The 144,179-nt window shown below is 39.9% G+C and overlaps 6 protein-coding genes across 12 annotated transcripts in view; all 6 read right to left on the bottom strand.

Annotated features, from left to right (window-relative positions):
* Positions 1-19,615, bottom strand: part of ccdc88ab (coiled-coil domain containing 88Ab) — a 56,951-nt gene extending 37,336 nt beyond the window's left edge. For all 6 annotated transcript variants that reach the window (XM_053479667.1, XM_053479668.1, XM_053479663.1 and 3 more), the window contains exons 1-3: positions 18,938-19,615; positions 18,736-18,836; positions 4,852-4,960 (exon numbers count right to left, since the gene is read on the bottom strand). In XM_053479667.1, the coding sequence (XP_053335642.1) occupies positions 4,852-4,960; positions 18,736-18,836; positions 18,938-19,009 (282 nt within the window). In that variant the 5' untranslated portion in view covers positions 19,010-19,615. The remainder of the gene's footprint in view (positions 1-4,851; positions 4,961-18,735; positions 18,837-18,937) is intronic.
* A 5,029-nt stretch (positions 19,616-24,644) lies between these two features.
* On the bottom strand, positions 24,645-36,088 carry LOC128508668 (serine/threonine-protein phosphatase 4 regulatory subunit 3-like). Its single transcript, XM_053480095.1, has 16 exons — positions 35,636-36,088; positions 33,793-33,848; positions 33,592-33,690; positions 32,663-33,286; positions 31,294-31,371; positions 31,099-31,215; positions 30,840-30,959; positions 29,731-29,862; positions 29,508-29,604; positions 28,545-28,586; positions 28,279-28,437; positions 28,025-28,194; positions 27,783-27,922; positions 27,360-27,508; positions 27,027-27,214; positions 24,645-25,989 (listed from the first exon to the last, which is right to left on the bottom strand). The coding sequence occupies exons 1-16, from the start codon at positions 35,775-35,777 to the stop codon at positions 25,885-25,887; spliced, it is 2,418 nt and encodes an 805-aa protein (XP_053336070.1). The 5' UTR covers positions 35,778-36,088; the 3' UTR covers positions 24,645-25,884.
* Positions 36,089-40,477: 4,389 nt separating this feature from the next.
* Positions 40,478-51,361, bottom strand: LOC128508159 (polyribonucleotide nucleotidyltransferase 1, mitochondrial). Its single transcript, XM_053479369.1, has 28 exons — positions 51,104-51,361; positions 50,406-50,466; positions 50,254-50,328; positions 50,066-50,171; positions 49,823-49,872; positions 49,674-49,737; positions 48,573-48,620; positions 48,375-48,488; positions 48,073-48,259; positions 46,986-47,037; positions 46,856-46,913; positions 46,396-46,492; positions 46,193-46,295; positions 46,024-46,094; positions 45,842-45,878; positions 45,201-45,267; positions 44,997-45,086; positions 44,782-44,835; positions 43,993-44,102; positions 43,739-43,810; positions 43,534-43,597; positions 43,367-43,450; positions 43,173-43,256; positions 42,197-42,303; positions 42,020-42,075; positions 41,785-41,863; positions 41,603-41,650; positions 40,478-41,111 (listed from the first exon to the last, which is right to left on the bottom strand). The coding sequence occupies exons 1-28, from the start codon at positions 51,208-51,210 to the stop codon at positions 40,959-40,961; spliced, it is 2,298 nt and encodes a 765-aa protein (XP_053335344.1). The 5' UTR covers positions 51,211-51,361; the 3' UTR covers positions 40,478-40,958.
* Positions 51,362-52,615: 1,254 nt separating this feature from the next.
* On the bottom strand, positions 52,616-61,414 carry cfap36 (cilia and flagella associated protein 36). The gene is made up of 10 exons (XM_053479425.1): positions 61,167-61,414; positions 59,252-59,316; positions 59,045-59,146; positions 56,731-56,845; positions 56,551-56,638; positions 56,280-56,442; positions 56,087-56,144; positions 55,826-55,986; positions 54,342-54,506; positions 52,616-53,009 (listed from the first exon to the last, which is right to left on the bottom strand). The coding sequence occupies exons 1-10, from the start codon at positions 61,267-61,269 to the stop codon at positions 52,926-52,928; spliced, it is 1,104 nt and encodes a 367-aa protein (XP_053335400.1). The 5' UTR covers positions 61,270-61,414; the 3' UTR covers positions 52,616-52,925.
* A 4,721-nt stretch (positions 61,415-66,135) lies between these two features.
* On the bottom strand, positions 66,136-112,542 carry LOC128508666 (inactive phospholipase D5). The gene is made up of 10 exons (XM_053480093.1): positions 112,385-112,542; positions 84,626-84,762; positions 77,860-78,010; positions 71,716-71,824; positions 71,394-71,521; positions 71,111-71,308; positions 69,656-69,792; positions 69,300-69,468; positions 68,163-68,253; positions 66,136-66,895 (listed from the first exon to the last, which is right to left on the bottom strand). Exons 1-10 carry the CDS (start codon positions 112,388-112,390, stop codon positions 66,660-66,662), a joined length of 1,362 nt encoding a protein of 453 aa, XP_053336068.1. The 5' UTR covers positions 112,391-112,542; the 3' UTR covers positions 66,136-66,659.
* A 28,169-nt stretch (positions 112,543-140,711) lies between these two features.
* LOC128508591 (striatin-like) overlaps positions 140,712-144,179 on the bottom strand; it is a 34,118-nt gene continuing 30,650 nt past the window's right edge. For both annotated transcript variants that reach the window (XM_053479979.1, XM_053479980.1), the window contains 5 exons: positions 144,020-144,179; positions 143,790-143,930; positions 143,545-143,646; positions 143,261-143,347; positions 140,712-140,945 (listed from right to left, as the gene is read on the bottom strand). The exon at positions 144,020-144,179 is cut by the window's right edge and continues 8 nt beyond it. In XM_053479979.1, coding sequence (XP_053335954.1) covers positions 140,776-140,945; positions 143,261-143,347; positions 143,545-143,646; positions 143,790-143,930; positions 144,020-144,179 — 660 coding nt within the window. In that variant the 3' untranslated portion in view covers positions 140,712-140,775. The remainder of the gene's footprint in view (positions 140,946-143,260; positions 143,348-143,544; positions 143,647-143,789; positions 143,931-144,019) is intronic.

Below are 144,179 nucleotides of genomic sequence, written 5' to 3'. Positions count from 1 at the left end.
TGTTACATCATTAAAAAGGTTCATTCTATTAGTTAATATTGGGTACTAAAACTAAACTATTGGGTACTATAAAATGACAACTTGGCTAATAAAATTAAAGCCTGAACAACAGAATAAACCATAAAAACTAATCTTGATCTAAAACCTCAATTCTAAACCCGTAGTAATGCTGCACATATGCTAAAAAGAGGGAAAAAACACAACAAACATCTTTCAAGATGAGGGGGGAAAAAATAACATCTCGTCTGTCTCTGCGCTCTGCAGACTGGACGTCTAACCAACAGACGTCTCTTTGTGTGCGCCGGCCGCTACGTAACTCCCTAAACAAACTGCTGTGTTTCCGAAAGGCCAGGACGGAGCAACGCTTACAGATGTGGGAGTCAGTTGTATTTCCATCTGAGCAGCCCAGAGTGTCTGGGTACGGAAAAAAAAAAAAAAAAGAAATAACCGCCTACATCTGCGTAATTGCTTCCAAAAAGAGTTCAAAAGGGAAGAAAAAACAGAAGCGTGGTGTATATATATTCCCAGCTCGTGCTCGGTAGCTTGAGGGCCGGGCCGAGAAAAGAGGTCTGTTCAGCTGGACAAAAACATGGCAAGTCCTGCGTGTCAAAGTTAATGAGACGAGAGTAATGACGTGCGAAACGGTCAGGTTTGAGATGTGAATCTGAGGATAGCGAGGGGAACTTTAGGGAACGGGAGAGCAGGAGCAGTCACGGGAAAGGTGAAAGCTAACAAGCAGTAACGCGAGGAATGTGGTTGAGGAAAATCATCAGGCAAGTCAAGCGTGAATCAGGAATTCCTCTGGTTTGAGAAATGACTTATTAACTCCACACGCGGAAACTTAAGCGAAAGCCGTGTTCTTGGCCGCCTGGTCAGAAGTTGGGAGAAAGACCACATCGGAGGCGCCACCTTCTTTATTAGTTACACTTCCCTTAATTCCTCTTACATTTCCCTTCGGGTCCAAGCACTGCTAACTGAAATGAGTGTTTGGAATGTGGGAAGACCTTCAGTTGAAAGAACACTCAGTCTGAACGCCTCAAATACTTGAGCTTAAGATCTTACCGCTGATACCACTTCTGTAAGTTAAATAGTAATTTCCAACCACCATTATTCTTCTCAGCTGCTTGACATTAGGAAAATAGTTATCGTACTAAACCCGGTGCAATAGTGAGAACCGTACTGGACCAGTCGAATAAGAGCAATGTTTCCGCACTCCAAAAGTTTGGACACACCTTCTCATTCAATGATTTTTGTTTTGTGATTTATTTTCTACATTTTCTCCTAAATCAATACTGGTGAGTTCAAAACTATGAAATAACACATCTGGAATAATGTACCGTAATTCAGCAAAAGCACCACCAACAACAGCCAGTTGTTATTTTAAGACATAAAGGTCAGCTGTTCTGGAACAGTTTTAGCAAGAACAGTATCGTGTCGAGTGCGTTTATCTGCAAAACCCATCAAGCTCCATGATGAACCTGTCGCCCATGAAGACCTTCCCAGGAAAGCGAGAGCAAAACGTACCTCTGCTGCAGAGGAGACGTTCATTTAGAGTCACCAGCCTCAGAAATCACCAATTAACAACCAGCACCTCAGATTAGAGCCGTTATGAAGCTTTACAGAGCAGAAGTAGCAGATAAACATCTCAATATCAACTGATCAAATTGTAGAGATTATTGTATATTTTGGATAAACGTATTCAGTATTGTTTAACAATGCAGAAAGAAATAAAAATTGGGAAAGGCCACTGAGTTAGAAGGGGTGTCCAAACTTTTGACTAATGGTGTATAATGTGGTATTAATAAAGAAAAGACATAAGACTTACAGTAACATGAAACATTAAACATTAAAATTAAACAATCTAGCTGTAAAAAAATCCCGCAAAGGACATATAAAAAAAAAAGTCATTTCTTGCATGCAACATACTGTAGCTTCTAAAATTTAAACACTACACCTAAAGATAAAAGTCAGCTATTAAAACTGAAAGTTCTGCAAGTGAAATAATAATCACTAAGAATTTAATCCTTACTGAAATCTTTAATTTAACTATTCTGTACATCTAATGCTAGAAAGGTTGTCTATAGCCAATGCTAGGTGATATAAAGACGTAAGGGAGATTCTTAGGAATAAAGAGTACCCATAAAATATTTGTATTATAACTACAATATTGGATAATAACGTTTTTAATAAAATTCTAGTAGCACTATTCTGCCTCAAATCGAAATTGAATGTGTTTAATCTTGTTTCTGATTCTTCTATCCATTCAAGTTCCATCAGAACCTTTCTGTCTTTCTGTCTGGCTGTCTGTCTCTCAGTACTATGCAGAAGTTAGACTTTCCCTGGTCGCTCACTTTCCCCTCAGCTGGTCCTCCGCCAGCTCCACCCACTGTAGCTCCATTCCTCCGAGTGTGTGATTGTTTTAGCAGTCGTGCGTCTAGACTGAGCCTGCGCTTTCCCCCGTCCATTAAAAACGCATCAGGAACCTGAGAGCTGCCCGACTCTCAGGTTTTTACACGGCCATTATGATGGAAATATGCTTCGGCTTATTCAGATTTATCGCTTCTCTGTGGCGCAGACCTTAAAGCTCCGCTGCGACAAAGGGCGGAGGGCGAGATTCAAGTCGAGTCGCAGGGGTTTCTGGCGGTTTATCACGTCCCACAGGCACATCGGAGGAGAGTATAATTGACAGGTTTGGATTTGTGCTGACTCGACTGTCTCTAATCCCCCGGGCGCGTGCAGCTCCTTCGGTATTAATCCCAACAGTATTCGTGCTTGGATTTATCGCGGCTTCTCAGAGCCAGAGGAAACCGGTTCGTGATGTCATGCTGGTCCTAGCGGTGAAGATGCTTTTGCATCCATTAGTCAGTTTGAATTAGAGGGAAAGTCATTGTAGACATCATGAAACAAACCATGAACCTGAGGGTCTGAGGAACGTGCAGTGCTGAAAACATCCACATTAACTCTTACACTCATTGGTTGGAAATAACGATATAAAAAACCCGCAAAGTTTAGAGTCAAATCCAGCGTTGAGGCTTTCTTCTTCTTCCACAGTTCTACGGCTCTGTCCTTTGGCGCGTTTAAATTAATAAACGCGAAAAACACAGTGCATTTGATTCACTCGACTCAGAAAATATGGCAATAAAACACAATTACATCATCATGATATCTTCTGACCAATCAGATTCAATGCTATGCTAATGGTGATTAGTATTAACTCTCCCTGACTCTTTGACTTCTGCGTTTAAGGACTTTGTTTTATCATTATAATAATAATAAAGATGAACCTATTTGCTTTGATCCTTCTGAGATGAAAAACGTTTAGACTTTCCAGGTGTAGATGTAGCGGAGCTGTCATTACGCCACTCCGCTCTGTGATCGGCGCTCCGGCAGAAGTATATGATCTGAGAAATTCCTCCCACATTTCACTCATTCCGGAGTCCATTTCGGGCGCGTCGCGTCACGTCTCATTTCTTCAGCCGGCGTATTGCCGAGCGCTCCCGGACCGTGCGTCGAGACGGAGGAGTTTGTGCTTTTAGTTTTCTGAGTAACGGATCATGTATTTTACAATTTAATCAGCTTAAGAAAGAGAAAACAAAATGCTGCTGAGTTTATCGCTGCTATAATGCACAATAAGCCATTAAGAGGATGTTCAACAACATGAAAGTGCGATTGTTTACCAAATAAAAATAATAGTAATAGCTGGCAGACAGTTTCAGTCTAAGACAAGGATTTGGGGTTGATTAGTTACCTATCACAACATGACACACAGCGTTTTACATCGCTCGATATGTAGCCTGAAACTAATATCATGTAGGGTTTTGCTGTGATGTAACTAGTAAAGACCAGCCTGACCACTCTCGAATATGTTTGATTCATTCCATTCAATTAATAATAATAAAATAAAATAAAAACACAAGGTCTAATAACCATTTAAGGAGATTAAGTAAACAAGCCAATTAGATATTTCCTCCACCCTCCTAATGTGACCTCATATAAGAAGAACCCCTCCCACGTCATGTTGCTCAGAACTAGCTGATCTCTGGATGGGCGTGGCTCAGGAGTGGCTCATTTACATAGACACTGAAACGGTGCACTCAGAGGAGGAGTGAAACAGAGAGAGTTTGAGGTGGAAAAACAAGCATTATGTGAGAAGTACGGTACTTCAGCTCCATCAACACACACACACACACACACTTCGGAGGAGCCCTGAGACTTGTGTCAACTTGTTACAGAAGCAATAAAATACTGGATCCTTTAAATATTTGCTTTTGGGGTGAACTCGTCATCCGCACGTGACGGCAGCATCGACATCCAGCAGATTCGGGTTTCACCACCAAGTTAATCACCTGACCATCAAAGTGTCCATCTGCATCTGATATTCAATTAAAGCGATGACTTAAACCACATCTGCATATGTGTGTGTGTGTGTGTGTGAGACCCTTCTGCCGTAACACATCTGCATCACGCCGAGAAGCATGTGGGAAACAGGCGGCGTCACACACCAGCCTGTGGAACACTTTTTTTTTTTTTTTAACCAAAATACGTTTTACTGCTTCTGATTTTCCAGTCACGTCGTTAAAGGAGTGTGTGTTCAGTAAGTGCAGGTTTTATTCCATCGTGGCCTGATGAACTCGGTGTAACACTAATATTTATATGCAAGATGAGACATTACAGCGTCTCAGTGAAATACAACATTTAAAAATAGATATTTTAACTAGATTCCTTATCATCATTTTTTTTTTTTTTTTATAAAACGCTACGACTTGATTTGCGTTCAAAGTGATTTGCTGATTGGCTGAAACCTCTGATAGGACCGCCCACTAGAGATATAATAAGGACAATAAAACTCACCTGGTAGTAGGTTTTGATGTGTCGTATGAGGATGGAGAGATTCTGCACACGTAACACCGCATCGTTGTTCACTTTCTTGTTCAGTCTCTGACTCGCCGCTTTAGGATTTCTGGGTAAAAAAACAAACAAAAAAAAAAACGCAATTTAAAAAAAAGAGGGATAGAAAATAGTCAGCGCTCACATGAAAGCTAAGAGGGGAAAAAAAAAAACAGAAAACGGAAAAGAAAATCCATGATCGAGTCTGTCTCCACATTAACACCAACAACAATAAGACAAAGTGGATTTTTAATTAGTTCATATTTTACCTGACAATATACAGAATAGTACTGTGCAAAAGGAGTGCTTTTTCATATTTTCCCTTAGAAAAGCCAGAGTTTCTTGTTACATAAACAACCTTTTATTGAAAAAAAACCCTGTATATTTAGGCACTTTGCAGGCTGTCGCAGTAAAACATTTGTTCCATTTTTTTTATTTTTATGAACTAAAACATGTCATTTATTATTATATAAAGAAATAAGGGGGGGTCAAGACTTTTGCACAGTACTGTACGATTATGAAAAATTTAAGACAACATACAAACGACGAATGAGTTTAGAAACCAGCATAAACGACTACTTATTTCCGTTGTGTAAGAAAAAAAACTATATATCGTCTAGACGTCTGTATATAATGAATAAAAATACAATTTAGGGAAATAAAAAACGGTTTTATGTTTAACTTTAATACAGAACGTCATTAGGTAATAAATTCGCCATTATATACTTTTTAGCACTTTATTATATCATAGTGTGCTGTAAGTAAGATACTAAAATACTGTTTGTTATTATTTTGCTACATACAGACTGTGATTAAATACTGTACACTGTAGAAATGTTCACATGTATCATCAGTTTATGTTTTCTCATATCACATGACGTCTGTATTGACTTTTCCGTCAGTGAAGCGTGAACTCCTCATCGGTAAGGCCGGTGTTTATGAGTAACAGCAGTGTGACGATGAGAGAGACGTCTCATGTGTCTCGTCTGTCCTCGACGTGTCACCGGGTCATAACCCGTCTAAACCGATGATACACAAACAGCTCTTCACGAAGACGGAACGTGATCGCGTGTTTAAGTGTGACGGATCGTTCCTGTGATCTGATCAGTAATAATAACTGTTACATGATACCAGGTGGATTTACTGTAGGAAGAATCTCATCTAGGAATGTTTTTTTGCCTCGCCAAGAAACGAGATAAAAATTGCCCACAGCATTTCCAGACAAGAGTGTTTAAATTGTGTTTTGTTTAAATGCCATTCTACCCCACTCTGTATGCAGGAAGTTAAACCCCCAGGACATTCCGGTATATTGGCGCGATCATCACACCTTTAAAGTGTTAAAGAGTTCTGTTTTTAGATCCGTGATGTAAAGTACCAGAGTATGGGGAAAAAATAACAGACTTCAGTTTTAAAACATGTCCAAAGGAGAAGCGGTTTTTGCAGAAAGCTCTTCAATCTGAAGGCTCAGATGTTGTCAAGCTCCTCCAAAAAAAAACTTAGCCTTTGGTGGCTAGTGCTAGACCGCTGAACTCTAGTGTCTTGTGAAAAACAAAAAACATCCAGCAGACGGAAATACTCTCAAGCTGACAGGATGGCGCAAGAGCAGAAAGACCTCATCAAGGACTACTCAAGTCAACGGTAAAGAGGAATCTGGGAATCTTGCTGTTAAGGCTTTGGGTTGTTGATCAAGCTGCGCATACCTTAAGCAAGAGCCTCAACTTTATCTGACTTGACCCTGCGCTCTGACCCCAGGATATGAGAAAAAGGAATTTCACTCAGCTGTAAGGTCACACAGAGGTCAAACTGCCTGGTTTGGTCAAGTCTGAGTCTGTTCTGCTGTAGCTTGAGATTCCTGTATGACTATTGAGATAGTTCCTGTTAAAGCTGTTGCTAATTTCTCATACACAATAAGCCATAACATTCTGACCACTGATGAGCAAACTGAACCATGTTGATCACCAGTTATACACCACTAAACTGGTGCCTGGAACCCAAGACAAGCCAGTCTGGTCCAATCCCAGAGAAAAGCCAATGCAGAACAAATCAATGAAAATAAAGTTGTTGTTGGTCATGATAGAAATGCACCAGAACACTCAGTGCATCATAGTCTGCAATGCTTGGGCCCCAACGAGTAAAGAGTCCGAAACCACTGACCTGACCTCCAAACTCATCAGATCCCAATCCGATCGAGCACCCATGGGACACGCCGGACAAACACAGAGCTCACAACTCACAGCATCCAAAAGACCACACCCTCAGAGACCCTGTGGAGCCCATGATTACCCCAGTGTCCTAGGTGGTTTTAATGTTCTTGTCATGACAATCCAGGTCAGGTTATCAGCTTTTTCTTACAGTTTTCCAATCTAGGTTGAGGAGTCAGCTTTTCTTTATTGACAATAAAGATCGGACACTCGAAACTAAACCATCACACGCAAAGAAATGGATCATTAATACAAGTGAATTAAAATAACATCAAAGAAAAAGTGGAACCATAGTGCAACAATAACGGTTTAACGTCGGCATAATAATTGCTGAGGAACGATATATATGTAATTTCATTTATTTCAATGTGTATGCTGATGTTTCTGTATTTTTGTTAAAAATTTACATTTTATCAGTTTCCAGTGCGGCAACAAAGTTACTTTTTGATCCTTCAGGCGCTGAACAGAAGGGAAGATCAATATCGTTCTACGCTTTTTGTTGGTGTGCGGCATTTTGCGATGATCCCTAAATCATTAGTTGCGCCGTAAAAAATAATGATGTTTCTGCTTTTAAACGTGTATAATTTAAGGCGGATGTAGCTTAAAGACAATGTAGAGAGGAAATATACATGGGTATCTTATTTGCGAGTTTACTTACGCAGCTATTGAATTCGGAGATGCGAATATCAAACTGACTTTACCGCGGACACAAACCGGGTCAGTAGCGCACTGTATGTAGTGAGCATAATAACGTCAATGAATACATATGTTACATGGGCCACAAAAAAGCAGGTGATTTAGCACTATCAGCCTACTGTATGTTGCGCTTGGATTCATGGTGGGGATGGTGGGGGCAGAGGAGAGACCCGTGTGTGTTTTGTGTCTTAAACTGCTGGCAGCAGACAGCATGAGACCGAACAAAGTAGGAAGACACTTAGAGACAACACACCCCAGTCACGTTAATAAGCCACTCGACTTCTTTGAAAGAAAGCTCTAGATAAGTGACGAAGTAAGCCTGTTATAACAATTGCACATGTATTTTATCTGTTTTGAACTTGGTGTTATTTGATCTTATTGGTTTAGAAATTGATATTTTAATAAATAGTAAACTTGGCCGATTTCGTTATCATTTTGTTCACAATGGGGCTTGAAAATTCACCCACCCTCTTAAGTGGGGAATGACAGAAAATGTTTGAGAACCACTGGTGTAGCACTGTTAGCACTGTCGCCTTGCACCTCCAGGGTCCAGGTTCGATTCCTGTCTCTGTGTGTATGGAGTTTGCATGTTCTCCCCGTGCTTGGTGGGTTTCGTCCGGGTTCTCCGGTTTCCTCCCACAGTCCAAAGATATGCAGGTTAGGCGTCCCCAAATTGCCTGTAGCGTGTGAATGAGTGTGAGTATGTGTGTGTGCCCTGCGGGATTGGCACCCTGTCCAGGGCGTACCCTGCCTCCTGCCCTAAGTCTCCTGGGATAGGCTCCAGGCCCCCTGCGACCCCAAATGCAAGATAAAGCGGTACAGAAGATGAGTGAGTAACTGAGTGAGTGAGTGAGTGTTTGTATGGATAAGGTCAACCATGCCACATGCATGAACCCTGACACACTTTCTTGCCTCATCCTTAACAATCCCGACACACACACATAATGGCTAACTCGACCGTTCATCTGTGTCACTCGCAGGATCATGTGACTACCAACCTTCCCTTCGGCGTACAAGCTTCTGATTCACTCTCAGATCAGACACAAAAGCCAGACTCCTACGAGCACTCGGGATCAGAGTAGTTTGATGCTCTCACATATACATACACACACCCACCGACCCACACACACACACACTGCCTCTCTGTTTTGCAAATTAGAGAACAGGGTCTCCTTCTTTTATTGACGGAGTGTGAATGCTGCGTCTGTCACGTGACCTGGGAGCACAGGAGGGCTTTCAGGCAGTCCTGATGAGCTTAACCCCTTAATTAAACACAGCGGTGGGGGAAGTAATCCCGGTTAAACACTGACTGAGGACACTAATTTACATCACAGCCTGATAACCACGAGAAAAAAAACAAAACGAGTGTCCTGAATAGACGGGCGGATTCCTCCAATTCCATCATCCTCGCTATGGAGGGAGGAGCTTCGAGGTCGCGCAAGAGTCAGAAGGCGATTAAAGGCCTGCCCGAGCCCCTGAGTAACACCGACGACAACAAAAACAAACCTCGTCACAGAGAGAAGCCGGTGAAACCGACACCCATAACTCACGCCAAACAAAAACGTACCTCCTAGAATAAAACGCGTACTATAGATCAAACTGTTGTAAGACTTTAAGACGATGTGGTTGCCATGACAACGAGACCCCCGCCACGCCAATGTACACTCTTAGGGAAATAATCCTTTGCGTCTGGGCGTCTGTCATTCATGTCTACTTTTCGCTTCAGTCTGATCCGCTTCAGACAGTAACAAAACAAAACAAACAAACAAACAAAAGCAAATCGCTGGAACTTTGATGTAAGTACAGGGTGATTTACGCGAGACTTAACAGCGAAGACTCCAGGAGGAAATCGATCAAGAGATTCGTCGATGCTGATTCAGCTTTTGATAAACAAACCTATGATTTCAGATTCCAGAGGGAAATTGCTTTGTCTTGGTTACGGTCGCTTTTTGTTGTTTTAAAAGAGTAAAAAATTAGACATGGGGAATTAGAATAAATTAGCACCGTAGGGAAGTGGAAAAAAAAAGAAACTACTTAAAACCAGCTTAAAAATTCAGAAGGCACAGCACACATGAGTCACGACTGAATTCACGTACATTGCACTTGGAAGGGAAAAAGGAAAACGCACGAATAATAATAATACATTTAACAATATTGCACTTGAAGGCCAAACAGTGTTGGTAAACGACCGTGGGAACAAGTATTGTATTAGTGTGATATTGTATCATTATGGACAGTTACGACCCACAAAGTGTAAATGTTACAAAAAAAGATTTCTATCATTTTATGTCTGTTGGAAGAAAAAATCTCCCGTGGCGTTCTCTAAACACCAAGTAATAATTTGCTCCTCTGGTTGGAGAGAACAATGAATAGTGTGTGAGAAGAATCGTTCAGGATTGAGTGTATTTTGGACAGAGTTAAACTCCATGCCTAGCACAGATCCGGGCTGTTTTAATAGTTTTGGGGACTTTATATGGAAACGTTTGATATTTAACATCATTTAAACGATCAGGCTGAAATAATATTCTGTATTGAGGCCCTGTGTGATGAGGGCAGAAGTTTTAACAGGATATAAAAACAACCCTATAAATTGAATGATATATATTATAATAATATAATATAACATAACCTGGTCGTTCAGTACATTCAGGTCGTCAGATGGCTTCATTTTTTTGCTGAGTCTAGACCTGAGCGACCCCAGATGATAAGACTGTCTCCAGAGACTTGTACAGTGGACACTATGCATGATCGCTTCATGCGCTTCCCTTCTTACCCTGGAATAGGGTCACTCTGGACGAGTCACATGACCTTTTTCCGTCGCTCCAAAGTACATTCTTTACACTCCCTAGGAAACTAAAGCTGTTTTTCTGATGAATCTCACTGGATATGTGGTTTTCTTAAGGCTTCACAGCTGTTTAGTCCCATCCCCTTGAGTTCTTTTTGCATAGTAAGTGTGGAAATGCTCCTTCTTACACAAGTAAACATAACCATGATTTAATTTTTTAATTTCTTTTTACATTTTTTATATAATTTGATGCTACTAAGCGTTTAAGTAATCTTGATTCACCTCTGTCTAGGGTTCAATAATGCATTTAACCGTTCTTAACATAATGTTAGTACTTTTCAGCAATCTCCTTAGTTGCATTCTTTGCTTGATGCAGAACAATAATTTAAAATAGAGTAACATCTTTGCCACGACCACAGGATGAGTCTTCTAAAACGGTTGTTTAAAAAACGACAAGCTACTCAGTGCGAGCTGAACATCTAGGGTTTAATAATTTGGTGCAGCTGAACAAGATTAATCAATCATTGCAGTAATCATCCAGTAGAAGCCTCTTAACTATTCGATTAGATACATCCAAGTGGTGACTTTTCCCCCTTTTATGGACAGAAAGTTAAGTGTATAGCATAGTATAGCATAGCATAACATATAGTATAGCATAGCATAGAATAGTATAGCATTGCATATAGTAAAGCATAGCGTAGCGTAGCCTAGCATAGCATTGCCTAGCATTGCCTAGCATAGCATAGCATAGTTTAGTATAGCATAGCATAGCATAGCACAATTTAGCATAGTATAGCATAACATAGTATAGTAAAGTACAATATAATCGCACATGTTTTTCATATTGCTTTTTCTACATAATGTTATGTATTTTATTTAAAGTTTGTTCAAACTTTATTCAATTGTGAATTAATTAGTATCTCTGACGGTTATTAGTAATCAATAAGTACATCCTATTAACTCTCTCTTTGTTTTTACTCAGCCTTTACATGAGACTTACTGACCAAATGTCGGATGTTGTGCGAGAAATAAAAATAAATACATTTTAGCGTGTGCACTTAAAACCTCAATCGTCCCTGTGAAGATTTTCCAGGATAAACTCTGTCATTTATATAATCATCTTGGAATTTATTAAAGACGCTCGCTGCCTCAGTGACTGGAATAGTTTAACGCACAACTTTTCCTTTAAACAGCCCTGATTCTGATGTGACGGTCGAACACCTCCGTGGCTCCACGTGCTCCTCTCAGCCGACGGCTCGTTAATCACACGCGGTGACGAGGCAACATGAACCAAACACCACAAAAACAAAAACGACTGAAGTGTTAATTCGGCTCTGAGATGTGTATACTCTGTCTGTAGAACAGACGGATAGGTGTGAGAGTGCTGTAAACCATCGAGGTCACACCTGATCAGGGTTCACAGGGATCTTTGTGAAACAAACTACAATAAAACAGGACACAAAACAAAAAAAAAAAAAACAGGAAGCTCTCATTCAAGAGTATTACTGTATGTCACTGCTTTTCTTTTTACGGAGACTTCTGTTATACGACTTTAACTTCTCTTAGACATCTGGAGCTCAGTTTAAATAGCTAAAGCCACATCTTAAAAAGGAAAAAAAAAAATCAGGATGCATGGGGAAAAACTGGAAAGTCATGAAGAGTCGTGAGGCAGGAAGAAGGCAGACATAAGAACTTAAGAACACAAGTCTGCTCAATAAATATAGGAATCACCAATGACCGACCGATACGATATTATCACGATGCCTCAGCGCTGATTCGAGTGATATTGCGATTCTATAGGTATCACGGGTTTATAAATATCCTGATCCAATAATAATTTTTTTTCCCCAATTTTAGGATCTTAAACATTTAAAAATAAAAAGTTAAGTCATAACTCGAAAGTTTTAACCGTTAGATTAACATTTAACTTTAAATTGCAACATTACTTTATGAATGAAGTCTAATGAAGTCACCTGATGACCTGAATGACCAGGTTGTAATGTTCAGTTATTGTTGCTGAGCAGCACATACTTGTGTCTCTGTTACGGCATCCGCTGTAACTATTATTCCTACACACCAAACTTAGTTCAGAATAGTTCAGCGTGTACCACCTGAAGGAATATTAAGAAACGGCGACGTTTTACCCCCTTCAAACTCTTAAACACGCATGGATCAGTTGTAAGTTGCGTGTAATACGCTTGTTCTGAGACTAATTCACGTCCAGAGTATGGAGAAAAAAACTATATGATAATGTAGGGCCATAAAAACGAGTTCCTGTTGCACCATTCGGAAGCTCTGGCACAGAATCGGTCATATCCGACGTGATCGGTCATGTCTGATCAAGCTCAAAACAAGATCACATTCTGATCAGACATGACCGATCATGTCTCATATGGCCGATTAGAAAACGTTTTTTAAAAGGTTTAAGATCCTAAAATTGTGACAAATTAAAGTCAGGATATTTATAAAATTGTGATACTTATAGAATCCCAATATTAATCGAATCAGCACTGAGGTATCGCGATAATACCATTTGAAATCTCAGGCATAGAATCGGTCAAATCTGACGTGATCGGTCATGTCCGATCGAGCTGAAAACTAGGACACAGTTTGATCAGACATGACCGATTCTGCGCCTGAGCTTCCAAATGGTGCAACAGAACCGGTCATGTCCAACATCAACAGTCATGTCTGATCAAGCTGGAAATCAGGTCACGGTTTGATCAGACATGACCGATCACGTCGTATATGACCGATTCTGTGCCTGAGTTTCCAAATGGTGCAACAGAATCTTTCATATCCGATGTGATCGGTCATGTCTGATCAAACTATTACTTGTTTTTCAGCTCGTTCAGACATGACCGATCACGTCGGATCCGACCGATTCTGTGCCCGAGCTTCCAAATGGTGCTACTTGACTGGAGCATCTCTATTATAAATACATGTCCATATATTTATATATACAATAAATAAATAAATTACTTAAAAAATCCATTTTGAAGCGAAAAAACAGGAATCGACGGCGGGAAAAAAAACTCATCCATCTTAAATGCTCACTACATAGGGTACAGCATAATAACTAACTACATGAGTCTACATAGTGCTTTATATATCCACTTAATTCTCAGGCACTGGTTACTTTTACTAATTGAATGTAAAAAATAAAACATTGTACAGCGGTCATTTAATTGAATAATTTTTTTAAATATGATTTGCAACAGGATGCGAGGGGGAGGAAAATAAAAAAAAACCCTGAGGGATGAAGGGGGATGGAACCTTCATCGTCGTGGTCTTCATCTTTCTCTCCTACCTGCCTGCAGCTCGGCTTCGATCGCTGGAGATAAGATTTCAGACTGTCTGAGGGAAACGATGGAGGAAACAAAGGAGGAAACGCAGCTCTGCTGTATCAAGAGGAAGGAGGAACGGTGCCAGGAGAACGTGTGTGTGTGTGTGTGTGTTAATGTGGGCTTATCCCATTATCACCCTCTGTCTCAAGAAAAGCAGCATGTGGTGTCAAAAAAAAAAAAAAAAAAAAACCTGACTGGGGATTTATGTAATTAAAGCCCCGTCAAAGAAAAAACACCGACCTCGTATCAGCTCAGTGCTGGGAAAAGTGTTACAGTCGGTGTGTTAATGTCTCGGCTGGTGATGATGAGGAGATGACGAGAAGAAGGACGTGGGTTCGGGTCTGGAGGAGCGTCTGCTTTATGTGGAGCAGAGTTCACCTCCACCATCTGTGCCCAAGCGTTAACTAATCCTGGAGCCTCCACGTCTCAGAGCGAGAAATCTGTCTGCCGAAGCGCTCGAGAAACAAACCAAAGGAGACGTCGAGCTTCCAGCGTGTGTGTGTGTGTGTGTGTTTGCATGAGATAAAGCGGGAGGCATGACCGTGCAACCGCAAACAAAGACGAGGGAAAGAATCCCTGCTCTCTCCCGAGCGAGTGTCGAGCCTTTCACAGCAGGAGCTTCAGGAATTATTGTGTTTATCTCGTAAACATCTTAATTATCATTAAACCCTGTTTTTTTTGTGATGGCATCCTAAAAGAGGTGCTTTCTGATGCTGCTCAAAAAAATGCTGTAGTGTGATAATTAAATATATCATGACGCATCACATGATGCACTTTTTTATTTAAAAAAAATAAAACGAACGTGTAATTAATGAACCATGGTGGTGTTGTGAAGCGATACGACCCCCAAGTGTCAGATTCCTCTTACAAACCAACATACTTATTCACGTCTCACGTGTAATAAGATCTGAAACAAATTAGTTCCCGTTCTCACTTACGTTATAGCAGCTGCACACAATAGTTCATTCACCAGCCTGTTTTTTTTTCTTCCTTTTTTTTTAAGTTAATAAGAAAAATTAATGAATGAATGTTGCAGATTTACTTCTGACACTGGAGACTCATTCCTCCCATCCATCAATCATCTATACCGCTTATTCTATAATAAGGGGCGGGGCTCCTGGAAGGTATTCCAAGGAACTAGTGGCACAAGGGAACTGAGGGGCATCCTTAATGATCTGCCGAGGGATAAGCACGCACACACACACACACACACACACACAACCTACTCTACATCCAATCTGAAAACACACTGCATGTCTTTGGTCTGTTGGAGGAAACCAGAGTACCAGGAGGAAACCCACCAAGCACACCACACACACAGACCTGAGACAGGAGTCGAAACCCGACCCTGGAGGTATGAGGCGACAGTGCTAAGCGCTACACCAGTAAGTGAACCCAATGCTAGTTCATCCTGCGCGAGTGTCGGTTCAACCACGTAAGAACTGGCTCTGTTGTTCCATAGGCTGGAGAGTCACGTCATTACATCATCGTATGTCTGTGTACAACTAACTCCGGGTTCCCTCGGTGGAAAGGCTGTATCTGTTACTCACTCTTTCTAGCGAAGTGAAATGTCTCCACACGGAAAACATCTCCGTATCTACTACAGATGGGAATCACCATGGATCACCCGATACAGTACCATCACGATATACCTCGGTCCCGATCCCATCTGTATTGCGATTCTGTAACTTTTTGCCGCCTCAAGTGCTAAATATATGAATCACAAATTAATTTATTACACGAGTATTGTCTGATCAGTCATATATAACCAATTTTTTTCTCTAGTCTCTAGTGTCTACAATAACACGAGTTTTAGCGGTTGTGCTGTTCGTCCGCTGGCTGTAGACATCTCCGAGTACTTGGTCACCATGGAAACGCTGACATTTTATAACCTGGGCGTGCTCTAGTAAAAATTTAAATTAATTGTGACCAATCCGAACCGAGAACTCGACAAAGACTGGAACAGGGACAATCACACTGCGGTCATTCCCACACACGGCAGGTCTTTATCCTTGTTCATTTGAATATTTGGAAGTTTACAACTACATATTGTACGTTTTGTAAAACCTGTGTCATCTATATATTTTTTCATATCCAAAAAAGTACTTGTGTAAACTTTTAAAAATGCATTTTATTTTTTATCGGAAATTCTATCTTTAGTTCAATCGTACATTTTTTTTTCACTGTACTGAATCTTTCTATTTGAGGTCTGAGTCAGTGGTGTGAGCGTCGCCTGGTGTATCACACTGTGTACGGTTGTGCTGTGAATTTGAATAAGGGTTTAACACACTGTGACAGACAGAACTCCCAGCTTTTTTTTTTTTTTTTTTAATAAACTCGTCCAATTTCTCTTCAGACGTGATGTCGAGTTTCCGGCGCTCTTTAGATGAAAATGAGACAGAACTAATTTTCGCTTGCTTTTGTTGTTTTATGCTATTGAGTGCACCGCTCGTGACTAGCAGATGTACTTCCTGCTATTGTCCCTGAGTGTGTCAGCGAGACACATCACCGTGCACCGGTTTAGAGAACCAGCAGGACGCTAACAGACTCTCGGCTCTGGGCCTAAACGTCTCGGCCGCCGGAACACAGAGATCTGCTAAGACGAATGAGGAGCTCGATCGCCCCGCAGCCATTCCTCTGGATAACGACCATCGGTGTCGACGCGGCAACAGAAGCTCTTCAGGAGAACGAGTATTGATCGCTAGCTGTAATAATGTAGCGCGTCAGAACCCACAGAGCGTGTGATGGATGCGACGCCGAGGCGTTCTCTTTCACCTTCTCCTGCCGCTGTTTAAAGCACTGACTCTGATCTAGAGAGGAAAAAAAAACATTTCCTCTCTGGTGAAACTATCAGCGATCGATACACCAGTTAAACACGACCTTGAGGAGAGATTAAACAGCAGATTTTACGTCCAGGGGAACCGGTTAACACGAGCGGCGCTCAACAAAGAGCCGCTTCACTTCCCTCCGAGACAATGTGCCTTCTGTCCGAGCGCCACGCTGAGAGGACGAGCGCCAACAGCTGCCCCAAGCTCAGAGTCTCCACCACACAAACGCCCCGCCCACACCTCACCACACACCATTTATACCCCCATTCTGAGAAGTGCTGAGAAACTCCTGGGAAAGAAGGAAGGACAGATCCTCAAACTTAAACCTTATATCTAGTGTAAACCTCTGAAATCTCCTGGAGTCGGGTTCCTCTTACGGTTTCTTCCTTACGTTACGTCTCATCTCGTCTCAGAGAGCTTTTCCTTACCACAATCACTATATGATTAGTGTCTAAGATTGGCCTAAATGACCGAAACACGTTCAAATGATGTTCAGCGTCAAGAATCACAAGCAAGTAGAAACCAAGCAGAAGAAAAAGGAAAAAGGCATAAAAATCGAAGCAGTGATAATAGAAAGCATATAAAAAAATGTTTAAAAGATATGAAACAGCCAAGTTGGAAAAAAATGGATGATACATCTAGAGCTCAGCCAAAAATCAAACTTTGCAAAAACAGCCAAACTTAACACATCTCAACCTTTAAAAGAAGTATCTATGGCGACCGAGACCCAATCCCAAATCTCAGGTAATCCCTGGTGATTCCCACATCAATGAAGTAACTCAAAAGATTAACAAATAATGAATTCCTGCTCCATAAAATTCCAGCTTTTTGCGATTAAATTAATCACACAGGTCCATACTGCGATGTTGGCTTTTATACCATTAAATGTCCGATAAAAAAAACAACTACAACAAAAAAAACGTTAGGAACGAGGAAATGAAGAATCGTCTGATCTCATGCGCCATAAGATTTGGTCCGAGGTACCGTCTGGATGGCTGTAACCATCCTCAGTACTCCAGGCGTTTGTCTGAAGAAGCTACTCGGACGTTTTTGTGCATCATACCAAGAACCATGACTCAGAACCTTCTGGACATGTGGACTCAAAGCTCCTCCATAGCTTAAACCAGAAAACAAAACTGCTTACTATAGAAAACCATCAAAAAACCAACACAGTTCCCTCCCAAACCCCTTCAGGCACCACGTCTCCGTCTTAAAGCATGCACGCCTTCTAACACCCTGACCTTCATCCTAACACGCAGGTCTGAAGGAAAGAAGACATCATGGAAAGAAGAGTTGTGAATTCAGGGGTTCAGGGTGAAGCTAGTGTTTAGAAGATGATTAGATTCATTCATCTTCCAACCCGCTTATCCTGTGTACATATTGGACCAGAGGGGGGCTGGAGCCTAAATCCCAGGAGACTTTGGGCACACCCTGGGGTGGGGTCCACCCTAAACAGAGTGGCAACTTGGAAACACCAATTAGGGTAATCTGCCTGTCTAATCTTGGACTGGGCACCATGCGAAACCCAGACCCACCAATCAAACCCAGACCCTGGAGGTTGCAAGGCCGTAGTGCCAAACTCACTCACTCACTCATCTTCTATACCACTTTATTCTGTATTCAGGGTCCCGGGGACCTGGAGTCTATTCCAGGAGACTTAGGGCACGAGGCGGGGTTCACTCTGGACAGGGTGCCAATCCATCGCAAGGCACACACACATACACTCATTCACCTACATTAGCCTACATGTCTATGGACTGTGGGAGGAACCTGGAGTACCCCGAAGGAAACCCACCAAGCACGGGGAGAACATGCAAACTCCATGCACACAGAGACTGGGATCGAGTCTGGCTGGGAATCGAACCCGGACCCTAAAGAGATGCAAGGCGACAGTGCTAACCATTACAACACCATGCTGCCTAGTGCCAGACTAAAGGGGTTTCATGAAGATTATACAGTAAAAGGCAGCGAAACAGTATAGGAAGACTTACATCCTCAGCATGACCTCGTTGAGGTAGAAACCGTCCACTATCTCCATGTACAGGGAGAGACCGGTGTGGTCGCTCGGGCTCGGCTGGAGCACCGTTTTCACCTGAAATACAAAAAAAATAAAAAATTATTATAGACAAAAAAAACCCCAACAAGGTCTAGACTAGGTAATTGTGTAGAAATGATAGACAGGCTTGCTCGTACCCATGCCACCAGAGGAGTGAGCAGAAAGTGCTCCAGCTGAGGAGTGAATACCTCACTGTCCATTCTCTCCATCCCTCCACCACCCCCCCACCAAAAAAATATAAAGAAATAACCCAGAAAAACGACCTTTTCTAAACGTCTCGTGCGTGAAAACGTGTTCTCATCGACCCTCCCAACGAGATGCTGATAAAACACTGATTTCTATCCTAAATGATGCATTTCCCTTAAACAGACCCTCCTTACACAAAAAAGCAGGGGAGAGAAAGAAGAAGCGCAGAGCACATCCCCTCCTCCCTGCCTAAATATCCCACTATTATTATTATTATTAAGATTATATTATTATATTCTGCCTAAAACGAGGTTAAAGAGTAAACAAAGCCTCTGGACATCATCATCATCATCATCATCATCATCAGCCTGCAAACGCCATTCACAAAAAAACACCCCGACATGTATACAGTAGATCCGCAGAAGGTAGATATATCCCAGGGTGTGTGTGTGTGTGTGTGTGTGTGTAATAAATCCGTCCGAGTCGCTGGTGATCTCCGGCTCCGTGATGTGATAACAGACACACTGGGGGACTTTAGTGAGTGTCCCAGGAATGCGGACTGGAGAGGAGCTGCTTGCCTGCCTGCGTTTCCATGACGCCGCTCCTCAACGAGCTCGCGCTACACTGCAGTCCCGGCCGCGGCGAAGACCCGGGAGGATAAGCCACGCCCACAACCCTCTCCACCCCCACCCCCGCCTCACACCAAGCCCCGCCTTCTTACTCTACAAAACGCCGCCTCCCTCTGCGTTCGACTGGCCCCGCCCACAAGTTTATATAGGGATATACTGCACATTTCTCTGTGTTTATATTGTACAGTTAGTCAAAAAGGAAAAAGAAAAACTTGCATAAATATTTGAATACAAAATGTTTGGCTATACGTTATATATCGATATAATACTATTAATATTTTATTTTATTCATATAAAATACCTCATACTATTTTTCTTTTCCTGTAGTGACTCTGACTCTGTATATAAGACAAATGTAACTCTCTCTCTCTCTCTCTATATATATATATATATATATATATATATATATATAATAAAATGCTTATACTATATATCTTAAAAAATTAAAAACAATTAACAAGAAATAAGAAATAAATAGCTGAAACTATATAAAAAAAATTATATATAAGAAATATTAAAACATATTTGTACAAAAGACATATATATATATATATATATATATATATATATATATATATATATATATATATATATATATAAGTATAAACAATGTAAATTACACGATCACATACACCGTAGTGTAAACATACTTTACTATAAACTACATTATCCCACGAAAAGGTCGTTACCTGAAAATCAAAAACGTGCACTTTTTTCTGCAAAAATTTTTAAACTAGACTATTCTGTAAAAATATGCACATTACTGTAAACTATACTATAGTAAACATGAAATTTACTGTAAGCAATACAAACTACACTGACATACTGTAGTGTAAACTTTAATGTAAATGAGTGAAGCTACATTTCACCAACTGCATTTTACTGTAATTAGACTTGTATACTGTAAAAAATATTAACTTTACTGTAAACAATGTAAACGACACTATCCCACACTGTGTGAATCTCTACTTCATTGCGAACAATATATATTTATATGTGTGTGTGTGTGTGTGTGTGCGTGTGTGTCTCTGTGTGTTTTTACATGTATCTATATTTATCTATATTTGTGTGTATACATTTTCTCTCTCAGAGACAGAGTTTTATATACTGTAAATAAAACACTTCTGAGACCCGGACTCTACTATTGTGTACGTTTGTACATTGCAATTTCTTCTGACTGTTTCTCTTTATTTATAGATTAGCTGATAACTATAATTTTTATCAATGTCTTTTACCAGGAAGAAATTTGGCAAAAGAATTATACCTAACAGTCCTCATAAGGGGAGGGTACAAGGATATATATATATATATATATATATACTGTAGATGTGTGCGTATATATATATATATATATATATATATATATATATATATATATATATATATACGCACACATCCATCCACCCAGGAACCTTTTCTCTCTCTCTCTCTCTCTCTCTCTCTCACTCCATATATATATATATATATATATATATATATATATATATAGTGGCAAAAATTTAAAAAAATTTATATGGCACATAAAATAACATAAACCACAACAAATTTAAAATTCTTAAATATTAAAATTCTTTATTGATAGAAAAAGATATCAAAATATACTAATATTAACATCACAACAAGACACTGACAACTTTCATTTTAGCTAGCTAAATTTAGTTAAAACATCAGACATGTAACTTTTGTTGTGATTAGTAGTATTAGTAGTACGCTTTTACGTCTCATCAAATTAAGTTTCCAATCTATTTTTTTTTTTAGAAAGCAGCGCTGTAGGCAAACTCTTCCCCGCCATCCGTAGCAGCCATGTTGGTTTCCTTTTCTGCATTTCTTAGGCAAATCTCATGATTATACAGTGTACCATGACATATCATATACAGCGGTATCTTTACCCATTCGGCCAAATGAGAATGTCTCTTTGAAATACATTTCGATGCATATCATTAGTAGATGGGAAATCCTTAATGCCCTTTAATTTAAGTTCAGGAAGCCACATGTGATTTATTCTCATATCATTATGTAGGCTTGTGTCCTTAACAGCTCCTTTCTTCCCACACAGCACTGATTATGTAGCTACTCATTAGTGACTGATGCTGCAGACAGCTGCCTGGGCTTCCAGACACACCCTCTTTAAAAAAAAAAAAAAAAAAAAGATATATATTCTTGATCTAGTGGATACTGACCCCTGGTGGTGATAAAAGGTACTGGACATTTGGACTTTTTTCTTTTTACACTTACACACTGTACATGATTATATTATTATTACTATGAGAAAACTGTGCTGGGATTGATCAGACTGTAAAGAATGAAAATGTGCAAGTTCTCCTCCGTCGATATCCTGTGGAGATTATAATGATTATCCCGGCCTCATCCCCCTTTGCCCACAGGGTAATTAAAAGATATCTGGAATGTAGTACGGTCTACTGCCTTAATTTATTCAGACATTAAATCAGGAAAAGCTAGTAACTCCACAAGAACGACATCGATGACAGCTTCACATTATGATAATATAAAGCCGGCATAATTAGATTAGACGGATGCACTAAAATCTCCAAAGGAGCATCATCCTTCATCGTTATTCGAGCGTTAAATTAATATATCCCATTCTGCCCGACACAACATGCAATTACTGCAGATTCACTGCAGCATATAAAACACAGGGCTGTGGAGGGAGAAAAAAAAAAAGGTTTCTGCAATTTCCACAGGAAAAACCACAGTGTTCAGCGGTTGCCATGACAACAATAGACCACCCGCTGCCATGACGATCACTAAGCAACAGCAGCAAACCCTTAAATCCTCTTGACAGACAGGGAAGCTCATCTCGTGCACAGCTGTCAGGACGGTACTCATCACTCCAGATGTTGGCACATGTGAACGCTTAAATACAGGTATATTATAGCTTTCGACTGAGCGCTGAGGATTCTTTAAAGCATTAAGTGTGTCAATAGAAACAGCAAAGACAGCATTGGGTCTACAAAAAAAAAAAAAGTAAAAAAAGAACAGCAATAAATACAACAACAAAAAATTGGCACAAAATGAACCAACCGGAGACTCAGATCTTGGGCTGGAAAATGTGTCTTCTAACTAATTGTTATGAAGCAAAGTACAATATGAGCATTTATAAACTTGTACTGACCTACAGTACGGGTTCTAACAACTATTTATTTTTCCCACTGCCCAGGGGGGATTTTATCAGTAAAATCTGGCAACCTAGTTGGCAAAGAACAAGCATGTAAACAGAATTATAACTACACTACTTTACTGCCATACTGTAGCGTAAATACGTACATTATTGTAAGCAGTCTATACTACACAACCCTGAATTATATCGTAAGTTATATGTACTTAAGTATAAACAATGTAAACTACACGATAACATACACCGTAGTGTACATCTACTTTACAAGTACAAGTTTGCAATACAAACTACTGACATACTGCAGTGTACACTTTAATGTAAATGATTGAAGCTACATTTCACCAAATGCATTTTACTGTATTGTAAACTAGACTTTTATACTATAAAAAATATTACCTTTACTGTAAACAATGTAAACGACAATCCCACACTGTGTGAATCTCTACTTCATTGCGAACAATATAAACTACAATTTTCCATATTGTAAATATGTACTTTAAAATTATGTACTATAAAGGACACTTTTGCATACTGTAGTGTAAACATGTACTTTACTGTAAACAATGTAAATTTTCCCTAGTATAAAAATGTACTTTGAACATTGTAAACTACACTGTCACATCCTGTAGTGTAAAAATGAACTTGACTGTAAATAACAAACTACACAAATATACTGCAAAAATATGTAATTCCCTGTAAACAATTTTTCCACTGCAATGTACACTACACTTTCATATTACACTGTAAGATATGCATTTTACTGTAAACAATGTAAACTACACCTTCCCATAGCGTAAGATATTTATTTTAAACATAGACTACATGTACACATCTTGTTAATTATATAAACTACACAGGCACGTATAATACAGGAAAATGTGTAACTTCCTGTAAACAATTTAAGCTACAGTATCTCTCACTGCACTGCAAAAAATAATTTAACTGTCAAGCTTACAAGACTATTTCATATATAAAACTACACTTTTCCATAGTGTAAATATGTACTATAAACATTAGACTGATCTTTTACATTCTTCAGTGTAAACATGTATTTTACTTTAAATAATGTAAACTACATGACCTCATACTGTAGCGTAAAAATGTACTTTATCAGCAATCTACAGTATACCACTTTAGATGTCCTATATTACATGGCAAATAGGAACTTTACTGTAAATAATGTAAACCCTTTAACCCTTTCCCAGTGTTGTGTAGAAACAATTACTGTAAAGAACGTCAACTACGCTTTCACATATAGTTGTACAATTTTTTTTTTACTTTACTGTAAATAATGTAAACTACACTTTTGCAGTGTTGTGCAAAACGTTTACTGTAAACAACGTAAACTACACTTTCGTATAGTATTGTGTAAAAATTTTTTTTTTTTACCGTAAATAATGTAAACTACACAAGCCCATATTGGACTGCATAGACAGTAAATACCTTTAATGTAAACACCTGGGCTCTCCCATACTGTATGTACATTATTGTAAGCACTCTAATACACTCAGCCTGTACTGCAGTACACATGATGCATCACGTTACCGTACACTGCACTATATTATGTATAATTTACCACATTATGCCTAATAGCGTTTTTAACCTTACACTGTATCAGGCTGTATGAATCCTGCACTGTAGAATCACATAAAATCCTATGAAATTATCTATAGTGTGCTTGCGAATTGTTCGGGGGCGTGTGCTGATATAGAGATACATTAGTTCAGATTGGGGTCGGCCTCCTGTTTCTTTCCGCAGCCTGCGAAAGGTGAACTCAATCAACAAGCTGGATGGGTGGACGGAGCCTGAAAATCGCCACACATATTAGGGATTTACAGACACTTTTCAAAGCTCACCTCCAAAAAGTTAGACGAAAAGAAATCTCGATTAAAGTTGCTTTAAAGGCCAATTTTAATCAAAAAAAAAAAAATCATAATCACATAAAACAAAAGAAAATTCACGAAGAAAAGAAAGCAAACCGAAGCCTTTTCTCCTTAATCTAGAGTGCATGTCGGTCGTGTTAGATGACGCCGGAGGGTGGGAGGGGGTTCCTGGTTGACCTCGGATGACCTTTCCAGCTGGTGAAACATCTGTAGATTCCCGTGTGCTTGTAAACTATAAAACTTGAAGGAGTGACAGGAGCTGCCTTGATTTTTTTGTTTGGAGAAAAGAATAGAAAAACGAAATTAAAAGAAAAGAAAACACTGTGTGCTGGTGTTATACTGCATCTGATCATAAACCCTCGGAGAAAGATGTCTTGCTCGAGACAGAGAGAGATGTTCCCATCGTCTGCAAAATGACTCTACTGCAATTTAATACACGTTTAATATACGTTTTTTTAAAATCAGCATCACAACTTCAACTGAAGTTTTCTCCAAAGAAATAAAACAAATTTCATTATAAAAGGGTAAACGATCGCCCCGCGTTAATGCGTGCCAAAAGAGGGGGAGAACAATATACACTGGCATTTAGATTCTTTTATATAAAAAAAAAGAAAAAAAACACAATTGAAGAATTAAACAATTAAAAAGGAGAAGGAAATAGTACTGCTGTACAACTACTGGTGATAAATTCATGAAATAAACGTGAGGTTCTAGTTTCAAGTCAAGGACACACACACACACGCACGCACACACACAACGTCCGAGTCCTGCTTCTCAGAGCGTATTAGTCTCTCTTTTTTTATTTTTTTATTTGGTCTTCCCTTACTCTCCTGACACTGATTTAAATCTTGCTCCCTCGATACAGGCTCAACCCATCAGTCTTCTATGTCTATTAATTAGCTAGTCCTGCTAGGCTGAACGTCTCTCTCTGGTGAAATAAAAGCTCCAGCTTCGTGATGACGTTCCTGCTCGTACGGCTCGGCTTGTTCACTTCGTGAGGGAAGGGGAAGAGAGAGAGAGAGAGAGAGAGAGAGAGAGAGAGAGAGAGAGAGAGAGAGAGAGAAAGAGAGGACAGGAGAGGGACGACGCGAGTGGCTCGCTCGTGTCACGGCTCGGCTGCTCTGGTGCTCGTGTCTTGATGGTTGTGCTGTGAAAGCAGGAGAGTTCAGGTCGTGTCCTAATCCTCTAGGCTGCCCCCCACCCCCACTAAATCCAGGACTCTTCGGCACCGTGGGATCGCTGGTGTGTTTTTACGAGCCCAGACGCGGACGTTTCCGCGGAGCCAGGTCGTCCTCCTCGTCATCTTCTTCCTCGTCTTCATCGTCGGGGTAATCCACGAGACCGACCAGTCCCGCCTGAGCCACAGTGATGCAAAGAAAAAGAGAGAGAGGAAAAAAAATTAAAAAATCATCAAATGGCCTCATTCTTAGAAAAAAATTGTAAAGAACGAGCAAAAAAAATAATAATTTTTAAATAGTTTGGTACATCATTGTATTACACCAGACTTTTACTTGTTGAAAGTGGATTTCAATGTGGAAAACATGAAAATCCAAAACCGTTACATTTCCAACGACGGTGTTCAGTCAAGCTGTTTTTATTTAAATTCTGAATTTGCATCAAGCAGAAAAAATAAATGTTTATCTAAGAAGGAAACTAAATGGATGCCGTTATTTTCCAACTGAGAATGATGGAAAAAAACAACAACACAAGCTCAGTGTTAAATATACACACACACACACACACACACACACAAATAAACAGCATGTCTCCTGATCAAACGGAACACAACGTAACAGAACACACAGTAAACATTGTGTTTGATTACCAGCACGTGTCTGGACATTTCACAGAGTAAAGTTTATTTAGAGTTAGACTTTCCCCCCTTTCGTCAACTGGACTTGTTCCAAGGGTTGTGTGTTTGGCGATACCCATATCGCCAGGAGAAACAAGCTGAAATAGTAATCATTAGACTGTTTAGAATTTCAATTCGCCGCCTTCTATCTTTTTCTACAGTCATCGGTTGCAAAAGGGGGTTTCCCAGGGGTCTGTGTAGCTTAATCAGGTAGTAGGGAGAAAAACAAAATAAATAATACAGGACGTCCTCCCAAAAAAACGACATTTAGTAGTCTAACAAACATCGCCAATTCTCGCTCAAAAGATCTCAAATTTTAACGAGATGTGTAAAAACTAAGTTTAATGTTTTACCTGTGATAATGACAATATGCCGTCACTGAGCGTGTTCGGCAGGAACTGAAGTCGCGACACGTTAAACATTTCTAAAGCTATGTGAAATTGGTTATAAAATCTATATCCGTTTAAATATTAATAATTTGTCCCTACCTGAGCACAAAATCTTTGATCTCAATTTCCAAAAAACTTAGGCCACGCCCACCTTTACCACCGGCGTCGAGGCCACCGTCGCTCCTTTTGCCGAGGAGCCGTTCGGACTGGCGGGGGACGCTGACGGCGCCGGTTTGTCATTGTTCCCGTTGCCGGCCGCTGCAGAATGCGAGAAGGTAAATTTGAAGCTGCCGGTCTGCGTCCGCTTCGGGAGGTTCTCCTTGTCCTCGCTTTCTTTAACTGCAACCACAAAATTCAAGGAACAAATACACAGAGTCAGCCAAAATCGTTTTTCTATACAAGTTTTTCTTTTCCTAAAGTGTGTATACATGTTTTCGGTTGACTCTGTGTATATAGACAGACACAACAGGAATATGTGCGGTACCTTTTTTGGCCCCCATGAACTTTCCGTAGCTTTCCGGAAAGTCCTCCTCGACTCTCTTCTCGACCCCGGAGTCCGCCTCATCTTCGTCGTCTTCTTCGTTGAACCAGATCTCCTCGTCGTCCTCGACGGACCGTGCTTCACGGCGATACCTGTCAAGAAAACAAATTTAAAAAAATTATAATAATTTAAAAATTTTAAGATTTCAGGATTGTGCAGGAACTGGGACTTCAATTTAACATGCACTTTGATTAGGGTATTTACAGTAGAGCACGATTATTACTCCAGGAATTACAGTAATATTTGTCTTTGTGTCAAAGTTTGCCTTTTAATTACAACACTAAAGATTTTATATTCCAGAGACACAAAATTCGATCTCGTATGGATAAATATTTTTATTTATATATATAAAAAAAAAAACCTGACCTGCTGAGCCCTCGGCTCTGTCTGTTCTTTTCCTGCTCGTAGCGACCCTTTAGGCCTTTAAACGTCTGCACGTACTCGATGGACTCAAGTGCTTTGTAGAAATTGTCCACGATGTGAGCGATGAGTGATTTTATGTCCTCCTGAAAACGAGAAAAATTAATTAGCCCACAAACTTTAGGCCCTTTCACCCCCCCAAAAAAAAGAAAAAAAAAAAAAAAAAAAGGGACCGCTCAGATTCTCACCACTTTGATAAACTCGAAGAGCTCGATGATGGCGGAGTTGAGGAGATTATATCTCGTCCCGTTATCCAGCAGAGCGTTAATGACGGGCTCGAACAGGTTCCCTTTGATGATGTAGCGGTTATAATACTCGTCCTTCAGTCCTATTATCCTCCTCATGAACCGCAAGGCACCTTCACGCGTACACCAGAACAGGTTAGGACACGCCCTGAAATACATTTAAACTGTTTTTTTGTGGTCATTTAACAGAGACTCACAGAGGGCGAGGAAGGTGTGTTTGGAGTTCATGAGCATCAGCACTCTGCGCAGCAGGTCCTTATTCATGATGTAGTTCTTTATGTGGTAGGTGTGGTGTTCGACGCAGAACGTTAGCAGCTCCAGGATCAGTGCGAGAAGCTGAGCCGTCTGGAAGTTGTCTGGAATAAAAAAAAAAAAAAAAGGGATTAGTTTAAAGCAAAGCTTTAAATGAAATGAAAGCAAAAAGTTAGGTATGTTTAAATATAATGTGTGGCGTAAATGTTACCTGGACAGACTGGCTTGACTTTCGTAGATCCTTCTGGTAAATCTGTTCAACGAGAGAGAGAGCAGAATTTTAGCACCAATACATCATCACACAGCACAACATTTACGCTTTAAGACTGAATATTTATATATTAAAAAAAGCTTTGTTACATTCCTACATTGAGCAGAAATAAATTCCCAAGGATGCAGACTTGTTTAAAAACTTTTTAAGCGTCAACAAAATAAAACGTGCTTATCACTGCAGTAAAAGAATCACAATCAAATAAAATATGTTTGATGAACAGAAGAGATCCTCTGTGGTGAATTTTCTCTAGACAGTAAAAATCTGTGTAGCTTATGAGTGTTATATATTCTGCATCTTGTATAAATTACTTCGCAAATAGTTCGCTCCAAGCACGTAGGGCACTATGCTGCCTGCTAATGTGTGAAAAAATGAGATTATAGAGGAACTGCAACATTTTACCACCTCAAATACGGATACATGTAAACAAAAAATATATATTAATTTTTAAAAAGTATAATTGACAAACAAATTGTAATAACTCAATTAGGACTTTTTTGTTGCTTATAAACATGAAACGGCAATTTTGGGGTTTGATTCATGAAACTTCTAGAATTAAAGTTTAGTGCAGAATGGGTATTTTTGTGTTAAGCATGCTTTTCAACAAACCAGGAGAAAACACTAAGCTCTTAATTTAATAAAAAATATAAATACTATAATATAAAAATGCAAAGTCCAGAAATCTCTAATGGTTTATTTTTATTTTTTATTTTCCATTAATGTTTTTTTTTTCATGAATCATTAAAACACACATCAGACTTGAGTAAAAAAGTTTGTGTAAAAAAGTTTTACACATTTACTACACTTTAAAACCTTATTTCATTTTTTAAATAAGAAAAAGCATAAAAAAATAATTAATTAATTAATTAATAAAAAATGTGACCAGCCCCTGGTACACCTCACCTTTTCTCTCATCTGCCGTGTTGGCCAGCAGCGGCGCGGTGAGGACGTGCATACAGTACTTGTAGAAAAAGCTGAGGAACTCCGTCTTCTCTGTTTTCTAAAGGGTTCAAACAGGAAATCGTTTTTTTTTATTTTTTTATTCTCACTAAATGGTGTATCGAATTAGAGGATAGCTGCTGACCTCCATGGTGAGAGGTGAGATTGACAGGACGGGACTACTCACGTTGGTGGGAGCCAGCATGTTCTCAGGGTCAATGAGGGTACGGAGAAGCCCCATGAGCTGCACGGCTCCGCCCAGCTCGGGATCTGAGTCACAGATCATCTGCTTTATCACCAGGTTGATCAGCAGAACATCCTGAATGTAAGAAACACAAACACACACACACACACACACAAGTAAAACAGCTGTGCAGACCCAGCTTTATTTATTTTTTTTAAATAAAAAAATCCTTTCATTAATTCATGTTGCAGTTATAATTACACAACTTATAATAGACAAAATAGAAACACAAATCAAATTGACACGCGGTTATCGGGTCGCTCCTGGTGATTCCTGTCCTCATTACTAGCTAGTCTCGGCTAACCAACTAACTTGTCTAGGTCATACTTTAGATCAGATTAATCCTCAGATCTTACAATCGAGTAAGTCCGATTTATTCTTAAGTCCGACAAAGTGCATCTTCTACACCTTTGACATGAATATACAATGTAAAGCACACCAATCCACTAAGCTAAACCTCTGTCCACTTCCACCACACTGCCATCATGTGGCCAAAAACTGTAACGGCACCTAAGGAAATAAATCTCAAACGTGAAATGTACCAGTGTCGTCCTTGCTATTGAACGGCGGTTGGAATCCGATAGCCACCTGTAGGTCTCATTGCCCCCTTAAAGCCGATTTTCTAGTCCAGCCTTCCTTAAAAAAATGAATAAATGAAAAAAAAAAAAAAAAGGGTTTCCTTTCCCTATTTTGTGTCTGGTACTTTATGTCTGCTTTTATTCGGCACTTCCACACTATCTTCTCTACATGTTCCCTCTTGGTATCGCTCTACACCTTTAGTTGGAGTTCTGCAAGTTGCATCAGCGGCACCTATAGATCTCTCTCTCTCCCTCTCTCTCTTTCAACTTCCCTGTCTTCTACAGCCAATTTTCCAGTCCAGTCTTCCTCAAAAAAAAAAAAAAAAAAAAAAAAACATTAAATGATTCCATCCCTGATCAGTGATTTCTCATTTTGGGAAAAAAAAATTATAAAAAGAAATAAATAAAAACTCTTAACACTGCCTAATTCCATATCTAGCCTCTCTTGCACAAGAGAGCACCGCTTGTACTTACGTCATCTTCGGCCTGCTGCGGCTCCTGCATCACAAACTCTCGCACCATGGATGGACTGAACTCCACCAGGTAGGAGAAGATATCCGTGGCCGCGGCTCTCACCTGCAGGTCGTCCATCCCCTTAACACAAAGAAAAATACAATTAAATCAAAAGCGCTCATGGCAGACTTATACTGACCAAAGACGTGTCAGTGTTTAGACTCCGCCCCCCCCTTCCCTTAGGCAAAAATAATAATCATAATCATAATAACAGACTCACCATGATGATCTCCAGCGCGGGTAAAATCCCCAGATTGGCCAACGTCTTGAAGAACGCATCTCTGTTTTGCGGCTGGAGCGTTTGCGAAAAAGCGCAGAACTCTTTGAAGAAGTTGACCTGAACACCAACACACACATCGGTTAGATTAGAGATTACATCTCGAGTGCATTTTAGTGGAAACGAAGGCGCTCCTACCAGCTCTCTCCTTTTCCCGTCGTCTGTAGCTTCGTCTGTGAGCTGAGCGAACACTTCAGTCAGGAATTTCTCGTCCTCCTAAAGAAACAAAATTTAAAAAAATGAAACAATCAGATTAGAACTTCAACATGCTCTTTAGCAAATACAATATCCAACTGATGCTGTAGCTAATCACCAGGTTCGTCCTGATGTTTATCTTTTTCGTCAACTAACTAAAAACTCACGCATCCATTCAAGTGCGACGTGATCCATCGCATGATACACATTCATTCGCATCATGGTGATAAAATTACACTTTTACAAGTGTGTAAGTCCAGTATCACAACATGAACAAAAACAAGCACAGCAGTATAAGTGAGGGAATGTGGCCTCTGCGTCACCTTGTCAGAAACTTCCTGTTTCAACCTGGAAAAAACAGGAAGTTGCAGACCACTTGCTAGAGACGTCCAGAGAAACAGAAACCGTTCGATTTTATTCATAAGACTTTCTCATAAATAAGAACAGACACTGTCCGTATTTTGTACCAAGCTCCATGAATAAAACGTTTAAAAAAAAAAAAAAAAAAAAAAAAACTTTGCTCATCTACGATTATTTTCAAGTTTATCAATTCAGTCATGCGTCACCTTGCTTTCAGGAGGCAATTCGTGTATTGGCACACTGACTTCAAAAACTGACAGTTTTGTTTTTTTTTTTTTTTAATAATTTACTTTAAAGATAGTTAACAACTTGCAACTGAGCTCTGTCCCGGGAGCACATTCATCAGTCGGATTTGTTCCCAAGTCCGACAAATTGAGTCTAAACAAATATACAAAGTAAAGCATACCCACACACTCGACAATCCCTATCCCCTTTCGCCACACTGCCATCATCTGGCCAAAAACCATAGACACCACAGACACGCCTAAGGAAATGAATCTCGCACGTTTTAAATGCAACAGTCATCTCTGCCCCTTTAAATCGCGAAGGGAATCCCCTTTTTTGACTGCATTTTGTCTCTGAGCTGTTTTCCACAGCTTTGGACTGTAAATTCTTTTGCTGAAAATAAAAAAAATTATAATTAAAATTTACCATCAAGACAGACATTTTCTATCATCGTGCTCATGGACTGAATTATTGAAACCAGCAAGGCCGACTCATTTCTCAAGCACCTCCAACCCAGACACGCACACGGTTACAATACTGCGACATTGGACATTTTATGCGTTCACTTACACACTAAAAATATTGTATATGCACTGCAGGGTACTTTGCTTGTTCGCAACAGTGAAAATTCATAACTCGAATGGATATTTATAAAAACATGATCTCAAAGTATTGTGATAATATTCCCTGGATATTATAAAAATTTTTTTTTTTTTAAAGAGTTCACCTGCAGCATGCTGACGATCTCCACCTTGTTGAAGAAGATGAAAGACGTGAGTGTGGAGAGAAAGTTCTCTTCGAAGACAGAGGGCGTGGGCAGGATGATGTCCTGGATGTACTGCACGCGGTAGGTCTGGTGGATCTTCTGCCTGAGCTCCGAGTCCGTGATGGGGATGACCTCCTTGAAGCGGGCGGTATTGGTGAGGAAGTCGCGGTGCCTCCTGGGCTGGACGAGCGACGGGTCGTACTCCAGACAGCCCACCACGTCCATGATGCACTCATCCGAGAACATGACCTCAAAGAGCGCTGCTTTGTTCAGGAACAGTGCCCCGCGAACGATCTCGTAGAGTTGCCGCAGGCCTTCACGCTCGCCCAGCTCCTCGCACGTCCTGAAGAGCTGTAGCAGCCTCTGCATGTAGCTGTCGCTCACTAGCGCCAGCGCCAGCTTTTCCCTGCGGATCGGCGACGACAGGACCGAGTTCACCAGGTCAGCGATCTCCTCCAGGTGCGCCAGCTCGCAGGCGGGGAGCTCCACCATGTGGCTCGTCTCGGGGATCTCCTCGAAGCGCTCCTCCTCAGACTCGTCGATGGGGTCCTGGGTGATCTCCACCGACGGATCTTTGCCCTGAACCTGAAGAAACAAGACGGTTTTATTAAGGTGTCCATGATGGAGTGAAACAAATATGATCGTCATGGTAATCGTGCATAGTAGCACAAAGTCAAAGAAACACAAAGTGGCATGTTCAGTGAGGTACGCTGATCGACGACATCCCAAGATCTGCCGATATCGTGATGAATTTTACGTTAATCAGCGCTTTTTTCACAGAGAGACAGTGTTTAAGTTTTTGACATTTAAGCAACATTAAACTGAAAGCTTTCTATAATTGTGTCAAACAGCAGTTACGCTTCATAATGTGATCACGGAGAACCTTCTACCTGACAAATTTTCTCCCAGATTTCATCACAGCCTGCTTTCTCCTGGAAACTAAGCGCCAGGTCGTAGTTTTCCGCCTCGGACCAAACGATAAGCGTGTCCTTAAAGAAAAAAAAAAAAAAAAAAGAGAGTGACGTGAATTAGAAAGGCAATAAAACTACTACACAATCAGTGAAGGAGCACTCGGGGAGAACATGACTTACTTGCTGTTTCTGATACGCCGTGTTGGGGTTGATCTTGGACTCCAGTAAGAGCGATCCTGAGGAAGACGAAAAGAAGGAAGAAAGGTTTAAAACAACAAACATTGTGAAGGTGGTTTAGATTTGGAATAAGTGACTAGTTGATAAAGTGATTAGAAAAAACAAAACACCTTGTCAATTTATTACAGACTTAAGGACTAAATTTCAAGTCAGCTACAATATAATGCTGTTATAAAAATATCACCAAGCGCTACAAGACATCGTGATTAATGATTCGTAGGGATAGCAATATACTAGACGAAGGCGAAAACTTCTGTCGCAGCATCAGCTTTTTCCGTTCAAGCCTCCTGTCTCATTATGCAGGTGTGTTACATCAGTTAATTTTCTAACACCTTTCTCTAAGGAAGGTGAAGGTTTCTTAAAAAGAATATTTACTGGTGACGAGTCACGGATTCATCACTACGAGCCTGAGAGTAAATGCCAGAGGGTGAAACGGAAGTTTTCTGGGATTCTTAAGGGCCGTTGGAATATTATCTGGAAAAAGGTTCGACAGTTAACAGTGCTCGTTACAGCGAGACGCTTATTGAAGAGCTGAAGACTAAACTTCGGATTTAATGCAGAGGACTGACATCATCCCAGTGTGTCAAGATCTCGCGTGATGATAAACGTCCATACATTTCTGCCCACCGCATCGACTTCGTTTCGAGGTGTTACAGCATCCTCCCTATAGTTATCACACACCATCTGACTTTCCCCTGTTTCAGCCCTAAGAGGATGAAGATTCACTTCTAAACAAGTCAAGAACAAGCAATGAATTAACAAGCTCAGCCGTAACATGTTTAATCTGATGAGGGAATATGAAAGCCTGTAGACGATCATGTCGGAAAAATTATGTATTTGTCTTTTTTAAAAGTTAATTCAAATAAATTCTACAACAGATACAGAGTGTGGATAGTATTATTATTATTATTATTTTTTTGACTCACCATCATACTAATGGGTACAGGAGTATATTTTTGTGCAACAAAATATACGTTTGATTAAATAAATGCTTTAATGTATAAATTTGCACTAAATTAAATCAGAATAAATCTATATCAGGATATACATGTAAATATTAAATATTAGTTATATTACACACCTTAACAATAATAAAAAGTGTGTTTAAGATTTTTTTGTTTTTTTTCTTTATGTTTTTTCTTGGTTCTAGTGGGAACAAATAAAGACCAATAATAATAATAATAATAATAATAATAAATTATTATTATTAATACAGCTATGAATGTAATGAATAGTACTAATAGGTAATTTAACCTTATTTAAAACACCATCCTATTTACCACTTTAAGTCTTTAATTTAGAAATTCACACTAAAGTAAATCAGAATACAAAAGTAAATGTTAAATATATTACTTATATTATACACTTTAACAATAGTAAATATTGTGTTAAGCTTTTTGTACAATTGTCTTGTTCGTTTTATTTATTCATTTTTGTTTGTGTTTAGAGAGACAAAATATTGTCCAGAAGAAATAATAATAATAATTATTATTATTATTATAATTCTGAGGTAAAGAAGTCCTGAGGTAAAATCGTTAGCTTGCTAGCTAGAAAGCTACGTGTTGCTTCGTAAATCGCGCTGTTTTTATATTTTTTATTTAGTTATTTACTTTATCATACAACATATTTTTTAAACATTTTAAATATTATTTTATTATATTAAATATATATATATTCATGGTTAAAACAGTACCTCGCGCTAATACGCTAGTTTAGTTTCCGAGCTCGCGCAGATTAGCTTAGCATAGTTTCATCTTAGCTTATCTTAGCATAGCTTTAGCCTTACCGTCCGCCTCGGCCCGCACGAGCAGCGCGATCCCGTTTAAGCGGTCCACAAACGCGGATGAGACGTGCCCAGTGCCCTGGTCGTCCCATTGCCGCTCCTCGTTCAGCGTGTACACTTTGACACGCCGCCTCGTATCCGACATACTTCAATCCGAATGTTTTAACCAGAAACCTCCCCGAAAATACCCTGCCTTCTTCCTCAACCCCTACTTTCACACTTCACACGACTTAATAACGACATGTTCCTGGGACTGGAGAACAGCTCTAATGCCTTACAGGGGAACGACCGACACTGCTCACACACGTACACGCGTTACAAACACAACGGAGTGCTAAACGTTATCCAAACTTAGTTTTTTAACACAAAAGCTAGCCGAGTGCGTTTCTCGCTATTATTACGCGAACACCACGACCGCCATCTTGTAACCGGGAATCATGGCTGTGTCCCAAATCACCACCTCTCGTGCGCGTTCTCACTAATAGTGAGTAAGCGTGTGTGTAGGTATGATTCGCGAGCCAGTATCGATTCCCCTTTGAATAATGTGACGTGCCCGATGTGACGTCACCAGTGATTAATGGTTGTTAGGTGGATGAAGATATGTTCCAGATACAGTCCAGATATCCACAAAAACATTCCCTCCTAGGACAAATAATGTCCCTGTGGTGTTCGGTAGCGTGCCGTTGTGGTCAATATCAGCACGGCTGATATTGTGTGAACGACAGCGAACAGCACAACACACACACACACACATACCTATATATCACACTATAGATACACACCACTTTATAATTTAATTGCACACTCATAAGCGTGTTTTAAAAAATATTACAACAACAACATTTGTTGAATTTTGGAATGAATTAAAATTTTTATCTGATACTGTGAAGTGCGTGTGTAAATGCAGTTTCGCGTTTATTAAGTGGATTTCAATTGCACACTCATAACTAATAATTATTTTTTAAATGCACACTGCAATCTGTTGAATTTTGAGAAGAACTAATGATTTTTTCATTCCATTTTTTATGATATAACAGGCATTTTCCAATTAAATTTCAAAAAAGCATATTTTTATTATATTACCACAAGCTCAACTAAATACACCTGTGAAAACCCTATTATAATTCGTTTAGTAGGAGAAGTGCGTGCACACAGCCACACCCCAAAAAAAGTTTTTTTGCAAATATCTTCAATGTACAAACGTGCCAGCTGTACAGTTTTATAATATGTATAGAAGGCAGCATTGATATTGTGCTTTGACTCTTTCAAATCAGCTTTCGCTGACTGAAAAAAAACCCATAAAATTTATAAACTCACTCTTTTTAGCTGCCGCTGCTCCAATTCTTTTGTCAGCCCTTACTTCTGCCTATCGTATGTGCCTGTAGCCCTGGACGCTCTGCTACTGTTCAGTAGCTACGAGCTCGACCCGTTTTTGCCATTGTTACAATGTCTGTGACACGTTCAAAGAATGATCTAAAAGCTGATGATGACGCTGCCTACTTGTTGTGATCAACCTGTAAAGGAACTAACTACCTGCGCAAACACACAAAGCTTCAAACTGAATTTCGGCTGTACTGATTTTTATTACTTTCTGCATTGGTAAACAATTCTGAAATATACAACAATCTCTAACATTTGAACAGGTGATATTGAGATGTATCTGAGATGTACTTATGATGATCTGTAAAGCTTCATAACGGCTCTAATCTGAGGTGAGGTTTGTTGATTGATGATTTCTGAGGCTGGTAATTTCTAAATGAACTTCTCCTCTGCAGCAGAGGTAAGTTTTAGTCTTGATTTCCTGGGAAGGTCTTCATGAGAAACAGTTTCATCATGGAGCTTCATGGCTTCCGCAAATGCTTTGACAATGCCGTACTTGCAAGGACTGTTTCAGAACAGCTGACCTGTTGTTGTACGGGATGCATCCGCTGTGGCATTGTTTCAATAAGCTTATGCAATGTCACAACTTTATTTCCAATCAGAGTCATTTCTCTCCAAGATCTTGTATTGATGGGTCACTGGTGGCTCAGTGGTAGGTTTCTCGTCTGCCCTGTGAAAGGCCAGGCTTTGATCCCTAATCAGTGCCCGAATCTCAGCCGCTGGATGCAGTGCTGGTCCAAAGTTTCAACAACAACACCTTGTGTTGATGATAGAAGACTCGGACCTCTGCGTGAAGCCTTCTCCAGCACATCCTGAAGATTCTCAACAGAGAAGGTCTGGATCCATGTGGAAAATTATATCTCGTGCTTCCTGAACCACTCTCTCACAATTTGAGCCTGGCATGGTCATCTTGGAAAATGGCCGTGCCATTGAGAAAAAACTCCACAGATGTGATAACCTGGTCATTCAGGTTGTCAGCTGACCTTATTTATTATTGTTTATAATATTCCTGAACCTGGAGCCAACCAGCAACCCCAGATCATAACACTGCCTCCAGAGGTTTGTACAGTGGACACTAGGCATGATGGTGCATCGCTTCATGCACTTCACTTCATACTCTGACGCGTCCATCGCTCTGGAATAGACTCAATCTGGGCTCAACAGGTCACATGACCTTTATTTCTTATGCTCTCTATCAAACTGGCCCAATCACGATCATTCAAAATTTTTTCCTTGAAGATGATGGTCCACCAGTGTCCTTCTAAGTTTTAATAATGAGTTGGACTCAGTTGTCTTTGCTTGATGCAGGACAATAATTAGATGCTGGTTATGACGTGGTGGATAAAGAAATGAGAAGCTGCATATATATAAATAAAATAAAGTTTTTGTCTGTACATTGGTCAGAACTCATCGTTTGATGACGTATGAAATATTCCTTACAGCTACATGTCCATATTAATTGTGTTGCTTGAGATTTATTTGCCAGTCCACTCCATGTCAGTACAATGAGCTCTGAATCTCCACTTCACTCCTAGCTAGTCACACTTCTCATTAGTGCACGAGGATGCCCAACACCAAATAGAGCACGAGCCGAGGCTCTGTCCTAAACCACACCCTGTTCACTATTTAGTGCGCTATTTTAAATGTCCGCCATTTTGCAGTCACGTCTGAAAAGCCTCGTAATGAAGACCGGGCTGAGTGAGTCGATTCCACACTGAATCACATGCGTTTGGAAATTGGAGTCGATTCAGCGAATCAACAAGGGTTGAGAAATATGAAACGATTCTAAGGCTTGAGGAGTCGATTCAGCGATGACGAGCGGTGAGAAACATAAAACGATTCTAAGGCTTGATGAGTCGGTTCAGCGATCACAATCGTTGAGAAATATAAACCGATTCTAAGGCTTGAGGAGTCGGTTCAGCGATCGTTGAGAAATATAAAAACGATTCAGAGGCTTAAGGAGTCGGTTCAGCGATCACCCGGCGTTGAGAAAGAAGACGCGATTTTGAAGCTTAAGGAATCGACTCTTTGACTCTTTTTTCTGTTAAGAAATAAGAATCGACTCCAAGGCTAGAAGGGGCGAATCTCATTTTTCGTGTGCTAGGAAATAATAAAAAAAAAAAAAGAATTAAAAAAGAGTCGACTCTCGAAGATTTGGATTTGACCTGCAAACGTAACGGTAATTCTAATTCAAAACCAATTACATCGCAGTGTTCGTCTGACGTCATCGCCGTACTTCCGGGTTTTTCTCAGCCTTTGGTCAGATTTCTTTATATTGTATAACTTCTATTTAACTGAGTATAATTATTTATACCTGATTGTTGTACTTTTATATCTTTCTTACTGAACATATTTTGTGGTGATTTAATAATAATAATAAAAAAAAAAAACAGACTTTGGTCAGATGTGTCCTGGCAAATCCAGCTGTTCCAGATGTTTATACACATACAATATTTTATTTACTTTTCTTACAGAGTTCACATCACATTGTGTGTGTGTGTGCGCGCGTGTGTCTACGAAAATGATTTTACTGTCACTATTAAACATAACTGGTTTATACTGTTGATTTTTATTTTACTTGTTACCATGCAGCGCAACACCAAGCGTTTAAATCATCTCCATTCATTATTTTTTTCCCAATCACATTTATTCCACAAGGGTGACGGTTCAGCAAAGTTTTTATTTATTTATTTATTTCCATAATGTGCTATAATGTTCCAGTAATTTCGAACCTCCTTAGTTGTTCTCTTTGCTCGATACAGGACAATAATTTGACCCCAAAAATTATGACTTTCTTCTTGATCAGACTCGCATGTGTGTGTTTATGGATTTATTTATTTATTTACGTACTATGTACACACTACCGCTCAAAAGTTTAGGATCACTCGTAAATTTCTTTGATTTTGTTTTGTGACTTATTTTTGACATTCCACAATAATACTGGGGATTTTAAAACGATGAAATAAGTCGAATGGTAATCATGTAACAACAACAATAAGTCAGCTGTTCTGGAACAGTTCTTGCAAGAACAGTATTTTCGAGTGCATTTGCAAAACCCATCACCTTCCCAGGGAAGCAAGACCAAAACTGACCTCTGCTGCACAGGAGACATTCCTTTAGAGTTTACCAGCCTGAGAAATCACCAGTTAACAAACAGCACCTCAGATTAGAGCTGTTATGAAGCTTCACAGAGCAGAAGTAGCAGATATACATCTCAATATCAACTGTTCAAAGGAGGTTATTGTGTATTTCGGATAAACACCTTCAGGATTGTTTTACAGTGTAGAGAGAAAAAGAAAAAAAAAGAGGAACAACGATGGAGTTAAAAATCCGAAACTTTTGAGCGGTTGTGTGTTTGTGTGTGTGTATATTATATATTTATACATACACACACACACACACACACACACACACACACAACATGTATACACACACAGTAAATATATAATCACACTTGATGGGGTGTTCAAGTCAAACTGGGACTAAGACTTCTCCAGTTTTTTTTAATTAAAACAGTATATATCTAGGGTGCCAATAATTTAGCCACACATATTTTGAGAGAAATTAAAGTCATTTTTGCTGGAATGTAACAACCTATGGAATTGGAAAACAGTTTCTCCAGCAGCTTAAGTGTAAAATGGGTGTGATTTTCATTTTATGAATGGGCCTTAAGCCTGTCCTCTTTATGGGTGCCAATACTTTTGTAATAATAATAATAATCCTATGACTCGCACGTTTCCCCCCGCTGACCCGAGGCAAAGCGACAGTTTCCCCGCTCCTGCTGCACTACGAGAACGTACATACACCACACACACACATCCGCCCCGCGGGGTAACACCCTGAGCTCAGACTCAGAATCTGTTAAACGCCCTTTTCTTAATGACTCCAGATGTAAACGGGAGTCGATACGAGAACAAACTCAGTCCAGAGAAGGTTTAAGTTGAGGTCAGGAGGAAGGTGAGGTCTGTCCTTCTGGTGTTGCCATAGTGATGCTCTGCCTCTCGCTCAGCGTCTTCACCACCGTGGCCGCCGGAGACTGGAGCACTTTACGCGACAGCCTCATCCTGCCGTCCGTAGGGTCGCGTCCGAAATATTTCACCTGCGAGACAAAGGAAACATCGTACTGTTTATATCTCACCGAGCGAGCGAGTCTTTTTTTCTTTCTACGCAACCGCAATTCACAAGGTTGATCTTTTAAAGGTCCCGTATTATACCATTTCTCCAACAACTTAAAACGTGCCTCAGAGCGCGGCCAAAATGCTTCGGCTGAAATAACCGTCGGATTTTCAATTTATACCTCAATCTTCTTGTTTCACTCCTCCCCCAACACACACCATTTCAGTGTTTATGACCTACTGCTGAGCCACGCCCCCTCCAGATAACAGCAGGGCTGAGGAACTAGCCGAGGGAGGGGCTCTTCTTATATGAGGTCACATTATTTAAAAAAATGTAAGCGGGTTGTTTACACCCAGGACACTTGTTTGTTTGGACACACAGTGGAGATCTGTCTTAAAGTAAATTTGACACAATAGGGGACCTTTAAATCTCAACAACACATTTAAAAAAAAATATTTGAGACAAAACACACACCTGGATCTGCTGGCCGACGTCCAGTCCCAGAGCAGAGGGATGTTTAATCTAGAAAAACAATTTGGTGAAGAATATTCGATTTTCAAAACACACATTTTAACACCTGATGAGAGGTGGTCTGGATTTTACTTTTGTTTTCTTTTGGAAAAACCTGGCAACCCTGATTACAAGGATGATCTTACCCGCTTGTGATCGAGCTGCGAGTTGTGGAGCAGCACGGCACTCATGTTGGGATAAAGCTTCACCATTACACCACTGTCTCTGTACGAAGATCACACACACACACACACACACACACACACACACACACACACACACACACACAGCGTCATGATGTTGTGAAATGTGAACTGTAAACCCATGATGTTGAGAAAGTGAACCCAGCTCTACCAGAGCGCGCGCACACACACACACTACCTGATTTCTGTGATGGTTGCTGTGTACACCGCCCCGAACTCCAGCTGCTGCTCCTGCTGTAAACCCAAAACAACCCCAGATTTAAAGCCAGACCTTTAATACGAGCTCTAGTTAGTGTGTGTGTGTGTGTGTGTGTGTGTGTGTATATGTGTGTGTGCTATAATCACAGGAACGCACATCGTCTTTGCAGACGTCGGTGATGAACTCCTGAGCCTCGTGCATGGCGTGTGGAGTCGGAGCGAACACAGAGAATGTCTCCTCATCCACCTGGCTGATGGTGACGCCTGAAAGGAAAGACCGCAGAGAGACACAAGGTCAACACACTGCAGGACATCAGGCTACACGCGGTACTGACAGGAACAACGTGCTAAAAACACACCGAAATAAACAGGAGGACGAAAAGACAGAAGTGTGGAGAGTGTGAAAGATTACAAAGATGGACAGGACGACAGGAAAGTTGACGAAAAGACATGAAAATACAGGAACAGCAGCAAAGAAAGAAAGAGACAAAAACAGAAATGGATAAATTACAAAAAACTAAATAAAACATGAAAATAGAATATAAAGGGAAAAAAAGAAAAAAGAATGAATGAAAGTGGACATTCAAAGAAAACACCAAAAGATGGAATAAAAAAACAAACAGAAAAAAGACAACATTAAAAATAAATAACAAAATTTGAATTAAAAAAATGAGTGAATTTACTGAAGAAAAAAGAAGGGAAAAATAAAGTAAGAAAGAAAGAAATACAATTAGAATAACAGAAAAAGTAAAGAAATAAAAAACAAAGAAAGAATTAATGAATGAAAGAGGACATAAAAAAAATTACTGACAGAAAGAAAGAAAAACATGAAAATAGAAAAAGATGACAGAAATAGAAAGAATGAAAACGAACAGAAAAAATTAAAGCAATGAAGAAAGAGAGAAAAAGATGACGAAGAAAAATGACAAAGAAAGAGGACAAAAAGAAGGTATGAAAGAACAGACAAAAGACAAAACTGAGGAAAAACAGAAAATTTGAATTAAAGAAGGGAGTTGGAGGTAGAGAAGGAAAAAAAGAAAAAAGAAAACAAAAAGGGAAAAGGTGAAACATAAAAAGTGATAAAAACAGAAAATATGAAGAAAGGAAACAAAAGAAGTGTGTGTGTGTGACACCTGTTTGTGCCTGTAGTCGCCGGAGGTTGTATCCTCCAGGACCAATGAACTGAGCTCTCCTGGAGATCGGCACTCGGACGTTCTCTTCAGTCAGTAAACACGTGTCACGTCACAAGAAAGAAAAACACAAACACGACATAAATAACAACACAAGCACTGTGTCTCTCCATCTGTGTGTGTGTGTGTGTGTGTACCGACGACAGGGCCGTTCTCCTTCCTCGAGCTCCTGGGCTTAGACAGGGTTTTGTTCATGATGCCCAAGATCTCCTTCTTAGCCACTGAAACAGAGAGACGAGCCAGTGAGACTGTGCAGCCACTTCCTGTGTGTGTGTGTGTGTGTATGTGTGTGTGTGTTGCTCACCTGTCGCCTGCTGGATGGCCTCCATTACGATTCTCAGAGGAAGTCCTGGGATCTTAACATCAGCCTGAGAGGAAACACACACACACACACACACACACACACACACACACACACACACACACACACACACACACAGAAAGGTTCTCATCACACATCAGGGCTGTGTGTGATTGTGGTTCTGTGTCCTCAGGGTTCTCTGTAGTACCTGTAACGCAGTGATGCCTTTGCTCGTTCCCGCCATTTTAAAGTCCATGTCTCCGTTATAGTCCTCGATCCCCTGTGATCACAATCACACACAGCGAACGATAAACTCTCAGAAATGTTAAACACACAGCTCAGTGACCGAGAGCAAATAGACACGTGAGTACGGAGTTATTGCACAGAGAAAGAAAGAGAAGTGAGCTCAGCGGTAGTGTGTGTGTGTGTGTGTGTGTGTGTATAGAGAGATAAGAGACTCACTAAGATATCAGTCAGTAATCTGTAGTCGAGGATCTCGGAGGGTTTCTCAGGGTTGTGTTTGGAGACGAGACCCACAGCCACTCCGGCCACCGCAGAGGAGATCGGCACACCTGAGGACACACACTGCTGATCAACCTGCTCTGATCACACCACATCAAGTCACATCACATTTACTCACCTTCCACATGTCACCTTACATCACCCCACCTCATGTTACCTCACCTTTACTCCCTTCCCACACATTACCTCACCTCACCTCACCCCACGCCACATAAACTGTGGTCAGGGGTAGATCAGTGGTTAAGGCATTGACCTACAGTAGGGTTCGAAAGTTTCTAGGTTCAAACCCCACAACCACTAAGTTACCATTGTTGGGCCTTTGAACAAGTCCCTTAACCCTCAACTGCTCAGATGTATAATGAGACACGTCTCATTATACGTAAGTCACTCTGGATAAGGGCGTCGGCCAAATGCCTAAACGTACATCATCACATCACCTCAACTCGCCTTATCTCACCTCACCTCATTTTATCTAACCTCAACACACATCACCTAATGTAACCCCACGCCACCTCACATAATTTAATATGGTAAAGTAAGTTACAGATAGAGATGCAAAGAAAAAAAAAAAAAATACAGTATGGTATAGAAAAAAGGAATCTGATTAAAAAGTAGAAACAAAAACTAAAACATTTCCATAAAAACAAACACATAAAATAAGAGGGAGCGAAAGAAAGAAAAAAGCAGCAAAAAAAAAAAAAAAGCATGAAAGACAGAAAGAAATCTCACCTGCATCCATTAAAGCCAAACTGCCTCCACACGCCGACGCCATGGACGACGAGCCTACACAACAAACACACAGTTACAAACACCACTCAATGAATACACTGATCAAGAGTCTGGAACAGGGTAAGCGTCTGTAACAGAGCCAACATCAGTAATGGCTGGGAGTCAGTGATGATGTCAATGCCAGTAACGCTAAGAATGAAGGAGCTCCGACTCACCGTTGGACTCCAGCACCTCTGAGGTCACTCGGATGGTAAAGGGGAAGTCTTTAGGAATGACTGGTCTCAGTGCTTTTTCAGCCAGAGCACCTGAACACACACAGAGAGAGAGAGAGAGAGAGATGAAGAGCTCAGAGAGAGAGAGAGGGATTCACTCTCTACAGACATATCTGGATATAACCGAGACGATCCAGCGTCCCTCACCGTGACCGAGCTCTCGTCTGTTCAGTCCACCCATCTTCCCGATCTCATTCGTCGCATACGGAGGAAACTATGACAGAGGAGCAGAAAGACAGGATTCCTTCATGGGCTTCTAGTTTGTTAATAAATGAAGGATGAGCTGGAACAGGTGCTGCTCTATACGCTGCCAAATAATGAGTATTGAGGCACAAATGCAGTGATTAATGTGATAGGATTATTCATCTAGGTTTCTATAAGATTAGGGTTAATACTCCCGGTTTAAACTTCTCATTTGTCATTCCCTTTTTTATTTATTTTATGTCCGTCGTAAATAATAATAATAAAAAAATATATACACACAGGTTTACTTTCAGCAGGAAAGTCTGTCAACTTCAACTTAATCAGGTGCGTAACCCGACTCTGAACACAAGGAACTTTCCCCAAGGTGAATATTTCATGCGTTAAACCGTATTTAATCGTCTAACTTCACCCTTTTTTAGAATACTACGGCCATATTCATATTAAAAAATGTTTTATTACAGTATATACTTAATATCTCAATATCACAGCTGGCCACGCCCACCACCAGTGCAAACTGTGCCTGAAAGAGCTACTTCGTTACTTCTTTTTACAAACATGGAAAGTAATAAATAGGGAATACTTACTTCATAGTGGAGCATGAAATTCTTGTCTTTGATCCCACTGTTAAAAATAAAATAAAATAAAATAATTAAGAAATAAATTATAACACAACTCTTAAAACACACTGTGATATAACAAAATGTACTCAATGAAACTTTGAAATTAATTTATAATTTTAATAGACAGCATCTCTGGTTTGTTTTACCTCAGAGCCGTGGTGACGATGTCCGTTTTCACGCTGGACTCTAGAGAGTCGAAGGTTACTGTGCAAAGAACCTGGAAAAAAAATTAATAATATTGTAGTCATGAAGTGGAGGTGAAAATATTTCCTTTTTTATTTTTAATTTTTTTACATCATGAGCGCCCCCTCTGACCTGCGTTTGTCCTCTCTGGAAGAGCGCGGAGCCGTGCAGAGGTTTTAAAATCTCCACCTCACACGAGATATCTCTCAGTGAAGTCAAGTCTCGTCCGTCGCACCTGAAACAACAGAGACATCCGGTCACATGATCACCGCTCTGCCTTACAGTAACTACTGACTGGAAGTAAATACGACTGAAATTGGGAGCGGACATCACACCTTCTGTACTCCGTCAGCACCAGATTACGGAAGATGTCTTTGGAAACCACGTTAAAGGCCTCGATAACTTCAAACGGCTCGGCTTGAGGAAATTTCTCTATATAAAGAGGTAGAAAAGAAGGGTTATCTCATACTTCTCAGAATCCTGTGCATGATCATGGTTAAATAAATAGAAGAAAGATTTGTTAGTTTAAAAAATAATAATAGTTAAACTCTTTGTTTATTGATGCTGGTGTACGTGAGCTTGGAGACGTTTCTGTCATGTGGCGTTATTCTCATTTGATTCTACACACACACACACACACACACACGTCTTCATGGGTTATTAACATAAAAATAATTTCAGTTCAGCACTTTTGAAAGCTGTATTACTTATAATGATTGTCATTTTTCGTGACAATGATGTAATGAAGTGATGTAATAAGTGTTGGGGAAATAAAACAAAACAAAACGCAGCCACCTTTAACCTGCTCCTCTGTGTCGAGTCGGATTTTGTTCACAGCTTCATCTCTGGAGATCTGCAGACGCAGAACATGTTAGAGCTCTATCATCAACAACATAAACAACAATAATAAACACTTTACACACACCTTATCGTGGGAGAAATCTGTAAACACGGCGTAGATCTTCTCACCAGCTATTCTGTAAGGGGACACGCGCACACACACACACACACACACACACGCGCACACACAAACACACAAGTGAGGGCTAGAAAAAATTCTGATAATCTGCTAGACTATTAGTAAAAAAAATTTTTTTCACTTTTAAAAGAAAAAAAAAATTGTTTTTAAAGTATAAATAATAGTTTTTTTTTAACAATTATTCAGCCAGATCACTTTTTCTCTGGAATAAAGAACTATTTTAAAAGCTTAATTTAAAACTTAAAATTAAAAATTTTTTTAATTATAACATCTCTGTGAACAAAATAAATTAATAATGTCAGGTAAAAAAAAAAAAAAAAGGTTTTTTTTAATATAATGAAAGGAGCTGATTTTAACAATAAATAAACAGATAAGGAATGAAATGAAAATGACAGAATTAATAAAATTGTAAAAAAAATATATAAAACATATTCAAACAAATACATTTTATTACACAAAAATAAAAATATAAACTAAATAAATTAATGGAAAAGAAGAAAAAGTATAAAAACAGAAAAGAATAATAAAAAAAAAACAACCTAAAATTAAATGTATGTAATGAGTATGATGGTCGCTCGAGTCAAACTTTTTGGTACTTTTTTGGTGAATGGAGGTGTAGCCATTTTTAAAGGAGTTCCTGGGAGGCCAACGTCTCAGACGTGAATCACAAAGACAGTCTGATCACGGCTGAGAAAACTTTCTACCTGGATGGTGTCCAAGCTCTAGTGCGACACTGTGATGAGTCCATTAGTGTATCAGGAGATTATATAGAGAAATAAAGGGAGGTTTTACTTTCATAACTGTGTTCTGTTCTTCTGTACAAAATACAAACAAACAAAAGTCCCGGTTTGACTTGAACGCTCCTCATCTAATTAACCTAATTACTTAACGGACTGATTTTTTATTTATATAAACTGAATGAACTAAATGAAGTTTAAAAAAATGTAATTCGTTTGTGACTAAAAAACATGAATGTAATTAAATGAACCAAAAAATTTAATTAGACTGAAAATGAACAGTTTTTAGTCCGTACTGGCGCGTGTACTCGACCATCTCGGGTGGAGCGCCGAAGAGTCTCTGGGGCGCGCGCTTCACCACCTTGTGGTCTCGGGCCAGCTGCTGGATGGCCAGGATGATCTGCTGCGTGTGTTTGACTCCCAGTTTAATGGCGTGACAGAAGTCCTGCTGGAGGACGTTCTCAGCGGCGGCTTCCATCATCACTGAACACAAGAAACAAGAGTGAGGTCACTGCTAACACACAGGTGCGAGACAGAACAAACACCCTGAGGATGGAGAGAGAGAGATGATGTTAAAGCTGACGGTGTTCACACTCACCCACTTGGCTGGACGGAGCTCCTGCTACCACCAGGTTCAGCGTGCTGGAGCTCATCTCCTTCCGGGTTGGGTTCACCACAAACTCTCCATCGATCAGACCGATACGCACAGCACCTGGAGAGAGACCGGCACCAGAGTTAACTTAACTTACACACACATATATATACACACACAAATACACACACACAGTAATCTCACCAATAGGTCCGTTCCAGGGAATATCAGAGACGGCGAGAGCAGCAGACGCTGAGAAGAAAACAGGAACAAGAGGATGTATAAATTATATTATAGTATAAAATTAAAACATTCACAGAGATCCAACCTCATGGGAAAAGTGGCTTGATAACTATAAACATTTATAAAGATGTTCGAGTCAATCCAAGACTTAATTTTTTTTTGTACAGAATAACAGAACACAGTTATGAGAGTAAAAACTCCCTTTATTTCTCTCTATAATCTCCTGATACACTAATGCACTCATCCCAGTGTCGCACTAGAGCTTGGACACCATCAAGGTAGAAAGTTTTTTCAGCCATGATCGGACTGCCTGTTTGATTCATGTCTGAGACGTTGGCCTCCCAGGAACTCCTTTAAACATGTGGAATTGGCTTGGTTGGTAAACTGATGTTTAACTGCTGAACTACAAAGATTCTCATCACCAGACTCTCCTTCTGTAAATATTAATCGCTTTTATGTCTTCATTCCCCAGAAATTTCATCACATCGGTCCCGGTTTGACTTAAACGCCTCTCATATTTAATAAAAAACATTAATTAACATCTAAGTATTTTTATTGACTTTAATTGCCAATAAAATGTGTTATTTTCACTATAAAAGGCCAATTTAAAAGATTTTAAAACTGTATTTTTTTACATTACATCATTGTACTGTATGAGCTCATATTGCTTTAAATACAAAACAATAAATAATCTTTAAATATAAATAAAACTTTAAATATTTTTTAAAAGTCCAACATAAATGAATAAATAAAAACAACATTAAATAAATAACTTACATATGAAAAAAAATAATAATAAAAAAATTAATGGATTTAAAAAAAGGACATCGATAAATAATAATTTAAAAAAAAATCAGAAATTAATAAATGAAAATTGCTGAAGTACTGACGGACAAAAAATTGATTTTTTTTTTTAGAAAATTCAGTGGAATAAAATTAATAACTAAAACATAATTTTTAGAAAGTAACACATATTAAAGCATAAATTTGGAGCTATTTATTATTTTCTTTATTTTTTATAAGAAAGATAAAAATCTCATTTCGACTCAGGAGTGTTCGTACCTCCGTTGATGGCGAGGACGTCGGGATCGTTGACGCCGTCCACGGCTAAGATGTTACACAGAATCTTCACCAAGATGAGAAAAACAAGTTTAAGTCAGAGAGTGAAATAGAGTGAAGTAGAGCAAACAGCTCCAGCAGGAGAGTCGTACCTGTGTGTCGTAGAAATATCCAGCAGGAAACAGCGGCCTGATGGAGCGGTCTGAACACACACACACACACACACACAATCAGCTGAATCACACTGCATTTTAATACAAGGGTGCACAAACTTTTGCTCCAGATGGTGTGCTCTAATGAAGGGCTCTTTGACTGTTGAAGATCACTGCTCTATTGTGTGTGTGTGTGTGTGTGTGTGTGTGTGTGTAAGTGAGCGCAGTCCAAAAAACACACACCTATCAGTCTGCTGGTGAGGATCTCAGAGTCGCTGGTCCCGAGTTCTCTCCGCAGGTAGTTGGTTGGGATTCGTCCTGCAGCTGCTGCTTTCTGTCTGTAGTCCACCTGCGAGCATCAAATCATGTTGGGGATAAAACTTTTTTTTTAATGCATTTATATCACACATACACACATATACAGAACTCACCACCAAGGGCATGAACTGTGAGGGTGACGGTTTGGTCTTGCTGACGGCGGTCACCATCACCGATGTCTCTCCCAGCTGCACACAGAAAAAAAAGTTTTATATCTCCTCAGAAACACTGCATGGGTGCCGAGGTGTGGAGGATGAACGCTCACCTGTACAACAGAACATCCATCAGCGAATCGTGCCAGCTTCCCCGAAGATATCTCAAGTCTCCTGAAAAGACAGATAGAATGAGTGTGAAGGATGAGGGAGACACAAAATGGACATAAGAACTGAGTGAGGTCTAAAGACGGTCGCAGAAACAGAGAACTGACTGTACTGTATATCCTCAGAGACAGACAAATAGACAAACAGACTGACAGACAAATAGACAAACAAACAAACAAAAAGACAGACAGGTAGAAAAACAGACAGACAGATGGATGGAAAGATAAACAGACAGACACACAGATAGACAGACGGATCGACACGGATAGATCTACAGAGACAGACACAGATAGATAGACAGACATACAGATAGCGACATAAACAGACTGACAGACAGAACTTTTGGAACTGGAGATGTTTATGTTTAGAGATAAGAATATTAAGTGTGTGTGAGTATCGGCGAGTTATACAACAAATTAACATTTAAACTGACATGATGATCAGCTTAGTGTTTATATTTTATTTGTAAGGTGTTATTTACTTATTATTTAAAAAAATACAATACATATTATAAATAAATACATAATTAAACCTTAAATAGGGCACTTTATGTCTGGCAAAGTTTAGACTCTATGTTTAAATGTGTGTGTGAGAGAGAGTGTGAGAGTGTGTGTGTGTGAATGTGTGTGTGTGTGTGTTTCACCTCCCCTCTAGCTCCACTCCGACTCTCCTCTCTGTGCTCTGACTGGACCAAACACTCCTCCGAGCAGCGCGAGACAGCGAACAGCCCAACCTCAGAAACCGACTCATGTTGTTTTACTTTAAACAAATAACAATAAAACTTAAATAATAATATTGATAATAAAAAAAAAAAACACACACGCGGGCGTTTCTTTACAGCAATAAACCTAAACACATCAGCATTGAAGCACTCGGCTCCAGGGCGCCGCCATATTGCCAAGTCACGTGACATTGAATCATGCCGCTCATTGGCTGAGCAGCGGTACGTCCTGATTTGTCTTCCGGAGCGCCGCGCTTGGTGCCGGACAAGAGTTCCGAGGGCACGTGCAGAATAGATAATCAGTTAATTCCTGTTAAGTCAAAATGATTTTTTCCCCCTCAGCATTAATAAAACATGCAAACATGTAGATTCAACTTACTTTAATTAAATATAAACCTTTAATTTAGTAAAGAAAAAAAGTATTGTTGAACCTGGATCAAACTTCAGATCAAATTTTTTTTATTTTTATTAAAAACTGTAATAATAAAGACTGCAAATTAAACACAAAATTGTTGCTCAAAATGAGTTTTGTATGAATGGATTAATTAAAGTTAAAAATAACTTTATAGTTTAGTTTTTACACAAAATACGTAGGATTAAAAGAAGGGGTACTAACTTTTACACACGCACATTTTTTGCATACTTTTGCAATACTGTAGAAATGGCTTGTTAATCATGGTGCAAATCTGTAATTCTACTCATTTAGAAGTAAAATCATACTAAAATCTCACAGTATGTTGATTTACCTACTCTTTAATTTATGTTTAATAATTCCATCATCACCACAAACCCATTCTTATACATTATGAATCTAACTGCACTTTATTCTGTTGAGAAAATAAAAACACAAGATGGCGCTGTTGGGACTAACATCAGAAATTGTAGCTAGGGACCTCCTTTGGTTAATGATCAGACAGACGTGTGTTTTTTTCTCTCTCTCTCTCTCAGTTCTGATCGAAACATTATCTAGTGCCACATTTCATAAAAGCATGGACGTCCGGAGCGAGATCGGATTTTTGCAGCTGCTCTCTCAATTTAGTCCGACATCATAGGGATTTTAAAATGTCATAGCACCCACGGTAAAATGCAACGATACTGAACTAGTTACGTGCTAAAATTTGTACGGAAGACAATAATAAAAAAAAAAAAGCCTGCAAGACAAGTGATGCTTTGCTTCGCAAGCACAATTAACACAAGCTACATAATCAACTTTTATAGATATATTTAAATAAAGTATATTTATTTTTACTGCACTGATAACTGCATAGTTGTGATGTGAGTTAACTCAGATTTGTAAAATACAATGGAACATTTACAGCTATTATTCTGTGATTGAAATAATGTACATATATATTAGACTGTATCTACATTGTACAGATTTTAAAATGATTTCTAATAAAAATGGTGTAGAGTTAAAGGAAGAAAAGCAGAGGATGTATAAAACAGAGTTTATTAAAGAAGATACACTTTAATGAGTTTATATCATATCATATCGTATCATATTGCTCATCATACTATATCATATCGTATTGTATCATATCGTACTGTATCACATCATATCATACTGTATCATACCATACCATACATTATTGTATCGTACCGTATATTATTATATCGTATTATTCCATATGGCATCATTATTGTATCATGGATGTTTTCCTGTTCTTGGTTTGTTTCTGTGGATTTATTTCAGTCTTCTTCATGCGCAAAATCTTTATCACCATCATCATCATCATCATCATCATTACTTCCTAATAACTTCTTCTTTCAGTTTCTCAGCCAGGTGTTTCCTCTTCTGCAGCTTCTTCTTCTCCTCGACCGAGATTTCCTGAAAAACAGGAACCAATCAGGGGTTAAAACAGAGCACCGCAACACGGCACCTCGGCTCTGTGTGTCTTTTGTCACGTCGTCTCGGCTCATACGGGGGTGTGATAATTACCCGAAGAGCAGAGTACGTTGTGTTAAAGCACACGCCGAGTGTAAAGAGTGGGCAGGGTCACAGCGGGCTGCTAAACAGGAAGAGGACGAGAGCTATTTCTTCTACTACTATTACGCTACTTCTCAGGTCACCTTCTGAGCCGCGGTTCCCGCGCTCTGAGTCTGCGGGCCGTTCACGCTGGCCGAGCCGACCGGCCTTTTCGGGGCAATCGCCTTTGATTAGCGTAAGGAGAAAAAGAGGAAAGCTGTGATCAGGTTCAGCGACAGTGTGATGGGAGTTACAGCTCGATATTTTTTGGCAATTTCTTGACGAATACATTTTAAACACACGTCATATATATTTTTAATTGTTTTAGAAATACATTTAATATTTAACACTTTTTACACGTATAAACACTCCTTTCTCTTTCCATCATTTCTCTCTTTTTCCTCAGTTGCAATTTGGATTTATTTGTACATAAGTAGGTACTCCAAGATTTTGTGTTTTTATAGCACTTTTTATTTAACCCAAAAGTTTTATAGTTATTGTGATTCAGGTTTATTGTGGGATCTGAGTGTTGTTTCTATTTTTTTTTTTTTTGACAGATCGCAAAACGATGCTTAACATACAGTACATATACACCAACATAAGCTTTTCTACTTTTTATGTTTGTAGTGTTACAACCGTCTACAATCTACAACTGTTCTATGATGAAGCATGGTGGCGGGAGCATGGTGCCGAATTACACTGTTGTCTAAAAGAGTTAAGGATCTGAGTTACAGGGGTTCGAGCTCCAACACTGCCATGCTGGGATTTTACACTGCCATGCTGGGATTTTAACCATATGTGCTCCAGGTGCTCTGACCGCAGCTTCCCACCAGCAAAAACCCTCACAGTCTCCCGCGTTAGCTCCTATATGTTGAAGATTTTCCTTGTATAAACTTAAACATATCTCTTTACGATAAACTGCGTTCCGTTCTTACGTCGTCATCTTGTCAATCTGAGCAACTTTACCACTTCTAGCAATTTCTACTTATTTATCCTTCTACAGGTCCTTGTTGAATAAAGAATGGACCGAAGCCGGATGTGAAAACACACACACAGTGCCCTCTCGTTTGTTTTTATGGCACCAATAAAGCTATTTGTATTTGTACGTCCCGGTGCGGAATAAATAGTATCCTGGCAACAAGGAAAACGTATTGAGCAGCAGAAGCGACGTGGATGTGGAGTAGAGTGTGTTACCGGTGTCGGGGGTGTGGGCGTCGGGGTCGGGGAGGGGGTTTCCTCCTTTTCTACGCTTGCGGATTTTCCTTTCTGCTCTTTCTTCAGCGCCTGCAGTTTGTCCCTCTGCTGCCTCAGATACTCGGCTCTCTGCTGCAGCTGCTCCTGCTGCGCCGCCGTCAGCTCCTACACACACACACACACACACAAACGTCCTTGTATCTTTGTCTTAGTTTCTATATAAAGCACTTTGACATCGCTAATTAATAATGCATCTAATTAACACCTCAAACACTGACCTTCCAGCTCCTAATTTTACTTACTTACTTTAATTTATGCATTATGTAGTTAATTTTCTCCTCAAGGTCAAACCTGTCATATATTTTTATCCTTGGTCTGTACAAAGATATAAAAACATATAAACAAATTCCCATCCCATAACCCCCAGCACACAAATGATCCGCTGCTAATTTTGCGGTGCCAGTCAGCGCAGGTCTTGTGGAGTCTCAACCTGAGGGGCCGGTACTGACCCAGGCCCCTTTTTCCACCAGAGTGACCCAGGTGCTAGTTCATACCTGGTGCTGGTTCAATAGTAAACCTCCTAAGAACTGGCTTGTTTTTTTTTTATTGGCTGGAGAGTCGCGTCATTATCGTCGCGGTGTGATGCTAGCAAAAAATAAATAAATAAATGCTAGTGGGAGGCACAAAAACAACAACGGCAGATATCAACATAGCTTTATTCTGTCTTTATCCTCACTGGAAACTTTCGAAAATTGAAAATAGCTCACGTAGCCAAAGAGATAGCACAGATACAGACGATCACGTTTTATAGTTATTTTCTGTTGTTTTTATAAAATAACATATTAAAAAAATGCTAATTTTAAGAGTTGTACATTTCTGCGATTGTTCTACCTGCCATATCGTCATAGCGTAATGCTAACATGATTACCACGTTGCTCCTGAGAGACTGATTGGTTGCCCGGGTAAAATGAGTGTTAGCATGTTTCTAGCATCATACTAACATGATTAACATGTTGCTAGCATTATGCTAACCATATAAAAAAAAAATATGCTAATTTTCGAGAGTTGTACATTTCTGCGATGTCATTCCAATATTCCTGATTGTTCTACCGGACATATCGTCATTGACCTTACTGTGTTGCTTGAGCTTTAAGGGATTTAACACACACACACACACACACACAGACATTTTAGTAAAAAAAAAAAGAAAAAAAAAAAATGGACAAAGACGTATTGTCACTCCTGAACTCCAGTCATCATTCTGACTCCATCATCATCATCATCGTTGTCATCGTCCCCCCGCTGTGAAGCCCCATGATAAACGGCTGATTCGCTCTTCTCCTGGTCACTGATGTTTAACACACAGCCTCCTCTCATAGCCAGCTTTCACAACCAATCACCGATTAGATCATTTAAAATAAAGGTCGATTGACACCCGCTCATAATACTGGGAGGAGCTCGCGGCTGTGTGTTTATTCACTCACTCTAAACGGTTTGGAGATTCCCGCTTCCTTGCGTGCCTCCTCTAACCAGCTCTCCGCTGACTGGTTGGCGCTTTTCTCCCGAGACGACGCCGGCGGTGGCGCAGGACCCTTAACAGGCACTCGGACTGCTGGTAGCGTCTTCGTCTCCGTGCTACAATTATCTGTAAAAAAATCTAAATATATTAGTTACACCAGATAATTTTATAGAAGTGTGTGTGTGTGTGTGTGTGTGTGTGTGTGTGAATGCTGTAGTGGTGTTACCAGAAGCTTTCGAAGACGCACTGGCTAAACTTCGCTCAGTAATCACCTTGTCCTCGTTCTGAAACACATTTTTTTTCCCTCTAAAGCTGTTAAAAAGCATTCAGGATTTATAGGAGTTTTATTACGTTAACGTCTCTTCTCATTCAATAAAATCACAGATTTAAAGTTTAAGGTTTGTTTGAGTGACGTATACCGCATTGAGGCTGTTGATTGGCTGGGCGGGGGTGTGGCCGGCGGCCTGAGGGTCAGACCCGTTTCTCGCTGGTTCCTCGTGGAGGCTGGAGGACGCGGAGCTGACCTGCTGCGTGAAGCGCTCCCTGCGAGCGATCTCCTCGTCGTACTCCTCTTTCGATCGCCTGCGTGATTTTAAATCCGGATCTCACACTAGACTAGTTCAGATTATTTCTACTCTATAGTTTGTTTCGATAGTTACAAGGCGCTTGACATGCAGTATGAGAACATACTTGAGAACCTCCTGGAGGATCTGCATCTCCTGCTGCTCCAGTTCGCTCATCACGTCCGTGCCGTCGGTCAAACATTCCGGTAGAGCTCCTACAGCGCACGCAAAAACACATACAGATATTAAATTCTCAACATCGGTCCTAAGCTGCAGTCTGTCAGACGCGGTGATGTGTTTGCCGTACCGTTCCTCTCCTTGATGACGCGCAGGGCCTGAAGCTGCAGCTCCACGTTCTTTTGCACCATCAGCGAGCGAAACATCTGAAAGTCATTGGTGGCCAGCACCGGTTGGAACAGAGCCTGGAGAACACAATCAGGAGTAGAGGGAACGGATTAACAAGCAGCGCTAAAATAAACACAGCTGACAGGTATTATATAAACCGGGATTACTGAGAGTCTTTCAGGTTGATGTTAAAGGTCTGGTTAAAATACAAATTACCAGTCGTAATGAATGCAATTACAATATGCAGGCTGGGAGAAACATAGATCAGACATAACATTAGAGTCTCTAACAGGTGAAGGGAATAACATTGACCATTTTGCGATGATGGTGCCAGGATGGGATATATTTCAAAGCATGAAAAATGGGTTCGACGACAAGGTTAGAGGGTCTGCAGAGGGCCTGTTTTGAGGATGTACTAAATATGGTATGCGTCAAAATATAAAGTAAACCTAGTGGCGGAGGAAAAAGACCTGTGCCTGCGACCTTTGTTCCAGGAATCCGGGTCATGAATCTACGTGAACGATACAGTAAGGTGGTGCAGATAGCAGTCTTAGAACACTTTCATTACACATACCGTGGTAAATTAACACGTTTTTTTATTTATTTTAATAACAGCTATAAGACACAAACCAAAACAAAAACATAACCCAGAAGCAAAACAACTGGGTGGCGGACAGTAAACTAAACAGAACCACAACAGATGTACGATGAAGACAAGACTAAACCCAAAAAGACAAGTTTGTAAAGACAGTTGCTAAGATCTGGCAACATTGGCTTTACCTAGAAAATACATTCGCCTCTGAGTGGCATTGCGGTAACGAGCACGTGCGTGCGTATCATCTCTGATTGGTTGCCAGAGTAAAATGAGCCCACGCCCATGTTAGCATGATGCTAGCATCATAATAAAATGATTACTATGTGGCATGCGTAATGCTAACATGAGTACCATGTTGCTCCTGAGAGACTGATTGGTTGCCCGAGTAAAATGAGCCCGCCCCAATGTTAGCATGTTTCTAGCATCATACTAACATGAATAACATGTTGCTAGCATTATGCTAACTATATTAGCATGTTGCTAGCAACATCATTAGCATGTTGCTAACATGATGCTAACAATATTAGCATGACGTTAAGATGATTAGCATGTTGCTAGCGTAATGCTAACATGATTACCATGTTGCTCCTGATTGCCTGAGTAAAATACGCCTGCCCTCATATCTCTATGACGATGGGATCCACAGTTAGGTTCAGTTTCACAATTCCTATAGAAGTTACTATAGAACTTATACCCTATTGCGGGATGTGCTCTGACACAGCTTGCAAGATTTCTACAAATGTGGTAAATTTGAAATTTCTACAAAATGCTTGTTCTGCGCTAGAACCCGTCAAAGTTGGTCTCAATATTAAGTCTAGAGGGTATTTTGATGGGTAAATTGCCCAGTTCGGGAAAGGGGTGCTATGACTTTTGCCCTTATAAAAGTCATAGCACCCCATTCCCCAATAAGCCACACAATCTGACACCTCTTTTATGGGTCAACGGCAAACGGTATAGGACTAGTTATGCCCCAAACTTTGAACTGAAAAAGGATAAATAAATAAATAAACAAACAAACTATAAAATAAATTCCAGTGACTTACTTTACAAAAAATTATTTGAACAGTAAATATTTGGTCTATTTATCAGCAATTCCTGAAAGTGTATTATTCATTAATTATTTCTACGTGAATGAGGATTTGGATTAAAAAATAGTTCGTTATACAGTTTATTCATCATAAGAACTCAACACGTATTATTTTTTAGCGGTTGTGATTTCCAATCCTGTAAAAAAACAAAAAACAAAAAAAACTTGTCCTTTTTGTCTCTCTCTCTGTAACTGGGTCAGAGCTTTGTCCTTGCCTCCTTTCCCTTTCCGAAGCTCATGTTCTCAGTCTCTCGTTTAAGTTAATTGGCTGTGGAAAGCTGCCGTAAGTCTCCGAGGACACCGCCGTGGATCATATCGGTGTACTGATGCGGCGCGGAGCCGCTTCCTCTGGCTCTGTGACCCGTATTCAAGCGAGCCTGTTAATCTGCTTGTAGACTCAGGGTTAACGCGAGTCACTCGCGCTTTAACTCCTTCGCCTGCGAAACGTACACCACCTCGAGACCTCGGTGTCGAAATAAGGTGTTGATTAAACCCGGGAGTGTTTTAGCCCCAGAGCATCACACACACTCTCTAATATAGATCATCATATTGTATATATATACCGTTCGAACTGAAGTGAATACGTTCACTTACTTGTACGGTTTTCGACTTGGCGATTGGAGACGAGCAGGCGTCCAGAAACTGCTGCTCGCTAATGCCGACCTCCTGCATGTAGTTTTCTAACAGCTTCTCTACCTAAAAGGGAATTTACCACAATGTTTGTGTTAAAGAAATGACTTTTAAATTATTCCTATACATCTGTTTAATATCCGCGGTACTCAGTGCTGTGCTAGAACTCACCAGTTGCTTGTATTGCTGATGGATTTCCGTGTAGGATAATTTATTTTCCTCCTCCTCGTCGAACACTGAAAGAACACCAGACATGTGCAGGGTTATTACTAATGTAAGTTCAACAATCAACAGTGCTCGTTATGGTGAGACGCTTATTGAAGAGCGTCCTCCCTATAGTCCTAGTCTCGCTCCGTCACCTGTTTGGGGACGAAGATTCACTTTTGATGAATCTAAAATGTTTCAAACTTGATGTCTCGGATTGTATGTCTGCTTTTCAAGAGGAAGAAAAGGTGAGATCCAAAAGTTTAGAGACGGTACCTCTGTTTAAGAACACAGCAATGGAGTGCATCTCTTTGCAAGAAAAAAAAACCCTTTATTAGTAATCTAGCGCTTTTCCCTCGCAGTGGGCGTGGCTATACGAGTCATTCAACAGAGCCGATCAACAGACTGGGTGGAAAAACAGAAACAAAAGTGCGACAGACTTGGCTTACTCCAAGTAAAAGAAAAAGACTATGTAAACTGAACCTTTAAAGATAAATGGACAGATCGATATATCTTTATTCTTCCTGCCGGAAGTTTAAAACCAGATTTTTTTTAAACCGTGGCAATAATTAAAAGCAGTGATGTGAATAAAACGAAACACGGGTCGTTAGAGCAAATTGAGCCCGAATTGAGATTCACTAAACATTGATTTTGTATTCCATACAAATACAAAAACAAGGAAATCAAACTGTCCACATGTTCAACGTTGTTACTTAAAACTAACTATAAATATTATTGAAGTTGCCTATTTTTTATAGACGTACAAAATTCTGCATATATCGGAATATATATCTGAATCCTAACACAAACATGAAACTGGACCTTATTCAGTTTACCCCTGCTGTACAGCATCGTCGGGCTCCTCCTTCTATATATTTAGTTGTCATTTGTAAACATAATCAGAAATTGCATCATCACTCCTGATGCAACAGATCAGGGCTTATAAAAGAAGACTAGATGTATGAAAAGAAAAAATGGTTTTGTTATAGACATATTAAGCATAACAGTACAACCTTGAGTGTGATATTGCTTAATTATATCATATATGTTACTCCACAGTGTGTGTGTGTGTGTGTGTGTGTTCGTGCTACGGTATACATTAGCCATTACATTATGACCACCTGCATAATATTGAGTAGGTCGCCACTTTTGCCACCATAACAGCAATGCGCTGTGTGTCCTGAATCCTTTCTATCACAACCAGCATTAACCTTTTCATTAATTTGATCTACACTACACTACATGTGCATCAGTGAGCCTTGTCCCTCCATGACCCTGTAGCCAGTTCTCAGCAGTTTTTCTTCCTTGGCTCACTTTTGGTACATCCTGACCAAGCGCTGCAGTTGTGGACTTGCTCTGGCCCAGCCGTCTAGCCGTCACAATCTGTCCCTTGTCACTTGAATCCTTATACTTGCCCGTTTTTCCTGCTTCCAACGCATCAACTTCAGGGGGGAAAAAAAGGTTCAGCACTTGCTGTCTAATATTTATCCCACCCACTTCCAGTTGGCATTGTAACAAGATATTGAAAAATGTATCTAAAAAAGTGAGACAGTAGATGCAGTGTATCTACCGGCAGATTGTGACGGCTAGACGACTGGATCAGAGCATCTCTAGTGGGATAGGAAAATATAAATATTAAGTATTAATGAAATATAAGTATAGTACATTTTATGTGAACAATATTTGTATGGGTTAGTGTATATAATAATAATAATAATAATAATAATAATAATATAAAGCAACACAGTAAATATACAGTTATGTCAAGGTTAATTATATAAATTATGTACAGTAGAAGAGCAGAATCTAATCCAAAGCCATTAACTTAGAAGATAAACATGATTTAAAATCTAACTAGTAGTTTATTATCATTATGAGTTACCTGAGCATTTATTTTCCATGAAGTCAGTGAGAGGTATGAGCCAGTCAGGGCTGCTCAGGTACCCAGCCATGCTCTCCACCACCCACTCACTGTCCTCCGCCATGACCAACTCCAACACTTCCCTCTCTCTCTCTCTATCTGTTTATCTCTCTCTCTCTCTAACAGCTCTATCAGCGCAGTGTTAAATCCCCTCCGACATTACCCTCCTGCTGGAGAAAAGTACAGGAGCTGGCCAAAACAACACTGTGCCGCACCCCAAATGCAGTCTAACCTTTAAACCGTGAAGTGCGCTAGCCAGCCTCTACCAGTCCGTCCTGTAGGACCCGTATGTGGTGCACTCTCCCGAGAGCATCAAGCAGCGGATTAGGATTGATCCGGATCCCGAGAAAGCGCGAACGCTGTGAAACCATGGCAACGCGTTACGTTGGAGCGATGACGCAGGACGCACGGAGGATAGAGAAGCGTGCGTGAGCACGTACTGTACATGCGCAGCACGTAAAACGGGGAAAATATCGTTACACAGAAACAAACAGACAAACAAACAAACATTTAAAATATCGCCTTTCCTGTGTGAAATCACCACAAATTTTCTGTTAGTGTCTCGACATTTATTTATTTATGTATTTGTTTGTTTGTTGTGTGTATTGTTATTTTTATTTACACAATTCTTGTTAAGTTTGCTTAAACCGCACATCTATATTTCTTTTTTTTTGTTCTATTATATTCAATAACTAGTACAAATCAAACACTTTACATGTGATTGATTACATACTTCTTTTCAAATAAAAAAAAAAGAACTCTCTGTCCAACTTATTAATACAAAGAAATCTCATTCTGTAAGGTTGAGTATCTTACGCCTTGTTTATACCAATACCAAGCATAAGCTAAGACTTCATACAAACCAAGCATAAATTCAAAGGAATTGTCTGTAGACAATGGAGACAGGATTGTCTCAAGCCACAAATCTGGGAAAGGTTACAGAAAATTTTCTGCCGCTTTGAAGGTCCCAATAAGTAGAGTGGTCTCCATTATCCGTAAGTGCAAGAAGTTTGAAACCACCAGGACTCTTCCTAGAGCTGGCCGGCCATCTAAACTAACCGATCAGGGGAGAAGGGCCTTAGTCAGGGCTAATATGGTAGAGTTCACTCTACCAATCAGGCCTATATGGTAGAGTGGCCAGAGAGTCTCATCAGACCTGAGAATTTTGTTACTCATGGTCTAAGAGTCCTTCAGGTGCCTTTTGGCAAACTCCAGACGGGCTGCCATGTGCCTTTTAATAAGGAGTGGTTTCCGTCTGGCCACTCTACCATATAGGTCTGATTGGTGGATTGCTGCAGAGATGGTTGTTCATCTAGAAGGTTCTCCTCTCTCCACAAAGGACCCCTGGAGCTCTGACAGAGGGATCATCGGGTTCTTGGTCACCTCCCTGACTAAGACCCTTCACCCCTGATCGCTCAGTTAAGATGGCCGGCCAGCTCTAGGAAGAGTCCTGGTTGTTTCAAACTTCTTCCACTTATGGATGATGGAGGCCACTGTGCTCATTGGGACCTTCAAAGCAGCAGAAATTTTCATGTTATCTTCCCCAGATTTGTGCCTCGAGACAATCCTGTCACGGAGGTCTACAGACAATTCTTTTGACTTCATGCTTGGTTTGTGCTCTGACATGAGCTGTCAACTGTGGGACCTTATATAGACAGGTGTGTGCCTTTCCAAATCATGTCCAATCAACTGAATTTACCACAGGTGGACTCCAATTAAGCTGCAGAAACATCTCAAGGATGATCACGGGAAACAGGATGATCAGGGGAAACAGGGTGTGCCTCAGCTCAATTTTGCAAATGCTGTGAATACTTATGTATATGTGCTTTCTCAATAATAATAAAAAAAAAAAATAGCAAAAATCTCAAGTAAACTTTTAAAATGTTTTTATTATGGGGTGTTGTGTGTAGAATTCTGAGAAAAAATGAATGTAATCCATTTTAAAATATGGCTGTGACATAACCAAATGTGGAAAAAGTGATGTGCTGTGAATACTTTCCGGATGCACTGTATATACAATATACAATAAATGTTTCTGTAGATAATAAAATATGCCTAATGTACAATGATCAATTTGATATTTAGGGCAAATACTGCACTCTAAAAAGTCCCATTGCAGGTAGTCGTGCAAAATTGAACATGGTGTAATGTCTGTTTAATAGTGTGCACCATATTTACTGTACATAGACTACAACCCTCCTTCAATATAATGAAAATTTAATCGAAGTAAGATTTAAAGAAATGCAAACACCTGAAAGTTTAGCATAGACATTTTTCTCTTTATTAGGAATACAAATGCAGGTCATTCAATAATAATAGTAATAATAAAAGTCAGCATTACCAAAGTATTTGTAAATAGTTATTTTAAGTCTGCCAGTGTGCCGAGATCGATGTCCCATCCTCAGGCAATTCATTTAGAAATAAAGCGATCGGTTGTTTCTAGAAAACAGGACAGGTCAGGAGAGTGTGCTAGTCCTGTAGACGTGACTGTTGACAGTCCTGGATTTTGTTTAATGCAGTCGGTGGGACTGTACTGCTCAGAAAGCAGAGCATGCAGAAAGCTCTCATGCAAAACAACCGGAAAAAAACAAGCTAAATTACTTGGATAACTGAACAGCAGCAGCATCAGCATCATTTGTTTTGCAGTAATTAAAGGGATTGTAGTAGATTTTCTTATATACAGTAAAGCACATTTTTTTCAGCCAAAGACACATAAAATGTTGTAAGTTGGAAATTATTTCAGGGTTATATTTAAATTTTCTATCATAGGTTTATGTTAATGTGCTTGTTCTGATAAAGGTTTATGTAAATTTGCTGGAAGGAGTCTCCAGTGTCAGTGTTTTGTAACAGTCAGAGGTAAAGCTGTAACTGAGTTTTCCAACATCTCCAGGATGTTCCTGCAGTTTCCCAATAACATAAAATACATTTAAAAGCAAGAATAAAGAAAGGCTGATGAGGGAATGACTGTTTCTCTCCACCGTTTCAAACATAAAACATTTTAACAGATTTTACATTTTAAGTTCTTAAGTTGTAAGAATTTTAAAATGTAAAACTCTAGATACAATTCTGAATACTAAAGTTGCATGAAATTTTCAATTTTAGAATTTTAAAAGACTCCAATGTTCTTTTAGTAGTACAAATGAAAGAATTTAATGTTAAATCTGTAAAATTAAAGTTTTAAATACAAAGTTATAACACAAAATAATTCCAAAGTTCTTACAATTTGTGGATTTAGAAGTTTAGAATCTTTTAAAAAATTTTTGTTACAACAAGTAAAACATTTTTAAAAGATCCTTAAGTTCTAAAGTTGTAACTGTTTCAAAATTTAAAATTTAATGAAAATTTCAAAAATGAAGGATTTGGGGAATTTTGAACTTTTGAAAATGACACTGTTATAAATTTTATATATTTAAAATATTCTATAGGCTATATATTTTGAGAGGTACAAATTTTAGAACAAAAAACATTAAAAGAAATGTTACAAAATCATTTTTAAAAAGTCTAAAACAAAAAAAAAAAATCAAACAATTTTGGTATTTGGAAGTTTTGAATCTTTCACAAATGCTACAATATTACAAAGCTAAAACATTTTTAAAAGATTATAAAGTTCTACATTTGGAAGTTCTGACAACTGTTTTAATTTAAAACTTTAGAATGTTTAACATGTTACAATATATTAAATATTCTAAAGTTTAAAATTTGCAATTCTAAGTTCTATGTTAAGGTGTAGAATGTCGAAGTTGTGACACTGTTCTAGCATTAAAGTATTCAATAATTTGAAGTTCTATTTAAACAAACAAACAACGAAACTAACAAACAAATAACCAAAGCCCTCAATGTTATGCTGTTGCCATGGCAGCCTGTAGTTCCAGAGAGTTCTTATTCGCAGCTCAGATGGGACAGTAACACTCCGATCGGCTTTGTGCTGATGTTTCACTTCTTTAAAATTGATCAGTGAATAAAAATAAAATTTGTCTAAAGTTTGCATTCATAATGTAACAAATTTCGGGATTCTCCATCCCTAAGATCAACTGGAAGATCAAGATGAAGCAGCAGTGTGAGCAGAAAGTTTTGGCACCCCTACACTGTACACACTACAGCAGCAGTTTCTGCTTCATGCTTTTAAAAAAAGATACATTCAGGATGAAGATAACGAGCGATGCATAAACCACAATACTCGCCTCGAGGCTTTGGTCTGTGCTCTTGACACACCTTTAAATAACTTTGAACTTAATGTATAAAAGATTATAAAATTCCCTGTTAGAAATAAAAAGAGTCATGAAAGAGAAATTGCCATGAAGAATTCAAGGAAGCTGTTTGATAGAAAAATATACAATCTCTGTCCTTAACATGATTCTAATGTAGAAATGTGCATCATAGAGAGATGTAAAAGGAGAAGAAAGAAAAACAACAACAATAATAACGTAGCTAAATAAGGATCGAAAAATGTTAGAAGCGTGCAATATTTTAAAACAGTTGCTGTGTGCTACATTCTGACAGTGAAAAGTGTCTTGATTCGAGCCTTTTAAAAAACACAGCCTATGAGTGAGATACAGTACAGTGATGGGGGAGGGGATTAGGCAAATTAAGCAGGAAACCTTCAAAATAAAGACATAATCAAACAAGTAAGTAAATAAATAAATGCACAAATAAATAAACATAAATCAATATAAAGTAATAAAGTGCATAAGGACTTATATTAACAAATAGATAAATGCACATATACATGAATAAAAAAATAATACTTACTAATAAGTTAATAATTACTTAATTATTTTATCAAGTAGAAAAGCAAGCAAAGAAAAACAAGCAAGCAAAACAAAATCTTAAATATAAATAAATAAATAAAGAAAGAAAGAAAGAAAGAAAGAAAAGAAGGAGGGAAGGAAGAATGTGTGCATTATTTAAATGAAGCTGGTGACCTGCAGAATCAGGATTAAACAAACAAATACAAGAGTGGGTGAATAAACAAACATGTCAATTAAAAACAAAAAAACAAACAAATAGATTAATTGATAAACAAATCAAATTAAATAAAAACAAAACAAAAAAGTGAGACACAGATGCAGTAAAGTCATGCAGTAAGTAATGTGTTGTATATCTCTATGGATTATATTTATCCGATTGCTTTTCTTTCTCTTGTTGTAATGACAGAAATACTTTTATACTGGTTATAAAAGTTTTTTTTCCCTTCTTCATGGAGATTGTACATTGTCAGAAATAAATATTTAAAAGACTACGTATGTTCAAGGCTAAAAAACATAAATTTAAACATAATCAGGCAGGTTTCAAGCTTGATGATCAGCACTGAGGTTTGTTCTGAAAAAAAAAAACTTTCAACCTTCTTTAAAAATTGCTTAAAATAGCGAGAAATAAATAATTTACTTTACAAAGTGCAGAGATGGCATGAATAATGACTCTGTTCAGTGAGTCAGTGCTTGATGCCAGCAGCTCTTACAGAGAGGCGTTGGGACTTCCTGTGTCCTCTGTGTGACCTTTAAACCCAGCCACGCTCGAGCTGCAGGTGGGAATCTTGTTGGGCTGCAGAGGTTTAGCGTACTGCGAATGCCAGTCTCTATCAAACACGGATTTTAGCCGCTCCGCCAGAGCAGAGTTTCCCCCCGGCTCACTGACCACGAGTCCGGCTCCTGCGTTAAACACAAACTCGTTCCCGACCCAGTCCAGGTTCCCTGCCGAGAGCAAACACACAAACAGAGTGTCGCACAAATCCACCTGAGACAGGGTTCATACAGCCGGATTCATGCTAATCAATTTATTCCTGAAAGTTTATAAATAAATAGAAATAAAATGAAAATAAAATCATAAAAAAACATACTCATGTTCTTATAATATTTTGAAATCATTATTATAACAGTGGTACTACATTGTTAAAAAAAAAAGAAAAACAACAACTTTAGGTTTAACAATCTAATATAGGTTTAACAGCTAATATATAATGTAAATTTTTTTGGTTTTAATATTTTTTATTTTTTTTATGTCACAATGTTGAAAAGCATATAAATATATTACATAATATTTTAACAAACTGAAAATTTTTTTTTATTTATTTTAAAAATGCTTTAAGAAATGAAAAGGTTCTAAGCAGATTGTAATTTTAAATATATTAGAAACTTTCACAATGTCACTAAATTCTAAATTCTAAACCTCTAAACATTTGAAAATCTCACAGAATGATTGAAACTGAAATGTAAGAATCGTTTTTTTTTAAATGGTACAGTATGAAAACATTTACACCAAGTATTCTGAAGATTAGCGATTAGCAAGTTTAGAATCTAAAAAGAATTTTAGAAACCTTTTTAAATAAACTTATTAAATAAAATAAAGCATATATACTACATGTGCATATAAATTCTACATTCTAAAAATCTTTAAAAAGGAGAATTTAGTTAACTTTAAAACTGCTTTAGAAATGATTTAAAAAATGTAACTTTAAAAAATTTCTAAATCTTTTTTTCATCTTGCGAACATTAGAATAAAAAAGTTACAGTGTACAAAGAATAAAGATTTTTTTTAAAACATTCTAAGAATTTTTATATTTTGACTTTAAACCTTTTTTAACTTCAGAACCTTTGATCTATTTTTAAATATTGCATTATAAAATAACTGTTTTAAAACGTTCAGAAGTTGTACAAGCTTTATTTTATTTTATTTTTTACAAATTTAAAATTCACTTTATAATTTTTACAACTTATCACAGTTACAAAAATATAGTTTAAAACCTCATAATATTATACATTTCAATACACTTTTCATCTTATCAAGTTATTTTGATGTTGATTTTGAGTTCTGGCCCTCTCTGAAAGATGCTTAGATGTTCCATGTTCTTAGTTTTATGACTAAAAGCTATTCTAAGTCAGCACAGAGATAAATTCTGCTCTTTATTGTAAAGTGCATGTTATATGAAGATTGGAAGATTTGAGGATATTTGAAAATCACCTATATACACTGAGTTATCAGTCACCACGTATCGGTGATGGTGGATGCCTTGAGGAGAACCGTCATCTCGCACTCGAGGACTGAAGAACCTCTGAATAGAGTAGGGAATAAACAAAGAACCCATGAATATACATGACAATTAAATGAAATGTTCTTTATGACGATTTAACAAATAAACTAAAAATAATGCTTTTGCAGAAAATGTATTAATGCGTGAAACCTTTATTCCTACATGACAACATTTTGCCAGTTAATTTAGCAACAACAGATTGTACTTGTCATTCATCTCAAGAACATGAATCTAGAGATGTTTTTTTTGCAGTATGACAGACTATTTTACAGACGTAGAAATCTAAAGTAAACTAGTTTTGAATAATAGTTTTGAATAATGACCGTAATGCTACAACTGGTGTTATTTATTATTTTAAAAAAAAATGGAAAAGGTTGAAAAACCTATGGTTAAAACCAGAATAGTAGAATATTACATTTAACACAATGTAAAAATCTCACTTAAACGCCAACAAATTGACTTTTATTTAACTTGCACTTACTGGTAAAGACCAATAGGGGTCAGGCTACTCTTTCATTTCTGGGAAAACATTTCGTTTCAAGTGTTATTTTTGACCAATTCTGACCATCTGATCACTTCAGTTAAACATCTAATCATTTCAGTTTAGCATCTAATCATTTTTTGTTTAGCATTCCATCAGTTCAGGTAAACATTCGATAGTTTCAGTTAAGCATCTGATCATTTCATTTTAAGTATCCGATCATTTAAGTTTAGTATCTGGTCATTTCAGTTTATCATCCGATCATTTCATATAAACAGCTGATCACTTCAGTTAAGCATCTAATCAATTAAGCATCCAATCGTTTCAGTTAACATACGATCACTTCAGTTTAGCAACCAATCGTTTCAGTTTAGCATCTGATCACTTCAGCATTCAGTATAGCGTCAGATCATTTAAGTTTATCACCTGCTCATTTCAGCTTGGCATCTGATCACCTTAGTTAAGTATTCAACTATTTCATTTAGACCGATCACATACACATGTACAGTTTCCAGATTGTTGTTTATTTCGCTATAACAACCCTTCTATAACACCACAGCGCTATAAAACACGAAAGCGTACGCACCGCCTCCATGGAGCAGTTGGGCGTCTGTACGCACAGGCTTTGTAAAGACCACAGAAAGTTGAAGGTCAGCGGGTGCGTATGCTCTCGGCAGCTTACCAGCAGACGCACTTTGATGCGCTTCAGCATCAGAGCCTCGCGCAGCATGCCGTCCAAACGTGACCAGTACTTACTGTGAAAACACACACAACCCAACAGTACAACTCTGGAATAAACACACACCGGAGCGTCCTTCTTTATCCTGCTGTGCTTTAAAGGTGACGATAATGACAGTGTCAGGGCACAGGTACTGTATACTGAGCTCCGGTATTACGATAAAGAGCAACCTGAACCTGATGAGGAGGTGTAGGTGGACTCACTTCTGTGGGCTGCTGATCAGGAGAGGGAGATAATCCGTCATGGATATGCAGATGAAGCGCTTGGCGTCCTGAATGACGCGGTAAATAGCTTCAATATCCGTGGTCCGGTCTTTGGGGCGGAATATGTTTGGAGAGCTCTGAAACCAAAAAACAGTAGGGTTAGCTTAAACAGCGTTACACTAGAGGCTCCTTCCATATATAGGTAAAATAAACACCTTCATCATCATGTCAATGGTTTTATTTGTGCAATAACAAATCTTTATGTGATCGAGCTGTTACTATGGAAACAATAACATATTCAGATATAAACCTGTGATTTGCAGCCACGCCGTTTCAATATGGTGGTTTAATAATCAGCTCAAAAACTCTCTGAACGATTTATTTTAAAGTCTTCTACTCGACATCCAGAAGCCTTTCACCTTCAAAGTCAGCAATTTGTTATGCTTCCTGGGACGGGACGGACGGAGAAGTTCTCAGTGTCCAAATATATCTCTCAGAAGTGTCCTCGCTCACGGCCAGAGCGGCTGCGAACACGAGATTAATTCCAGCCCGCGAGCACTCCGGGACAGTGAATCATATGACTCGCTGCTTTTTGTCTGGGACATTTTGAAGAAGTCATCAATCACAGATGAGCGAGATTTATTTCCAATCCAGTCCAGCTCGCTTCTGGTTTGACAGAGTGGATCAGAGCAAACGTTCTTCTCCTTAAAGTCTCTGTTAACCTGGTTTCAAATGATACAGAATAAAGATATCTTTGAAATATGTCACCTAATACGCAGTCAGTATGTACTGCCAAAGGTTTCACAAAGTCTGCAGCTTCAGTGTTTTTAGATCTTCTTGGCAGATGTTAGTATTATATACTGAAGTGTCAAATATTTGTGTTCACCCTTTTTCAAGACCTCTCCAATTTGCCCTGGGGAAAATTGAGCCACACTTCTGAGCCACACCCTGACAGACTGATGGCAGCCCGTTCTTGCATATTCTTTGGAGTTTGTCAGAATTTGTGGGGTTTTGATTGTCTATCCGCTTCTTGAGGATTCACAGCGTGATTAAGATCTGGGGAGTTTCCCAGCCTTCGACCCAAAATTTTTATGTTTTGTTCCCCGAGCCACTTAGTTATCACTTTTGCATTATGGCAAGACGCTCCATCATGCTGGAAAAGGCATCCAAAATGTTCTTGGATGGTTGGGAGAAGTTGCTTTCTGAGAATGACAAAATTCCGATTGAGCCCATTCCCATGGCTGAGAAGCAACGCCATGCATCAATGGTCTCAGGATGCTTTATTGTTGGCGTGACACAGGACTGATGATAGCGCTCACCTTTATACATTTCCAGAAGGACAGCAAAGAAGCCACTCCAGGAAACAGAGACAGAACTCAGTAAAACATCAAACCCTGGTTACGACCGCGATCATGAGTGACTTTTTTTGGTTTTGTTTGTTTTGTCGGCGCTCACCGAGAAGTAAGCTTTGGCCTGGGAGCTGTTGAGCTGAAATGAGAAATGCTCATCCTTGCTGTAGAGGGCGCTCAGCCTCTTGGACCAAATCGACGGGACATAGTCTTTGTACTGCAGCTGCCAGTAGAGATTGAAGATCCTGTGCAGGTCCACAGCCAAACATCTGCATCCATAAACGATCACGCCGAGCTCCTTCAGCTGCCACACACACACACACACAGGGTAAAAAATCATGAAAATGCTGATTAATTATAATCCAACAGATTTGCTGTAATTCTATCACCATGTACAGAGATCTCCAGTCCATAGCGGCGCTCCCGATGTACATGTGCTTATTGTCCACCACCCAGAAGGAGGACCGGAGCTCGCCTTTGGTCAGGGCCTCCATGTTCAGATCACGCACTTCTGCACCTACAGCAGGAAACAAGAAACATGTTTAATTAACCATATACACAGTTGACCTTGTGCTAAACCCCGACCCCTAAACACTGCATGACCTATCACGGCGAACAATCTCTAATCAGCTTTAAAAAAAATCATCAGCTTTAGTGACGATGAGTTGGTAAAGTTCCTGATATCTGAGCTGAGATGTCGGATGTCCTGACCGTAATTAGAGAGCAGCTCGAGGTCCGGAGACAGCGGCATCCCGCTCGCCACCTTCAGCTGAACCTGCCGCGCCTTCAGACCCATCAGCTGATGGAGTAACAGTCGACCCTGTGGACGAGAGCAGGACATGAACAAACAAGACACGTCTGACTCTGTTCCGTGTGCTCATAAAGGTGCTATGATCATTTCAGTTTAGCATTTAAACATATCAAATTAGGATCCAATCATTTCAGTTTAGCATTCGGTCATTTCAGCTTAGCATTTAAACATTTCTCCGTAGCATTCGGTCATTTCAGCTTAGCATTTAAACATTTTACCTAAGAATTAAAAAGTTTCAGCTTAGCATCTGATCATTTCAGTCAAGCATCCGATTACTTCAGGTTAGCATCTGATTATTTCATCTCAGCATCCGATCATTCTAGCTTAGCATTTAAAAATTTCAGCTAAGCATTCGATCACGTCAGTTTAGCATCCGATCATTTCAGCTTAGCATACGATCACTCCATTTAAGCATCTGATTATTTCACATCTAATTTGGAAAAGAACGTTGGGGTGCTTGTACTAACTGGCTATACATAACTAAATTAGCCTTTCGTCTTTGCTAACACCTACTGTAAGGAACTAGCATTTATTCCAGCAGCTTACATAATCAGCTAGCATGCTAAATCCCAGCCTCAGTAAAGGTATAATACTGGTTAAATTCACAAGGATAGAATGATGTTTTGGAATAATGCGATTCATATAAAAACTAAACTGTATTAGTTACAAATACTTCGTTTTTGTACTTGACTAAGGTACGACTTTTACTTTTACTTAAGTTCTGTTTTGTTTTGTTTTTTAGATTTTGACACATCTAAACTTGAGTGTAATTTCTCCATACTTTGTCCCCAGATAATGTAGACACTAATTGAGTATTTTTATTACTTGTGATAATTCTTTTTTTAGAAACAAATCGGGTGCCACTAGGTAAAAGCTAAATCAGTTAAATGACTGGATCGTTCACTTAATCTTCATTTACCAGGCTACAGAAATCCATAACTGCCTTCAGACAGCAGCGAGGACACAAACCGAGCCGGGAGTGAGCGACTCATTTTTAGTGGCGTGTTCATTGTAGTGATGTATGCTCATGTTTTATTATTAATAATGTCGCTGCATACAGCTGTGCAGCAGGATAGTGTGGGGAAATAAAAAACATCTTGTGCATAATTTACAGCTTTATATACAGTCCAGAAGACCAGGTCTGAGATGGAAGCAAAACGAGGCACTGGGGATAGAGAGGTACAGTAGGTAACGAATATAAAATAAAAAAAATCATCTTCTATAAATCATAATCCTATGTGATGTGATATGGCAAAGGAGGTTCACTGGGGACTTTATTTTCTTAGGCAGTCTCAGAAATATTGAGGCTTGGCTCGTTCATTTTGAAGGAAATATAAATGAATGTGAAGACTAGCATTTTAATATAAATGGTTTCTGAATCAAACGTTATCTTGTTATATTTAAAAACCTTCACACTGAAACACATTAAATATTTATAGTAAAACATTTTGGGGTGTGTTTAGTGATAAAGGAGCTCATTTGTCAAGTATTCTAATTATTCCCATGCAAAGTTAGAAAGTCAGCTATGAAAGGCCAAGCCTATCCCAGGAGACTTAGGGCATGAAGCAGGGTACACCCTGGACAGTGTGCCAATCCATGGCAGGGCACACACATACACACACTCATTCACATACAACTGGCAATTTGGGAATGCCAGTTAGTCTAATCTGCATGTCTTTGGACTGCGGGAATCAAACCCCGACCCTGGAGGTGCAAGTCCACACAGTGGTTAGCAACTGTGCCATGATTATGGAACATCTGGCTGTTATGAAAGATTATGCAGCGTATGTAGGCTCTGAAATATACAGTACTGTGCCAAAATTTTGGAGCCACCCAATTTGAAGCCAGCTCATTTCTTTCTTTGCAACCTCAGCAGCGACCTCATTTCCCTTCTTGTCTCATCCAACCACTCAGCATTCAGCATCAGCAGTATACTAATCACCGGCCTGATCATCTGTCATCATCTGCACCTGTATCTCGCTGGTTCATGGCTTAAGTTAGATGTTATTAACGCCTGAATGATTCATTGGTCACTGTGTAAAAAAACTCTGAAACTGCTCTCAAATAAATGGAGAGCCAAAAACTTGAGAGCCAAAATGGAGAGCCAATTTGAACTAAAAGGAAGATGAGGAAGATCAAGACCAGAAGGTGGCGGCATTGGATCCCAATCACTGGAAAACACCAAAAAGAAGAAGAAGAACTGACTACAGTATATTCCAAAGATTGCAGAATATGATGGCAAAAGAAAAACATATCATGCATTCATTCAGAGAACACCTAAAATACAACCTACTAAACCACCAAGCTATTCAAAACCTCACAGCAGGCCTTTCGCATGGTAGGCGAGAAACCTACCACTGAGCCACCGAGGCCCAAATTTGGTGTATCGGATTATGATACACCAAAATCTAACTGCCCTTATCTTAATCTATCCTAAAACAAACATTGTCTAGGTATTAGAATATTAACACAATTGACTATACACAGCATAAAACTAACAGGTTCTATGATCCTTTCGATGTTCTTTGTGCCAATAGTTGACCGATTCTTTTGTCTCCATTGTTATTGCTTGACACGTCTTCGCTGTACCAGCTTCATCGCCGCTTTTACGCTTGCTTAGGCTTGTCTTGCACTTGCAGAGGATGCATGCTGTATATCTGTGACCATGTTCGCTGTACATGTGACCTAACATCCGTGATGGCTCATGCATGAACAGATGTTTGTATCTTTGAAAGTTTGTTAATCGAATGTTTGTATGTAGGGGACTTACTGTAATACAGTGGAAAGAATGGTTTTTTTTTTGGGGGGTGGGGGTCAATTTAAAGTCTTTACCAAAGGCTTTGAAATGTCGTTATTGTATTTTACTGTTAGCTCATTATTTTGGCGGAAATCTGGTGTAGCTGTTAGTAAAGACACTAGTGTCCTCCAAACTGGACTCAAAATCCCAGAACGCAATTAAGAAACAAAAACGCTGAATCTAGTTAATGATATTTGAGATGATGAGAGCGTCATTAACATGAAATCTGAGCGGAAATTGCAAAAAACAACAACAGCCGCTAGAGGAAGCAAAGTGCAAATCCACCTCCAACACTATGAGCAGGTAAAATAGCATTATGGGTAATGTAGAATTACATTTTAAAAGTAATGTTTTTAATGTTGTAGCGCATTGATGCTGAAATGTAACATCTCTCTACAGTATTACACCGTTATGATGCTCATTATGACATTATCTGTGAATCTAAGTCTTCCTGAGGAAATTTTAAACAGCTGAAGATTCCATAAAAGCGCTTTATCATGGGGCAAATTTAATTCAGCCCCGAAATTGTCACGTGTGTGGGTTTTAACAAAGCCCTGTAAACGATCGTGTGTGTCTGTGCGTGCTCAACCACTTTCCTACATATCGCATGACACAAGTGGGTTTCTGATAAATCACCGCTGCTCTTCCGAGTTAGATCTCAGCATCGATCCTAATCTCGGCGTTCAGAAATGAAGCCGTGGAAGCTGTGAAGGAAACGTTTGCTCCCGCCCCCAGCCTGAGCGATTAGATCTGAGCGAGCAGCTCTGAGTGCAATTTCCAGCCTGCCAAAGAGCTACATGGGGATCCATTAGTGCTCCACGGCTCTGTTCTCTAATGAGCTCGGCGTTTCAGCTCGGCAAACAAGCTCGGCGTCAGGAGACGTGATTTAGCCCATAATAACCAGCTCGGGATGGAGAATCCGAGTTCAGAGATTTGTCTCGGGGAAATGTCCGATCCTTTAACGTCACATGGTGTAAACAGGAGTGTTTTTCCAGAAAACGAAAAGGCAGTGTTTCTCAGCGCCAGCCAAGTCTACAACATCTCTCTTTTTGAAATAATTTATCCTAGTATAGCATAGATTTTCCATTTTAACAAAACAAACTTTGTAGCTGGCTGAGGAAATAAGGTGCAAATGTTGAAAATTGTTGCGTGGGATTTAGTACTGCATTATCCTGTATCATTGTGTTAATGTTTAGACCCATTAGACTCAATATATGATATATTTTTGGGTAAAATTGATATGCCCCAAAAAATATTCTCAAGAAAAGAATTGAGCTAATCAAACGCTTGAAACATGATTCATGCAAATATGCGAATACAAATCACATCGCTTGGGCTAGCTTGCAGCGACACGCGTCATCTGGTATATATACCCAACAGGCACTGTTCCGTACCTATAGAGGTGATCAAGCTCCACAAGGTGGCGATATAAGTTACTCAACACTCAGACCGTTTCCAGAGTTAGGGATGTTAACCCAAGAAGAAGGCGTCAGCTTTCTCGTGTTTTTTTCTTGCTAAGGCACCCCTAGCAGCAATGCTGAAACTGCAGCTTATGCTTGCGTCCATCCATTCATCCATCCATCCATTCATCCATCCATCCATCCATCCAGGAACATCTGTAGTGCAGCAAGGGATTGTGGAAGCCAATGGTCACTGTTGTACCATTTTTACGACTGTGGTAGGACCTCCGGTCAACATTCACACACTAATTTACACATTATAAGTATTTACAATTTACAATTATTTGGTGACGCCAATTAGCCTAGTCTTTGGACTGTGGGAGAAAACTGGAGAACCTGGAGGAAACCCACCAAGCACAGTAAGAACATACAAACTACAAACATACAGAGGCAGGAATTGAACCCGGACCCTTGAGGTGCAAGATGACAGTGCTACTGTAACCACCAAACTACCTTGTCACCCGATTCCAAACCTTTGTTCTTCTAAGGATTTATTTTTCCAGCATCCGGCACTTTTAGGGGTTCTTAACATGCTGAAAAACCTATGAAAATCAGCACACAGTTTGGAATCTGCTGCCATAGGATGCCCGAGTGGTTGGGCCTTTACAGAAGATTTTGCTGCGTAGCATATACTGTACACATTGTTACATAAACATGTAAATTTAGACATATACATTTAGATCTAATTGAGCTGAACAACTTTCATTATGCATGTCATCGGGTCCACTCAAGAGGAAGTCAGTTATTTTGAGATGCTTGCAAACCACACCCAATGGATTTTGATATACTCCACCTAGGGGATTTAAACCATCACCACCAAACTGGGCCCATATGATCGCAAGACTTTGAGGATGCAAAATTGCGAAGGGATTTTTGATATTTCAAACAGTTCAGCAGTGGCGAGGTCTTAAAACTTTAGGGCGAAAAGTGTCTAATAACTTCCTTAATTGTATAAAATCTGGTGACGATGCTGCCGACGCTGATGCTGTTACAGTCAGTGAAGAATCCCCGTAACATGCTTACAGTATGAGCTACTGTTTCGTCACATTATGACACATTTTTGTCTTGAAATGCATGTGCCCACTGTCTTTCTGGTGTATCCGGGTGGAGATGGCACAGATGTTTGGGTCCAATCATTGTTGGTTTGCAATATTTTTATTTTTAAGTCTGCTTGAAATGTTTAACGCTTCTACCAAAAGCAACGCTCACATGCACCTACACCAGCCTTTATAAAACCCATCCAAATGATCTAAATACAATCAGAGTTCTGTGAATCATATGTAAATCCAGATCAAACTCCCACATCAGCATGCAATCAGGACTAGTCAATTTTAATTATTTCCACTAGTTTTCTGAGCTCTTGCCATATAATATTAAATGTAACCCTGTAAATTAAGTAAAAGCCAAGGATCAGCTTGTCTCTCTCCTTAATTTTCAGTGATGTCATAATTATGAGTAGCTGCAGAGGAGATTTACTTACAGTCCCAGAATGCAATGCAGCTATGCGATGTAGTTGGACCAAGGTGTTTATTTAGTTAGCTTGTGATCTATGAGATGAAAAGTGAGACGATAATGATGATGATGTCACTGGGTTGGTATCATCAGAGCTGGCCTGACTAAAAGCCTAAATTATCGCTGCATCACTTTGTTTAAATGGACAAGCTCAATTCCCCTGGATTTAACCACAATTCTTTTTCAATAGAAAGATTGTGCACAATGTTTACTCTGGTTACATAAAATTAGTAATAATAGTAATATATTAAAATGAAATGTAAATGTAAATAAACCTGCTCCGTGGAGTTTAGGTCCCACCATGGTGACACAATCTCCACCGATTTCTGAGCCAGTTTCAGAAGGCCATAGAGTCCGTCGGTCAGTGATGTCGTGCCCTCATGAGAAATGGAGATGTCCTTCGGGATATTTTCCACAAGCATCACCCTGTGGACAAGAGACACAACAGACAGAGTAAATGTTGTGCACTGGTTTAAACATCTGCATTTGTTGTTCAGACATGATGGAGCTCAGTATTAGAAATGCATGTTTGTAGGAATCAGTATTAGAAATGCATGTTCCTAGTGCTTTATCCATAAGGTGCTCTGCTAAGTTAAAGAAGAAAGTGTTTCCCTGTTAGGAAAGGTTCCCAGGAAGGAACACTTATGAACAATTTCCCTTTCTGTATGAGAGTGTGTGTATTACCAGGGTAAGTGTGTGTTTCAAATGCTAAGTTATTGCTCATTAATTTCTTCCTAATATTTAGAACTTGTCAGGTTCATGCGGAGGCTTATTGGATTACTATACTAAAAAGAACCACCTCCATGGTCGAGGGTTCGATTCCCACCTCGGGGTCTGTGTGCATGGAGTTTGCATGTTCTCCTATGCTTGGTGGGTTTCCTCCCGCAGTCAAAAGTCATACACATTAGGCTAATATGTGTTCCCAAATTGCCCATAGTGTGTGAATGAGTGAGCGAGTGTGATTATGTGTGTGTCTGCCCTGTCATGCATTGGCACCCTGTCCAGGGTGTATCCTGCCTCTTCTGGAATAGGCCCCAGGCCCCCGTGGTTCTGTATAGGATAAAGCGGTATAGAAGATAAATGAATGAATAATTCTGGTTAAAAAATTTATTGTGGAAGCTAATGTCACAGCAGACGCCTGATCCTTGAAAATAGACAGTTGGGAGTTATTGCCACATCCCCATCTAGTCCTGACCAAGGCATTTCCGTAGGTTTGGACCATTACAGGAGTTCCTGGGGGGCCAGCATTTTAGACGTTAATCAGACAGGCAGTCCAATCATGGCTTTGCCAGACTAAGAAAACTTTCTACCTTGACGGTATCCAAGCACTAGTGAAATGCAGGAGATTATATAGCCTTTATAAAGATAAAGGAGAGTGTTTCCTTATATAACTAACTGCACAACCAAAAGTCCTGCTTTGACTTGAACATCAAATGGATGAAAATGAGCCTCTTTGGGATAACTTTATACAATAAGTAGTGTTCTTAAACGCCATTGTCCCTGACAATGAGGAAATGGGTAATTATTATTATTATTATTATTATTATTATACAGTATACATAAAAGAAACCTGTTTAAAAGTCCATCTACCACGTTTAACTCCTCAGACATTTCCAAAGCCAATCCAGCCATCGATCCTTCCTTTCTCACATGAATGATTCGGCAACCTGATGAAGTGGCGCATCACCAAGAATATGAGAAAAGGAAAAAAAATGAATGTTTGCAGACAGAAAGCAGCAGCTCGTTATTTTCCCTCCTGTGTTATTGATTACTCGTGAGCTTCATCTGTAATATAAAATTTATTTTGAATGAGAGCTCTAAGGCAGAATACAGGGTTAGTATCGAGCCGCAACTTGGATTAATTGTCGATTTGGGATTTTCTATGGTATTGCTCTTGTAAAATTTCCAATATTCCCATGATGCATTGCACTGCTTGTGTCCTAGATGACTTGGAGATGTTTCTAATTAACTTGGAATCTAATAAACTGAATCAATTCATGATGGTGAAAAGGAATTTGTAGCAACCACAAGAGGTCTGTTTGATAAAACCAAACCTAAGAACCTGCAAAAATATTAGTGCCCTTAGGAAGACCCCTTGTTCATAGGCATAGTGATATAAACATCCAACATTCAGACAATCAATGACTTTCAGCTAGCAGCCAGTGCCAATTGGAATCATAAATTAAGCTTAAAGTGAGGTTCAATGTCTATTCATTCAGTATTTTACTTAATTTACATGTCTTTTTCAATTGTTTTGAAAATATGTAATAGTGTTGAAAATTGGGGATATTGGTAATATTTTTGGGTCACTAGAACAGATTATCTGCATCTACATTACTTTCTATGGGGAAATGCATTTCACAATACGAAATTTAGAAGGCTGAGGTACCTGTACAATGTAAAATGCGCTGTAGAGTGTTCTAAGAAACTGATGACGGTGCCAGTCTGGAATACGTAAAGACCGGTGGTGAGCGCAACAGCACTGGCATGACTTATGGCTCAGGAGGCTCAGGCCATGGTTCAGACAGTGCAGGGCATAACATGGCAGCAATCCGGGATAGCATAGCAAAACTTGGGCAAAGCAAAGCACAACTTTGTTAGAGCTTGGCATAGTTTAGCGGTAAAAAGTGGATGATTCAGCAAAAAGCAGAAGGTAAGTTGGGTTGAGACTTGGCGTGGTAGGTGTCAACTCTGTGTCAACCCTTACTGCTGGAGCTTCTGCAACCACTGAAACTCAGCTGGTCTGTTCATCGCCGTGTGATGAGCTGGAGGCATGGCTTGGCAAATGGTGAACCAACTGGTGAGCTGGTGAGTAGAGAGCAGAAAGTGCTGCTGAGCAATCCTTTCAGCTCCACTTTGTGCACCTTGGAACTCTGTGACATCAATCTCTCATCATAGTACAATACAGTACAGGAAACCTCCTCACCCTGGACACCTTTACACTCTGTTCCCTCAGTCTTTGGTCGGTGCCACCTTCTTCCCCTATAAACCTCACTTTCTACTTCCTAGTGAGTTTTTTCACTGGTATAATACATTTTGTGGCTTCTACAAAACTCTCTTATGAATTTGAGAGTTAAAACGAGCCAAGCTCAACGAAGCTAAAAAAAACAACGCCTCTGAGTTATTTTCCTGCCCCATTAATTGCAACATTACATTTCGGATTTAGTAAGTAATTACCCCCTGCAATTAATACAACCATGCATGTATGAGCCAAGACATAGGTAAGCCAAGATGCTGACTATCTCTCTCCTGATGAAAGTGTTAAACATACTGTATATCTAACAAGTCTTTATTTTTTTAAAAACCGAATGACCGAGACTGTTTAGTATTACATTACACATCGTGCCATTAAAAGCTTCTGAATCAATATCAACCTCCTTCTTGATACTCAAACCCACACTATTAGATTTATTGCCCTGCCAGTAATCGCCTCAAATCGCAGCATGTAACTGAGCTATTAGGAAGAGAAGACTGCGTGCAGTGCTATTATAGGGAAATAATCAAAAGCACGACAGTGAGGACTGCGATTTCATTTAATACAGAATGACACACTGTTTTACTTTTGGTAGTTTTAACACCCTAAAAGGTCAAAAACAAGTTATTGCTTATTGTTATAGTAGTATCAGTTATAATTGGCCTTTTAAAAATCTCTTTAAAGACACACAATCATCCCATCCATCGATCTATTTGCCATAATGCTTATCCTGTGTTGGCTCACAGGGGGCCTGGAGTCTATCCCAGAGAGCTCTGAACACAAAGCCTGGGGCATCCAGCAAGGGGTGCCAACCAAGGGGCAACCGCCAAGTTCAAAGTGCCAAAACATGTAGTTCCTCAACTGACCACTGGGGCTCACTCCAAAAGTGAGTCAATCTCCATAGTTCAACTTTACAACAGAAATAAACATGCTTGCAGTCTGTTACAAAAACAGTTTTGGTCACCATAGCTAGAGTTCCCATTCAAGACAACTGTCCAGGGGTGAATTGTTATGTAACTCGTCAGTTAACATTATATTAAGGTTAGGCATATTTTGGGGTTTGACTGATTTGAGTGACAACTGCATTGCAGGTGTCAAGCCGCTAGCTATCTAGCTGACTTTAGCTAATCAACTAACTAGAACTGTTGAGTTGACATGGTTCGGGCATGGCCATATGGATAGGGTATAGGCTAAAACTAAGCTAGCTAGTTTAACATGGCATAACATGGCAGCCCTCTAGTATAGTATGGCAGAACTTTGCTAGAGCTTGGCATGATTAAAAGTGGATGATTCAGCACAAAGCACAACTTGATTTAAGACTTGGCGTGGGAGGCCTCTATGTCAACCCTTACTGCTGGAGCTCCTGTAATTTGAACCTCAGCTTATCTGTTCTTTACCATGTGATGATCATGGCTTGGCAAATGGTCAACCAACTGGTGAGCTGGTGAATGGTGAGCAGAGAGTGGTAACTGAGGTAAATAGATGCGTTCCAACCAACAGCCAGTTGCTGTTCAAGCCGCCCTTTTTCCCATTTATGGATTAACCGTGCACCAAAATGCCAAGATAACGATGACCAAGCGACCCAAGGTTCAGAACTGCTCTTCAGAAGCTTCAGAACTGCTCTTCAGGGTGACATGACATCATGGAGGGTTTGTCTGGTTCTTTTTTTATACAGTCTAAGGTGCCATTTGAAAACGTCAGCCAGTCTGCCACAAGTTGTAAGAAAAAACCTGGAGGAATACAGGGAGAACATGCAGTCTCCACAAATACAGACCAGAGTCGAGGTTCAAACCGTCATCCCTGGAGGTGTGAGGTGGCAGCGCTAACCACTAAGCCACAGCGCTGCTAATACACAAATATTTACCTCTCTATCTGGGAAAATGGGTAAATCTGGGCCAATGAGTGTGTGTGTGCATGTGTGTGTGGTAAACAGGAAAAAAGCACGGAGATGAACATTTCCATGCCAACAGTGAGTCATGTTGTTACATAAAAACAAAATCAGCATTGATTACTCAGAGCTTTCTATCACATCCGATCAGAGCTGACGTTTCTTGCATTCGTTCCTAAACACCATTCCCACCTCCAGCTTTCCACAGACCACCACAAACGAGTAAAGGACATGCCTCCAGCTTGGACCGAAGCCGAACCAATTCAGTGCTCCAAATTACATTTAGTACACTTATTAGGAAGGAAATGAAGGCCAGAGTGCTCTGGGGAAGATGGAGGAAATGGCTGAGTCTGTGAAATGTTCCCGGTAACAAGCTGCGTGAATCCGTGAGCTCTTGAGGAAAGTGTGATAACAAGGACGACGACGAACATGAGATCAAGGTCACTCTAGTTAACGGGCACTCTCACGACGAGGCACTGTCGCGGTGGAGCGCTAAAGCTCCCATACTGTGCTCATTAAACACGGGAAAAACGCTCCGATACTGCGTGAGGTCATCCGAGTGTACAAACAACTCTAGGTTTTATAAATAATATCAAAATAACAAGAAGTGTAACTTTCTACAAGTTTAGTAAGTATGACAATAAAACATTTCCTAGATTCTCTAGTGTTTAAAGCATTGTTATTACAGTACATATGGACTTGAATCATGCATATGTGAAGCTGTTTTCAGGGGTTGGCGTGGCCAAAAAAAAGTCATACGCTTTAACATTACCAGCTTGGACTGCCTTGTGCTTTGCTCATGTCTTTAAGCCTGATGTCACAATATTTATTTCCATCCAGACCCACATTCACTTCTTTCCAAGACCTTGTATTGACCTTCTCCAGCACATCCATACCCTGACACGCCTATCTTTTTGGATCAGGGTCAGTCTGGACTCATCAAGTCACATGATAAATTAATCTTTATTCTCCCTAGCAAACTGAAGTCTTTTTCCTGATGAGTCTCACTGATAAGTGGTTTTCTTAAGGCTACGCAGCTGTTTAGTCCCAGTCCCTTAAGTTCTCTTTACATTGTACTGTACATGTGGAAATGCTCGCACTCCTGCTATTTAATATAATTCTACTATTGAATTGTTTTTTTTTACAATTTGATTTGTGTTTTTTTTTCTTATATATATATAATATTTTTGGGTTTTTTTCCAATTTTCTCCCCAATATTAGTCGTGGCCAATTCCTCCCCGTCACTAGGGGGCTCCCACATTGAGGCTACTGCTACTAGGAAGACTATCCTGTGTTTCCTCCGAACCGCGTGACGTCAGCCGACCGCATCTTTTCGAACTGCTTGCTCACGCATCATTAGGGGCGGAGTAACACACTCGGAGGAAAGCGCTAGCCGCTCCTTCCGCGTGCGTGAGCTCACAGACGCCCCTGATTGGCTGTAGAGCCGTGATTAATGTGGGAGCGCAAGTACCTCTCATCCCTCCCCCCTGAGAGAGCTCGGCCAATCAGCTCGCTCTAAACCTCCGGCTGTGAGAGGTTACAGCATCACCTGGGGATCGAACCAGCGATCTCCGGATGATAGTGATTTGTGTGTTTAGGTGATCTCCCATCACTCCCCATTTGTTACTCAAACATGATGGGTCAGCACTTTATCTTTTAAATTATAATAATGAGTTTTACAGTTCTTAACTCATTTTTTTAAAAGGTTTGCGTAATTTTCCCTTAGGTGTTTTCTTTGCTTGATGCAGAACAGTAATTTACCCCTTTGGAAACAGGGGAACATCTTTGCCTTGACCACGGAATAGCCAAATAAACGTATACACGCTTCAAGAGAAGGAAAACTTGTTTAAATATTTTAATACTAAATTTATTGCTATACATTATATATTAATATGTATGTTAGAAATTATTAATATAATATACATTACACTACTTTTCTTTTTTTCTGAAGTGTGTACACATTTTTTTGGCTGACTCTGTACATGTATATAAACCCCATGCACACGGGCCTAAGGCAGGAATCGAACCCTTGACCCCCGGAGTTGTGAGGCCACAGTGCTAACCACTGTTTTCCAGTATAAGGTTTTGTAACAGATTCTTGGTCACAAACTCTTTTTAAAAAACTAAAAGTTTTGGATGTGATAAAAGAGAGAGAGAGAACTGAAGAGAAAGTGCTTACTGGCAGACATCGCTGCAGTTATCGTCGTTTAGGATGTCTTCATCTTCTCCCAACACGTCCACGGCTGAAAATATCAGCGCCACAAGGACGGCGAAGCAGCACACGAGAGCAAAGATCACGATGCATTTCTGCTGAGACTGAAAAAAACAACAACCAGAAAACACACACACACGCACAGAGAGAGATTCAGAGTTATTTTTGGTCGTGTTACTTTATCTCTGTTTCACTCAAAAATGAGAAGCGAGTCCATAAATAATGTAAAGGCTCGCTCTGTTTCAGATGGAGAATACAAAAATTACAAAAAGTAAAGACATGAATACATGAATAATGTAAAGGAAGCTGGAACCATTTCAATTCTGCTCTTATGTTGTTTGTTTACTCTGTAATATTCGATCTGATTTCTTGTTTATGAAATCCAGAAATCTAATGTCGCACTTTGTCACGTCAAATTACTGTTATCAGTAAAAATCAGAAAAAAAAACACTTTTCATTAGCGAGGTCGCTTTTTAATCTAGCTAACAGATTCCTATATCACCCACAATGGTGACACGGTGGTGTAGTGGTTAGCGCTATTGCCTGGCACCTCCTGGGTTCAGGTTCTGCGAACATGGAGTGTGCATGTTCTTCCCATGCTTGGTGGGTTTCCTCTGGGTACTCTGGTTTCCTCCCACAGTCCAACGACATGCAGTTGTACCCATAGTCTGTAAATGTGCATGTGAGTGTTCAACGGAGGTCCTACCACGGTCGTAAAATGGGAATAAATACAATGGTGATCACCATTGGCCTCCATGGTCCTTAGTTGGACTAGAGAGGTTCATGGATGGATGGATGGATGGATGGGTGGATGGATGGGTGGATGTTACCCACAGTGCCAGTGCTCTACCTGTTCGAAAAATTCGTTTCATATTTAATTAAGAGAGCGATGCAGCGGCACTTAAGTGTTTTACCAGTGACATCAACAGTAATGCTACAGTCATCATCTTGTGCGCTGCTGACTAGCCGAGTCACAACTCCATTGTTTCGCGCTGCATTGCATCCTGGGAAACCTATGGGTTTCCCAAACCATGCTAACTGTTGACTTAGCTACTATAAATGAGCTGTTTAGATAATGAATAAGTGTGGAAATGTGTGTATGTTGGACATCCGGAGTGTATTCCCACCTCGCTCCCACCGTTCCCACGACTCTCATAGTCTTTAGTGAAAATGAGTAAATAAATGTCGGTTGATATTCATCACACCGGAGCCGACAGTGTAAAATTGGATAAGCAGCGATCCGATTGAGTCCGATGGCATATTTTCTGCTCTGGAGATTTAATAAAGGAGGCGCAATAGATCATTCACATCAGCGGCACACTCCTCTGTCTTCTTATGAAAAATCTTTGAAAAATTCATTTACACCGGGTGAGTAGAGTGCTGGGTTTATACAGTGGGGTCCAGATGTCTGAAAGCACTGGAGCGGAAACTCCATGAAGGTATAACGGGGATAAATTCCTTATATCATCAAAAAGAGCATGTTGAATGAATTATATGAACTGAACCAGAACTTTTTGCAATAAAAATTAAAAAAATAAAATTCTATATTGCAACTTGATCCCAATGGAAAAAAAATTCTTAGATCATTTCTAATGCTTAAATTTTTTTGCAAATGAAAATGTAATTCAAGCATTAAAAATTCTATGCAAAAATACTGACATGATTGCTGTTCAAAAAATACATTCAATATTTACAAATGATAATCAGCAACAAATTGACTGAAATGTAAAAACTTTTTTTTTTTTTATTTAATGGAATTTCAGTGTTTGTTGTAGTGTCCTGTTTCTTATAAACGACAGCAGACACTCCAGCTGTGAATTTGTATAAAACCTGATGATCCATGTTGGAAATAAATTTTAAAATACAAAGACATGAACACGAAATATGGACACATGAATAGTGAAAGTAAAATCCTAAAAATTGGACAGAATTTAACGCCTCGTAACATTCAAACTACTGGACGTTTTCATTCAAAATCTGCCTGTCTGTCTGTCTGTCTATCCATCTGTCTGTGTGCCTGCCAGTCAGTCTTTTTGTCTGTCTGTCTGCCTCTCTGTGTCTGCGAGTTTGTCGTCTTGTCTGTCTGTCACTATCTGTTTGTCTGTCTGCCACCCTGTCTGTCTTTTCTGTACATTATTATTATTATATATCTGTCTACCTGCCTGTCTGTCTTCCTGTGTTTATTTGTCTGTCTGACATTCTGTTTGTCTAGTCTATCTGTCTATGAGTATCTGTCTGCTTCTTTGTGTGTCTGCCTGTCTGTCTGCTTGCATGTCTATCTTGCATGTCCAAGATGGCGCCGGTGAGGTCGGCTGCCGTCACGACTGCTCCGACCACCTTTTCTTTGTTTTTGTTCTTTAAGTTAGTTTACAGCGTTTTAAAACCGGCAAAATTACCACCATGGGGTACATTAGTTATGATAAAGACACTCTTGTTTCTATTGGTATACAATGTACTCACAATTCGACGTTTTTAACTCCGGATCCGAGCTGGCCGAGTGAGATCCTGAGGGACAACAAAGGACGCGACGCGAAGCGGCGGCCCCGAGGGAAACGAGCCGGCGTCAGGAACAGGCTGAGAGCCCGTGCACACCGCACACCTCTGCCTAGCATCCTGCTCGCCAACGTCCAGTTACTGGAGAACAAGCTCGATGACCTCAGGGCCAGGATAAAGTTCCAGAGAGACATTCGGGACTGCAATCTCCTCTGCTTCACCGAGACATGGCTGAACCCAGCGGTGCCGGACCACGCCATCCAGCCGGCCGAGTTCTTCTCGGTTCACCGCATGGACAGGACGCGGGACTCGGGGAAGTCAAGGGGAGGCGGCGTGTGTTTAATGGTGAACAGCAGCTGGTGCAACAGCGCGAGCGTTGTTCCTCTCACACGCTCCTGCACACCAAACCTGGAACTACTGTCCATCATGTGTCGTCCTTTTTACCTTCCTCGGGAGTTTACATCGGTCATAATCAGCGCCGTTTATATTCCACCACAAGCGGACACGGACACTGCCTTATGCGAGCTGCATGAGGCACTCACACAGCACCAGACACAACACCGGGACGCTGCGCTTATTGTGGCGGGGGACTTTAATAGTGCCAACCTCAAACGTGCAGCGCCAAACTTTTATCAGCACATCACCTGCCCCACCAGGGGCGAAAGGACACTGGATTATTGCTACACCACAGTCAAGGACGGTTACAAGGCACAATCTTGTCCACCGTTTGGTAAATCCGACCATGCCGCCATCTTCCTCATGCCAAAATACAAACAAAGGCTGAAACAGGAAGTTCCGGTTCAGAGGGAGGTCGCGCGCTGGACGGACCAATCGGTGGCCGCGTTACAGGACGCACTCGATGACGCAGACTGGGACATGTTTAGAAATAGCTCCGATGGTGACGTCAGCGTGTTTACGGAAGCGGTTGTGGGATTCATCGGGAAATTAGCGGGCGATACCGTAGAAAAAAAGACTATTAAAACGTTTCCCAACCAGAAGCCGTGGGTGGATAAAACCATCCGCGACGCTCTGAGATCTCGCACCGCTGCCTACAACACGGGACTCGCGTCGGGGGACATGGAACCGTACAAGGCTGCGTCATACAGCGTCCGGAAGGCGGTGAAAGAGGCGAAGCAGCGCTACGGGAGGAAACTAGAGTCACAACTCCAACAGAGTGACTCTAGGAGCCTGTGGCAGGGACTAAGGACAATAACGGATTATAAAGCACCAACATCCGGTATGATAAACGCAGACGTGTCTCTGGCAGACGAGCTGAACACTTTCTATGCTCGCTTCGAGGCTGCAGCTAAGGACGCTAGCGATGCTAATGCTAGCGGCGCTAACGGCTGCAGACAGGAAGTCACTGCCAGCACCGGAAGCGCGTTCATCATCACCGAGCATGACGTGAGGAGAGCCTTCAAGAGAGTGAACACCAGGAAAGCAGCAGGACCAGACGGCATCTCAGGCCGTATTCTCAGAGCCTGCGCAGACCAGCTAGCACCTGTGTTCACTGAGATATTTAACATCTCTTTATCTCAGTCGGTGATCCCCACATGCTTCAAAGAGTCCATTATTGTTCCTGTCCCAAAGAAACCTCATCCTGCTTCCCTCAATGATTATCCCTGTAGCCCTCACTTCAGTAGTGATGAAGTGCTTTGAACGCCTGGTCAGAGACTTCATCATCTCTTCACTACCAGACACACTCGACCCACTACAGTTTGCTTATCGTCCAAACCGTTCCACGGACGATGCAATCTCTCATCTCCTCCATACATCTCTCACTCACCTGGACACTCGGAGGGGGAATTATGTGAAAATGCTCTTCATCGACTACAGTTCTGCATTTAATACCATAATTCCCTCCACACTTACCACCAAGCTGGAGCACCTGGGACTCAGCTCATCTATGTGTCAGTGGATCTCCAACTTCCTAACTGGCAGACCACAGGCAGTAAGGATGGGCGGACATGTCTCAGCCTCCCTCACTCTCAGCACTGGAGCCCCCCAGGGTTGTGTTCTGAGCCCCCTGCTGTACTCTCTGTACACCCACGACTGCGTGGCCACTACCAGCTCCACCACCATCATCAAGTTTGCTGACGACACTGTTGTGGTGGGCCTGATCACGAACAACGATGAGACGGCCTACCTGGAGGAGGTTGGAAATCTGGAGAACTGGTGCCAGAGAAACAATCTCCTCCTGAACGTCAGTAAGACAAAGGAGCTGATAGTGGACTTTAGTACAAAGCAGGTGAGGAACTACCAGACCCCTGTCATCAACAGGAGCCCAGTGGAGAGAGTGGACAGCTTCAGATACCTCAGTGTTCACATCACGCAGGACCTGGCATGGTCCTGTCACATCAACACCGTGGTAAAAAAGGCCCGACAGCGTCTCTACCACCTCAGACGCTTGAGAGACTTTAGACTGCCCTCCAAGGTGCTCAGGAATTTCTACTCCTGCACCATCGAGAGCATCCTGACGGGAAATATCACGACCTGGTTCGGGAACAGCACCATGCAGGACAGACGAGCTCTACAGAGGGTGGTGCGATCAGCTGAGCGCATCATCCGCATTGAGCTCCCTGACCTGCAATCGATTTACAGCAAGCGGTGCTTGACCAAGGCCAGGAAGATCGTGAAGGACCTCAGCCACCCCAATAACGGACTGTTTACTCTGTTGCGGTCTGGGAAGCGATTCCGCTCCTTGAAGGCCAACACAGAGAGACTGAGGAGGAGCTTCTTCCCGCAGGCGATAAGGTCTCTCAACCACAACCACACCACTATGCAGAACTACACAATATTTTCATAATTGGTCAAATCTATCAATCTTCTTACATCCATGAACACTATGGACAATTACACGCTCACCTTCCTTCATATATACACTACATGTCGTACGTTACATCCTGGACCATTGCACAAAGACACTTTAATAACCTTGCACACCTACTTCACAACTACACTACATTTTACAGTTTTACGTTTACATCCTGGACCAGTGCACAAAGACACATTAATAACCTCTGCACTAAGACACTTTGCTCTATGCATATTTGCACACACCGTACAGTATATTTCAATTTGCACAGTATATTTCTATTTTGTACATCATATTTCTATTTTTATTTTTAGTTCTATATTTTTTTTTCCTAGCACATTTCTATTTTTATTTTTAGTTCTATTTTTCCTAGTTTAATTTAATTTTTTTATTTAATTTCTATCGTATTTCTTTTATTCATATTTATTTCTTATTTGTAAAATTTAACTCTCTTTTAGGGTCAATGGCAGGCGTATAATGCATTTCACTACATTTCGTACTGTGTATGTTTGTGTATGTGACAAATAAAATTTGAATTTGAATTTGAATTTATCTGTCTATGTCTATTTGTCTGCCTTTATGTCTGTCTGTTTGTCTGTGTATGTCTTTTCTGTGTCTATCTGTCTGTCTGCCTGTCTGTCTGCTTGCATGTCTATCTCTATCTGTCTGCCTGTCTGTATGTTTGTCTATGTCTGTTTGTCTCTATCTGTCTGCCTGTCTGTATGTTTGTCTATGTCTCTTTGTCTCTATCTGTCTGCCAGTCTTTCTTTTCTATGTCTGCCTATCTATCTGTCTGTCTGTCTGTCTGTCTGTCTGTCTATGCGCTTGCCTGTCTTTTTTGTGTCTGGTTTTTTGCCTTTTTCTCTGTCCATGTATATCTGCCTGTCTGCCTGTCTGTCTATCAGATTTTTTTTAAGGTATTTAAAGCAGATAAATAGGCTCCACAAAGTGCGCCAGAAAATTGTTTCCCCTATCATCGAGACATTGAGAGTTCAAATGCTGATTATGTCAAAGCTATCCAAGGCCAAGAGTCTTAGAAAGCAAAACTGATCCCGTCCCATGTCGATCAGATAAACACTGGCCAGTCATGGGCATCTGACCGGGCTAATCCACACAAGAGCAGGAGAGGAGATAGAGGAGTGTGTCGCACATCCCTAATGGTGCATGAGCAGCAGTTTGAACACAGACGGTCGGTGACTTCAAGTGGCTCAGAGGAAGCATGCGACACCTTCACCCTCGCTGGGGAAGACAGAGCGCAAACTTGAGTCGTTCAGACAGGTGAAAATTAACCATGACTTAAATAAAGGAGAAAATCAGGGGACTGACAGAGAGAGAGCAAATAAACAATTAACAACAGCGTGACATGATGCAACTTGCAGCGGTTGGACAATGAAACTGAAACAATGGCCAATTTAGTGTTGGAGTTCTCATGGCTAAATTTGACCAGCCTGGTGGCCGATCTTAACTGATTGCACATTCCACCAGTAAGAGCAGAGTGTGAAGGTTTAATTAGCAGAGTAACAGCACAGTTTTGCTTAAAATATTGCAATATACAAAACATTATGAGTGACATATCAGAGTTCAAAAGAGGACAACTTGTTGGTGCGTGTCTTGCTGGCGCATCTGTGACCAAGACAGCAAGTCTTTGTGATGTATCAAGAGCCACGGTATCCAGGGTAATGTCAACAGGAGTAACTGTGGACGCAAGAGGAAGCTGTCTGAAAGGGATGCTAACCAGGATTGTATAAAAAAAACAAACATAAAACCACAGCTGCCGAAATCACTGCAGAATTAAATGTTCCTGTTGATCGGGAGGGTCAATGTACATGGCCGGGCTGCTATGGCCAAACCTTTGGTCACTCGTGTCAGCAACGAAAATCATGGGCTGTGGACAATGTGAAAGACGTATTGCTCTCTGATGAGTCCACCTTCACTGTCTTTCCCACATCCGGGAGAGTTATGGTGAGGAGAACCTTCAAAGAAGTGTACGATCCAGACTGTTGCATGCCCAGAGTAAAGCATGGGGTTGGATCAGTGATGGTTTGGGCTGCAATATCATGACATTCTCCAGGCCCCATATGTGTGCTAGATGGGGGCGTCATTGGAGGACCATGTGCATCCAATGGTTTAAATATTGTATATTGAAGGCATTGCTGTGTATTAAGATGATATTGCACAAGAACATGCAAACTCCATGCACACACATACAGACACACCCATGACTTTTCTGCACTTAAAACTACAGTTTTACCTCTGACACTGGAGACTCCTTCCATAAACGAACTTCTCCTTGAAGAACACTTCATCATATCAGTGATAAAACACATTGGTAACTTATTATTGCGAGATTTTAACATGAACCTACACTTTTGTCAGCTTTCACAGAATTTTTGTATAAACCATAGCTATGTTACGTGTGTATGCAGGTGTAAAATCCTGTGGAGTAAGCAGCTTATTGTTTACTCTGACCAATCGTGCCCATGAGACAGAGCTGAGCCGCTGCCAGCACTGATTACAGCACTGAGCCAGAATCAATACCGCCAAACTTCCAGACACAGCCTAATCCTGTCGGCCTGCAGAACCAGAGGCCACACAGCGAGCAGTAATTATTACACAGGAACAGCGGGCTCACCTCTGCACATGCTTCTGCATTGAATCGATATGAAAACCGAGCTGGAACTGCCCTTTACAGTACAGACCAAAATGAAAATGTACTGGGTTCTGGGTTTGAGTCTTGCCCCAGTGTCTGTGTGCATGCAGTTAGCATGTACTCTCCCCACTGTGGGTTTCCTCCCATGCAGATTGGTCTAACTGGCATTCTAAAATTACCTGCAGTGTGTGTGAATATGAGTGTCTGTGTGTGTGTCTCTTGGGATTGATTGGATCCCTGTCCAGGGTGTACCCCACTTTGTGCCCCAAGTCTCCTAGGATAGAATCCTAGCCCCCTGTGACCTTGTATACAAGATACCATCAAGGTAGAAAGTTTTCTCAGTACTCTGGAGCCATAATTCGACTGTCTGACTGATTCACATCTAAAACGCCGGCCTCCCAGGAACTCCTTTAAACATGTGGAAATTTCTTGAAAGGAGGTCAGGACTGTATAGGGGATGTAGCAAAAACTCCCAGCCGAGTTCCTGTAACGTGCAAGTGGTGTTGGTGAATGATCGTGTGTACAGTTCACACAGACAAATGCATTTCTTAATCATGTTGGCGACATTGATTTTTAAGGATCAGGTGTTCCACTGGCTGAACGTTCATTGGAACGACTGCAGTGGGCTTTAAGTCACCTTAAATATCATTTATGAGATGTACGGAAAATTGTCAAGTCCAAAACCAGGACTAGCTGAGATTGAGTCAATACTGAGTGTTAGGTTGGTGGAGATCAGAAGGAAACGAAATGAAAATCGTTAAATCCATAAAAGAGAGAAAGTTGTTACATTAAGTAGTTAGCTTAGTTCATGCACAACACCGATGAATGCGCTGTTTTCAAGAAGAAGGAATGAGCTCTTGTCACACAGTTATTTGTAAAATAAAATTTAGCCTGATGCAAATCCAAGCGGAAACACACAAAAGAAACATCTGTAACACCAGCATCTTAAAATCAAGACTAGATCTACAAAGATGGAACAAAATGGACATACATTACACAAAAACATATTTTTTCTTACAGTGCCACCCAGATTTCTATTCCTTACAAACCAATTACTAAATAAAGACTAATGTTATACCACTTGACTCTTTAACACTTTTCGCATGTATTTTGTCTTGGCTCAATTTCGCATTCCTTGTGCCAGAACCCTCGGAGTTTCTACAACGCCTTGTCTCCGATCCCATCTCCACACCATGAATAAAACAGCAGTTGCCCCGAGGAACATTTCCTGTCTCCATCTCTTACTGTTTATGCGTCCAAAATGCTGAAACAGGCTTTCATTGTTTCTCAACCGGAGCCTTTTAACGCTCCTGTGTCTGGGGCTTGTGGAAGAATTTCCAGACAGATTAGAGCACTTGCAAAACGTAGCAGAGGGAGATCCCGAGTCAAACCCCAGGATCAAATTATTCTCATTCGTTCTATTGTAGCTGATCCTCAGTTTGAACAATAATTATGCTTCAGATATTTACAGATATTTATCCCTGTAATGTGTTCACTGACATGACTCAAATGGAAAGCCTGATCCCTGAGACTTTAAAAAAGAAAATTTTAAAGGAAGACTTTGTGATGTAAAAATCCTTAAAAACTGGACACTGTAAGACATAAAATAAAAAAATAAGGATAAGCAGCTGTAGCAGCTGAATTCCTACTTTATGGATGAAATGTGGTCAGAAAAAAAACATGAATAGAGATCACTTTAATGCTTGGTGAAGTTGCATCATAAAAAACCTAACAGTAAAAACCAGAGCTATGTTTAAACGTGAAAGTAAGAGCATCTTCATGGTGATGGACGTGTCAGGGTAAGAAGGGAAGTGCATGAAGCCATCATGCATAATGTCCACTGTACAAGCCTCTGGAGTGAGTGTTATGATCTGAGGTCGCTTCAGGTACCCAGGCCTAGACTCAGCAAAACATGAAGTCAGCAGACCACCTGAATGTTCTCCCCGGGATTGGTGGGTTTCCTTCTGGTACCCTCCGGTGTCCTCCCACAGTCCAAATTGCCCGTAGTGTGTGAGTGTGAATGAGTGTGTGTGCCCTGCAATGGATTGGCACCCTGCTCAGGGGGTACCCTGCTTTGTGCCCCCAGGGATAGGCTCAAGGCCCCCTGTGACCCTGTACAGGATAAGAGGTACAACAAATGTATCAATCAGATTACTTTTGACAGTGAAGAAAAAAAAATTCTTCTACTTGAGTTTGTACAGTATTATGTATTCCTGAGTTTTTTTGGGGAAATAAAGTGAAACACACATACTGTACTAGGGGAAAACATAAGGGAAAAACACACGTACAATTTGTCGACCTCGGAAGCATACCTATACACTGATGATTTTAATAATCTGTATGTTGTGCTTAGAAAAAACATGAATTCAAAATGAAATTAAAATGTCTTGCTAATTTTTAAGGAGCAAATACAGGAACACACAAGATGCAGCCAAATATGATGATACACTTTAACTGCTGCTGAAAATGACTGAATAAACTGTGATAATATTCTTTAATCCTGTACTTTCCTGACTTCAGGCGAGTCACGTGATAAGGAATTGAATACGCTTCTACAACAGAGAGGGACCATTACTCCAGAAGGAGTGTCGGTGCCTGGGGAGGCTGTTCAACCAAGCATCGCATTACAGTAAAGCAACTTGACAGAAAACAGATGCCGTGTGGTGGGTTGCAGAGGGTTGCGATGTGTTGTGTTGCGTTGCGTCGTTCGCATAGTGTGATCCAGATGGCATAGAAACCTGAACACCAGCTCCAGCTTCAGGTGAGCGTCCAAATTTCGACAATTAACCTCCCACTGCCGGCCAACGAGCCCAAATCTAAAAGTTTACATGAGCTCGTCCATCACAGGTGTCGAACCCTGACCTCGTTTTACGACACCCTCCACGGCTCCCTGCGGATTTCCGTATGATCTGGTATCATCTGCAGTGTTTCGGCTCTCTCAGGAGGTCCAATCGTCCTAAAAATAAACGTGTTAGTGAACTCCGCTCCTTGTAGCACACAGACAGATGTTTGTGGGATACGTGACTCACATTACACACGTTTCATCACCACGCTGCCGACGAAACCGCGCGGTATAAATGAAATAATCAACATGGCACCTGGGGGAGAATCTGGCTTTTACATCTTTAAAAGGAGCTATCGAGAAAAAAAAACAATGTGGAGCTTAGTGTAGGTGTCGTAATGCTTCAGAGGAACAAAAGTGAAAGCCCCTAGTGCCTGTAATTACTGCCGATTTCAGCGTATTACGCAACAGCTGTCTTGTGTGGAGGAGAAAACTAATCACGCCATAATGAGAGAGATGCTAGAAAATTAAACAAAGCCAAATTTCATGTAATACCACACTGAGCACGAGGAGAGTCCTTTACTTTTTATTTTTCTGATTAGGATTTAGCATTCACTAAGGGAAACTTGTGTTTAAAAGTAAAGTGTCCATGTGTGTGTAAATGTGTGAAAAATGATGATCTAGCAGTATCTCTATACCACGGGTATGCCTCGTTAACAATGACATGATGTACAGTATAAATCTACACAAATATGCAAGATTAAACACACACACACACACACACACACAGGTCCTTCTGCAATCCACAACAACTTGCCCGCTAGTTATAAGATAAAACTTTATTAATCCTGGAGGAGTTTTTTGTGCCAGACGCTGCTCCAAGAGCAAAAAGAGTAAGAAATAATAGGCACAATGAAATGAAGTAATAAATAAAGTCAAATAAAAATACAAAGTCCTCATACTGGACATGAGATAGACAAAAGTAGAATGCCACAACCGATAGCCTTAAGAATAGCAGAAACCAGAATTTACAAAACAACAGTGACGAGTAATATTGCGCATAATATCGCTAAATAATAATCCATATAATATAAAAATGATAACGAGAATGAACTTACTTAGAATATTAATGTTAATGGAAAAGGACAGAAGTAAAAAAAAAAGTAAAAAAGTAAAAAGAGAAAAACAAACACAACAACACAAAACAATTCTGGCAGGAAGCCGCCCGAGGCAGTGGCACAAGCGCAAATGCTAAAAAAAAGCTAGCATGATTTTATAGCTAGTATTTCCCTTTTTATTTTAACAACATACAATCAAGTAAAAAAATTTAAAAGCCTCATCATAACAGCAATAATTTTGTACATCACTAAAATGAGCTATTTTAGCTAGCCTGCTAGTTTAGCAAACAGGTTCAGCTTTCACAATACCTATACTACAAAAAAACGAGTGAAACATTCTTTAATTTAGACAAACCTATTTATAATTCATTAAAATGAGATTACAAAGCGTATTTCTAGTCAAATGTTGCTAAAATTGCAGAAAGAATGGGGGAAACCAAATAAATTTCTAAAAACTAGCAAAATTTTCTGCACATTTTTCGCCTCACAATTTTAGCAAGGTTTGACTAGAAATGTTTATTCTAATGTTTACAAACGTAATCAGGAAAAGGTTTAACCAATCAACAGTTCTCGTTACAGTGAGATGCTCATTAAAGAGCTGAAGCCTGTTTGGTCCCCTGACAGCAGCCCTACCAGGACGAAGATTCACTTCTAATGAAGAAGTGAAGACAGCGGTGCATTCGTGGCCCAAAACATTTTTTAATGAGGAAACACGAGAGCTTGTTGTCAGATGGACAAAGTCTATTCGAAAGCAAGGTGATTTGTCTTTTCTAAAAGTGATTAAAAACAGATTCCACAGGCAGAGTGCGGATCATTTTTGTCTCACCCTTATATGTTCAAGAATTGTGATGCTTTTGCAGGGTGCCCCAGTAAAATCTCAAATTCGAGTTTTAACAAGCTCCTACTGTATATTTATTAGTGGATCTATCTAGATTGGCAATAACAGGAAGGATTCGTCTTTTCAATCCATAAAGCACAAGCTGAGGCTATCCGTACGATCCGGGTCGTTACACGGACAAAAAACAAGAATCATGATTGATGTATGATACTGTACCATGACAGGACAAAAAAAAAAGATTTATAAATAATACTGTAGGTATAATCTTATCTTGACTCAAGCCTTACTGACTCCTGTAATCGGCCATCAGAAAATACTTTAGTGTGTATACCACATTAGCAGGTTTTACATGTGCAAAAAAAAACAAAAAACGATTTGATGTGATTTGAGTAACGTAGAGCTTTATGTCTAGCAACGCCTATGGCACATTCACTTTCATCATTTTGCAAATCTACAGAATCTGCTCAAGGCGAGAGAAAACCAATAAAATCTCCACAAATCTAGTCATAAAATACTGCCCTGTTCACTCTTGTCTGAGATTTTTTGCTAAATCTGCATCCTGTTTGATGTTTTCAGGCTGAGAGCTTTGCTTTAGAGGAGTATAAATGATGCTGTGTGTATATGTGTGTGCGTGTGTGTGGCTTTTCCACAGTCTGCCAGGAATAAGAGCTGTGTGGTTAATATGATATATATGTACATATTTTACTGGCTCATACATAAAACAATCGTCTAGAAACAAGAAATAATAATAATAAATAAATAAATAAATAAAAATCCACTCCACATAGCATGGATACACGTCAGCTTTGTCGAAGTCAGTGATTTATCTGGATCTTAAGAAAACCTTTTTATGGATTTTCTCAGGCACATAAAGAGCTTATGGTGAAGTTTATCAATACGCCTGATCCATAATTCATGAATTGTTATAAAAGGAGAACTACCTCGTCGTTATATCACTTACACAGACAGCGCTTTGATGCTCGTACAAAAGGGTGCTGTGATGTTCGTACAAAAGGATGAGTCTGCAGCCAGGGCTAAACCTGGCCTCATCTGGAGCAGAGAAAATAATCAGAGCTTGCTTTCACTCCTAAACGGTAATGGTAGCGTAGTAATTAGGGTATTGGTCCCTTGGGATATGGAAGGTCGTGTGTTTAAATCCCAGAAACACAAGAAAGACCCTCAATGGCTTCTGTCTCAATAGGTCACTTTGAACAAAAGCATCAGTTGTGGATCAATTGCACTGCACTATACCTCATGTTCATGTGTGCAGGTTTGCTAAATGGTAGGCACTACAGTTTTGTATTATTTTTAAAAAATATATATTTTATAAATATACAGTATATTTGTCATCAAATGGTGCTTTCTGGACCTTTTTTGGTATGTTCTCAATGCAAGGCACCACAACGCCTGCTTTTTATACACCAATAGTCGTAACAACACTAGCCCTAAGATAACCAAACTTGAAACAGGAAGCAATCTGACACACTGAAGATTTATATTTACATTCCAACAACTGGCAGATTGTTGGAATGTACAGAGTTACTTACATTTTTATCTTATTATACATCTGATCAGTTGAGGATTAAGGGCCTTGCTCAAGGGCCCAACAGTGGCAACTTGGGGGTTGTGGGGTTTGAACCTGGGACCTTTTGATCAATAGTCCGATGCGCTAACCCAGCCCAAACCAATCACATCTTCCAGCATACAGCACCCCGTACCTGAAATTGAGCACACCATGGTTCCACTGTTTTCATGAGGCACTATGTGGACCGTCCCCATGCCTAAAAGCTACGTTCAGATTTGGAGGTGCAAGGCAACAGTGCAACAGTGCTAAACACTACGCTACCAAAGCTGCCCAACAAGTTACTGTTGATTTGTTAACATACAGGTTTGCAAGTGCAGTTGTGGGAAATGCCCATTCCGGTGATTTTTAAAGAGATCTCGATTTGAAGATTGATGTCTTTTTGTTTTCAGCCCACAAATTTTAATCAAATAGCACGGATTGTTTTTGCATCGACAGCATATTCTCACCTCCCGTCCCCAGCATTCTTGAGATCTGTTAGGTGTTAGGATACATCTTAACCATTAGACAGAGTTGTGGTCATGTAGATTAGACGAGAGTCAGTAGTAAGAAGTCTGACTTGTGTGTGATTGTACTAAGGCACACCTGACAAGTATTGGGTAGTTAGAATTACTTTGTCATTTATATTAAGGCGTTTGGCAGATGATCTTATCCAGAGCGACTTGCATGTTTATCTAATTACACATCTGAGCAGTTGAGGGTTAATTCTAGCACTAAGAGCCTCGCTCAAGGCTCAAAGGACGAGATACTGTACACACGCTGTGTGTGGGAAGCTGTTAGAAACTTACTGGACTATGGATGTGGTCGGATGTGGTCGATGGGCTTGGGTCGTTTATTCAACATTATCTCAATATCATTTTATCAAAGTCATTCTAACTTTCAAAACCCCCATTGTTTTGACAGTGGACATCATCGCAAGAGCGCTAAAACTATATTTCAACTATCATCCAGCGTTAGGGCTCCTGCTGGGAAGTGTAGCAGCAGTTATAACGGTGTGCACAAAGATACCAGTGCTAGAATAAACACAGCACAAGAATAAGGATTAATTCACAAGATACAAGTGTTTGGTTTCGTGCTTATTAAAATTAAGGTACTTATTAAGAAATTAATATTCAGTCTGGGACGAATGTGTTTGTTCTTCCTAAGAATGAGGGACTGGAGGGATGTAGAAAGCAGCGTCTCTGAGCAACAGAGCGATTGTCTTTGTCTTTCCTGTCACTTAAAAAAGAAAAAGATGGACTGTGTTATTGTATCCTGTATTAATCTTAGACACTGTTGTGCGATGAAGGTCTCTGGTCTAGTTATAGTGTCTTAGAAATAGATTGGAATGGATTAAACGAGCGGTGTCGTGATCTAGCAGAATTTGTCTTTCTTAGTCAGAGTTGATTGAACTCCTTAATAACTTGTAAATATTTTTATTATGTAACCCCTGATTAAGAAGTCTCTTTTGATTTCCACATTCCATTAAAACCATTTTCTTTTTATGTTTAAGACAGATGGCTTTTTGTGTGTGTGTGTGTGTGTGTGTGTGTGTGTGTGTGTGCGCTGGCGCAGGTGTAATTTGCTGCTCTGTCCCTGACATATGGTTCATTTGATCGGGTCCATTAGAGCCTGCTCTCGTGTGTTTTCCCTGAGTGTGGCCAGAAAGAACAGGGACGCGGCTGTGCTAATGCGAGTGTCACAGGGTTGTGACATCAAATGCTTTGACAAGTCAAACCTGGACTTGTGATGAAATTTCTGGTGAACGAAGTCATAAAACAGATTGACGTTTACAGAAGACTTCAAGCAGTGATGAGACTCTTTTGAACGCTTTAAAGAAGCCCATACGTCCTTGAATGACGATCCAGCGAGTGAAATGCCTGATCCTTGAAAATCAAAGAGACGCATCTGTGCATGTGAACTGTACACACAATCATTCACCAGCACCACTTGCACGTCACAGGAACTCAGCTGGGAGTTATCGCCACGTCCCCCGTACAGTCCTGACCTCACTCCAAGACATTTCCACATGTAAAGGAGTTCCTGGGATGCCAGCGTTCCAGATGTGAATCTGACATGCAGTCCGATCATGACTCTGGCAAACGGAGAAACCTTTCTGTCTTGATTTGACTTGAATGTCCTGAGTATGTGGTGTAGTGTGTGTCAGTGCATCCTTTGCACGTACACATCAGCATTCAATCAGTATAAAAGCCGGCTTGTGCTTGCAATAAAACATCTCCGTCTTTACACCCTGCCTCTTTATCTTCTAATAGTTCAGTTATCTTTTGTCTACAGCAAATGATTTGCATCAAAAAACTAAAATATCCAACAAGCCCTTGAGAAAACTGTTTTTCCAAGAAGACATTTTTTTCCCTACTTCTGTATTTAATGTTTTGAAAGGATGCAACGTTATCTGTTAATGGAGATGGTCTAGGCTCATTTCAGAACTTTAAATTACTTTTAAAACATCTCTTTGTGCTTTGTGTATGACGAATTCTGCCTCTTTTACAAAACTAATTTCACCACTGGGCGACTTTATATCCTCCAATTTTCTCTCTCTCTCTCTCTCATACACATACACACATCTCAGTACCGAATCTCTTGTAGTGGTTAAACCAAAATACAATGGATGTTTTTTTCCTTTATTGCAATGCCGGTGTAATATCTTCTCTGGTAGAACCTCCGCTCAGCTTGTCTCATCTCCTGAAAGCACTGACACAGGAACGTTAATCAATTTTAAGCCCCCAACTCCCTCCACGTTCCAAAGGTAAAGTGTCCCGAGTGTCCGTGGAAGTGATTCATCACTCGTCCATAATCCAGGATGTCATGTTTTTACACACAGAGAGGGTCAGTGAAAGAAAAAAAAAGATCAATAAGTGAACGTGTAACACGTGAAACCCAATCAGTCCTGGTCATTGAGGTCAGACATGACCCTAATGTACTAATCTGCTCAAGTGAAGTGCTGATGGAAGATGCCGGACGCTTGAGCTCTCTCAGCACAGCACGGGTCCTGGAGAAGAAACTCGAGCTGGGATGAAGGATGAAGGGCATGCACGATCGAAGACTACAGGATTTTCTGCTCTTCTGATTTAACTTTCTTTCTCAAAACCACAACAAAACCTCAGCCGCTGCTGCGCCTTTCTGATTATGAGTTGAATATTTACGCAAAAGTGACATGACACTACTGTAGGAACATTCTTCCCATTCGTCCAGTCAGATCCTATTATCTAAATGTTAGAAGAACTATCCTGAATGTCAGCTTCAATAATATTCACCTGAAAAAGGTGTCAAGAATGGTGTCATAATTTTTATCCATTAACCCTAAGTAGTCACATTTTAAGGGCACATATAGTGCGAAGTGTAACATTTTGGTCATTTCTAGATATTAAAATGCATGTACAGACAAACAGCCAAAAAACATGTATTTAACCCCTATTGTGACCTCACATAAGAATAGCCTATTCCCCAGCTTGTTGCTCAGCTCTGCTGTTCTATGGAGGGGGCGTGACTGAGCAGGAGCTCATTTACATAAACACTGAGATGGCATGTAGCGTGTAAAAGGAAGTGCATTATCGCTGGATGGTATTTAAGCTAAAGCATTAAAACACACTTTGGAGGAGCTCCGAGAACTGTGTTAAAGAACTTGTTAAAAAAAAGAGTAAATATATCAAATTCATATTCATATTTGTCACGTACACGGTCATACACAGTACGATATGCAGTGAAATGCTTATACAACCGCAAGTAACCTTAAAAAATATAAGGTTATACATAAAAAAATAAATATGAGTAAAAAGAAATAGGATAGAAAATAAATTTAACTAGTAAAATATACTGTACAAATAAGGACATAATAACAATATAGCAAAATATAGAAATATAGAAGAAAAATTAGAAATTTGTAAAAATTTTGAAATGACTGGGGGTGTGCAAATATGCATGGGACAAGTTATTTCCTACCGAGTGCCAGGGTAGCTACTATGGCACTTCAGTGGGTACAGTGGTAGTATTATGGTGTGTACCAAGGTGAATACCAGGGTACTTATTGGGAACCACAGTGGCTACCAAAGTTCAGCAGGTCTCTACTAAGGTATATTCTCATTCTTTTCTCCTCTCACTTCACATATGTTACTACATACTACTGGCATGATACAGTTCAGGCAGTACCATATTACTGTAGAGACCTGCTCTACTTTAGCCACTGTGGTACCCAACGAGTACCACTGTTTTCCCCAAAGTATTTAAGTGTATTAACCTTTGAATAGTGCCATAACATTAAAATATTATGGTACATAAACAAATAATATATAGCGTACTGCGCATGCGTCAAACTGTATTAAATCGACTGCTGGATGAAATTTTAATAAAACTTTTGTAGTACTTAGATGTCCACCTGAGGTTTAATCTGCATCATCAGTGACATCACAATGTGGAGTAAAAGTGATGTTATGAACAGTTATGTGTGGGATTTAATAATCTACTTTAAAATAATCTACTGCGCTACTGTCTCAATGTAAACAAACACCTGCACGAATAGATATTAATTAGAAAAATAATAAACTGAATATTTTGACTGGGATTAGTTCATATTTTGTTATATGAGACACACAGACATGTACGTGGGCTTCAACCTCAAATAATAATAATAATAATAATAATAATAATATCATTGATTACATTAAATATCAGCAGATTATTATTAGCTTTAACATTTAAACTATTTCTACAAACTGTTTAACTATTAATGTTAACTTGTACTTATGCTAGTTTGATAATTTTTCATAAAGTGGACGTCTTGTTTTATTAGTAATTTGGTGGTTAAAACTCTAACTAGCTAACTAGATTCTGAACTCAAAATAAAAATAAATGGAGGGACAAGCATTTACTGTACAATGCTAGCCAACCATGCTAGTACTGTAGCTCTTATTTAAGTGCTGGTTGTAGTTAGCAAGCTTGTTAGCAAATCTGGCTACTGGTGTAAACTTCTGTGATACAACAGTCTAATGTTACAGTTAAAGCCTGCTAGTTTTTTTGTCACAGTAGTTCATAATAATATACTATAACAGCTAGCTATGTTGACTAGCTTGTTAGAAACAATGCTACTGTAGCTAGTAAAAATGAAACAGATAGCACTGGGGAAGTAACATTTAGCCAGCTAACATTTAAAGAGCGTTGTGATCAAGTGTAGAGGGCTTGCTAAAGCTGTGGAACTATTTAAGTGTAAAAAAAAGAAGAAAAAAAATTAATATACAGTTAGAGACTTTTATTTGATAGATTTTTAGAAAGCCTTGCTTCATTAGCAATGTGATAGCAAAACCCCCAGGAAAGCAAATGTCTCTTAGCACGAAAATGTCAAGTCTTTTTTCGAAAATGTCCTCCCCCTTGCTTGTAAGACTAAAATCATTTTTCTTATTAAAGTCAGCAGGTCACATCGCTCTCCGTGCGAACACTGATGAAAAGTGTATCCGGAGGATTACGGCCCAATACATTTCACCGCCACTCGTGTTGCTTTAGACATCAGGAAAAGCAATTTCCACGTTTACTTTTATGCAGACCATATTTATTTATTTATTTTTGCTTGATGCAATTACTCGCTTTTAAAATGAAAAAGGTCTCGGGAACGGGTGAGACAGACAGATTATTCATCTCAAATGTGAGCTGCTTCACGGCCGAGATTCATTTCCGATATCTGATGGATCTGAGAGCGATAGAGAGGGACCGGACGTTTCCTTTTGAAACCGGAAGTCAGGGTGACGACGTTTACACGACCTCTGATAACAGTTGAGTTATGCCAAAATGAGACGCTGCATATTGTACATTTTTGAGCATCAAAGTTTTAGACAAAATAATTTTCCTAAATACAAAATCAAACGGAAAACACACGGCATCTAACTGAATGACATCAAATCTCAAACATTTTTTCTAAACAAAGCAATGTTTGGAAAAGATGAAGATGCACAATGAGCCTTCTCTAATGGAAACAAGACATTACTGTAAAGCAGGGTTTTTTGTAAAAAGGGGCCCTGATGGTACTGCAGGCAGGCCACCGGAGATCATTTATTAAACATTCACATTATATTAATAATTAAGCAATTCACTTGAGAGGGAGTGCTGTTGTGCTGAATATCGGCATGGCTGTGATGTGGTGTTGTTGATTAGTGCTAAAAGCATCACAGCACGACCTCAAATGTGATATTGTTTTTATACAACAGTTTCACAAAAAACATTTATTATCAACAGGTTATTATTTGTTTCTTTATTTAATCAGTTATTTTGCGACTGACTGGCGACTGACAGTGTAATTAACAGCAGTAAAAGAAGTTTGATGCCAAAAGGTGAAGAGAATAAACTATGGAGGTGGTGGACAGTCCTGAAAAACTTACTTTATATTTCCCTTATTGAACTTTAGAATATTAGCTCCGTTAGCTTCTGGGTTCAGGGGTCAAATCCCAAATAGCGTTAAATCAAAAGCTAGTGCACTGCGTAAAGTATACAATCCCTTGGTCCACTCACCAAGTAGTGCCCTTGATCAGGGGTTAAAGTAGGATTTAGGATTTAGCCTTGTGTTAGAATCTAGTTAACTTAGCAGCTCGACTCGGGTGTAAATAAATCAACACAGAGGCAATTCTGAACGATTTTTAACGATATTAAGGAGTCATAGTGTTGTTTAAGATGACATAACGTTTTCAGATGTGTGTTCTTGCTGAAAATGACTCTCCTTAGCACTGCGGGCCGAACAGACCTACTCTCACCAACGCTGAGACCCACAGTTAGTGTAATTGTAAATTGTAAAACACTTGTGGCGCCAAGTGATACGTATAGTTAAATGTCACAGTGCTGTTACCGTCTATTATCACCACTCATGGAAGGCCTCTCGTCCAATCAGATTACTAGGTTGGAACTAACCATTGTATAATATTTCCAAAATAATAAAATATAGACATATGATTTAAATTATGTGGTATTAATTGTCCATCTGTTCTATTATTAAACCAGAGCATATTATATGTATCATCATTCGTTTAATAATGGCAAAAGGAAAGCTATCAATGGAGAATCATCGTCAAAATGTCTTTTGTATTGTCCAGCATCAAACAGTCAGAATGCAGGTTTAACAATTTACTCTTTGCACTTAATTGCTTTATGTAGATGTGGATGGATTATTCCCCTGCACTGTACTGCTGAAAGGCCATGAACATAGAACTGTTCTGTTTATGAAATAAAATTATATTGTTATAGAGAAATATTGTTTTAGAGTTTCTTGTGTGTTGATCAGATATATGTTTAAAGGTTTGCTTGGGGAGAAGGAGATTGTCAAATTCCAAACTGGGGCATGGCGTGACCTACTTAGGTTTGGGAAAACACAAACCCCAGAGGTGAGACAAATACACTTTACAGAGCATTTAACTGAACAAACAGAAGACTTGTGCAAAAAAAAAATTAAAAAGACAAACTGAAAAAAAGAAATAAATGAAAACCAATATCACACAATGCTTTCTTTCTTTTCGTTTCTGAAACCCCATTTTCACTCGTTAAAGTAACGAAGTCTTTCTTGCAGAAAGTGAAGAGCCTGTGTCAGTCCCAGAAGGGTGTTATTGATTACAGGCTGGCCCCCGTATTGATCGGTAGGACAGTTAGACTTCCATTAGACTGACAGAAGAGCCAGGATGCCAGAAAACCTGTTCTGTCCGCTGGGAGCAAAAACATGTATCCTCTCTGCCAGACCATCAGAACCTCAGATCCTCAGGGATTCCTTCGATCAAGCTTTCAGCAGCAGGAGCAACGACAAGCACGAGGAGCACCAAAACCATAGGGATAGAAATGTCACATCGTATTAAGTACTTTAATAAAGTACAGTATACTACTGTATATCCGTATCCGTTAACTGAACGGCAGACACTGTATCTCTTAGACATTCCTCCTCAGTGGATGTATAGTTCGACGTTAATTGGCACTAGATCTTCGGAGCATGTGTGACAGCATGTGTTACGGGTCGGCGTGTCCGACAGGCTCGGGTAAACACCACGGTCTGAAGCTAGTGTGAATATGACAGTGATGGAGTGGCAGAGCGTGGCCTCAAGGACACATTCAGCTCTGATGCAGTGCTTTGGCTTTGGTTTAGAGAGAATTTGCTCCAAAAGAGTGAAAAACAGGGCATTAAGGTGACTTTTATGCGGTAAACAAGGGCTGATATAATTGGCATGTTCTAAACTGGAAGATTTTTTGTTTAGAGACAAAACCTGCGAATTCTGGCTCCTTAACCTCAGCAAGCTCCGGGCAAAAAAAAATAAATCACTCGTCCGATTTTACCAGTATTCATATCAATAAATATTCTAATTGCATCCTGGGTTGATATACCAATCGGTCTTAACATCATGACTACCCGCCTGCCAAAACACATCTAACCCTGTCAAGACATAGACTCCATTTAACCTCTGAAGGTCTGCTGTGGTATTTGGCACCAAGCCATCAGTAGCAAGTCCTGTTAAGCTGGGATGTGTAGCCTCCATGGATCAGTCTTTCCTGCACGTATCAAGAGATGCTTGATTGGATTGAAAATTTGGCGGTCGAGACAACACCATAAACTCGTTGTTGTGTTTCTCAAACTGCTCTGGAACCATTTTCGCAATATGTCATTGAGCATTATCCTGCTGAAAGACACCACTGCCATCAGGGATGTAGGTATCTGGTCTGCAGCAATGTTTAGGTAGGGAGTATGTGTCAAAGATACATGATCTGGCAGGACTCAAGGTTTCCCAACAAAACATTGTATCTGCCAGCTCGCCTTCTTCCCATAGTGCATCCTTGTGCCAACTTTTCCCCAGGTGCACACATGATGTAAAAGAAAATCTGATTCATCAGGTCAGCCCACCTTATTCCATCAATTCTCTTTTTAGCTCAGACTGCATTAGTTAAGCTTACGGTTTCATCACATGATAAACAAACGACATGGGAAACCTCGCAGGCTCGGACCAGATAAACTAATTTCCTGTACAGAACCTATGATATTCTGCATAGGCGACTAAACGAATCATTCCCAGAGATGACTCGTTCTTCTCAGGTTACACTTAAGATTTGTTCGACATGAATGAAACGTTTAGGAATACCCCATCACTACTGTTTGTGCTGACCACTATTCACATTTTCAGCGGTTTGTCCTCCATTAGCTCTTCTATTGGATCCCTTTCATCAGTGAGCCTTGACCACCCATGACCCTGTGGCCACTGGTTTTCCTTCCTTGGTATGTCCTGACCACTGTAGACCACGGACATCCTAAAAAAGCTGGAGCTTTGGAGACACTCGGACCCAGTCATCACAATCACAATGTGTCCCTTATTAAAGTCGCTCAGATCCTTACGCTTGCTCATTTTTTTCAGCTTTCAGCACATCAACTTCACGAAATCTCTAATTGTCATAATGTTAGGCTGATCGTTATGGCTGAGCATTACTCCACTGACATATTCCTACACTTACCTTTACTTGCAAACATTTCCGAAAACTAAGGAATTGCGAAAAAACACATGCACAATTAATCTAAAAAAAATATGCATAATCGAATTTATTTTAAGAGAACATGCATCATGAGCAACATACTATAGTAGACCAGATCCGTCCCTGCATGTAAATGAATATGCAGTCTGAGATGTTTTTACCTAGTGCACTCGATGCAAGTTCAACAAAGAGTCTGCAGATTACTGAAGCATGGATGTGCTCTGAGGACCAATAACGCACATGTTCAGAGCCCGCTGCTATCTTTATTAACGAGAGTCTGTGGTCGTTTCCTGTGATTTCATTATCCCGGTGTTTGTTTAAGGGCTGGATCTGATGCTCTGCTGATAAACGAGATGACGCCTCTCTTAGCACAATCACAGCTGCGGGATATCAGCTCTGCCATTCAGCACCTCTGACAAGCAGCTGTCCCAGCATGCACCAGGAGGAAGGGAGGGTGAGCAACTGTAGCGTGGCGAGAGGAGCTGACGCAGCTGAAAGTGGCAGCGTTTAAACGCCGTGTCACTACAGTTTTAGTTCTCTCTCTCTCTCTCTTGTGCTGTCCAGCCAAAATATATATCCAGATAATCGCTTGTTTAATTAAATGGTTCTGTCATCTGTGATGGCTTCTTTATGTAAAAAAAAACACACAATGAGCTCATCTGAAAGTTACAGAAGGAACAGATGAGGAAGATAAAGCAGGATAAGATAATAAGGACTAAAGGATTACTTTAGACGTTTAGCGGGAAACCAGTAAAGTTAAAGTGTTTTGTAGAAACCTGAAATGTTTACATGCACAACTTATGAAACTAAATAGTTTCTATAGTAACAGGGACTTTTCTAACAGACTTGTTACGTAATCCAAGACTACACTCCCTTTCAAAAAAAACAAAAAAAAAAACATTTTGTGTCAGAGGATGTGGATGCAACTTTTATGGAAGGAGACTCCAATGTCAGATTATTTGTAAAAGCCTGATATAAAGCTATAAGTCTTACTGCTTCAGGATAGAGGAGTTTTCACCAGAGATGCTAATGATGCTAATGTACAGACTGTATATAGCTGCTACAACATACCTAAGTAAGGTAATTAAAATAACATTAAATGTACTGCTTATACTATATACAGTGGTACCTCGGCATAAGATCGTTTGCCTTAAGAACAAAAATTTTGCAAGATATTTGCCTCAGCATACAAAGCATTTTTGGCACACGAGCAAACGAACTGAACACTGTCTGAGTCGCATTTACATCCGGGAGTCGTTGAAAACTTATTGGCATCAGTGGAAAGCCAAGAGAAACAAGTTTGTACACACTTTTTAGTGTTTTGTGTAGAATTTAGTGAAGACATAGCTCCGCGGGATCCCAGAATGCTATCATGGACGGTAGCAAGAAGAAACCGGAGGTTAAGTGAGATTAAATGTCTATTAATTTCATATTAACTTCATGTACATGTCTTTTCTAAATGTTTTAAGTGTTTTTATATGTGAATATGATTATAGTGTTGGGAATTGGTAACATTGGTAATATTTTTCAGTGACTGGAACGGATTATTTGCATTTACATTATTTTCTATGGGACAATGCGTTTCACAATACGAAACTTGGGGTTTGATGGGGTTGATTGTTGATTTTATTGAACTGGGACATCGTTTTATCCAGTTTAATACATAGCTGTGTTAGAAACCACATAATGTCCATGTGCATAAATAAACAAGCATAAAGAGTGAAAGAGAAAGTGAGAGAGAGAGAGAGAGAGACATAAAGGTCTAGGCATTGATGGAATTCCTGTCCCTCTTCCCATGAGACTGTGCAGTCAGGACATCGGCAATCTGTCCTGTTCCTTTCCGTGAGCTTGTGTGCCCTGGCTGTCAGCATGAACGCCTCTGCGCTGTACTTCTCCCAGGCTGATCGCGGGCTCTGCAGACTCATGAATCACTCCACCAGCCACTAGCAGCACTTGACAGCCGCTGGGTTCGCAGCACCGAGACGGGAATGCTGGACTTTGCACTTTTTCCTTTTGCTAAGTGGAACATCCATCCTGGCGACATTACACACTTCAGGCTACACGACTGTGTTGACTTATGACACTGACTGATCGAGTCTTCACTTGCTCAGCACACAGAGTGTTAAATCTTTGTCCAATCAGAGTGCAAATTAGTGTTGTGGATGCTAATAGAAATTAGCAACCTGATTAATTATCCTTGTTGCACATTGTTCACACAGGATCATCCAGCTGTTCGGTTTGAATACTGGATTAAAAAGAATATATATATATATATATATATATATATATATATATATATATATATATCAAAAAGTTTGCTACATCTAGCTTATTAGAGTTAGCTTGCTAGTAAATAAGATAGCTACCTAGCAATATAATCGTTATGAGAAGCTTATGAGAGTAGCTAGTCACAGTGCTGTATTCATATTTTATTTATTTAAATAAAAGAAATACATTTTTAAAAATCGCAATTTGAAATATTTTATTACTTTACTTCCTATACTTTATTACTATACCTCTTACTATAATATTACTTTCAAATATTTTATTTATTTATCATGTATAAATACAAAAGATAAATAAAACATTGCAATTCAAAATATTTTTATTTTATAATATTACTTTATAATATTTTAAATATATATTGTAGTGTTTGGAACCCATTTTAATCTAATAAATTAAAACCTATAAAAAGGTTTTAAAAATTATTTTACAGGTTATACAGTATAATACTGTAGCCTATATTTAGAGTTACAGTTTATTTATTTATTCATTTATTTATTTTGATTTATTTTTATACTTGGCAAATAAGATATCTATAAAGAATATACTTAAACTATATATATATATATATATATATATATATATATATATATATATATAGTTAAAGAAGAATATACTTAAACTTAAGTAAGAATATACTTAAGTAAGAATATACTTAAACTATACTATATATAATTTTATAAAATTTGACCTTTTATATGCTAAAAATAGGCATTTGTTACGATTTTCTTACTTTGAAAAATGTAATAAAATTATAAAATACAATAAATAATAGTTTCTAATTTATGTTTATAAAAAACCCTTTTGGTCTTTTTATTTACGGTGCAAAATGTTTAGTTATTTCAATACAAAAGTTATTTGTAACTTTTTATAGAATTATACATCTATATATTGATATATTTGTGATTTATATATTAATTTTAAGTTTAATACCTAACAAAAATGTTAAATTTAATTATATTGTTTAATTTAATGTTCATTTAAAACAAAATTTAATATTAATTTTTAAATACAAATTTTAACATTTTCCTATAAGCCATAAAAATATTTGTATTAAACATACTTACAATTTATTTAGCAAATATTGTGTGATACTGGAGTTTAAAATCTTATAATTTTACAGATTTTACTAAAAAGAATCTGTTAAAATTGTCACATAACGCAAAAAAGGAATGTAAAGTATTAATTTTAGTTCACAATAAAAAAAATAAAAATCAATAAAAAAAAAAATTTACATTGCAAAACAAAAAACCCTAAAATGCATTGTAATATAATTTAAAATCCATTTCGAGTATGTGTTTTGCACAGAATGTCCTGAACGAAACATCTGCACAGATGTTCAGGTTTTCACACATTACAAAATGCCCTGATATTTAATCTTTGTCTTGACAAAAAATAAGATTTTTAAAGACACTGACAAGTTTCGTGCAATAATAGAGAGTGTAAGCTCGAGATCTTACACACACAAATACACACACAGACAGACACCATGATGTGATGGTCTGTACATTAGACTGATCACAGAGCTACACATGAGCCGACAGATATGATGAAGTGCTGTCACACGTGAGCCTGGGCTAGAACAACACCCGTTCATTTATACAGCAGGGAAAGCTGGAGCGAGTGTGCGTGACACACAAACACACACACACGCACACACGCACATATACACTTCATGCAGTCATAAAGCTTACCTTCATGATGTACTGCTGTTGTCAGGCTCGGCTGCTTATTCACACACACTTTCTCTCTGCTGCTCGCTGCGCGGGAAGACGTCCAAACAAAAAAGAGTGCACAGTTTTCACTGGAAAGCTGCTACACCCTGGCATGATTCCCTCTCTCTCTCTCTCTCTCTCTCTCTCTCTCTCAACATCCCCAGAGGGACCGAGACTCTACAGTTTCTTCTTCAGAAGACACACCCACTAATGTGCATACAGTCCAATGTGGCTCAATAAATCCTGAACGTTCCTGAGTGTAGTCCATCCTTCATGCTAACACACACACACACACACACACCCTAAAGGAATAAATCCAGCATCCTCATAAACCAGAGTCACATGGGCAAAGAAAAAAAATCATTGACCCTCCTGTACATACACACGCGGAGGTGACAATACTCTGTGTGTGTGTTGGATTTACTTTTTGATGTCTTGACAATGTTGAGAAGTATTACTACAGTAGCTACGTATAAGTTAAGCTAATTAGTTAAACATAGGCATCACAGTGGCTTAATGGTTAGCACCGTCTGCCTCGCAACTCCAGTGTCTGGGTTTGATTCCCACCTCGGGGTCTGTGTGCATGGAGCTTGCATGTTCTCTCTGTGCTTGGTGGGTTTCCTCTGGGTTCTCTGGTTAAGGCGTATTGCGTAAGTGCAGTTCCTTGAATGATCACTAGAGGCAGCATTCAAACGTAAATCAATCCCCAAATTCATGTTATAAAAAAGGCAACTCTACAACAAAAAATGACATGTGTACATATAGGGTGAATTTTTATATAATGCTTTAGTTTAAAATGACATTAAGTCATTGGGGTGCAATTAGGGGTGTGGCCATTACATTAGCATATAAATTAATGTTAGCAAGCTAATCTAGCTAGCTTGTGTTTTTTTTTATTTTTTTTTTAGAGTTTTTAGAAAACTGTTAGGTGACATCATGGAGAGTTTGTCCAGTTTTTTTACACAGTCTATGGCACTAAATAACAGTCAAAATGTGCTTTTTTTCCATATAAAATGTAAAGAAAGAAAGAAAGAAAGAAATGGTGCCCCCTGGTGGTATGGAGGTCCTGAAGAAAACAGTTGTAGTTCCAGTCATGAAATTTGGATAAGAAATATTTTTATAACAATAAAACTTTTGAGAAAAGTCTTTACATTGAAATAAACATATATGCTAGGGAACTACAAAGACTACATTTTGCTTCACTCAGGACAAATTATATAAAGACTCATTTTTTGTGAATAAAAGATAATTGAAACTTATTTGTGGGAAAAATTAGTAATTAAGTGTAAAATATATTTTTGTCCTCATATGGTTCAAATAATTGGGCTTGCATGTTCTCCCAGTGCTTGGAGGGGTGGGGGTGGGCGGGGAGGTTTATTTTTTTGGGGGGGTCCTCCAGGTACTTTGGTTTCCTCTAACAGTCCAAACGCATGCACATTAGGCTAACTGTCGTTCCCAAATTGCTTCACAAATAGTGTGTGAATAAGCATGCGAATGTTGACTGAAGGTCCTACCACGGTCAAAATGTGAATACACACAACGGCCACCATTGGCCTCCACTGTCCCCAGTTGGACTACAAAGGTTCCTAGATAAACGGATGGAGATATATATTAGCATGGTTAATTCGAAAAATGGCCCCCCTTGTACACCAGAAAGTCATGTTGAGTCCTTCAACATATCAGTACAGTACTGTTTGACATCACTGAGGAACTGGAGCAGGGTTTCAGACTAAATCATGTACAGTAGATTAGACTTCAGTTTTGAGTTAGCGGCATTAGCATTGCCTGGCAAATGGACATAAGCTGCTAATCAGGTCTTGGCTGAATGACAGCACTTGAAATTGGATTTTTTTTTTTTTGGACAAACTTCTCTTTTAATACAAAACAACACACACACACACACACACACACACACACAGAGCTGAGTTTATAGGCTAAATCTTGACTCATTAGCATACACTAATAAATAACCAAGAGGCTACATTTAGTCTTAATTAACTAAACATGCTGCAGCACAGTGAGGAGGGAGGGAAAAAAAATCTTTTCAGGGTGCAGTGTGTGTGTTTGCGTGCGCGCGTGTGTATTCGCAGAACACGGCAGAGGGGCACAGATGTGTACAGATGTGTTGTATAAACCAATTAGATGAACTGCGAGGCTGTGGCTTATATAAGCTGTCAGATTTTCTTTACTCTTATTTTGTCTTGCTGCTAGAATCTTATTCTCTCTCTCACACACAGACACACACACACACAGAGCGCTGCTTAGAGAGCTGTTTATGCCCTGAAGCCACATGGCACACACACTGCTATAAACAATCTCCATCCAATTAATCACACCAAAAGAGTTTCTGGAATGAACTGGGAGTTCCTTTTTCAGTCTATATTATGAGGCTGCAGAAAGCGAGAGACAGACAGAGAGAGAGAAAGAGAGAGAGAGAGACACACACACACACATACACACACACACACACACACACACACACACACACACTTATCCAGACATGCAGCATCTGTTTGAGTGACCTATCACTGAATTTCAATGCCATACATTCTGTCTCTCTCTCACACACACACAAGCAAAACAGCAAGTGCCATGTACACACACACACACACACACACACATGGGGGGGATGCAAAACAGAGAGAGAGGTGGTGTTAGCAAAAGGGAGAGTGAGAAAGTGTGAGAAAAAGAGAAAGAGCTTGACAGAAAAAAATGTGTAAGAATAAAAAAAAGAGAAGGTGGACAGAGAACGAAAGAACGGAAAGGAAAAGAAAAAGATCGTGTACAGTGGAAACGAAGGAGAGAAGAATTACAAGAGAATATCGAGCGAGCAAGCAAAAAGCAAAAAAAAAGAAGGACTCCAAATTGTTAAAATTAAATATTACATGTGCGAGTACGCTAATTATACAGTAATAACTGTAATACTATTGTAATAATAATGTAATAATAATGCAGTGGAAATACAGTATTCATGTAATAATCATGCTGTGCTTATACAGTAATATCTGAAATAGTAATCTGAAGTAATCATAAATTAAATGTTACAATCATGTTGTAGTATAATAATAATAATAATGCAGTAAGTGTACAGTAGAAATACTCTAGTAAACCTCTCGCAAAAAACAAAAACTGTAGGAGTCATACATACAGTGATAAAGCAACAAAAATACCACAGTAATAATGCAGTGATCCTGCAGCAATACTGCTGTAATTATGCAGCAATAACTACAGTAATAACTCAATTCAACTCAGTTTTATTTGTATCTTTTATTTGCTGAACAGCAGCTCTACAAAAATAGAAATTCTTAATATAAATAAATAAATAAAAAGTTTGTCCCTAATGAGGAAGCCAGAGGTGACAGTGGCAAGGGAAAAAACAACCCTCATCTTATTGCTGGTATGCCATGAGGAAGAAACCTTGAGAGGAACCAGACTCAAGAGGAAACCCGTCCTCATTTGTTTGATGCCAGATTGTGTGAGCGTAAATAAATCCCTTCTATAACTGTGTGCTGCAAGATCCAAAGAAGAGTTGTACAATATAAGAGCAGTAATACTGCATCAATAATGCAGCAATACTGTAGTAATACTGGGGGAACACTGTAGGAATAAAGCATCATTTATTATAAAGTGTAGGTTCACTGTAGAAATGCTCTGGCTATACTGTGGCAATACCGTAGTAATACTGTGGCGATACTGTGACGATAGCATAGCAATATTGTATTATACTGTGGTGATACTGTGGCAGTATTGTGGCAATAATATAATCAAACGGTTATGATGCTGTGGCAATTATGTGATAATACTGAGGTGATACTGTGGTGATATTGTAGTAATACTGTGGCAATACTGTAACAATACTGTAGTAATATTGTAGTAATACTGTGGTGTAGTGGTACTGTGACAGTATTGTGGCAATACTATAGTCATACGGTTATGATACTGTGGCAATTATGTGATAATACTGTGCTAAACTAAACTTGTGACAATACTGTGGCGATACTGTAGTAATACTGTGGTGATATGGTGGCAGTACTGCAGTAATACTGTGATGATATTGTGGCAATACTGTAGCAATACTGTGATGTTACTGCAGCAATTCTGTAGTAATACTGTGATGATACTGTAGCAATACTGTAGTAATACTGTGGCAATACTGTAGAAATAGTGTAATACTGTGGCAGAACTGTAGTAATACTGTGATGATACCGTGGCAAATACTTTAGTAATACTGAGATGATACTGCGGCAATACTGTAGTAATACTGTGATGATACGGTAGCAATACTGTAGTAATACTGTGATGATACTGTAGCAATACTGTAGTAATACTGTGATAATACGGTAGCAATACTGTAGTAATACTGTGATAATACTGTGGCAATACTGTAGTAATACTGTGATGATAAATTAGCAATACTGTAGTAATACTGTGATGATACTGTGGCAATACTGTAGTAATACTATAGTAATACTGTAGTAATACTGTGATGATACTGTGGCAATACTGTAGTAATACTGTGATGATACTGTGGCAATACTGTAGTAATACTGTAGTAATACTGTGATGATAAGGTAGCAATACTGTAGTAATACTGTGATGATATTGTGGCAATACTGTAGTAATACTGTGATGATACGGTAGCAATACTGTAGTAATACTGTGATGATACTGTAGCAATACTGTAGTAATACTGTGATAATACGGTAGCAATACTGTAGTAATACTGTGATGATACTGTGGCAATACTGTAATAATACTGTGATAATACGGTAGCAATACTGTAGTAATACTGTGATGATACTGTGGCAATACTGTAATAATACTATAGTAATACTGTAGTAATACTGTGATGATACTGTGGCAATACTGTAGTAATACTGTGATGATACTGTGGCAATGCTGTAGTAATACTGTGGTGATATGGTGGCAGTACTGCAGTAATACTGTAGCAATACTGTGATGATACTGCAGCAATTCTGTAGTAATACTGTGATGATACTGTAGCAATACTGTAGTAATACTATGGCAATACTGTAGAAATAGTGTAATACTGTGGCAGAACTGTAGTAATATTGTGATGATACTGTGGCAAATACTTTAGTAATACTGAGATGATACTGCGGCGATGACTTTAGTAATACTGTAGTAATACTGCGATGATACTGTGGCAATACTGTAGTAATACTGTGATGATACGTAGCAATACTGTAGTAATACTGTGATGATACTGTAGCAATACTGTAGTAATACTGTGATAATACTGTAGCAATACTGTAGTAATACTGTGATGATATTACTACATTTTTTTTTACTACAGCAATACTGTAGTAATACTGTGATAATACAGTAGCAATACTCTAGTAATACTGTGATGATACTGTGGCAATACTGTAGTAATACTGTGATGATACTGTGGCAATACTGTAGTAATACTGTGATGATACTGTGGCAATACTGTAGTAATACTGTGATGACACTGTGGCAATGCTGTAGTAATACTGTGGTGATATGGTGGCAGTACTGCAGTAATACTGTAGCAATACTGTGATGATACTGCAGCAATTCTGTAGTAATACTGTGATGATACTGTAGCAATACTGTAGTAATACTATGGCAATACTGTAGAAATAGTGTAATACTGTGGCAGAACTGTAGTAATACTGTGATGATACTGTGGCAAATACTTTAGTAATACTGAGATGATACTGCGGCGATGACTTTAGTAATACTGTAGTAATACTGCGATGATACTGTGGCAATACTGTAGTAATACTGTGATGATACATAGCAATACTGTAGTAATACTGTGATGATACTGTAGCAATACTGTAGTAATACTGTGATAATACTGTAGCAATACTGTAGTAATACTGTGATGATATTACTACAATTTTTTTACTACAGCAATACTGTAGTAATACTGTGTTAATACAGTAGCAATACTCTAGTAATACTGTGATGATACTGTGGCAATACTGTAGTAATACTGTAGTAATACTGTGATGATACTGTGGCAATACTGTAGTAATACTGTGATGATACTGTGGCAATACTGTAGTAATACTATAGTAATACTGTAGTAATACTGTGATGATACTGTGGCAATACTGTAGTAATACTGTGATGATACTGTGGCAATACTGTAGTAATACTATAGTAATACTGTAGTAATACTGTGATGATACTGTGGCAATACTGTAGTAATACTGTGATGATACTGTGGCAATACTGTAGTTATACTATGGTAATACTGTGATGATACTGTGGCAATACTGTAGTAATACTGTGATGATACTGTGGCAATACTGTAGTAATACTGTCATGATACTGTGGCAATACTGTAGTAATACTGTGATGATACTGTTGCGTTACTGTGGCAATACTATAACAATATTTAGCAATACTGTGGCAAGGCAATTATGTGGTAATGCTGGTGATGATACTGTGGTGATATGGTGGCAGTACTGTAGTACTTCTTTGGCAATACTGTAGTAAGACTGTAGTGATACTGTGATGATACTGTGACAATATTGTAACAATACATAGTAATATTAAGGCCAAACTGTGGCAATTTTGTCGTAATCCTGTGTTGATACTGTAGTAATACAACAATCATGAATACAACAATATTGCAGCAAAAGTGTAGTAACTTAGTAATTAGTGCAGTAATGAGTGCAGTAATAATGCAGTAATACGTGCAGTGTGTTGTGTATTGTATAAATGGTTGAGGCTTTCTGCAGTGTGTTACAGCTTTATAAAAAGCTCCACATTAATACTCTGTGCAGAAAGGGATTGTGTTGACAGCTCAGTAAACATAGCATCACACATCATACAGTTCAACCACACACAGACACACACCTCCCGAACACACACTCCATGTCAACAACACACTTTCTGATAGCCAGAAGCATCACCAAAGCGATGTATAAATAACAATGTATGTATAGTTGTGGGGTTTGTGGAGCCCACACAGCAGTCTGATACTTTCTCATCCTGTAAGAGATGCTAAACTACGCTACAAACTAATCTGACTCACACTAAACTACACGATCTGACTCACACACTAATGTATATATAGGATTTTTTTTTTTATGTAGAAAAAAAGTTTGTTAATAGAAGTGGAACTAATCGGCTGGCAGTTAGGTGCGGAGGTTTGGTGGATGTCAGGAATGTGTGCAATTATTTTCAGATTTAATGCAGAATCTGTGTGTGCTTTGAGACCTTTGTTCTTTGCGCACACAGTATACGCACAGTCTGAGACACAGCTTCTGTCCCTGCGGACACTCGTGAACCTGTTTACTTTCTCTCCTTTGAGTCTCGACTCGTTCTCTCTACTCTTTAGGGAAGAAGTGAACCCAAGCGAGATGCACTCACTGTGAATAGACCTTGCCTTTAATAATGTACTGTCTCTACCTTGACCTTGGCTAAGGAAAAAAAAAAGTGTTGCATGTCTGGTTTTTAATATTTTATGGATGTATACACTATCTGCAGGTTTACAGGTGATGACCTGGACCTTTGTGCTGATGCAGCTATCTCTGTGGATAGGTATAGGTGCTGGACTTAAGCCAAAGATGCTACAACATTATAGGAAAAAGGATTGTGGGTAGAAAGCCCTGTATACTTCAGACCGTGGATGCAGCAGCAAGTGTCTCAGCATTGTCTAAAACATAGCTATGATGCTCATCTTCACCTTTATCCTTTTTTCCATCATTTTTCTTTTTTTCTGCATCATCATTCCATAATCCTAAATAACATATGTTGCCTCATCAACCTCATCCTCCTTATCCCTGTCATTTTCATTCTCTGACGTATCCCCATCATCTTCATCCTCAACCCATCTTCATCCTCAACCTCATTATCCTTACCTTTTTTCGTTATCTTCATCCTCCTCCTCCTCCTCATCTCCGGATCTTTATTATCCTTATCATCATCTACATCCTTATCATCATATTTATTCACGTCATCATCCTATTCTCATCATCCTTCTTATACTCATCACCTTTATCCTCAACCCATTATCATCAATCTCATTATCCCTATCCTCCTTGTCCTCATCCCCATCAGCCTCAACATCCTATCTGCCTTATTATTTTTATCTACAGCCTCATTTTCTTTTCTTTTTTTTCACCATTATTATCATCTTCATCCTAAACCCATTATCCTCATCCGCATTATCCTCATCAACCGCATTATACCGATCCTCCTCATCATTATCATCATCTTAATTCACAGCCTTTTTATTTTCATCAGCCTCATCATCTGCATCCTCCACATTATAGCCCAATAGTCTCCTCATCACCCTCATCATTCTTTCATCATTCTTTTTATCTTCCTCACACTTCGAGGTAAGGTAATATCTTTTGAGAGCACACTGTTCATGCTTGCAGTACTGTTCCAGAGACTTGTCAAAATTATAACACGATGCATTGAAGTTGCTGGTAGCCCAGCGCCCTTCCATGACGCTTTATGTTGCATTTTCCTGAACCACCTCAGCACCGACTGACAAACAGAGCCATAATAAGAGCTGCAGACCACCTGCCAGTAGCATTTAGAAGAGAGATTATCAGATGACAGAGATGAGATTAGCGAGGTTCTGGCTGAGAGACGGAAACAAGGAGTACATCAAACGTACGTGTCCACTGAAGCTCTTCTGGCTGTGAGCTGAATCCAGGACAGCTGCTACTTTAAGCTTCACAGAAACATCAAAGCACAATATGTCTACCCCAGGTGTATGAAAGCCAGAGGTATACTGGAGATACCTTTCGTGGGGGATTCATTAAGGGATTTCAGAGCAATAAAGCAGAAGCTCTGGTGTTTCTCTAACACACAGAATTGACTGCAGAAATTATTGTCCCAGAGCTTTAAATGTGAAAGGTTAACGATTGTTTCCTGCGCAGGCAGTATGTAAGAAATACCTTGCGTCAGACAAAGTAGAATTAGAGGCATTTACATGCACGCAATATAGTACATAAGCATTTGGACACTTTGTGTTTTTGCTTCTGTCCACCACCACAATGCAATAAAAAATGACATCATTACAAGCAGTACAAGCTATTGATCATCGATATTAGAAATATTTTAATACTTTGATGCAAACCTTTTACAGTCAGTGACCGCCCGAAGTCTGTAAACCATGGACCTCATCAAACACAGAGTTCCTTTGCCAGGTCTTTACTGCAGCTGCTTCTAGTTGTGCCCTTTAAGAAAACTCTAAGTCTTTGCCCTGGTTTGCTTTTATGGTATGTTTTGGTTTGTGATCTGTAAAGTGCTGTCCTATAGGTTTTACACTATTTGGCCAAGTCTGAGCAGAACATAGATACAGTGTATACACTTCAGAATTTATCCTGCAGTGACATCATCAGTAAACACCAGTGATTGTGTTCAAACAGCAGCCATCCATACCCATGCCACAACACTGCCTACAGTATATGCTTTAGATCATGAGCTCTTTCTTTTTCTTCTCCAACTACTTTATCCTGTATACAGGGTCACAGGGAACCAATCCAGCACAGAGCACACAACACGCTCAATTTGTACAGGGGTGAGAGGAACGCCAATCATCCAAATCTGCCTGTATCCGGAAAAAACACACCAAACACACACCAGAACATGCAAACTCCATGCATACAAACACGAGGCAGGAATTAAACCCGAACCCTGGACCAGCATCAAAATTGGACAGACTTTTCTTAGGGGTTTGTTTTAATTTGAAGTCTAATCCTGCCGGTTTGACAGTGATGGTGCTCCGAGAGTGTTTTTGATTTCATTAGATGTTGTAAAGGAGTTTATCTTCACCAAGAAAATTATTCTGCGATCCTCCACATTAGTTGTTTTCTGCGACCATCTAAACCTTTTGGTGTTTCTGAGCTCACTAGCGCATTCCTTCTCTTTAGGAATGAACAACATATATATTTTTTTATTTAACACTTCTAACATTTCTGCTTGCTCTCTAAAACGTGTGGGTTTTTTCATCTTAACGATGTCCTCTTTTACTTGCATCAGCATCCCTTTGTGCTGCATATCGTGAATTCCCCTGAGCAGCTACAAAATGCAGAGGCAAGACTTGGAATCAACTCCAGATCTTTAATCTTTTTAATTGTTATTCAATTACTTTGCTTCATTTCAATCCATTGCTGTGAAGTACAGAGGCAAAAAAATACAAAAAAGAATGTCACTGAACAAAATTTCATTGACCTTATTGTAGGTAATAAATGTTCAAAACATAACAGACCACCATCTGACAGCTCTCTTTGGCAAATCAGCCCAGAATTTAGAAGTAAAACTTGCGTCAGATCGGTTTTAATGCCTGTCCCTTGTGTAGTCAATATACAAAAGTCTTCCCTGAATGCGCAGATTCTCTGTGTCTCCTACCTGCACTTTTCCTTGAGGATCCATGAAGGTCTCCTTAATTAACACTCTTTCCGGTGGTCCCTCAAGATTCAGTGCTTGGACCCCTTTTCCTTTCCTTCTGCACTAGTTCCTCCTCGCACTACTCTCAGCGATGTTCTATCTCCAACACACTATATTTGTTTATCCGAGGACATCGAACTGACCTCTCACATCATCAGACAGCCAGGATTATTTATACGCTACCTTACTTGGCACGCATACTGTATTATCATGGGGTGTTGATGATCACCAAACGCTAGATCTTGGCAAGACTGAGATTGAGTGTATTCCTGGAAAGACCCACGCTTTTATCCGGTAGCCTATTTACAGTATTTCTTAATCAGTCTGGGCAAACTGTATAAGTTAGGAAAGTTAGGAGGACTTAACTTGATTTCTTGATGTTTGTCTTATATGTTACTTGTTTCTGCTATTGTGTTTCTTTTATTTTGTGGGTCGATTTTTACCACTATTTTCCTGCCAAACTGGTCCCTTCCCAGTCCCATCCTCAGTTATACATAACTGCAGTAAAGTTCTTTAAATCTTGATCTTGAATATAAAAAAATAGCAAAAATATGCTTCTACCAAGATTCATATGTGCACAGTTTATACTGTAGATGCCCTTATAGTTATCCTGGGTGCTTGCTCGTGACTCTTTGGGGCTGTGGTGGCTCAAACGGTTAAGACTCTGGGTTACTGACTGGAAAGGGTTCAAGCCCCAGCATCGCAAAGTTGCCACACATGGGCAACAGTAAGCAAGGCCCCTAACCCCAACTGCTTAAATGCATGGGGAAAGTGGTGGCTCAAACATTGAAGGCTCTGGGTTACTGATTCTGGGTCGACAGATAACTGAATCTTAATGTTTGTCTAGAGACAGTTTGCCATCCTTCTATCCCAGATAGCTCATCCAATTTGACTCCAGTCTATTTGAACTCACAACCCCACAAAGACAGCGCCACCTCCCTCATTTCTGTTTAAACCCTGATCTGGCCTAAAACGTGCTTATCAGTGCTGTATTTGATGTCATTGGTCTAGGCCTGTCCTGTACAGTAGCTTGAAATATATTTTTTCTTTATTTTCAGAATACAAGGAGGCATTTGTCTGTCAACATCAGTAATAGTTGGATTGCATCAACACTTAAATAAATTATATCACATATTTGTTTACGTCTATTAGTACTGACCCCCGGTGCTTTGGCTTGTTGTCTTTTCTGCAAATAGACAGCAAACCACATCTATTAGTCCCTCAAGGGGAATGAAGGAACCTCTGCCAGACACTGTGTACGGAAATCTAGTAACCAGAGTATCGGTTTTCCTGAATATTGTTTATATTGCTGTAAATGAGATCGATAGAATATTTCAGAGTTTTTTAAAACTCAAAAGATACAACAGGATGAACAGACATCATGAGTCAGGGACAGAGAACATCGGTGTTGTGTTGCAGCAGAGGATGACGCCAACACTCAGATCATTAAATCTCATGAACTAGAGCAGTATATCGAGCATTAAGAGGTGTGTGGATATTATTAATTACAGAGAAATATTGCGTCCTGTGCAGAGAGACGACAACTATAGGGGTGGTGTTCCCGTTTCCTCTCGAAAGTTGATTATGTTTTAATATCCTTTTTAAACTTCAGCAATACAACAGGTTTTCATTTATTATAGAACATGATAAGATAAGAGATAAGAGATACCTTTCCATTCATCCCACAGTAAAGAAATTTCAGCAAAGAAAAATGTGCAAATAGAAAGTGGGACACTACAGTGTATAAATACGAAATATAATAATATTGCACACGTTTAAAATGCAAAATTTCAATAAATGCTTTTAGTGCTATACTTATTTATTTATATACCGTATATATAAACATAAAAGGTGCAAGATTATTCATTCCCTTCAGTATTAGAATTTTGTCTATTTAGTGTACAGTCTCTTTGTACAGCACGTTTGCTCTGCACATAGCTGTTCGTAACATCGCTTTTATTAAACATTTATATTTCAGACAGATATCTATGTACTGCAGAAGTTTTATCAAATTCTGTCGATTTAAGACGCGCACACAGTCTGACGCATGCCAAGTACGCTGTCAAAACCTTCGGTTTTTAATCAGGCACAAAACTGCTCATAACTTCACTTCTTCTCAACATTTCGACAAAAAAAAAATTATTATATTTAATATTTTAGATTACCGTATATACCTATATATCTACTGCACCTTTGATACATAAGACCCTCTCACCCCTGTACATATGGACACATTAGTGTAAATATCCCACCTGTGCACTTCTGGTTAGATGCTAACTACATTTCATTGGCTTTGAACATGTACTTCGCAAAATGACAATAAACTTGAATCCAATTCAATTGAATCTAATCTAATCTAATCTAATCTAATCTAATCTAAGCTTTGTCACACGCTTGTGTTTTTTTTATTATCTAAGGCAGAAAAAATCCTGTCCTGTCCCACTGCGACAAACGCTGGAGACTCCTTTCACAAATGCTAATCAGTGCCTTCTGACCAATCAGAATTGAGAATTTGAGAGAAAAAAAAAACATACCTTGCAAAAGTATTCACACCCCTCGTACTTTTCCACATTTTGTCAGGTTACGACCACAAACGTAAATGTATTTAATTGGGATTTGATGTGACAGACCGACACACAAGGGGGCACATACTTGTGAAGTGAAAATAAATGTTTTACAAATAAATATCTGAAACTAAATATCTGTTGCGTATCCCAGTGAGTCAATACTTTGTAGAACCACTTTTCGCCGCAATTACAGTAGGTGTAACTCTTAACCCCTTCTCGACTGGTTAGCTTTTTATTAAACCGTTCCTGAGATCCTTACTGGCATGAGCGCTGGGTTTAACACTGAACATTGCAGGGTTTTGGATTGTGTGTTTAATCTGTATGCAGATGATCTAAATGAGGGGAACAGTGGGCTGGATGCTGCTTAAGGATCCGATAGCAAGGAATTGACTCACTATATGTGCTAAGTGCAATGAGTAAGCAGTATTGGGTATAAACACACACACACACACACACACACACACACACACAGCTGGAGAGAGATACAGATCCTCATCACAGCAGAGATAAGACTCCAGACTTCCTCCTAAACTCACAGGGTGTTGTGTATATATACAGTATATCTCAGTGTTTGATTAATGACTGATGTCGTGTGTTATCATTACAGCCGAGCCCCCCCCCCTCTCTCTCTCCCTCTCTCCCTCTCTCGTCCTATTTATTAACCTCCATGACAAACGACTGCACCCTGCCATCCCTCAACCCCAGTCAATACAGCTGTGGAGGTGCTGAGTGGACGAGCGAAAGGTGAACAGGCCGAACTGGGCGTGTTCTGACGGATAACTGCGCCGTATATGAGCCGTGACGGCTGTGCTGCGCCCGGGCCTCCCGACTGCAGCGTGACCGCTCTCTAACTCTACACTGTGATGGAGTTTATGATGGGGAGAAGTGGAGACTGGAGGAAATGGGGAGGTGGAGATGTGGTGAGGAGCGCCATCTGCTGTCCAAATCATTAAGTTACAGTAAATGATCGACTAACGATTAAGTTCAAACAGTGAATATTTTACACTGAAATACATTAAAATAAAAATAATAATGTTTGTCTGTTAAAGAAAAGTATCTAGACATGATGTCTAAAGTTTATCTTAAATTAATTTATAAGATCCCGCTTTAGGTGAAACTTGTTTGTATTTTGTGTTTTTTAATTTTTTTATTTGTGTATTGTGTATTTTTTTTTTTACATTTTTTCTTACATTAATGTTTAAATTTATATGTAAATTATATATATATATATATATATATATATATATATATATATATATATATGTCATTTGTTATGGAGGTTTTGTTTTTTTGTTGTTCTTTTTTTATTATAACAGCCAGGGGCTTTTTGTTTGTTTTCTTTTGTTATCTGACATGTTTTGGTTTCTTTCATTTAGTTGTTTTTAGTCACGTTATATAATTTGTGATGCTTTTTTGTTTTTGTTTTTCCGCTTTTTATTTTATTTTCTGTTGTATTTTATTTCCAGGTTATTGCTAGATATTTTTTTTCTTTTACTTTTTATATTTATTTATTTATTTACATTTTTAAAATTGTAAATGAAATTGAAATGTATTGTTTTCGTAAAAGTTTTAATGTTTATGTTGTTTAATTTTTGTGTTGTTTGGTTTTTTTTTTTCTAAATGCTGTTTGTTGTAAGAGTTATATTCTTTGTACAATGTTGCATGTTTTGTTTGTTGTTGTTTTGTATTGCATAATAACAACATATTAAACAAATATATGAGTTTGCTTTATTGACTTTAATTGTTTTATCTGTGTTTCTCTACACAGAAAAAAAATATGTTTTCTATAAAGCAGTCTTGGATGTATCTAGATTTGCTTTAATGCTTAAAATATTTTATGGATTAAAATTTTTTAACAATTGTAAACATATACAGCGGGATGCGGGAGTTCGGGAAGCCTTGTTCATCTTAATGATTTTCCTGTTGTCATTTTATTGATTCCAAAACCTTTCAAACTAATTATTGGAACTCAGATTGGCTCGGTGACCCCTGACCCCCATACACAGGTGAATTATATTCAATTATGAGAACTTGAGAGTATTTGAGGAACATATTGAGGAAATGGAAGACCACAGGCACAGTTCAAGTTAAGGCTCGAAGTTGCAGACCAAGAAAAATCTCGGATAAACAGCAGCGACGACTGGGGAGAGCAGACTGGGGAGAGCAGACTGGGGAGAGCAGACTGGGGAGTCGACCCACAGACCAGCACCAAAGACTTCATGTTAAAATAAGGTGCTGTGGACTGATGAAAGTTTATAAACTTTATTTCACTTGTTTTATTTCATAACATCGGGACAGTTCTACATTTACATTTAGGCATTTGGCAGACGCTCTTATCCAGAGCGACTTACATTTTTATTTCATTACACATCTGAGCAGTTGAGGGTTAAGGGCCCAACAGTGGCAACTTGGTGGTCGTGGGATTTGAACCTGGGATCTTCCGAACCGTAACTGTAAGTAAATTATATTAAATATTAAATATAAATATTATATTAAATATTAAATATTAAAGATGAAAATCACATCTTTATTTGTGTGCATCGTGTTTCCGCGGAGAATCTCTTGGATCATTTACTCCACGACACACACACACAGGCACACACACACCCACCCAAAGACACACACACGAAAACACACACACACACAAACACACACAGACACACACACACACACACACACACACAGACACACACACACACACACACACAGACACACACACACACACACAGACACACACACACACACACAGACACACACACACACAGACGCAGACACACACAGACGCAGACACACACAGACGCAGACACACACACACAGACACACAGACACACACACACAGACACACACACACACACACACACACACTTGCCCACTTTTTCGTTATAATGTTCAGGACTCCTTTAGTTTCTCCATCAAACCCTCAGATGCTGAACATCACACACTGACAGATTTATGATAATTTTATGCTGATTGCACTTTCACACACACTGCTTGTCCACTCTGCGGTTTATCATTATACTGTGTGTGTGTGTGTGTGTGTGTATATATATGTGTGTGTGTGTGTGTGTGTGTTTTATAAGCACATTACCACAAAAAGTGACATCGTCAGTTGTTTAGGTTCATTAAAGCAGTGAAGTGGTTTTAGTGCATCGTCAGATCATCTCACAGCCGCCGGAGACGCCGTAGTACCGAGTGATCAGGAGCGCGGAAAACACATTACAATGGAGTTTTATTCAGGAACAATGATGATGTAGAAACTTTGTTTTTTTATCCGATTCCTCTTGACGGGGATCAATTTATAATCTGTTATAATCAATACTTTGTTCTGCTGCTATTTTGACCTGCGATTTCATAATCTCTGAACTTTTTGATACAGTACCACCTCATATCTATCTATCTATCTATCTATCTATCTATCTATCTATCCATCTATCTATCATCTGAATGTATTCTCATGTCATTGTGTTATTATAATACTTTCTAGATGCAGTAACCACTCAGACTAAGAAGTTTAAAGGGAACCTATGATGCACCGAGTGATTTTACACTATTCACACTCATTTCTCCGAAAAAATTCGAACAAAATCATCCACTCCTTTTTTTTTTTTTCCTTGTTCCACTTTTGTCCATAAATGTGCTTCAACAAATTTTTTTTCCACATTGTATGACATCACTCCTCCAGTGGGTTGTTTGCATTCAAAGCTATAGACACTGAATCAGTGTGCTCGGAAAAGGAGTGAATCAGAAGGAAATTCAAGGATGCTGGATGTCGAGCTGAAGGAGGGGCTCCACAAATCGTCCCATCCTTTTATTCCTCCACCTCTCAGCCCTGGAACGATGGACTCATTTAGTGTAATAGTCGTCTTTTAAGATTTTCTTTTAAAGAACAATACAGTACATAGGCAAATTGCTCCAGTATGTAACAGACTCATGTAATTAAATTAATTAGTTTTATTGATCTTTTTTATATTTTTGATTTGGATTATTTATTTATTTATTTATTTATTTTACATCTGCTTTGTTGAACAGAAAGCTTGCTTTTATTATTATTAACTCAAAAACGGCACACATACATTTCAAGCTTTTTCCAATCCCAAATATAATCTCCGTTTATTATGTTCTTACAGCACATAATAAACGTTACGTCCCGCCGCTTTAGGATTGTAATTCGAGGAATTCAGGGAGAATTGCCGTAGCTTTAAGAGTTTGTTCAGAAGAAAAACAATGAAACCACGCCCGTAACCAAGTGTAAGCCTTTTGAGAGCGATATGTGAAAAGATGCCATAAGTGTTTTCAAAACACCTTCTCGGAACGGCTGAGAAAGTATCTCCTCATGCCCGAAACTCACTCACGCTCCAGTTTGGCTCGTCTCACTGATCGCCATGGTAACAGGCCATCTCAGGTTCAGAGTACATCTAGCTGAAAACTAATGACTTGGCTCGCAGCTGAGGAGGCGCGCGTGTGAGGAATGGAAAAGCAGGCGAGTCGGATGTGTTGTGCGATGCGAAAGCTGACTTTAAACTTTTAGAGAGAGAGAGGGATCCTTAATCACGGCCAGAGAGCGCGGTAACCTATTTACATACGTTAGCATAAATCAATAATCATTATCTTTTAAATAGTTGCAGCATTAAGTATTTAAAGGCTCCATCGCGCCGACGTACGCCAGGCTCGGTTAAAGACGCACTCGAGCTTTTACAGAAGTGGGACGTACAGTAGAGTAATTATGACTGGAACCCCGGGTTATAAGATCACACTGAGGATCATGGTGGGCCGGGACCAGTCCACCGGGAGTGATTACTCGATTATCACAGCGCACTGATCTCATATCCTGCCACTGACTCAGACTGATCATTTCACCCTCTATGTCCAGCTGTCTTCACTTTGTCCTTACTGCGAACCCTCACACTCACACTGAGAGAGAGACGTGATTTACTGTAGGTCGGTAAACAACAGGACCAGTCAGAATTTCAAAGTCAACTTTTAAACATCTCCATAGAACTAATAATAATAAAAAATAATGCTTTTTCACGGATACTAGAAAATCTATAAAAATAAAAAATAAAAGTATTTCCGCGATTTCGCCTTTCGTGTCATTTTTCCGGCCCAGAAATAAGCTCCGCCCCCCAAACACCCCCCCTCCCCCACCCCACGTTAAACAGTGTTGTATTAAACACCAAAATTAATCCACTTAAAAAAATATTGTTGGAGTTCATTGTGTTACAATAGGCTTATAAAAAAAAATTGCTAAATTCTGTTCCCCTCTATCTTTCCTTTTTTATTTAACCTCACTGATACCTTTCTTTCTCTCGCTCATTCAGAACTGCCCTTCCATCTAATTTGTCTTCTTTTCCTCTCTCTCTGTCTGTCTGTCCATTGCAATATGACAAACTAACAGTGCTGCCGAAATCCCCGAGCGTCAGAACAAACCCCAGACTCAGATGGTGTACCATGTTTTAATGAATCAGCATGAAAGTCTCCGCTCTGGATTATTTATTCTAATCAGGGATGTGATAAAGGGATGAAAGCAACGAGGTGTGAAATGAATGTGCAGGCACAGAGACGGAGCGAGAGAGAGAGAGAGAGAGAGAGAGAGATGCTGAGTGACAGGTTTAGAGCTGCAGAGTCAGAGACAGAGATGGAGACAGAATTGGAAAAAGAGTTAAAGATAGAGGCAGACAGAGACAGCAACTAAGTCAATTGTCAGAGACAGAGACATAATCAGAAGAAAAGAATTAAGGGCAGATTTAGAGATAGAGACAGAATCAAGGACAGACTTGGTGAAAGAGTCAGAGGAGTTAGAGTCAGACACAAAAAAAAAAGAGCCAAAGATGGCGATTGAGACAGGCAGATACAGACAGAGTCAGAGTTGGACAGAGACAGTCAGAGCGTGAAAGAGAGAGTAAAAGATAATAAAATATAACAGTGAAGAAAAGAATCAAACAAAGACAAATTAAAGGCAGACAGAGAGACAGAGATAGGGACAGAGTCATACTGAGACACAATTAGAGACAGTCAAAGATGAAGACAGAGCCAGAGTCTAACTTACCAACTAATTACAATTTAACAAAAGTAATTTACAGATGCTTATTTGTTTTTTGCAATGGTGGTTTTTTATTTGTTTAATATATTTAGAATGTTTATATATAAATGCAGATAAGTGTTGTAATATTTGATGTAATTAATGTCATTAAATAAATCGTCAACAAACTTTGGTGTTTTTATAAGCATTAATTCCAATAAAGCACTTTTGAACTGAAATCAGAGAGAGAGAATCAAGTCAGAATCAGAGGAAGAGACAGGGACAAAAACAAATGGTAAGAGATAAAAGAGATAGAGACAGTCAGAAGTTTAAAACAAAGATTCGGAATCTGAGACAGAGTCAGACAAAGACAGATTCAGAGGAGACAGAATCTGAGACAGAGTCAGACAAAGACAGATTCAAAAGAGAGAGACAGAATCTGAGACAGAGTCAGACAAAGACAGATTCAGAAGAGAGAGACAGAATCTGAGACAGAGTCAGACAAAGACAGATTCAGGAGAGAGAGACAGAATCTGAGACAGAGTCAGACAAAGACAGAATTAGAGGAGACAGAATCTGAGGCAGAGTCAGACAAAGACAGATTCAGAAGAGAGAGACAGAATCTGAGACAGAGTCAGACAAAGACAGATTCAGGAGAGACAGAGTCAGACAAAGACAGAATTAGAGGAGACAGAATCTGAGGCAAAGTCAGACAAAGACAGAATTAGAGGAGACAGAATCTGAGACAGAGGCAGACAAAGACAGATTCAGGAGAGACAGAATCTGAGACTGAGTCAGACAAAGACAGATTTTGAGAAAACAGAGACAGAGTCAGACAAAGACAGATTCAGAGGAGACAGAATCTGAGACTGAGTCAGACAAAGACAGATTCAGAGGAGACAGAATCTGAGGCAAGGTCAGACAAAGACAGAATTAGAGGAGACAGAATCTGAGACAGAGGCAGACAAAGACAGATTCAGGAGAGACAGAGTCAGACAAAGACAGAATTAGAGGAGACAGAATCTGAGGCAGAGTCAGACAAAGACAGATTCAGAAGAGAGAGACAGAATCTGAGACAGAGTCAGACAAAGACAGATTCAGGAGAGACAGAGTCAGACAAAGACAGAATTAGAGGAGACAGAATCTGAGGCAAAGTCAGACAAAGACAGAATTAGAGGAGACAGAATCTGAGACAGAGTCAGACAAAGACAGATTCAGGAGAGACAGAGTCAGACAAAGACAGAATTAGAGGAGACAGAATCTGAGGCAAAGTCAGACAAAGACAGATTCAGGAGAGACAGAATCTGAGACTGAGTCAGACAAAGACAGATTTAGAGAAAACAGAGACAGAGTCAGACAAAGACAGATTCAGAGGAGACAGAATCTGAGGCAAGGTCAGACAAAGACAGAATTAGAGGAGACAGAATCTGAGACAGAGGCAGACAAAGACAGATTCAGGAGAGACAGAATCAGACAAAGACAGAATTAGAGGAGACAGAATCTGAGGCAGAGTCAGACAAAGACAGATTCAGGAGAGACAGAGACAGAATCTGAGGCAGAGTCAGACAAAGACAGAATTAGAGGAGACAGAATCTGAGGCAGAGTCAGACAAAGACAGATTCAGAAGAGAGAGACAGAATCTGAGACAGAGTCAGACAAAGACAGATTCAGGAGAGAGAGACAGAATCTGAGACAGAGTCAGACAAAGACAGAATTAGGGCAAACAGAATCTGAGGCAAGGTCAGACAAAGACAGAGTTAGAGGAGACAGAATCTGAGACAGAGGCAGACAAAGACAGATTCAGGAGAGACAGAGTCAGACAAAGACAGAATTAGAGGAGACAGAATCTGAGGCAGAGTCAGACAGACAGATTCAGGAGAGACAGAGACAGAATCTGAGGCAGAGTCAGACAAAGACAGAATTAGAGGAGACAGAATCTGAGGCAAAGTCAGACAAAGACAGAATTAAAGGAGACAGAATCTGAGACAGAGTCAGACAAAGACAGATTCAGAGAAGACAGAATCTGAGACTGAGTTAGACAAAGACAGAATTAGAGGAGACAGAATCTGAGGCAAAGTCAGACAAAGACAGATTCAGGAGAGACAGAAACAGAATCTGAGGCAGAGTCAGACAAAGACAGAATTAGAGGAGACAGAATCTGAGGCAGAGTCAGACAAAGACAGAAGTAGAGGAGACAGAATCTGAGGCAGAGTCAGACAAAGACAGATTTAGAGAAGACAGAATCTGAGACTGAGTCAGACAAAGACAGAATTAGAGGAGACAGAATCTGAGGCAGAGTCAGACAAAGACAGATTCAGGAGAGACAGAGACAGAATCTGAGGCAGAGTCAGACAAAGACAGAATTAGAGGAGACAGAATCTGAGGCAGAGTCAGACAAAGACAGAAGTAGAAGAGACAGAATCTGAGGCAGAGTCAGACAAAGACAGATTTAGAGAAGACAAAGGCAGAATCTGAGACAGAGTCAGACAAAGACAGAATTAGAGGAGACAGAATCTGAGGCAGAGTCAGACAAAGACAGATTCAGGAGAGACAGAGACAGAATCTGAGGCAGAGTCAGACAAAGACAGAATTAGAGGAGACAGAATCTGAGGCAGAGTCAGACAAAGACAGAAGTAGAAGAGACAGAATCTGAGGCAGAGTCAGACAAAGACAGATTTAGAGAAGACAAAGGCAGAATCTGAGACAGAGTCAGACAAAGACAGAAACAGGGAAGACAGAGAAAGAATCTGAGAGAGTCAGTGTAGTGAGACAGGATCATTAATACAGGGACAGAGTGTTTCCCCTCTCACTCCCTACGTCTCAGTCTCTCTTTCTCTCTCTCTCTCTCAGGTCATTTCTCCCCCTCCTGTTACCCCGCCCCTGCCCCCCCCCACCTGCCAACCAGATAAATTTTATTTCTATTTACTGTTTCCATCATTCTTGTCACGCTCTCTCCATCTCTCTCACTCCATCTCCGTCTCTGACTTTTCACCCTTTCCTCTACACATTTATCATCCCCCCTCTCTCTCTATTTGTTTTTCCGTCACCCTTCATTTTTCTCTTCCCATGTCCATTCTTTTTTTTCCCATTCTTTTTACTTTCTCAATATGTCTCACTCAATCATATTTTACCCCTCCCTCACTTTTTTTAACCTCTCTTCACCTGTCATGGTTCCTTTCTCTCTCTCTTTTAGTTTTATTTCTACATGTTTTCTCCCTTCGTATGTCTGTTTCCTTTTTTCATCCTCTCTCTCGTTCTCTCTTCATCCACGGCTCCTCATCTTTTTTATTCTTCACCTTTGATATGCTTGTGTTCCGAAGTTCTCCTTTCATCTTCGACTCTATTCTCAAGTTCATCCTTCTTTCCCTTTCCCTTATCCTTCCTATTGCTCTCTCTCTCTCCATCTGTTTTTTTTTCCTCTTTTACAATTTTCATTTAAAGTTTTCTCCCTAGATCTATTCATTCTTTCTCTCTCTCCCTCCATTCATGTTCTCCATTGATTTCTTTTCATCCTCACCTCCTCACCTTCTCTATCTCTCTCTCTCTCCCTCCCTCCACCCTGAGTTAAAAACTTTCCCGCTCTGTATGATGATCCTCTGTAATTCACGTCGTGAGGATTTAACACCGGCAGCTGGTTTTGTACAGATCCGCGGGCGAGAGACGTTCGCATGCACAGAGAGACAGAGAGAGGGAGATGGACACTTACATGCTCCAGCTTGTCCTTCTTGCTGAGCCAGACGCTGGACAGATAATCCTGCTGCTGGACAACGCCGGAGATGCCGGTGTTCGATGCTCTGCCCCCGGGGTTAAAGGTCAAGTCGAGTCTCGCCTCCAAACCGGCGGAACTGAGCCGAGTCTGCTGGTGGAGCTCCATGATCATGAGCGCGTCTGCTCTCCACCTCCACTGCTTGCTCCCCGTGTGTCCGTGTCCGTGCGTGTGAGTGTGTGTGTGTGTGTGTGTGTGTGTGCACGCACGCTGCAGAGCCACAGCCTTTTCCTTAACCCTCTCCCTGCAGACCTGGGGTTTCCAAGTCTCTCTCTCTCACACACACCTCTACCTGACCATTTCTCACCTTACACACACACGCACACACACACACACACACACTCTCCCCTCAGTCTCTCTTAATTCCCCCATTATCTTCATAGTTCTTTTCCCTCTTCCTTCACCTGTCCTTTACTTTCTATATCACCTTTTCCTCCCTTTCATGTCATTAATCCCTGTATCTAATCGTACTCTCATCCTTTCTCCTCCCATTCGCTCTCTCAATCTTCTCTCACTTCTGCTTTACTTTTGCTCACTCTTCAGCTTTATCCATCTTCCTTCACCACTCGTTTCTTCTCTGTCTCCGTCTTTCCATCTCCAGCCGCTCTATCCTTATATCTATATACTGTTTTTCATACTTATTTGATCTAAAACTCTCTCTCGAACCTTCATCAACTATTTTTTATAACTTCTCCTTCATATTTCTTATGCTTCATTTCCTTTTTATCTTTCTCTTTGTCGTTTTCAATTTTCTCTCCATCCATGTCTCTCTCCATCTCTCTTATTCTCTCTCTCTCTCTCTCTTCATCTTTCTATCTGTTTCTCAACATCTCTCCCTCCCAATCTCTCTCTCTCTTTTTCTCTCCCTCTGTATCTCATGCAAACTCTCCATCTCTCTCCACTCTGTGTAGATAGAAGCTCTGTGGTGGTGCAGCAGGGAGGGAGAGTGATGCAGCTTCTGTAACACTCTTGTTTACACACACACACAGAATCCCAAATCATTCACCATGTGTTATGCAGCAGTAGACAACACCATCAGGGATAAGGAAAAGATGATGACGCTGATGAGAAAGTTGACTTTGATGATGCTTACTGTACGTCGACGATGATGGTGATGACGTTGACACTTGCGGAGAAGATGACACTGATGACGCTGGTCATGACACTGATGACTCCGAGGACAAGGACAAAAATAGTGCCGTCTACAACTTGTGGCAAAGATGACGGCAATAATGACATACGTGATGCTAACACCGATAACGGTGATGACAAAAGATAATGGTCATGATGCTGATAACTAGATCACGGAGATGATCAGGATCTTCTGTTGTCATCATCGTCATCGATTTCAGCATCACATATGTCGATGACGGTGATGACAAAAGATGATGCTGGTCATGATGCTGATAACTAGATTACGGAGATTAGGCTGATCTCGATGACGGTGATGTTGACTCTGATAACTAGATTACGGAGATGACGCATAATAATGAAGTTGACGCTGATGATCCTGATAATCAAAGGTGATGCTGCTGATGCTAACTTTAATGGCACTTGTGACGAAGATGCCGCTAATGATGACAAAAGAAGACGCTGGTCATGACCACGATGACCACAAAGACGACTCTGATGATGCTGACGACCGTGATGACAAAGGTGATGCTAATAACGAAAGATGACGCTGGTCGTGACGGCGATGACACAGATGACTCTGGTAACGACGGCCCTGACGACGCTGACAACAACGATGACAAAAAAATGCTGCTGCTGCTGCTAACTTTGATGTCACTTGTGATAAATTTACCCTAATGATGACGGTAATTACACTGCTAAGTCAAACTTGGATGTAACTGATGACCTTGTCATGACGCTGATGACGCTTATGACAGTAATGACGCTGATCACCATGACGCTCCAAATGATGACCAATAAACAACTCTGACTCTTACTATCCCTGGTCAGAAGAAAATCCACTTGACTGACCTGTTCCACCTTTAAAGACGCCGACACCTGATCACTGACACGCTGAAACCCCTCAGGGGGTAAAATGACATCATTTCCTTTGCAGCTACTGTAGAAAGAAGAACAAATGAAGAAGAAAAGAAACCACTTAAAGAGCTTGACTTGCTGACTCACGCTTCAGCTTCACTTAAATTCAGATCACATCCTCACACAGGGACATTTACTGAGCGAATCGAGCATCACACATACACAATTATAAAAGAGAAATCCTTGAGTTTACAGCTCAGCTTTGATCCTGTCATATCTGGTCTGTACTTGAATATTTTTTCTCCTCGTCCTTCTGTCTCTCTCTCCATCTTCTCTCCTTTGCCTTCTTTTTTTGGAACCTCTGTCCACTCACGTCATTGATTAAACCTTGTTTGATGGAGATCAAACACCGACACACTCAACGTTATTATCACCTCTAAACCTCAGGTCACCCGGTGTTACTCGGAGACGATGTCAGAGCTGATGTATGACTGGGAGGTCAGAAGCGATAAACATCCACGGCATCATTTCATCTGCAGGACTCCAGGAGAAGCTCTTTAATAGAGACATAAAGCTGGAACGTGGCCAGGTAATCTTCTCCAGGGAGGAAAAAAATGGGCCAGGAACCTTGAGGAACTCGAGGGAGGCTCTTGTGACCTTCAGGAGAGCTCTGTGGATGTGATTATGTAATGCGAATGAAGGGAATAAAAGCGGCTTCAATTAACTGAATTCCTCATGGGCATCCGGCCAGGAGCGCGATAAAGAGGATGAGGAAATGTCACGGCTCGTGTGCTCGGGAATTTTACATTTATAAAAAGACTTTCAATATAATTACAGCTGAACTTTATCCAGAGCTTTTATCTGCTGATTTAACATCGTTTGAACTTTAAGGGAAACCCATTATAAACACTTTTTCGGTCACTTTTAGATCTTCAAATAATGAAAAACTAAATGCAACAGACCGTCTTGTTTATCCCTTTTTTATCTTGTATCGGCAGACGTTTAAACAAGCTAAATAAGATTACAAGATGTGACCTTATATACAGTAACAACGGCTGGTTGTTCAGCTCTGGTGTTCAGGGAAGGGGGCGTGGCTCAGCACCTGCTCATTTACATAGACACTGAAACGGTGCGTTTGAAAAAGGAGTTTATAAAGTTTATAATGCATCATCTGAGGTGGACTGCAACTGGAACATTGACACACTTTGGGGAACCTCGTATTAACTTGTTAAAAAAAATAGTCAAACATGGGACCTTGGGACATGAGACACACACACACACTATATACACAGTATATGGTGTCAATTCAAGCTTTTCACTTACATTTTGGTAATTAATTAAACTTGTGAGCGGTTTTTGCAGTTTCCACCCTTTGACCCCTGGAGTTTTCTTCTCCCCACTACCTTACAGATTTCTACATGCCTGGGCTTTTATGTACTCTTTTCTTCATCTTTCCACCCAAGGTTTTCTGCACCCATCTCATCTTGAGGTTTTCTTCACCCCTTTATGCTTGGTTTTCTCCACCCTTCCAGTCTTGAGGTTTTCTCCATTTTCCACTCCCGAGCTTGAGGTTTTCTCGATCCTTCCACCTGAATTTTCTCCACCCTTTTCCTATGAAGCTTCCCCCACCCTTTTAGTCTTGGATTTTCTCCATCTTTCCACTTCTGGGCTCGAGTTTTTTTTTTTTTTCACCTCTGAAGATTTCTCCACCTCTTCACGGTTCAGTTTTTATCTTTCCCACTCTTGAGGTTTTCTCCAGCATTCTCATCTTGAGGTTTTCTCCATCCTTCGACCAAGTTTTTCTTCCACACTTAAACCTTTGAGACTTTCTTCACCCTTTCAGTCTTGAGCTTTTCTCCATGTTTCCACTGTTGAGGTTTTCTCCACTTTCCACCTCTGAAGATTTTCCACCCTTAGACCCACCAGATTCTCCCCATCCTTTCCCCCTTAAGGTTTTCCTTCAACCTTCTATCTCTGACGTTTTCTCCACCCTTAGACCCCCCAGGTTCTCCCCATTCTTCCACCTATGACAGTTTCTGCCCCCAAAGATTTTCTCCACCCTTCTCGTCTTGAGGTTTTCTCCATCCTTTTATCCTCAAGATTCTCTCTACCCTACCACCCCTGAACTTTTGCTTCCCTAAATGCCTCGAGTTTTTTGACCTGTGAGGATTTCTCCTCTCCTGTAGATTTCTCCACCAATTCACCGCTAGGGTCCCCTCAATTCTTCTATTTTCTTAAATGAAAATACAAAAAAGAAAGTCACTCTAAAACATTCTGTGGACTCTTTGTTAAATAAGACAATCTTTATTAATAAGATGAACTTCTAAATCCATTTCTGATCACATTTCAGGAGCCGTTCATGCAAAGCATTCTCAAAAAAAAAAAAAAAAAAACCTCAAGCCATGGAGAAGCTCGTCCCTCTACACCCACAGCATCTGTTTCAGTGTTTGACAGCTGGTCAATAAAATGTTTTTTTTTTGTCATCTTTTATTTTTTTTGGTATAAAAACACTAGGAAAGAAAACATGTCTATTCAACAAACCCTTGTTTTATTTTGTAGACAGGAGATCATTCTAAACGTTCGACTTAACCTGCATCCAACAATTATAGACAACAAGAGAGAGGTTCATTAAGTAGGGTCTCTAAAACCAGCACTGCAAATTCACCGCATCACACACACACACACACACACACACACACACACACACACACACACACATACTTCAACAAAAGTATCAAAAAAGCACTCAGAATTCCCATTCAATGTTAAGGTTTAAGACTAAATATATATATTTGTTTATTAATACGTATTTGTAATTATACATCCAACGATCTATACGGTTAAAAAGGACGACATTGTCCTAAACCCAGCCTGAATCTCTTTGCCTACAGAGTCCCCTTTTCCCCAAACCCTCATCAAAAACAAAAAGAAGAAGAAAGAAAAAAAAAAAAAACATCCTTAAAATAATTTCAAGACCTTTCTGAAGCAAAGGCACATTTCGTCAATGTTTTTTTGTTTTAATGAATGAAAGGTAGGCAGATCGTTGTGGATCAGTCGTGGAAGCTGAGAGAGGAGGAAGAGGAAACGTCCTCCACGACACACACACACACACACACACACACACACAGGCATTTCGCAGAACCTCAAGGACGAGGAACCGTGTGACCAGCGAGGTTCTTCTTCGCTTCAAGGACAAAAACAGACAGGAGTGCGGCTGATGCTACGCTGTTTACGCCGTTCATATCCTCTTCGCCCGCTCCCGTGGAGAACAAACGTCGGCTGTTGGTTCCTGCTTGTGGAAGTGTCCCGTGTGTAGAGCACCCAGGCCTGCCTGGATTCTGTAGGAGGTACTTGGGAAGGTGAGGTGGGGGAGGTGGGGGGCTAACCGACTCGCCCTGAAGCGCACTTCTGATCGACGTCTCTGATCGCTTGTACAAGGGCTGGAGAAGACTGGAGACTGGTTCGCGCTTATTGGTCCCCTGCCCGATTCCTGGCGCCACTGTCATTGGTCAGTCTGTGCCAGCCAGTGGGCGGGGCTTTTAAAAAAAAAAAAAAAAAAAAAAAAAGGAAAAAAAAGAGAAGAATAAAAAAAAAGGAAAAAGGCAGGCGGTTTCCCGGCTCATACGAAGACCTTGGCGAGGGAGTCGGCCCCGGCGCTGGCGATGTAGCACTTGGACGGGTGGAACGCCACGTCGTGGATGGACTCGTCTGACTTCTTGCGGTGGGCCGTGAACTCCTGGATGCACGTCTTGCTCTCGAGGTTCCACAGGCGGATCGAGCAGTCGTGGCCTGGAAGAGGAAGAGGTGGGGAGATAATTATTAAACAAAAAGGGGGGGAGGAAATGCGATTAATGCTAAAAATAAGAAACATCATGGACACTAGGTGGTATCAAAAAGTTGGGAGACTAGTTTTGTAACAGGCAAACAGATGGCAGCACAAGGCTGCACACACACTTACAGGGAGCACCGGTGTTCATAAGTCAGCGTGCCAAAAGACATCGTCAGTTGTGCAAAAATTGGTGCTGTCCTGACCATGTGCGTTTCGGTATCTATTATTTCATCACAAACAGTGAAATTCTGTGTGAAACTGGGCAAGAGACGTTTGAGATGACTCAGCATTTTTACGGCGATGCTACGACAAGTCGTTCGAGGTGTTTTGAGCAGCACGGAAGATGGTGTTTCAAGGACGGAAGAGCATCACCAGAGGACGACGAGATGATCAGGGAGACCTTTGATGTCTGATTACCTGGGGGGAGGAGTTTTTTCTTACAAAGCCCCAAAATTATGGAATAGTCTTCCAAATAATGTTTGGGACTCAGACAGAGTCTCAGTGTTTAGGTCCAGATTAAAAATCTATTTATTTAATCAAACATTTTTATAAATAGATTTGCCATAGGTAAAGGAGCAGATCTGGGGGACTCATGGACGTAGAGTATTATGGTGAACTGGTATGTTTGGATGCTGTCTTCCTCACTCTCATTGATCACTCAGGTTTGCTGACGGTGGGGTGATTGTTTGCTTTACATCTCAGGGAGCCCTCATGTTTGTGTTTCCTTCTCGCTCTCCCTTTTAGTTATGCTGTCATAGTTAGTCCTGCCGGAGTCTCTGCTTGCACTCTACAGTTAATATACATTTACATTATACATTGTGTGACTGTGACCAGACCAAACTGTTATCTCCCCTCTCCTGCTCTCTCTTCCCTCTTTCCCCCCTCTCTCTTTCCCTCTCTCTGTCGAGCTACACATGTCGTTCCTGAGCTGCCAGTAATCCAGACTCCATCTGCCCTCCGGACCTGTCTGACCCATCCTGGTGCCCTTCTGGCTGAAGATCTCGTCACATGGATGCCCTGTGTGTCTCTCTGGGATGCGTCTGGTGTCTGGGAATGATTCTCTCTACCTAGAAGACGGTTCTGGCCTTGACTGGTGTTGGCAACTGTTTCTCTGGGGACTTGACCGTTCGATAGTTCAGGACTGGAACTTCATACAAGTCTACCTGGGTCTTCAATAACTACCTGGACTCCATATTAACATCAATTAACATCAGCTATTATAGCTGAACTGCCTCCCACCCTACACACTGTATGAATGTAGATCATTTCCTGCTCTCTGTTTTACCCAGATGAGGATGGGGCGCTGTTGAGTCTGGTTTCTCTCAAGGTTTCTTCCTACTACCATCTCAGGGAGTTTTTCCTTGCCACTGTCGCCCTCGGCTTGCTCACCAGGGACTATCTGACCATTCTGATTCATACACATTTAAATTCCATACAAACTTAAATTATTATTTTGATTGTGTAAAGCTGCTTTGGGACAATGCCAATTGTTACAAGCGCTATACAAATAAAATTGAATTGAATTGATGATAGTCAGAGAACAATGAGTTATACGGATCAGTCCAGACGATCCTGACGTGTGATCTGGGTCAAGGGGGTAGCTCGGAGGTTACGGTGTTGGACTACTGACCAGAAGATCATAGGTTCAAACCCCACCACCACCAAGTTGCCCCTGTTGGGCCCTGAATGAAGCTCTTTAAGCATTTCACTGCATATCGTACTGTGTATGAGACAAATACATTTGAATTCGATGGGCTACTAATCCAAGAGCAGAAGGGACATCACGAGAACTCCGTCAGTGTGCCGCTGATGACCCGTCCTTCATGTCCAGGATCATTACCTCTAAAGTGACTAAACTTGGGTGTACGGGTACGACCTTGGGACGAAGCAACGGTCTTCACAGTGGAAGAGCACGTCGTCTCCATGACCGAAAAAAAAGTGAGGCACTCATCGTCTTTTCGTCTCCAGGGATCAGATCGTCTATAATGAACTCTACTTCCAAGTTTATGGTGTGTGACAGAGGAACTACGCTGAAAATAACCGGAATTATGGCGCGGGATTCTCAAAACATTTTGATACCACATCAAGTCCAAGCTTATAATATATTTTTACTACAATATCAATGTTATTTATCAAGTATTTAAGATCAGAGCGGCTGACAAAACATCATTAAGAGGGTGGGGCTTCCACCGCTTCCATTAATACCAGCTTCTAAAGTTACCACAGAAAATCTCCCAAAGGTTTAATTCCCTCAATGTCAGATTCGAAGACTTACTCCCAGACATCAGGTAGAGTCCGTTCGGGTCGACGGCGAGGCTGGTCACAGCGTCCAAATGAGCCACCATGGAGTGGATGGGTTTTCCTGCTCGGCAAAACAAACCACAATTTAAAAAAAAAAAAAAAAAAAAAAGAAAAAAAAAGAAAATAGTCATAATAATCCTCCTATAAATGTTCCAGACGGTAATGTAATACGCAGACAGTGGCGCCCTCTAGTGGCGCTGAGTGGAACTACAGGTGCAGTGAGAAGACCTGGAGCGTTGTGGAGGGAGACGCACGTACCGGTGTTGTTGTCGTAGAACTTGATGTGGCGGTCCTCCTGCGCCGTGATGGTGATGGGGAGAGTCGGGTGACTCAGGACTTTGTTGATCTGACACGGCGCACCTGAGGAGGAAAAATAAATAAATAAAAATCATCAGAAAGTGTTTCACATGAGGTTTTGATTCTGATTGAGGAAATTATCTAAAAATAAATGAAAATGATGTTTTGCTTAAAAGTCATGCATGTGTGTGTGTGTGTGTGTGTACCAGACTCAGTAGTAGCCTCGAGGCTCTGCACCAGCTGTTGCGTCTCCATGTTGAAGAGGCCGATCTTGCCGTTAGTGAATGAAGTGACCATGCAGGCGGGTTCACTGCACACCAGATCCACTGAAGAGGGCACGCCCAGATCTGTAACACACACAAACACACACTAGTTCTTATAACAATTATAATATTAAGACAGAGAGTAATAAGAGGACAGCGGTTCTTGTCCTTACCTTTGTTCTGGTTGAAGACGGCGACGGCCGGTTCGGAGCTGGAGGCGTTCCATAACCGCACCGAGCCGTCCGCCGAGCAGGACAGGAGGCGCTGGTGAGCGCTGAGGTGTACCAGTCCCCAGACCGCATCCGTGTGTCCTATGAGCTCCCCACGCAGGAC

Source organism: Clarias gariepinus, chromosome 20 (assembly GCF_024256425.1).
Source record: "Clarias gariepinus isolate MV-2021 ecotype Netherlands chromosome 20, CGAR_prim_01v2, whole genome shotgun sequence".
In the NCBI taxonomy this organism is placed as follows: Eukaryota; Metazoa; Chordata; class Actinopteri; order Siluriformes; family Clariidae; genus Clarias; species Clarias gariepinus.
Note: the sequence above shows the minus strand (reverse complement) of the source record. Positions and strands in the feature narration are given on the sequence as shown.

Excerpts from the sequence above, each read along its gene's own strand:
- LOC128508668 (XM_053480095.1), bottom strand. The coding sequence starts at position 35,777 with ATGTCGGATACGAGGCGGCGTGTCAAAGTGTACACGCTGAACGAGGAG. Across the intron at positions 28,195-28,278 it reads ACACACCTTCCTCGCCCTCT|GTGCCTTGCGGTTCATGAGG; the intron begins GTGAGTCTCTGT and ends GTACGCGTGAAG. Across the intron at positions 27,923-28,024 it reads TCTTCGAGTTTATCAAAGTG|GAGGACATAAAATCACTCAT; the intron begins GTGAGAATCTGA and ends TCTCGTTTTCAG.
- LOC128508159 (XM_053479369.1), bottom strand. The coding sequence starts at position 51,210 with ATGAGTCGGTTTCTGAGGTTGGGCTGTTCGCTGTCTCGCGCTGCTCGG. Across the intron at positions 41,864-42,019 it reads GCAACCATCACAGAAATCAG|AGACAGTGGTGTAATGGTGA; the intron begins GTAGTGTGTGTG and ends ATCTTCGTACAG. Across the intron at positions 41,112-41,602 it reads ACGTCGGCCAGCAGATCCAG|GTGAAATATTTCGGACGCGA; the intron begins GTGTGTGTTTTG and ends TTTGTCTCGCAG.
- cfap36 (XM_053479425.1), bottom strand. The coding sequence starts at position 61,269 with ATGGCGGAGGACAGTGAGTGGGTGGTGGAGAGCATGGCTGGGTACCTG. Across the intron at positions 56,145-56,279 it reads CAATCAACAGCCTCAATGCG|AACGAGGACAAGGTGATTAC; the intron begins GTATACGTCACT and ends AATGTGTTTCAG. Across the intron at positions 53,010-54,341 it reads CGCCCACACCCCCGACACCG|GAAATCTCGGTCGAGGAGAA; the intron begins GTAACACACTCT and ends CCTGTTTTTCAG.
- LOC128508666 (XM_053480093.1), bottom strand. Across the intron at positions 71,825-77,859 it reads ACCTAAACTCCACGGAGCAG|GGTCGACTGTTACTCCATCA; the intron begins GTTTATTTACAT and ends TCTCGTCCACAG. Across the intron at positions 71,522-71,715 it reads CGAGCTGCTCTCTAATTACG|GTGCAGAAGTGCGTGATCTG; the intron begins GTCAGGACATCC and ends TTCCTGCTGTAG.